General features: G+C 36.5%; 4 protein-coding genes and 1 long non-coding RNA gene across 9 annotated transcripts in view; 3 read left to right on the forward strand and 2 right to left on the reverse strand.

Annotated features, from left to right (window-relative positions):
- Positions 1-2,973: 2,973 nt before the first annotated feature.
- Positions 2,974-17,150, reverse strand: LOC115412191 (uncharacterized). The gene is made up of 3 exons (XR_003934307.1): positions 16,820-17,150; positions 16,717-16,725; positions 2,974-2,988 (listed from the first exon to the last, which is right to left on the reverse strand). It is a non-coding gene; the product is annotated as an uncharacterized LOC115412191 (long non-coding RNA).
- Positions 17,151-17,504: 354 nt separating this feature from the next.
- On the reverse strand, positions 17,505-86,363 carry LOC115412190 (dehydrogenase/reductase SDR family member on chromosome X). Of its 3 annotated transcripts, XM_030124535.1 has the most exons (8): positions 85,586-86,363; positions 55,716-55,841; positions 50,891-50,998; positions 42,776-42,844; positions 25,954-26,055; positions 25,627-25,834; positions 24,888-25,095; positions 17,505-20,225 (listed from the first exon to the last, which is right to left on the reverse strand). In XM_030124535.1, exons 2-8 carry the CDS (start codon positions 55,819-55,821, stop codon positions 20,046-20,048), a joined length of 981 nt encoding a protein of 326 aa, XP_029980395.1. In that variant the 5' UTR covers positions 55,822-55,841; positions 85,586-86,363; the 3' UTR covers positions 17,505-20,045. The 3 variants fall into 3 exon arrangements, with proteins under 3 accessions (XP_029980395.1, XP_029980397.1, XP_029980398.1); XM_030124537.1 differs by lacking the exon at positions 55,716-55,841 and having other exon boundaries at positions 85,586-86,361; XM_030124538.1 differs by lacking the exon at positions 50,891-50,998 and having other exon boundaries at positions 85,586-86,361.
- A 3,471-nt stretch (positions 86,364-89,834) lies between these two features.
- Positions 89,835-99,286, forward strand: znf148 (zinc finger protein 148). Of its 3 annotated transcripts, none has more exons than XM_030124605.1 (7): positions 89,835-89,942; positions 91,692-92,068; positions 93,070-93,192; positions 93,724-93,847; positions 93,999-94,082; positions 94,182-94,300; positions 96,695-99,286. In XM_030124605.1, the coding sequence occupies exons 2-7, from the start codon at positions 91,715-91,717 to the stop codon at positions 98,336-98,338; spliced, it is 2,448 nt and encodes an 815-aa protein (XP_029980465.1). In that variant the 5' UTR covers positions 89,835-89,942; positions 91,692-91,714; the 3' UTR covers positions 98,339-99,286. The 3 variants fall into 3 exon arrangements, with proteins under 3 accessions (XP_029980465.1, XP_029980467.1, XP_029980466.1); XM_030124607.1 differs by having other exon boundaries at positions 91,692-92,008; XM_030124606.1 differs by lacking the exon at positions 89,835-89,942 and adding an exon at positions 90,647-90,801.
- Positions 99,287-102,049: 2,763 nt separating this feature from the next.
- Positions 102,050-137,477, forward strand: slc12a8 (solute carrier family 12 member 8). Its single transcript, XM_030124140.1, has 14 exons — positions 102,050-102,171; positions 103,714-103,857; positions 106,942-107,088; positions 110,264-110,455; positions 110,549-110,780; positions 124,588-124,701; positions 124,909-124,996; positions 126,078-126,165; positions 129,455-129,601; positions 132,264-132,906; positions 133,017-133,114; positions 133,237-133,354; positions 135,302-135,362; positions 136,981-137,477. Exons 2-14 carry the CDS (start codon positions 103,720-103,722, stop codon positions 137,147-137,149), a joined length of 2,235 nt encoding a protein of 744 aa, XP_029980000.1. The 5' UTR covers positions 102,050-102,171; positions 103,714-103,719; the 3' UTR covers positions 137,150-137,477.
- Positions 137,478-142,433: 4,956 nt separating this feature from the next.
- Positions 142,434-144,179, forward strand: part of heg1 (heart development protein with EGF-like domains 1) — an 18,610-nt gene continuing 16,864 nt past the window's right edge. Inside the window, exon 1 of the mRNA XM_030125106.1 lies at positions 142,434-142,886. Coding sequence (XP_029980966.1) covers positions 142,634-142,886 — 253 coding nt within the window. The 5' untranslated portion in view covers positions 142,434-142,633. The remainder of the gene's footprint in view (positions 142,887-144,179) is intronic.

The raw sequence follows: 144,179 nt of genomic DNA on the forward strand, positions 1-144,179 counted from the left end.
CTGACGCATTTTGTAATAAACTACCTCAATGCATTATGTAGTAAATTTTTTCACATTATGTAGTAAGTTATTACAATTTGAGAAATTTATTACAAAATGCACTTGACACATTTTTATTTTCATCTTTAAACTGTGTGGTTAAAGTTCTGATTCCATTACCTGTAACTCCTGTGACTAATTTCTTCTAAATTGTTCTGAAATTATATTCATTTTGATTGTTATTACATAATGAACCATGTTATTACATTTTTTAAAAATAAAAATGTGTCAAGTGCATTTTGTAATAAATTTCTCAAATTGTAATAACTTACTACATAATGTGAAAAAATTTCCTATATAATGCGTTGACGTAGTTTATTACAAAATGCGTCATTTTATTACATAATGCGGCTTTATTACAAGATGATGTGACATTCTTATCACATTTTGAACTTTTATTACATAATGGGAATTTATTACATAATGTGGCTCAACAGGGTGGGCGAAACTGGAAATTTTGGTATCAATCTGATACCAATACACACACACACACCTTAGTATCGATACTATCAATAGTTAGATTGATACTCCCTGCCCTAAATTAAGTAGATGAACATTTTCCAATCAACAACAGAGAGTTAATAATACTCACTTTTTATGAGTAATTTGTTGTGTAATCTATTGGGATATGTTAGATGGATTTACCTAATTTCTTTTAGTGTGTTATAGCTGTTAAATTTAATCACATTTTACTCAAAATATGGGGTAAAATCTACTCAACCAAAATGAGTGCAAATTGTTACCTCACTTTTATTGAGTAGATGCTAAAGGTTTGTTTTTACAGTCACTGAATTAGTCCCTGAAAACATGGTCCAGTGGGTGAGATTTAAGGATATTTATGAGACTTAGTGGGTGAACCATCACACACAACCCAGTGATTTACCTTTAAAGCAAATGGTTTGGGATTTGTCACCACATTGGGTTTTGGGAGCTGGAAGGGACCATATTTGGACAGAATGGGCAGAACTGATGGACTGTATGGGGTCATAGATGAGTTAATGTTAAACACTAGCTTAGTGACTCTGTAAAATATTAAACATCATCAAGTATTTGTGTAATAAATAATTTATTGTCTCATTAGTGTATGTTATTAATTATTAACCACAACTGCGATTTATCACTGAATTATTTAATACAACTAAAGACCTGTCTATCAGAAAATATAACCAAAAAAAATGTGTTGTTCAATAAACAGAAGCTCCAAAATCACACCTCGAAGTCTCATATTTGCCCTAAAATCTTGATAGTTTGAAGATGGGCCACCAGAAGTCTTATTGGAGCATCCAAATAAATGGAATGAGATTGGATGTTGGAAAAAAAAAAATATTTACTCAGTATTTTTAGAGAAGATCAGAGTAAGTTTATGGGCGTCAGGGCTTTTTGGAGCAGCATCTACTGGCTGACTTTATTTTGGATCCAGAGTACTTGGAAATGTTGTATTTTTGTTACCTTAGAATGAGACTCTTACATCTACAGAGAGAACAGGTCATTTTCACACTCTCATGTTTCTACAACAGCTCAGGACAGACTTCCTCTTCCCCATTTTATTTAATTTTGTTTAATTGAAAGCCTGTTGTTTTGCAGCCAGTGTAAATGTGTTTGTCTGCCACTTCACTGCTAGACATCACCAATGATCTTTGTAGAACTTACTATTTAGCAGCGGAAAACCAGCATTTCTTCATATCATCTTCACTTTATCTAAAACAGGGGTGTCAAACATACGGTCCTTGGGCCAAAAACGGCCCACAAAAGGATCCAATCCAGCCCATGGGATGATTTTGTGAAATGCAAAAATGAAAATTATATTAGGGGTGTTAAATCATTTAGTTCAGACCAGTTCAATCTTATGTGCATCGGATCAGTAAAATCTGTATCATAATACTGGAGGGTCTCAGAGTGTCTATGTGTGTGTGTGTGTGTGTGTGTGTGTGTGTGTGTGTGTGTGTGTATCTGCACAGTTCTGAAAAATAGAGATGTTTTTAAATGGCTAATTTGGTACCTACAGTTGTGGAATAGGCCCATCTCCGCATTAAATATCTTGGCAAGTTGATAGGACCAATATTTTGTGAGATATTAGTAATTTTGGAATACAATAGCCTTACAATAGTCGCTTTTCCATTGACCTCAAACTGTGCAAATGTTACTTCCGCATAAAAATTTACCCAATGGAAAAACAACAATTTTGCCAAAACTCTTTTTTGATTAAAAGTTTTTGCACTGGCAAGATATGTTTTTTTGGGCATTGCACAATTGATATATCACACAAACCTGCAATGGAAAGACCTTTTTCCACAACTAGAGTCACTTGATTAAAAAAAAAAAAAAAAACGGATGTAGACAGACATTACAACAAGCGAAGAAGAAAAGTTTTGAAAGAAACATGTCGCGGTATGTGTGGACACACCAGGAAACCAAATCATTTTTTAATTTAGTACAGGATAGAGGGGTAATATATAATAATAATGAATATATCTGTAAATCAACATATTTACGTTCGTCGCCATGTTTATCGAATGACTTCTTGTGTCATCTCATAATAATAAATAAAGAAATCATCGCATTTGGAATTTAATGGAAAAACTGACATTACGCACTTCTGTTTTTTTTTACATTTAGTAAATATCGGTAAAGTTTTGCACTTATGTCCAATGGAAAAGCAACTAATCGCATTGCATTGCCCATGACGGTTGATGGGAAGCACAGTGCCATACTGCTTGACAAGATATGAAATTAAAAACAGGAACAACACATTTACTAACTTCAGTCCCTAGATATCGCTATTAATATGAACACACGAGTACTATAATAATAATAATCTATAACCTCCACATTTTTCTTTTTTGTACTGTAAAAACGTACAATTGCATGAAAATGTTTGCAATGCAGACCATCTTTTCATAACTGTTGAAATTGCGATTATTTTTTTTAAGAAGTTTCAGGTTGTACATGCTGGTTCAGGTTATTCACATTTTCGTAAGATGATTTTACTTTTTTTCAGTGTAAAACATAGAAAAAGAGTTGTTATTATTTCTAAGTTATGTTGCTATTATTTCACCGATTTGGCTCATTTGAGATCATACTGGGCTGAACTAAAATGAGTAAGACACACCTGATCTAAAGCGACCCCCCCTCCCTTTCCTAGTTGTTTTCATGCTGGTGAAAACCCTTTCAGACAGCTCAACTTATAAGGAATGTTCAACAGCACATTTTTGGTGAACTATTTAGTCGATTCTGTCTCTGAAAATGACCAAAATCACCTGATGGCTTATTGCTTTGCACAAAAGAAACGCTGTAATATGCTAATGTGCAGTTCCTTCCTTTTGCAGAAACACTGTAAGTAACACAATAATAGTATTCATTGGGTAAGTTCACTAACTAACCAAACTGTGGGGGAGCTTCACCATGGTTTATGATCCAAGACTGTGGTAATTTAGGTCAAAATAGGTAAGAGAACGTGTACAACCCAGTTCTTCTTCAATACTGCCATGAATAATAATCACTTCTCAGTCATTTGGAGGTAATTACATAAATGGATGCTTATTAGTCACTTCCTATTTTATGAGTGTGCATCCAATGAGTTCATTAAATCTCCCGTAAGGAATTTATGGAGGGAGAGCTGCCACTTAATGGTTCAATAAGGGCCTATTAAGTGTGTTTATAATGCTCTGAGGATTATACTCCTTGTTACGAACCTTAATCTGTCCCAAATATATGATCATCAATTACCGAGACATAAAGAGGGATGATCATTTTTGTCATTTTAGGTTGCCTTTTCCCTGTTTTCTGCTTGAGCGAGTACAGATGACAGTCAATTAAGCACAGACAGACTGTATTGTATGTGCCCTCATGTTACAAAGAGCTGCAGAGGAGCAGCTCGTTCTCCTCATTGTGCCAGTTATTCCAGACAGAAGGCATAAACATGATGTAACTCACCTCGCCTGCCATTCACACACACACACACACACACACACACACACACACACACACACATACACACATACACACACACCTTGCTGGGCTGTGTTATATTTTCCCTGCATTTCAAGTATCTGCTGTTCTTCTCGTGTCTTTGCAGCCATGCTCCGTCACGTTGCCTCAGCTGTCTAATCAACCCTCAACGGAGAATTCCTTTAAGACGACATGACAGCAGCTTTTTCCCGCCTCTTCTAATAGAAACTCCTTGTCACATATGCAAACGGAGACATGTCTGATTCTTTTTTGCACTTCGTCTGATCTTTAGGTTTGTGAATATACTAACAGGGAGCAGAGGAGGGGAATTGTTCACAAGAGTTTGAGTGGATTCCTTTCCTGAAGTCGGAACTTAAGCAATAAAGTCGTGGAAAAAAATTATAGTAACACTTTATAACAGTGTTTTTCAACCTTGGGGTGGGGTCGCCTAGAATTCATATGGGGTCGCCTGAAATTTCTAGTAATTGATTAAAAAAATGTAAATAAACTACTAATAAAAACAATTTTCTAATGATTCAGTATATATTTCATTATAATTGAAACACCACACATTTTTCCTAATAAAAAATCAAGTTCAAATAAAATGCAGGATGTAATATCTGAGAGGGTATATCTGGATTGACCCGATCATGTAATTGCATGTGTTACTACACTGCAACCTGCCCGGACGCAGTTGAAACCGGACCGAACAGAGAATGGAAAGATTTCTTCATCCCCCTGGTCCCGCTAAGACACAGGTGTCAAACATGTGGCCCAGGGGCAAAATCTGGCCCACCAAAGGGTTCAGTCCGGCCCTTAGGATGAAGTTGTGAAATACAAAAATTACACTAAGATGTTAACAATCCTTTTAACTCAGCTTCCACCTTCAGATGAATTCAATCTCAAGTGGGTCAAACAATAAAATACTATCATAATAATCTAGAAATACTCACAACTCCAGATTTTTTCTCGTAGTAAATGTAAATATTTTCATGTATTTACACTAAAACAAAGTATAATTTCACAAAAAATGTGAATACATGAACAAATATGAACAACCTAAAATGTTTTAAGAGAAGTAAGTACAATGTTAACAATATTTCACCTGGTATTAAATATTTTGTGTATTTGTAGACCCACTGTGATCTGCAAGTTATAATGAACATATGTAAATGATAAACTGAAGCATAATATTGTTAAAATTACACTTATTGTTTCAGTTTGTTCATGTTATTCACATTGTTTGAAAGAATAGCTTGTAGATGTAAACATTTTCATTGTTTAATTTTACTTTTTTCACTCTAAAACAGAGAAAATTTTGGAGTTGACATTATTCATATATTATTATGCTATTATTTTACTGGTTCGGCCCACTTCAGATCAAATTTAGCTGGACGTGGCCTCTGAACTAAAATGAGTTTGACACCCCTGCGCTAAGACATCTCCAAGAGAAAAATGTCTCTGTTTTGAATGTCTGGGGTTGCCAGAAATTTGTGATGTTAAAATGGGGTCACGAGCCAAAAAAGGTTGGAAACCACTGCTTTATAATAAATACACACTATGAAGCATTAGTTCAGCATTAACAGATACTGTATTCATCATTTATAAAGCATATTTCTGACATGAATACTCATTAGTATATGGTTTATAAGCACAGTTATAATGGCTTTACTCATCATTAATAAGCTCATCCACAACGTGCTTAGTGATTGTATTTTCATACTTTATAAATTATGGATTTAGCATTTAAAAATGTACTACTGCATCACTTATAAACCAGTTATGATGTGCATTTATGCTCGCACATACACTATTAAGACATGCACTAATGGTTACATGTTAATATGTTAGTGCACAGGTGTCAAACATGTGGCCCAGGGGCCAAATCCGGCCCGCCAAAAGGTCCAATCCAGCCCGTGGGATGAGTTTGTAAAATACAAAAATAACACTGAAGATATTAACAATCAAAGGTGTTAAAATCATTTAGGTCAAATCAATCTAAAGTGGATCAGATCAGTAAAATACTACCATAATAACCTATAAATAATGAAAACTGCAAATATTCCTCCTTGTTTTAGTGTAAAAAAAAAGTAAAATTACACAAAAATGGTTACATTTACAGACTGGCCTTTTACAAAAATGTCTGAAAAGTGGAATTTCAACAATATTCTGTCTGTTACTAAATGTTTTGTGTATTTGTAGCTCCACTGTGCTCTGTAAGTTATGATGCACATGTATAAATGATGAACTAAGGCGTAATATTGTTAATATTGCACTTATTTTTCGTAAGAATTTTCAGGTTGTTCATATTTGTTCATTTTATGCTCAAGTACAGTTCGTAGATGTAAACATTTTCATTATAGAATTGTACTTTTTTCACTCAAAAACATAGAGAAAATGTTGGAGTTGACATTATAAGTCCTTATCCTATTATTTGTATTATTTTACTGGTGTGGCCCAGTTTATATCATATTAGGCTGTATTTGGCCCCTGAACTAAAATGAGTTTGACACCCCTGTGTTAGTGGATATTTAATACTAACTCACACATTTCTTTTCCAATAGATGTCCTATAAACAGTTATTAATACAGGAATTCATTATTTCAGGTAGTTATAAAGCACTTAATACTTATTAATTAAGTATATAGTGTGAGCTCATCTAAAGTGTGCACTGTCTTTGCCATCTAAAGCGTTTACAAATGAGATTTAAAGGTTGGCAATGCCTAAAGACTCACAAAAGTTTCAGTTATTCTAGCAAAGGAAAGACACAGCACATGGGATTATTAAAACAAAGTGAATGATTGAATGATTATGATTATGAATGAATGATGATCAATGATGAATGATGAGTAAAACCATTATAACTGTGCTTACAAACCATATACTAATGAGTATTCATGGCAGAAATGTGCTTTATAAATAATGAATTCAGTATTTGTTAATGCTTAACTAATGCTTCATAGTGTGTACTTATTATAAAGTGTTACCAAAATTATTAGCCCATCAAAAGTCCACAAAAACATGGTTATGCAATCCAGTACTAACTCCTGTGTGTATCATGTGACTAAAACAGACAGAAAACATGGAATACCTAAAAGCACTGTTTTTGTCAGTACAACACCATAGATATTGATGTAAGAATAAATAAATAAATAAAGACACCGTTAAATTTGTAAATTTAGTGGTTTTTCTAACCCAAACATGCGGGTTTTTCATAAATCGACAGTCTCATTCCAGGTTTTGTGTGTAACCCATCGTGTCCACTCACGTTACATGCGGAACCTGCTCAGTTAAACACATATAAATGGTGAAAGATTTTGCAACAGCAGTCATTTTTGTGAAACACTCTGCCTTGCATAATGAATTCAATTCCCAAAATGTACCTGTGAGAGAATAAAGAGATACTCCAAAAAATTGTACCGCATAATTTTTGTGTCCTTTTGACAGTGTTACATGCAGATTTTTGTATTAAATAGAATGTAAAATAATATAAAAATGTGTTTTATCTGAAAAATAGTTTCTCTTTTATTTCAGTAAGCATTTATTTTTAAAGTAGACTCAAAGTGCTTCCAAACTTGCTTCATAACATTAGTCTTTTTCATAGAAGTTTCATAGAAGCACCCATCTCTGTTCTTATCAGCAGCTATGATAAACTGATTTACTGGTTGTATACATCAGTGTTGGTAACTTGGCAAAGAAAAGGAAAGGAAAGAGTAAAAATGTACAGTCTCGGAAAAAATGATTAGACCATCAAAAGTCATCAAAAACAATATTTATGCAATCCAGTACTAACTCCTGTGTGTATCATGTGACTAAAACAGACCGAACAGAAAACATGGAATGCCTAAAAGCACTGTTTTTGTCAGTACAATGACATAGATATTGATGTAAGAACTGAAGTGATTTTGGTTATCATTAAGAAAACATGGAAAATGTCTAGATATCAGCTCTGAAATTAAACTATTATGAGCTATTTTTGTTGTTATCCTTATATTTGTCCAAACAAATGTACCTTTAGTTGTACCAGACATTAAAATGAACAAGAAATTGAGGAAAATGAGGGTGGTCTAATAATTTTTTTCCACGACTGTGTATTCTGCATTAGTACTTTGTAACTATAACCATATGATCAATATAAAGCAAGATTAAAAAAAAAAAAAAAAAAAAAAAAACAGAAAAAGAAATATCCCTCAGGTTTAACCAATAAATATTCAACGCTACTTTTATGTCAGTTCCCAAATGAAATTTTCTCTATATCTAATCTTTCTTAAGTGATTTATCACCATTTATTTACAATGTTATCCTCTGTATTTTGTCTTTTATCAGAATAAATCAGGTATGTTATATTTAATTTACTGATCATGTGGATGTTCATAAAAACTCAGATTAAAGTTGAGGGTTAAAACAGTTAAAACTGCAGAAAAAGTGACTTTTTAAGTAAAATCTCTCATTAACTGAACATAAACCAAGTGTCTCCATCCACTGTCATTGATTCAACTCCATGGGTTTTACTGGTGAATCAATGTTGTAGAAGATGACGGTGTTTCCACGGAAACTACGGAGCCTCTGAATGTCCAAATGGGTCATGTCTGATTACCGTGAAAAGATGACAAAGTGCATTTTACACCAATTATTTACATGTATTGATAGGACATTTATGAACATCTAATTGATCAGTAAATTAAATATGAGAAAACACATGATTTTCACTGAAAAAACACAAAGTAAAGAGGATAATATTACAATAAATGGTGGTAAATCACTTAGGAAATGTAAAAAAATAGAGAAAAATCCATTTAGGAACTGCCACAAAACTGGCATTGGGTCTTTATGGGTGAAGAATATAGACACACAGCACATTTTTTAGTATCAGAAAATCAAGTAGTACTTTATTTAATGGAATAAGTCCAAGCTGCAGGCCATCATCAAGAAAAATTCCAGATTTACTTTTAAGGGAATTGTAATTTAAGTTGTCAGGCAGAAAAAAAGAATTCTACACCCCACTGTGGACTGACCTCAAATCTATCCCATAGTAACGTGTCTGGCTGCTCGTATGTGTTTTCAGACATACAGGGGGTTAAATATGTTACTGATAATTGTTCACTTTTGCATAACAGTGTGAAATGGTGTCAAGGTATTTACACACTGGGGGTGTTTTTCCATTAAGTCACACATCATTATTAACAGCCAAGCCAAAAAAAAAAAGAAAAAGGCAGCACCTCGCCATAGGAACTTTCATTGTATAATTACTGCAATTATTAATATGTTTCAATTGTTTAACTCCAGTTGATGCAGTGAGTAGATTCTCATTACTGAAACAACCACCAGTTTTGGGTGCCTTGAAAAGCACAATAGAAATCTAATCCATCATCATCATTATTATTATTATTATTATTATTATTATTATTATTATTATTATTATTATTACCTCCACCAGAAGGTATTGTGATCACTTTGCTTTGTGTGCATACGTGCATGTTTGTTTGTTTGTTAGCAAGATAACTCAAAAAGTTATGGACGGATTTTCATGAAATTTTCATGAAATGTTGATTCTGGCACAAGGAAGAAATGATTACATTTTGGTGGTGATCGGGGGGGGGGGGGGGGTAGATCTGTCTTGGCGGAGGTCTGCACTCTCTCGAGTGCTTTTCTTGTTTGTTTGTGTGTTTGTTTGTTTGTTTGCGACTTTACGGGTAAACTATTCCAACCATCTTTACCAAATTGTACCCACAGATAGGCCTAGGCCCTGGGACCAACCCATTAAAATTTGGGCCAAGTAGGCCAAAGTTTAAGGTCACAGCAAGGTCATAAAATCTCAAATTTTCCTATCACTCATCACTGAGCAATTTTCCAAAATTCATTAAAAAATTCAAAACTACTCCGATTAGCCTCCAATTTGATCCACCCGTAGCTTATAACAATATCTTGTATCTGGCACAAAATTGTCCACATCCACTGTGGAATGTGGACTCTGTGGACATTTACATTTAACACTGAAAATCCCATTTACCACACATTTTTCATTATAACTCAACAAATATTGATTGGAATTTAATATAATTTGACCTACACATGACTGGTACCAAGCTTCAACTTTGTACGAAATATCATTCTGCTCCATTTCTCTTTTGTTACGCTCTGTTGACTTTTGTTATTTTTCATGCACCATTTTCAAAAAATTATTTTAAAAAATGCCATTTGTGAAATATCATTATGAAATTTGTTTTGGACATCCATAGTTTTAAAAGAAATTGTCGATCCACACACACACACCATTCGGGGTGCTTGGCGGAGGTTTGCGTTCTCTGAACACTTATTATTATTATTATCATTATTATTATTATTATTATTATTAGGAAGCTTAAAGATTGGACTGTGTTTCAAATGGAAAAAGGTCAAGTGGTCGGATGAGTCCAGATTAACTGATGAAAAAAGGCAGATGAAGCGATTACCCATCATGCCTAGTGCCTACAGTACAAGCCTGTGGGGGCAGTGTTATGATCTGAGGTTGTTTCAGTTGGTCAGGTCTAGGTTCACAACATTATGTGTCCATAAAATGAGGTCATCTGAACAGGAATGTAACTGGATTATTTTCTTCACTGATGGCATATAGACATTCCACAATGACAACATCAGAATCAGATTGTGAAAGTGATTCAGAAACATGAGACGTCATCTTTCTTGTTCTTTATTCTGCCGCCTTGACGACTGAATATCCCCGTTGTGGGTTCAATAAAATGTAATGTAATTTATTTTCATACATGGATTGGCCACCACAGAGTCCAGACCTGAACTACAATGAAAATGTTTGGGATGTGATGGAAAAGATGTTACAGGGTTCTGGTTCTCCCACTATCAATACGAGATCGTGGCCAAAAATGCACGCAACTATGCAGAAAAATAAATGTTATGTCACTCAAGAAATCAAAAAGAACACAAAAAGCAAATGCATACCTGTAACTGGTGTAAACGTATGGAATAACCTGGATAAAGAATTAAAAACATGCACATCAACCATCAGTCACTGCATTTAAAAGGATGTTTAAAACTAAGGTATTCAATAATTATAAAATATTAAGACAAAGTAAGCTAATTATTAGCATAAATCTAAGATTTTGCTTAGATTCATATTATTTGTTTTATTCAAAGTGTTAAAAACTATCCCATCTAAAAAAAAAATAAGAAGAATAAAAAATGAATAAACATAAAATAAAACTGTGCCGTCTTGTTCTGTTTCTGCAACTGTCCCTCTTGTAAATAAGGTAGGCCAAAATAAGCTGTTGCTTCAGCCTATGCCTTTTCACTCATGTTTAACATAGAAATCCAAATCATATGTATGTATATACTATGTTCTGTTAAATGGACGAATAAAGTCCTACTACTACTACTACGCCTTTGACCAAAGCATCAGAAAGGGACCAAATTGGAAGAGAACCAAAAACAAACAACGTTTAGAACCAAAAAAGTGACAAAGTGATAAAAGTTAGAAGTACAGTTGTTTTCTCCTCTGGACACAGCTGTAAATGTAAAGAATGGTGGTTAATGCTGAAATGGCAGCGTTTCTTCTACACAAGTTGATTATGAGGCTTATGAAGGTATATATTGTGTCATGTAATAATGTGTGTCGATCCATAGCTTTGGAATATTAATAGATGCATACTTATACATACAGCTGTGCTCATAAGTGTACATATCCTGACAGAATGCACATGAGATGGTCTGGGATGTTCCAACATGACAATGACCCAAAACACAAGGCCAAGTCCACCTGTCATTAGCTACAACAGAAAAAAGTGAAGGTGAAGGAGTGTCCATCTCAGCCTCCTGACCTCAATATCATTGAGACACTTTGGGGAGGTCTCAAATATGCAGTTTATGCAAGAAAACCCAAACTCTTAAAGGAACTGAAGGTGTTTTGCCAAGAAGAATGGGCAGCTTTACCTTCTGAGAAAATAAAAGAGCCTCATCCACAACTACCACAAAAGACCTCAAGCTTTCACTGATGTTAAATCACTGACAGAAAACTCCAGTTCTTTGAAACTGGAGCCTTTATTGGTCCTTCTGAACAACCCCAAAAAATTGTTTTCAAATATCAATTTCCATGTATGAGTTTCAATTTTGTATCATTTTTGATACATCAGGTCTCAATGCTCAAATATTATTATTTTTGAACAAACAAAAACATAATAGACACAAACATGTGTAACAAATTGGTAATTCCTTTTCAAAATTGGCAAAGTTCTGCCTCCTTCCTCATTAACAACAATCTTATAGTGTCACTGGAAAGGACTCTGATGAATGAATTCCTCCCCCTGGTGGATTATCTGTGTATTGCATGTATCTAATTGTGTACATTAGGTTTTTCAAGAAAAAAATATCACACTGATCATGTAGAGGGCTTCAAAACTCATGTATCAAATATAATATGTTTGGTGTTATAAGGTTAAACGGGTCAATACAGAGTATGCAACTAGTAGGAACTGGAGTATGTCAACTTCAGATCAGGGTCATTTGGACACTTTCTGTTGTCAGTATGATTTAAAAAGAGCAAACACATTTGTTTGATAAAAAAAAAAATGGCTTCACCCAACCACTGGCCACAAGTGAAAGAAAAGTTTCTGTATTGTCTTTCATATTCTCAAAAAAATGGCCAAAGAATCACACATTCTGTTAGGGTATGTAAATTTATGAGCACAATTGTATTACCCCTTTAAAGAACGATAATGTGTGTGGGTGATTTGTAGATTACAATGTTGAACACTTGGTCAGTTTAATCTGATATTTAACCCTGTAAAGCCTGAACCATTAAATCATTGACACAAAATTCCAGTTCTTTGAAACTGGAGCCTTTATTGGTCCTTCTGAACCCCCCCCCCCCCCCCAATATCAACTTCCACATTCACACCTATGAGCAATTTAGATGAACCAATTAACCTCTCAATGCATGTCTTTGGATGGTGGGAGGAAGCCGGACTACCTGGAAACAACATACGCAAACATGGGGAGAACATGCAAACTCCACACAGAATGGTCCCACCCCCACTGACTGGTGTTGGAATCAAACCCAGGACCTTCTTGCTGTTGAGGCACGAGTGCTAACCACTGCACCACAGTGTTGTTTGTCTGTATATGTCAACCCTAAGATAAAGCGAATTCAGAAAATGAATGAATGAATTTCCATGTGTGAATTTCAATTTTGTATCATATTTGATACATCAGGTCTCAATGCTTAAATATTATTATTTTTGAACAAACAAAAATATAACACAAACATGTCTAACAAATTGGTAATTCCTTTTCAAAATTGGCAAAGTTCTGCCACCTTCCTCATTAATAACAATCTTGTAGTGTCACTGGAAAGGCCTCTGGTGAATGAATTCCTCCCCCTGGTGGATTATCTGTGTATTGTATGTATCTAATTGTATACATCAGGTTTTTCAAGACAAAAAATATCACACTGATCATATAGACCACAGGTGCCAAATCCAGCCCGCCAAAAGGTCCAGTCCGGCCCTTGGGATGAAGTTGTGAAATGCAAAAATTCCACTAAGATATAAACAATCCTTTTAGCTAAGCTTCCACATTCGGACAAATTCAATCTCAAGTGGGTCAAACCAATAAAATACTATCATAATAATAAATACTCACAACTCCAAATTTTTTCTCTTATTAATTACCTCCGCCAAGGAGGTTATGTTTTTGCCAGGGTTTGTTTGTTTGTTTGTCTGTTTGTTTGTTTGTCTGTCCGTTAGTGTGCAACATAACTCAAAAAGTTATGGACAGATTTGGATGAAATTTTCAGGGTTTGTTGGAAATGGGATAAGGAAGAAATGATTACATTTTGGTGGTGATTGGGGGGGGGGGGGGGGGGCCCACGGGGGGGGCCACTGATCAGCCTTGGCGGAGGTCTGCGCTCTCCGAGTGCTTCTAGTTGTAAATATTTTCATGTGTTTACACTAAAACAAAGTATAATTTCACAAAAAATGTGAATAACTAACAAATATGAACAACCTGAAATGTTTTAAGAGGACAATGTTAACAATATTCTGCCTGATATTAAATGTTTTGTGTATTTGTAGACCCGCTGTGATCTGTAAGTTATAAAGAACATGTGTAAATGATAAACTGAGGCAGAATATTGCAAAATTACACTCCAGTCTGGCCCTTTGGATGAATGTGTGAAATGCAAAAATAGATACACTACCAGGCAAAAGTTTGGACTCACCTTCTTATTTAAATGACATGAGATGGACCACAGATGGCCAACAAGAGCTCAGCATCATCTGGAACTCCTTCCAGACTTTTGGAAAACATTTCAGGTGACTACCTCATGAAGCTCATCAAGAGAATGCCAAGAATGCACAAAGCAGTAATAAAAGTAAAATGTGGCTATTTTGAAGAATCTAAAATATAAAACATGCTTTGAGTTTTGTCACACCTTTTTAAACTACATAATTCCATATGTGTTCATTCATAGTTTTGATGCCTTCAGTGAGAATCTACAATGAAAATAGTCATAAAAATAAAGAAAAATCAGGTGAGTCCAAACTTTCGCCTGGTAGTGTATTAAGAAATTAACAGTTCTTTTAGTTCAGGTTCCACATACAGACCGATTCAATCTCCAGTGGGTCAGACCAGTAAAATAGCATCATAATAATCTATAAATACTCAAAACTTGACATTTTTCTCCTTGTAAATGTAAATATTTTTATGTATTTACACTAAAACAAAGTATAATTTCACAAAAAAAAAAGTGCATAATCTGAACAAATGTGAAAAACCTGAAACGTCCTCAGAAAAATAAGTGCAATGTTAACAATAGTCTGCCTGATATTAAATGTTTTGTGTATTTGTAGACCCGCTGTGATCTGTAAGTTAAAATGAACATGTGTTAATGATAAACAGAGGCAGAATACTGTAAAATTACACTCCAGTCTGGCCCTTTGGATGAATGTGTGAAATGCAAAAATAGCTATTAAGAAATTAACAGTTCTTTTAGTTCAGGTTCCACATACAGACCGATTCAATCTCCAGTGGGTCAGACCAGTAAAATAGCATCATAATAATCTATAAATACTCAAAACTCGACATTTTTCTCCTTGTAAATGTGAATATTTTCATGTATTTACACTAAAACAAAGTATAATTTGACAAAAAAAAATGTGAATAATCTGAACAAATGTGAAAAACCTGAAACGTCTTCAGAAAAATAAGTGCAATTTTAACAATATTTTTCCTGTTATTAAATGTTTTGTGTATTTGCAGACCCGCTGTGATCTGTAAGTTAAAATGAACATGTGTTAATGATAAACTGAGGCAGAATATTGTTAAAATTACACTTATTGTTTCAGTTTGTTCATGCTATTCACATTGCTTGAAAGGATAGTTTGTAGATGTAAACATTTTCATTGTTTAATTTTACTTCTTTTACTCTAAAACAGAGAAAATTTTGGAGTTGACATTATTTATATATTATGTTATTATTTTACTGGTTCGGCCCACTTCAGATCAAATTTAGCTGAACGTGGCCCCTGAATTAAAATGAGTTTGACACCTCTGATGTAGAAGGCCACAAAACTCATGTATCAAATTCGATACATTTGGTGTTACAGGGTTAAAACAGCACAAAACTAGCCTTAAACTGATCAAAGTGAAGTGACTGGAGACTGATGAGATGTTGGTGTGTGTGCGTTTCACCGATAGATCTGAGAATGTCTGTAAAGTTCAGACTGCGCTGGAGGCTCGGTGTCTCAGGCCGTGTCATCAGACTGACAGTTTTCTCACTCACACACATCGTAAAGGACAGAAGAGAAAGAGTGGCACAATGATATGTTTATTGAGAGGCTTTGGATAATAGAAAAGGTGGTGGCTGCTGCTGGAATGTCACAACCATCGACAAAAAACGTGGACATGAACTCCCCTTATCTAGACGCGCACACACCCACACACACATTCATACACTCATGCTCCCACGCTGCAAAGAGAGAAAAAACTTACGGCAATGCACAGGACAAGACGGCTTCACAGTTTCTACAAGCTCAATTCTACATGAAAAATTCACAGTTACACATATATGAGGGAGATTTTCTTAGGCACGGCAAAAGCAATAAGATGTGATTCTCCAACAACAATAAATTAATAATAAAAATAAAACATTTTTCACATTTCATAAATCTACAGAAGCCCAGATGGACTGAGTGTTTACACTGGACTTCAGGTGATATAGGGGAAATGGTATCAGGATAAATGCATTATGGGTAAACGGAGAGTAAAATGCAAAATGTGTTGTCTCTTTACCGGACCTGCTACCAGAGTAAGGACTCAGTTCATCTGGTAAACCCCTGTATACATCTTTATATGGTCTCTCTTCCTATACATATACACATTTAGGATTTGCAGAACTTGGGACTAGAACATTTAATATAAATGTAATCCCATGTCAGTCAGAAGAATGGCTATTAGGAGCATTTAGAGTCTACATACAGCCCCACTGGTCCATGTTCAGTGGTGACGACGCCTTAAAATGATGATATACAAGTAAATCACATACAGACAATATCACAGACAGTTAATAGAGCTGTCTTTGCTCTTTTTCTATATTTGCAATTCAAGTTCAGAACAGTTCACTGCGTCGTCCTGCGTGTGCAGAATCTCTTCAGGAATACGCTAAATACATAACAAGGTAACCATTGATTATTTAGCTCTGCACACCAACACGACAAGAACAACAAGACGGACCTTCGCACTCCCCTCGCCTCGTCTTTGGAAAACCTTGTGCTCGGATGTAAAAGTCAGTGACGACCCCCTCCCCCTCCCTCTGTCTCTCTCATACCGAGGGATGCAACATACATGAGATCTTAACCTTAATGTTATTCTTTTACGATGAGCGCCGCCGAGTACTAAGCTGGTGTTGTTTGTGAGAAGAGACGAAGCAAGCGCAAGTAGTTCAAGTGGGAGTGGGTTTGGTTTGTTTGTTATTCTGTTATTTAGTCCTTAGAGGAGCCTCGGGGGATCCACGCAGAGAAACTAGGAAGTACTGAGGCAATAAACACTTCCCAAACAGTTTGACAACACTAAGAAGAAGAAATAATACTGATAAGATATTGCTGGCATTCAGACTCAAATTCCTGCACATCTGCAACATCAGAAAACACCCTTTAGTACAGAGATGTAGAGCTGCAACCGATTAATCCACTAGGTGCTTGAAGTTAATGCAAAAAGTCCCGATTCGATTAATCGACTCGAATTGATTGAAGGGAGATATTCTATTGCAGTTTTGCTGAATTGAAGCTTCTTTGTGCGTCACAATAAGCGTCCGTGTGAGACACAACAGTGGAACCGATGTTTAACAGCAGAGAAATGAAGGAAACAAAGGTTTGATTCAGAATTGTGGTTGAATGATTTTTTTGGATCACTTTAAGTCGATTAATCGGTTGCAGCTCTAGAGAGATGTTTGTCCTATTTTATTCAGTTGCACTTTCTACAAGCCAGGTCATATACAGCTTTAAATGAAATGATTTTTTATTGAATCAGTGTCCCTAGAATATGCTTCTCTGATCGACATGAAATAAACCTGCTAGAGGAGGCTTTTTGTACCAGATAATTGGAATCTGACACGATTTCAGAGTTAAATTGTGGCTGGATGGGGCTGACAGTGCCGCTTCCATTTCGTTTTTTTTTTTTTTTTTTTTTTTTTTTTTTTTGCCGCCGTCGAGCGTTCATGAGAACAACCCTTTGTGAAATTTTCAAGAAAGCCTAAAAAAGCCATTTGTATGTATAATGTAAGGTAAGCCAGGCAGGGTTATTTTTTATTTTTTTTCTACTACTACTACTAATGACCTGGTCCACCATTTGTCGTTGACATCACATCTCTCAATGAAAACACTGTGAAGCTGTGCAGTAAACCTGGATGCTTTTATATTGAGAATCGACGAGGAGCCCCTGAATGCGTTACAGTAGTTTTGGTTTTAATTAGACTTGACTCTCTCATTACGGGAGTCGGCTTGAACCACAGGTCGCCTGAAGGCTCAGTCTTAATTGGGTACATCCTTAAAATGTTCCACATCTTGAATTGGAACCTAGATTGAACTCCTGCAGTGTGGGTTTAGACGAAACCATTCATACTTTTATCCATGTCTTATCGAACTGTTTCTTTTTTCTTTTCTTTTTTTTTTTACACACGCAAACAGAGAAACTGATTTCCTGATAGATGGCTGGTATCAGTTTCTTTTGCGTGACTTCATACTGGAGCTCACTTTTCCTTTCCTCGGTGTTTAGCTCTGTGCTACTGGCTGATTTAGCTACCACAGTGATACTATTGCTTCACATACAGCAGATATTAATGAATGCTGGATGCTCAGTGGCGGTATTCGAAGTAATGAAATGCACATCGGCAATTACTTATGGGGAAGGATTTTTAGCAAATACATGTTGGAGATAAAACTTTCATCTTCACAGCCAAATGGTAAATCACAGTGGAGATGGTATTATGGTGAAGAGTGTGTGTGTGTGAGTGAGTGTGTTTTCCTGCATGAGAAACACAAGTGTTTGTTTGCCGTGTGCATGTTTAGATAAGCCGGTGCCTGGATATACAGCTTCCAGTGTGTCTGAGTGTGTGCGTGTGTCAGCTCAGCAGATGGAGTTTGATTCTCACCACTGGGAAATCTCAATCCCACAATGCACTGGGAGTAGCGCCAAATGAGGAAGCGGCAGGAGCAGCAGCAGCAATAACGAACCGATCACAGCTTGAATGCCGAAAAAATAAAAGAGGATGCTTTCCTCCTGTCTGTCCTTCCTGTCTCCACTTCTCCGGGGCTGCCTCTTGCGCTCTCCATCACCAAGAATCGGATCTATAACCGAGTTAACGGGAACTCATGTGTATGAAACGCACACGCACGTCTCACAGACAGCAAAAGCGATTACCAGAGATCACACAGGGACACGGGGACAAACTGAAGTGGCAGTTGGTTCCTCCTCATTCCCTTTTTGTTTCTGAGCAAACAGGCGACAAAAGCAAACAGAAGCGTCTGGAAATCCTTCAGAAAAAGACAACAGCATGAAAATTCCCCCCTGGAACAAAACAGAACGTGTCACCACTCTCGTCTATAGGGGGAATTAGAACTTTCTCCCCCCTAAATCTCGCAACGGGGATTCTTCCTTCTTTCAGTGTCGTCCCAAATCCACACTTTCAGTCCAAAGGAGCGTCTTTTGTTAGGTTGCAGAACGGCGGAGAGAGAAAACAGGAGGTGGCTTCCTCAGGAGAACGGCAGAATTCACACAGCTCATCTCTCAACTACCAGTGGTGAACCAGTAAAAGCACACCAGAAAAAAAGGAAATAAAGTGCTCCCAGTCAGATGGGTGGGATGTCAGGACGATCTGGGAAATGGTGATGTATCAGAGCATACTGGTGACATCACACTGCCACGCCGCAGCGAGGCTTTAGCTTTAAAAATCAGATTATTGTCATGATGCATGAATGTCAGTGTCTGATCTAGGGTTTAATCGACAAGTTTTTGAAGCCTTTATACCTTTTTTGTCTCCAAAAATCATTTTTAATATTTGTCTACAGCTGTGTTTTGACTTAATTTGCTGTAAGATAATAAAACTCCCAAATCGAAATCCCAACTAATGACATTAAGGCAGAGTGAGGCAGGTGTTGTCGCAGCTTGTGATTGATTTCCCTGGTCAGACATCTGAAGTCGAGACCAGTATCAGAAACTGGCTACAACAACAAATTCACTTATCGGTCTAACCCTCAATTGCTTATGCAGAATGCGTTTTTTTTTTTTTTTTTTCTTGCTCACAGTGAAAGAAAAATGTCTTCCATTCCCTGTAGCCCTTCTTTGTTTGGCAGGAGGTCTTAACACTGCAAATGACCAATCACAATCCAGCGCTACAACAGAACACCTCGACGTGAGGTATGAATGGAGGGAAAAAAGACAGAGTAAAAGGGATGAAAGGGTGGAGAGGGGAAGGTGGCTGGTTTGCTCCGGATTAAGGTTTTTTATTTGATGCTTTCGTCTGCGGAGAGTCCTGATAGTCCTCCTTTAGGCCTGTGCTACTGCAGGCCCAGCAGTCGTTGGGTGGCGTCCCATAGGCTAAGCTGCAGCTGGGGGTCAAAGGTCGCCGGTGTTGTCATCTCCCTACGCCCAGTTGCCCAGTAGCCTCCTCCGCAATCGCCCTCCAGGTCCGGTGACAAAGCGGCGTAGAGCACAGTGGCAGCACCCTCTGCAGGAGTCTGGGGGAAGACGCACAAACATACACACTCACAAACGAGGACATACACGAATAACTCTAAAAACCACAGCAAACCGGAGATACATAAACATCAAAAGGAATCGGGGTGACGACAGGATGACAAGTTCAACAACAAGTTATCGCAGCAAAAACAAAGACCGTGGCTGAGTGTTTGTGTGAATGCCGGAGGAGGGGTGATGCCACAGGATGTTAGCGTCAGTAAGAAGAAGACTGAGGGTGTGTGTTTGTGTGTGTGCTAGTGTTGATGCGTTTTAACAATGATCTCGGTGTCAGCTGTGAGACCAGGAGCAGGTTTCAGAGCAAAGACGGGATCACATCTTGGAAGCATCAATAGTGCACTTGCTTGTTTTGTATGTGAAACAGGCTGTGTGTGTTTTTGTGTGTGCTGCACTACTTCGACGTACTTCCAAACATGAATTTTAACTGACTTTTAGAATGAAATACAATTTGCTAGCAGGGCTCCATTTTTTTCACCATGCGGGCAAACACGACGCATTCAGGTTTCCAGCATGGTAAAAAAATACTTCCTACTACGTTTTTTTTTTTTTTTTTTTTTATGAGAAAAGAAAACTGGTTTCCATGACAACAGGCTCACCAATCTTACATGTTGCTGCTCTATGTGTTGCTACTTTTTTTTGCTCTATTTTTTAAGAACATGCTATTGCTAATTATTAGTGCTGTGAAATGATTAAAATTTTTAATCAGATTAACCACAGGGTTGCTGTGGATTAATTACCTCCACCAGGAGGTATTGTGATCGCTTTGCTTTGTGTGTTTGCGTGTTTGTTTGTTTGCATGTTTGTCTGCATGTTTGTTTGTTTGTTAGCAAGATAACTCAAAAAGCTATGGACGGATTTCCATGAAATTTTCAGGAAATGTTGATACGGGCACAGGGAAGAAATTATTAAAGTTTGGTGGTGATGGGGTGGGGGGGCAGATCTGTCTTGGCGGAGGTCTGCACTCTCCGAGTGCTTTTCTTGTTTTGATTAATCATGAATAAATATCATTCATTTTTAATCTATATTAATCACGTTTCATTTTGCATGAGTAAACTGACTCCAGAAGGGAATATATATGTACTTAACGTGTTTGCCACAAGCTAGGTGACACGTTAGCCGAAGTGCTAGCAGAATCCCCGACTAACATATGCTTCGCGTTAATGTGGTATTTTTAGCTGGAAGTACTTCAGTAAAAAGAAAACTGCGTCTTGCAGAGTGTGCATAATACTTCATATTCCATCTTAGGTTTTTTTTTTGTCCTCATATTTCCATCCAGAGGGCCAACCTGCTGTTTAGTGTCTTCCATCTTTATGGGTTGGTTCTGCTGCCTGTCACTACTGGATCAAGTGACCATTTGTTCATGCGTGACAGTAACTCTACTTGGACAAACTGCCTAAAATGCATTGCCAGAGACATTCAGAGTCATTCTGCGCTGCAGATGGGTTAATTGCATTAACATTTTTAATCAGATTAATCATGATGATGGATTAATCCGTATTAATGCGTTAATTTTGACAGCCCTACTAATTATATTGATTTTTAGAGGAACAATAAGAGCATCGCACCATCGATATGTATAGCCTCTCTATGGAAGAAGGGGGAGTTGCAATGACTAAAAAGAATTATTTCTTTTCTAATCACAAAAAATACACTTGATAAGCTCAAGGAAATATGAAATATTTTCTATAACATCTTGGATAACTATAACACGGATTAAAATTCAAAGAATAAAACTAAACTGATGATGATAAATAATAAACCACCTTATTTGTTTATTTCTGCCCTATGCCGTTTCTGGTAAACCACACATTCACCCTTAAAAGCCAAACTATTTTTATGCTGACTTCTAAATGATTTTTCCTCTACATTAAGCCTTTCCTGAACGATTTATCACCATTTATTATGTTATCCTCTGTATTTTTCTATTTTCCTATTCTATTTTCTATTCATTTTTCAGTCAAAAATCAGGTGTTTTCCTATGTTTAATTTACTGATCATCATAAAAGCTGAGAGTAAATTCAAAGGTTACTATATCTAAACAGAAAACTGAATAATCATTAACTGGACATAAAACAAACATCTACATCCACTGTTATTTGTTAAAGTACAAGGGTTTTACTTGTGAACTGAAGCAGAAAATGATGACGATGTTTCCATGTTCACTACGGAGCCTCTGAATCTGATGCCACTGAGAAGCTGAGAAACTGCATTTTATCGGAATTGTTTCAGTATATTAATAGGATAAGAGGTTCAAATGTTATCTAACACTTTAGATCAGAAGATGCTTTTAGTTAAAGACAGCTGTTTACGTCTTTAAGAGAGTTCACAAAAATGAATCAGTAGTTGCCAGTGTGGGTATTTAGACCATTTCTACAGTCATTAAGTGTCTTTTACATTGACCTACCCATTATTTCTTGCTTCTACCCTTTAGCCTAGCCTGTGGCACCACACCTGAATTATTGTAAAGAACCTGCATGCGGCAAAAGGTGCTGTAACAAGCAAGAATTACAGTTTGTGTGTTTGTGGATGTGGGTGTTTGCATGTTAATCATTACATGAATGAGTCTGTGTGAGTAATGTGATGGTATATGTGAGGAAAAAAAAACAGCCCAAAGGTTGTGCTTGGAGGTAAATGCCCGTGACAACTGCAGTTTCGGTCTCAAACACGCACACTTGTGTCTCCTTCCATTAAATCCCAGGGACATTAACAGCAGCCTCCGGCCAGTGCTTTGAGCTATGCAAGAAGTGTTTCATAATGTAATAGTGAACAGCTTGCAGTGATTTTTAGCAGCACTTTAGATGCAGATGAACTGTGCGAGCACATGTGTTTTATCTTTTTGTTTTGCACAGTAATGGAAAGTGTCTATATTGGACTTAATTGCTTATTAATAACATTTAAAATAATTGCTATAACACACACAGAATATGCAGAGGCAAGAAGTGTCCACTAGTGGGACTTAAACAAAGAACTGGAGTCACAACCAGAAACTACTATTTTTGAGGCAGTTACGATAAGAAAAATTATAACCAGGGTTCCTACACATTTGACATTTCAAAATTCCACACTTTTTCCTGACACTAATTTCCAGATGTCTTGGTAAAAAAATTCCAACCAGCCAACCAGTCTTTATATTTGGGATTTATGAGCCAGTCGTCAGAGAATTTACATCTACCCATTATGAGTTCTGCCAACGATCATACAAGGCATGTTGAATAGCTCGCTCAAACAGTAAGAGGATATCACCTGTTCGTCGAAACAGCAGTGAAAGTTGACGGCACCTGGGCGGGCCTTAAAATGGGTTGGAGGAGGGTAAGAGCAGAAGGCGGGGCATTCAACTTGTCAATCTGGCCAAATGTTTTCTGGGACATGTAGCCAACTGTATGTGCTCTCACACAAACATTTTAGCTGCACTAGCAAACGCCTTAAAAAAACAGATTGATTCATTTATTCTTTTAGATAATAATTTTATGTTTTAGAAAATATAACAGTGGTAACAGTCTTGGAAACATGAATAGTTTTCCATACATTTGTTTCCATTTCCATACTTTTACAGACCTGGAAATTTATAAAATCAAATTCCATACTTTTCCATACTTGCGTAGGAACCCTGTATAACACCACTTTTAAATTCCTAACCCACTGAAGGCTGCAAGTTTCAGTGTGCAATTCTGAGATTAATCTAACAGTGAAGTGGCAGATTGGAACCAACTGAATACCATCCTCACCCTCATCTATGGTGGCAACAAAAAAGGCAAAACACGCTTGTCAGAGTCAGTGTTTGATTTGTCTGTTCTGGATCTTTTGGTTCACTCTAGTTTATACAATGGAGGGATTTTTTAATGGATCTTAACACAATTTTAAAAAAAAAGAAAAAAATAACAGGAGAAGAGGAGGAAACTATGTGTGTAGACCTAAATGTCTCATTCAAACATAATGAAAACACACAGACTGTTATTTTCAGATTATTACAAATAAATGAAAACATGATTACGAGCAATATTCCTGGCTGGGTGACTGGAAAGAACATCATGGACCTCTTGACCACATTCTAACCAACCAGAGAAGTAGATGCAGTGGAAGACTTAACTCACTGCTGCAGGACTGAGCAATAACAGGAAATCCCACAAAACTACATCCCACTGACTGTACAACACCTGAGTCAGTGGCACTTACATTAAAATGAAGCACACCTACTCTATAAATAATTCACCGATTACATTTTTAATTTTTAATTTTTCCTTGTTTTCTTCTTGAGCTGAAGGACATGAACTTCCCTTTGGGATTAAGTTGATCTGAATCTAAATCTCACAAGCTGAACTCTTACATCTTATTATATGAGTCTTAATGATGCATTCACTGTTGCTTCACACATATATGGGAAGTAAGTAAAGCAACATTATAAAATTAGTTTTTGCTTATAGTGATTTCCCATGCAGGAAAAAATATACCAAGATATCATTTTATGCCACCCCTGTGTATCCTCTGTTTGGACCCATATAAAACTGTCTGGCTCTGCTCCTGATTCATGGTCACAATGATCTAAGATCTGAAATTAAGATTCCAACACATACTGTAGCTGAAAGCTCTGAATAACACCATCTTTATGTGAACAGAGCGGTTTGTTGTCAGAGGAAGCAACATACCCAGAAAAGAAGGTGGGCGATGATACTCTGTGCCAAGCGGAGGGGTGTCCAGAGGTGGCGATAGAGACCGGTATCCACCATGCCAGGATCCACCGCACAGGAAGTCACAGGGAAGCCTCCACGCTGCAGCAGCTGGTGGAGGTGGGAGCTGAATAACAGCTGGGCTAGCTTACTGCGACAATAGGCAGCATGGGCTGAATAATACTGGCTAGAAAGAGAGAAAGCAAGAGAGACAGTCAGACTATTGCAAGAAAAGCAATTACAACACTTCTTCTATGTTCCCCTGTTATCTGCTTTGGTCTGTCTGTTGCCTGGTTTTCAAGGTCTCTGAAGTTTGAAATCAGTGATGTATCAGAACAGCATAAGATCCTAGAAGGCATCATTACAGTTCTACCAGCTATCATGGCTGAGAAGAGCATTTTGACTAAAAGCTTACTGGATTATAGTAAATATGCTACTATTTTGCAGGTTTTGAGTTCTGAGCATGCAACACAATGAAGATATTTAGCCTGCTAATACATGTGGACAGCAGAGCTGCAAGCTGGGGCAACACCTGGTGACAGAAGCTGTGCAATAATGCCAACGGAAAATGAGATACATGTGATGCTGCCAGCAGAGAGAGGACCAGGGAAATTATTTCTATCCAGCATATTTATTGAGTATTTGCAGAAAATGGTTCTCTCTGCATGTGCTGTGTATGCTTTTAAATGAATGTGCATGTGTATGTGTGTGAGCCTACCAGCCATTTAGGTCATTTAGTGTGATTTCACCAACGCGATGGGCCGAGGAGGAGACGCTGACCACTCGGGAGAAGTAACCACATTTCCCAGAATGCTTCAGGGTGTCCAGGAGCAGCCAAGTCAATAAGAAGTGACCTAAGTAGTTCACCCCGAAGTGCTGCTCGAATCCATCCTCGGTGCGGCTCTCAGGAACCAGCATGACGCCGGCTTCAAACACACAAATAAAACACATTTCGGTACTTTCCCCAAATGTATTCCCCGTGATGTTGAAGATACTGAATGGACCTCTTACTAAACATACCCACACATTCCTTTCTATCACTTACCATTATTGACCAGAATGTTCAGCGGCAGGTCCCGCTCCTTGAAGCTCTGGACAAACTGACGAACAGACTGCAAAGAGGCTAGGTCCAATTTCTTGAACTCCACTGGAATGGACACACACACAAAAGCACACACATCAGAGCTATTGTAAACGGATTATTTCTGCTAGTCTTTTCTGGCGGTAAGACATCAAAGAGTGTATTAATCATCTCTTACACCCAGCTCTGTGGGATCTTACACCACAATGCTTCTCCTGGACCAGAACATTATATCAAACTAATACTTCTTCCACAGCTCCATCAAAGCTTAACACTCTATCAAGCCTAATGTATGATAAGACACAGGTAAGACAGCAATGACCAGGAGCTGATATCTCCTCTTTTGTTGCACTGTCATCAAGGTTGCCTGTTGACCATGAAAGAAGGACATCTGACCTCTTCACCTAGATGTAAAACTGCTTTCCATGGCAAAATCACAGCATTTCGGGCTAAAATTCACTTACATTCAGACGGAATATTGTGAATCTAAAGTAAACATTCTGAAATGTTGAAGCCATGTTGGAGACTTCGTAATCACATTGATTCAGATCACACACGTTTTGGAAATGCGCAAATATTCAACTATTCTGGGGAAGGTTCACTCAGTTCTCTGTGATATGTTGGGATATGCAATCCAAAATTCTTGTCTTGTTCTTTACCTCGGACATTTGGAAGAATCGGTGCATAAAGAAGACAGATATCTTGTCAAGATCCTCCTGGTGGCCAGGAAGAAGGCCATAACAAAAAAACTGACTTAAGACTGATGCTCTGTCTTACAAACACTGGCTTTCAATCATGGATGATATACTTGTCATGGAACATCTTACATATAAACTGAAGCTAAAAGAAAATCTCTTTATGAAAGACTGGGGGAAATGGCTGACATTCAGGGACAAATGTAACTATTAAGGGACCTTAAAATATTCTGACACCAACACAGGCTTTTCTTTTCATTTGTTTGTTTTTCTGTTCTTTTGTTTCTTTTCCTGCTCCTCAACCTGAGGAGATTGTATTGTACTGATGAAAATAAGAAATACAGAAAAATTGTAAAAAAAACAACAAAAAAAAAAAAACATTCTGAAATGTTGTAGGAAACAAAATAAAAACAGAGAATTAAGAATGTTTCCATCAATTGTGAATGAGACCAAATTAACTAGTACTGTATAATGTGATCATGTGTTGAATCAGAAAATTAACACTTTCAACAAGAAAAAGAAAGAAACAACTAAATTCTTCTTTTCCACCTCCAGAGGGAGAAACAGCCGATCATTCACGAGTCAAATATTCACTATGCCAGAATCCTATTTCAAATCGGTATTTCTTTCTCCCATTAAGTGCATTATCTCTTTGTCAAAAAAAAGGTTAAAAACCACCTCAAGTGAGCATAAATTCTTCAAATTCTTTCTGCTAAATTAAAGCTGTGAGAGCTGAACCCAGGGGAGAAAAGGCAAAAATCAATTTTGGAATGAAACTGTGCAAAGGGTGATACAAGCACCAAATCTGGCAGAGTGATTCTCCAGGGGATATGAAATAAATCTGCAATTTGTGGCCACATTGAAAGTCAATATGACTGCCGAGTGATTGCTAAATGGAAATGCTGGAAATTACTTTTCTTATAGAAATGTAAGTACCTGGTTAAACTTAGGTTCTTAAGTAATTTTTTACAGTTCAACATGCTCTGGTAAATGTTTCAATGTGTTTTTAGTAGATTATCTTACTTACTCATGCTTTCATTATATTGGATCTATTTCACAGATAGGCCTATGCGTGTCCTTGTATCTAAAATGTTCTATTTGACCTTCTGAATGCAAGTTTACCACTGAATATAACTTTTTAATATGATTTTATATTGTACATGTCTGAAGATAAACAGTTTTAATAAGACACTTAATTTAAAAAGCAATCAATGAAAGCATCAAGACACACAAATGTAGTCACTTGGGAGTTTTTATATTCAGTAGCATCATGTCCAGAGTTGCTAAGATCAGTTTAGGATAAACATTAAATGCCATGATTATACTTAATATGCATTTGTTACTATATATTAGCTGCATATTTTAAGTGTTTTTGTAATCGCTGAATGCTGCAGTTTTCTAATGTAATGGGTTACATATACAGTGCAACAGAAAATGACCAGCAAAACCCTTAAATTGTTCCTTTCCTCACAGAATGTTCCTTTCCGTAGATTTCACATTTTCCTCTGAGGAGGGAAGTGTCTTTTATCCTTTATCTTTTATCTTTTAAGTTGGTCACATAAAGTTTTTATCATGTGCTGTATTTTTTGGCTCTAATGGAGTTCATCACCTTCAGTGTCACAGGATTTTTGTGTGCCATCTTATTTTTTTGCATGCCATTCATAGCTCTAATCTTTAATACTGTCCCTCACAATGAAAATAATTGCATTGTTACTTCCAAATCTCTACTTAAGAGGGTCAGCTATGAAGGAGAAAGACAGGAAGAAGAGGAAGAGAACAGACAGAGGAAGAGTTGATGAAGCTGATAGAGGAAAAAGGCCGCTATGACAGATGAGAGTGCAGCCCTCCCAGATGAAGCTCTGATAGCGGTCTTATCTCCAGGCCATGCCACTCACCTCCTGCTGAGTGTGTTGTGTTGTGAGAGAAGAAGTATAAGAAGACCAAAAAGGACAATGACAGAGAGAGAAAGTGTGCTTGAATGGCCGTAAGCACAAGTGTAATGCAGCATTACTGTGTGTGTGTGTGATGGACTGAATCAGAACAGCAGTCATGTGTGCACATATATAAAAAAATATATACAGGGTGGGGAAGCAAAATTTACAATGAACATTTAGTTGTTTTTTCTCAGCAGGCACTACGTCAATTGTTTTGAAACCAAACATATATTGATGTCATAATCATACCTAACACTATTATCCAAACCTTTTCAGAAACTTTTGCCCATATGAGTAATCAGGAAAGCAAACGTCAAAGAGTGTGTGATTTGCTGAATGCACTCGTCACACCAAAGGAGATTTCAAAAATAGTTGGAGTGTCCATAAAGACTGTTTATAAAGGAAAGAAGAGAATGACTATGAGCAAAACTATTACGAGAAAGTCTGGAAGATACTATTAAAGAAGAATGGGAGAAGTTGTCACCCGAATATTTGAGGAACACTTGCGCAAGTTTCAGGAAGCGTGTGAAGGCAGTTACTGAGAAAGAAGGAGGACACATAGAATAAAAACAGTTTCTATTATGTACATTTTCTTGTGGCAAATAAATTCTCATGACTTTCAATAAACTAATTGGTCATACACTGTCTTTCAATCCCTGCCTCAAAATATTGTAAATTTTGCTTCCCCACCCTGTATATATATATATATATATATATATATATAAATATTGGTTTGAGAACAGGTGCTTCACTGTTGCTCTGTGTGTCCTGCCTGTCAGTCCTTTCTAGTCCTCTTGAGTGGTCTCCCTCGGGGTCAGGCCCTTTCAGACAGGCCAGTCATATCTAGAAAGCCCGCTGGGAGTGAAATGCCATCGATCGAGCGTGGGCTTGCTGCTGCCAGCCCTCAATTACGACCCCGGGAACTTCTATAAAGCTCAGCCGCCTTAAGTCGATGGGAAAACAGACTGACTGTGCTTTTGTTACAGTGGGATTGTATGAAACCGACACAAACTGCCTTTGGAGACGATTACTTAAACAGCCTCATCTATTTTAGATTAATGACTTAACAAAGTGAATGAGTCTTTCATTACAGGCAAATGTTACTGCAGTGTGCAAGGGGTGCAAATAATTTCAACATCATGTGCATATTTGTTCGTTAGTTAGTTATTTAGAAATTATTTTAAACACTTCAATGTGTTTTTCATCCTCAAAAACCAAGACTTAAAGATGATGAATCAAAGTGGTTCTGATAACAATCTTTTTCAAATTAATTCAGATGACATAAAGACTGAAATTCTGAATTCGATCATAATCATTATTTATGGAGCTAATGCCACTAGTGATGTTTTAAGAATAATGTGGCCACGACTTATGCTGATACCAGTGTTGGTTTTTCTTACTTATTTGGTTTTGCAGCAAGGAAACAAATAATTCTTAATTATGAAACACAATTAGTATTTTAACTGTTTGAACAAGTACAAATCCAATCATACAAGCTTTATGAAGGAACCTTTGATACAACACAACAGATAAAAACAGACACTGCCATTGGTGAAATGACATTGTACAGGGTGTCCCATAAGTCTCCATACATACGAAAAATAAACGTTTCTTGACATAAACCATTTTTATTTATATAACATGCTCTATATGACTGCCATTTTGTCGGGAACACATTTCAATGCGTGTCTGCTGAAGAACTATAAAGAAGAAATATAAAGAAATACATGTTAGAACCATATATGTATGGAATGTATTATGTCTCCTATGTATGGAGACTTATGGGACACCCTGTATTTGTCAATATCCAGTGTCATCTAGGCCCTTATTGGCAGATACTGATGTTCAGCTGATATAACAGTGCATCTCTGCAGACTCTTTACTGTCTTAGTTATCATTTCCATATCAGCACATATAAACCAGTTTAATCTAACACTGCCCAGCTCTCATCAGAGACAGTGATGAGCTATATACGCTGTGGCATCTTTTCTCTGCTCTCAAACATCATGAGAGGGCGGTTCTCTTCCCTTGCCATAAATCCCACAATTCCACCTGGCTTTAACATGCATCTTGTGTCCTGAATGTGACTACAATGGATATGATTAAGCTGGATTACACCTAAATCTGATATTAAAATGCATCACTGGTAAACACATTAAATTTCTCCTCCGCTTGCCAACAGGCCTGAGATTCTGCATTGCTCACACATTTCAGAAGTGACAGTAAACACTTTGATATGCAATTCATTTTGGCCTGATGCTTTACTTTCACAGCTCCCACATTTATCTGAGCTAAAAGGACATTTAGAGTCCAATATTGTGTTGAATTCTTACCTCACTTGCCTGCTCTAAACACACAATTTTTTTCTTTATACAGTGATTGTCAAACACCTCTGAATCCAAAGTCGTATGTAATTCCCTCAGTGGTGCTGGATCAAATCCCACTGCCCTCTTTTCCTCTCTTTCAGTATTGCTTACAGCGCTATGAATGAACTGTCCCTTCTGAAAGCACTTCTTATGAGACCCAGACAAGAAGGTATAAATAGTTTCACTTTGAGCCGTCTGATAAACACAGTGATATCCAAGAATATTAGGTCTGGGCATGGTGCCAGGTTTAGCTTCTCCAGTAACACTTTTATTCAGTTGATGTACAAGAGAGGAAGCTGGCTGGGACCCCAGTCAACTCCAGCTTTAAAGAACGATACTTTCAAATAAGCGCTTTGTCAAGATGTGTTAACACGTACATATAACATCCCTGACACAAACAAACAAACAATCAGAAACAACCCAGGGGATATCGGAAGCACAGCTCTTTAGAAACGCTCATTACACTACATATTGTATTGAACTTTCTGGAGCAGTTCCATTATTAACTGAACTCTATAAAAACAAAAGTCATAAGAGAATGAGTATAAGTAAAATAACAGCATGAGGAGGTAGGAAGTGAGACCTAAACTGAATATGTGGTAAGCAGACAAATAGGAGCACACACACAGGTTTCCTGGCTTCACACTGTTAATCTAGGCCTTTGGTTTGAGGCAGAATGTGTTGCTTTCAAGTGCACCGTGACTAAAGTTAGTGGACAGACAGCGCTGCCTGTGGCAAAAATCAGAAATACCCTTTTTGTGTGTGTACGTGTGCTCGTGTGTGTGTGTGTATGCGGTTATAATTTAAAGTAAAATGCTTTAAGCCTCATTGACTGAAGCCCACATGCTGTCTAAAGCCATTAGTATGTTTCTACAGGAATGTGCACACGATTTCCAGGGACAGTACCTTTATCACACCACGGACACATTAAAGCCTGGTTCTATAAACACAGTCGGGTCCAGAAGTATTTGGACAATGGTATAAATGCTGAATTTTTTTCCTCTGTGCACCATCATAGTGGATCTGAAATGACGCAATCAAGATGTGATTGTAGAGTGGACTTTCAGCTTTAATTCAAGGGATTTAACAAAAATATTGCAGTAACCATAATCAGTTACAACCATTTTAAATGCAGTCATCAATCTTTTTTCCAATTATTTCTGAGCCTATGTAATTATCCAAATTCATATGTAACTGACTGAATGTGGTACATGGCACTATATTTCCTTTAACATTATATAGTGGCTAGTTTATGGAAAAACCTAATCGTAAAATGCAATTATTAGAGGGTGTGTGTGACAAACATTTTGGTTTAGCTGTACGTTGTACAGTTCTGGGAAGAATTATGTGCCAAAACCACTGTGACAAAGCAAAACAAAGTCAACAGTTGTCATTAATGTGGTTTCATTGTGTACAAAAATCTGGCACAAGACACATGGAATGTTTGTTTCACAAATGTCATAAAGAAATAAACTATATTAAAATTAAGGCTACATAAAATAAAATAAGAGCAGCATTAATTGAGAGTAAAAAAACAATGAGCAATGAATTTTCCACAAACAAAATATCAAAAGGTCATGTTGAAAGGCTACACTAAAATCCAATAGACAATCACCGGTGGTCTAACGATTATCTGATGTTCATTCATTCCCTAGAATAACCTGTAAGCAATGTAATCCATACAAGAAGTGGGGAACGTTCCATAACCAGATAAAGCACTGGAGATACAGTAATTTCCCTGAGGCATATTTGTTGAGATGAATTGTGTCCTGAGGGTTTTCACCTACACAACAAACCGAAAGCGCTGTCCGTCTTCTCAGCTGTCAGTGACTCAGACTCAATCACTGGACTTGAAATCACTGATGATTGATGAAATCATTTCAGTTCTGACATCTTGTGACACATGCAGTAGATTCTCTATCCCCATGTGAATACTGCAGATTCAAATGATGTTCTGTGTGTCTGACACTTGAACATTTGATTTTAATGCTGCTGCAGTGCAGTGCCAGCTGTTTCTAAGAATCCTCTATGCCCTGAATGAGTCAAAATATAGCAATGTTATCAGTTGTTTTTCAATTTATTACCCCGCACACCGAAGGGGAGGCAAGGGTATTGTTTTTGATTCTGTTCATTTGTTAACACTTTAGCTGCAAAACTACTGGTTCCATTCATACCAAATTGGGTTGACAGATTGCCAGTAACCCAGAATAGATTTCATTACATTTAGGGAAAAGTAGGTCAAGGTTCAATTTTTTTTTTTAAATCTTCCAATTTACTTATAATGGGCGAAATACGTGCAAGGGGCGAGGTTTGTTTTGCCTGGCACCACTTGTTTTAAATTATTTCAACAAGTTAATTAAACATTTGTGATTCACCAATTGTGATTGTCAATTTTTTTTGTAAAATGACATGCAGTGTTTGAAATGTTTTCTGCACAATTACAAATTTAAGATGTTGCATGGTTTGACATTGATTCTGTGTAATTTTTTTCAGATGCACTGCTGATTGCAGATTGCTACCACATGAACAGCCCTGACCTCAAATTTCTGTCTTGAGCCCCAAAAATATTTGGGCCCTTTGTATTGCAAGTATCACAGCCCATCTAGTCTACATTTAGAAATCATCAACGCTACTAATACAGTAGGTATAAATGAACATTTGTTTATGTTCTGCCACAAGATGATTAAATAATTCTTAACTTTCTATGTCTTCAGTATTTCTATTTTAATCTATGACACTCGTCTGGTCTATTAATAACATTATAGAACTCATAAGGAAAGCACTTTAGGACATTTGCATTATCTTTAATGGATTATTCATTTTATTTGTTTGTGTAAAATAAATAGCAGTCTACTTAGAGAATAAATACAACATAAGCTCTATTAGCATGGGACAAGTATTCCATGTGGAGCTCTGGTAATTTGTCATTATTTTAGAGGTCGTCACTATAATCTTAATGCCGTGTGAATCAACCATGTCTGTAATTTGTGAAGCAAAAAATTCACCGCAAATGACCTAGCCTGTTTCAGCACACACAGAGGTCCTGCGATAATGATAATGTGAGACCCGTGTGAATCAACATCTCTGTGATTTGGAGTGATTTCAGCCTATTTCCTGGTGGAATACAACTGAGGTTTTTTGTGGAAATTCAGGAGGTTCATGTCACACTATAGCACGGATACTGACTGAAAGAATAAACTTAAATCCTTCATAAAAATGACATGGATGACATGCATGACAGCTATAGTGATGAATATTTTTCAGTTATCTGCAAACGGTGAGCCTGCCGTACACATTAGAACTTCAGAATAATGTCAGAATATTTGAGTAAAAAACAGACTGATTATTTCATGTGAATGCTGCATGAGGGTTGATGTTACAACCAGCAGAGATCCAGAAGTTATACTAATCTACTTAAAAAAAAAAGGTGTATATATAGGTTAATTCTCCTGTCAGTGCCCTTGATCACTATGCTGATGAAGATCTAGAATTAGTCCCCAAACACCTTTCATGGCAGCTCACTGCTCCTAATGTGTGCTACATGCTAATTGCTAGTGCTAATGTAAAGTACAGTACATGTACTAAGATGGGTTAAATGCAGTAACGGAATTTCCCTATGGGGACACTTAAGCAAGGTAACCTTTAACCTTTAATAGCTATAACTAATAGCATTGCATAATGTAGCACATCGTTCGCATTTTAGTTTGCAAAGTGTTTTTGTTCTATCCATTACACATTTGTCCAAGGGGGTAATGTAAGATTGTCAAAAAAAATGAAAGCAAAGTTAAAGAAGTATTACTGATTTTCATGTGTGTTTTATTATTTAACTGATTTAGGAAAAGCCACAGGGGATCCACTGCAGAGGGACTGATAAACCAGGCGCCGTGGGTAGCCTAACCCTGGTGTAGGAGAACCAAAGGTGGCTGCTAAAATCACAAAAAACATGAAATGCATTCCCTAAAGCAGTGTTTTTCAACCTTGGGGACGGGACCCCACGTGGGGTCGCCTGAAATTCAAATGGGGTCGCCTGAAATTCCTAGTAATTGATAAAAATAAAAATAAAAATTTACTAATAAAATATATATGGTGAGTTGAGAGAGACAATCACTATACATTAAACACATGACAAACAGTTGCTGAAACTGAAGCACTGTGGTAGTTTATCTTTCAAATGTTTATTGTGGTCAGTTTCAGATGCTGCAGCTCTTTCAGAATTCACAGTTTGAGTTATTGTTTGTTCAGTATTAATTTGCAGCCTTGTAAATACAAGCTGGACTGACTGTACATATCCTGACCAAGGAAAATAAAATTCTCACTCTGTGCAGTAATCTACACCTGGCTTTTCTGCCTCCGTCCATAATAATATGTATATATTATATAGCCTAAATGTCGTCTAAAATTAATATTTATTTGCAACATAGTATAGAAAACTAATACAAGATCAAAAATAAATTCATTTTAGCAAAAAAAAGTCTCTGTTTTGAATGTCTGGGGTTGCCAGAAATGTGTGATGTTAAAATGGGGTCAAACCAAAAAAGGTTGGGAATCACTGCCCTTAAGCCAGTGTTTGGCTTATACTTTCTAGGCGACCTACTCTGTTTGCACAAACATAAACAGCTCATTCTACGGTAACAAAAACACACTGCTTCTTAATTTCAGGTGATTATACGTCTATAAAAACTTAATGGTGAATATTCTATAATACTGCAACTAGATCCCCCTTCATCTCACACACTGGACCTTTAAATCTCAACATCTGAGGTGGTTAAGTGCAAAATATATTGGAGGGATTTTTCAGAATAGATGCAATTAAAAGTTAATCAAAGGTTCAAAAACTCAAAAGTCACCTGTAATAGTTTTCAAAATGACTTGAATGAATAGTCAATCTTGTATGTTTTATTGCTGTGACAGTTTTTAGTGAATGAAACCCTTCATTTTGCTGATGATGACTCACCCACAGGTCCACAGCTGAAGAGCCACCTCTGCAGCCTACATGTATATTATGAGCTGTCTCCCATTTCTCAAAAGAGACAAATGTGCAAACACTAGGAAGGATGCCAAAGGGCGTTTGGACAGAGATGTTTAAAGCTGCTGCCTCACATACTAATGAGAATCCATTACCGTCTCATTCAAGCACACACATATACACACGCACACAACACATTCTTATTCAGTGCACAAGCATCTGGCTACAGACACCTCCCTTGTCCCCTATGCTTCAGTGCCTGCCAATTACAAAAGAAGTAATCAATTCCACCACGGCCTCGTCCAGGGAAATCGACTTCAATGACACCAGCTACATGGCCGCTGTCTCTGTACCTGACAGCCACTTACACACAAGCAGGGACTCCGCCAGGCAGCTTTCTACTACTTTCCACAGCCAAGAAACAACAAAAAACATAAAAAATACTCCAATTGGCAGCCTTACTGTTAAAACCATACATAAACCTCACTCGTCTCCATTAATAAGAAATCATCAAGTACAACAATAACCTATGCAGTTCCAGCAGAGAACAAGATATGAATCTGCAGGAATCACCAGCTACAAGGTCAGGATTTCATGTTTTATTCACTTCTAATTTAGCAAAGAAAAGTACAAACGTTTGTTTAATTTAACAACCCGAGTCAAAAGTATAAAGAAGTGAAATTAACTGCACTGTAAAACCAATCCATTGCTCTGCTTCATTATTCATTATAACCCTCAGGTAATAGGTGCTGTTTTCACTCAGCATTATCTGAATCTGAATCTCTACAGCCAGGGCCACACAGTTTTGGACAATGACATACATTTTTTCACCCTTTGAAAATGGAGGGATGTTGTACAAAAAAATAGGTCATAGAATATTGTTGGTAAACCCCTTTAATTAAAACTAAAAGTCTCCACATCTTGATTGCTTCATTTTACATCCACTGTGGTGATGTACAGAAGCAAAATACAAAAATTGTATCACTGTCCAAATACTTATGGACCTGACTGTATATTTACTGACTGAATAAATAGAACCCTTCACTTTTCCTGCATCTAACTTTGTGGTTTTCAGTCTTTTTCTATCAGGCCCCCCTTAAGTCCAACAACATTGTAACAGCCGTGCAATTATAACTTCAATTGAAAGAAACATGAATATCATAACAATTCTTTTTGCTTTTCCTTGAATAATTTGTTGTATAAATTAAAAATAACTTATGTTTTTTTGCTTGAATAATACGAATAAACTCAACAAGACTGCTCCCTCAGACAATAATTTTCCAAATAAAAATAGGAAATGTGCAATTATCTTACAACTATAATAATAAAGTTGCTTTTTTTTTTTAATAACAGAAACATTTTGGTAACAAAGATGAGCATTTTAACAATATCAGTGGCAGCAATGAGTCCATTTACATGCACATTTCAGAACATTAAAGTGCAAACTGTACAAACTGTGCAAAAACAGAAACATTGCACATTTTTCTTTTCCAGTAAAACCCTCGTCCATTCTCCAAACTTAAACTCTTTGTCTAGTTTAGTGACAGATTACCATGGCAGTAGATTTGTTTTTTGTAAGTCCCTAAAATCAGTCCAGGGTGCTCCAACACTAAAACATTAGTTCCACCTCCTACATGTTCTAACCTGAAGGAAAAAAAAAAAAACACCCAGGAGTGATCCAATGACCCCCCTGGCAAGTTTTCGCACTCCACAGTTTAAGAAACACTGCTCTAACTTCAGATTAAACCAAACTGTGGCCACTGTTTCCCTTGTACACTCGACGATGTTAACAGAAACACCACTTCCTGAAAGCTTTTATCATGCAAACATACAACAGGAACACTTTGTGGAAAATTCACTGCATGGCCAGTTTTTCAATGTAACCTGGTTGGTCGACTAAGATAAGCAATTATTTTAATGACCTTTAGCTCTATGCTAACATTTCAGTAGTATCCTTGAACTTACTGAGGATTTCCTGAATTTCCAGCAGTTCCACTCACTATCACTTCAGTAAACTAGAAAATCATTGTTTTGATGTTGTTTAATTGATTTTATATAGTTAAGTTTTTTTGTGAAGCACTCTGTGGTTTTTAACTGTGAAAAGGGCTATATAATGTTTTTATATTATTTTACTTAGTCACTTTGTAATCAAAATGTTTATAGAAAGACCCAAATTTCTTCTCGGTTTCGTAGAAAAAGGAAGAGATGGTTTTTGTCTTTGCTGGGAAAAAAAGTCAATGCACATAAAGAAAATGGAAACACTTTTTTCCACAGATTCTGATGTAGCAAGCATTTAACTGACATACTGACTTCTTCTGGGATAAATAACAGTAGAATGCTTTAAAACACAGCCTTGTTTATTCACTATGGACCTGACTATTGACTGAGTGGTATGTATGTCTTTGGTCTTGTATGAGGTAAAGTTTTGCAATGTATGTTTGTTGTAATTCCTGCCTGGTCGGTCCAGTTTTATTCTTTTATTTTATGTTTTATTTTCTGTGTGTACAGCATAGTATATCATCGTTTTACTTCACTGCAAATCAGTGAGATACAACTGGCACTTTCTTTTTGCAACTTTTCAATAGTTCAAATCAAATTCATAAAACATTTTACAGACACACTGGTGCTGTGAGTTCCTAATATCTCCTCTAACACACATCAGAATAACATTTCACCTTAATGTGTGAAGGAACAATTGGAAACATTAAGAGCTCAGAGGTGTGCATTTGCATTCATGCGACTGAAATACTAATTACAGATGGGTATTTTTGTCTGTGCTCACCCTGATTTCTGATGCATTTTTCTTTTTTTTCACTAAAATTTCCAGTTTTTCAAAAGCTGAACTAAAATTTGTGTAAAAAAGGAAATAAATCAGATACCTCTATGGCTCATCTGTTCGAATATGTAACATAAATGCTGAGGTCTTATCGCAGCGACCTGGGCCCACATCATCCCCCGTCATTCTCTGCTGTCTCTCTAATACAGGATAAAATGCCTCCCCTCCCAAAAATAAATAAATAAATACAATCCAGTGTTATTATCAGCTGTTCCCTTGGCGGAACACTGTCTCGCTAGTTAGTGTTTTCTCTGCTCCCCTTTTAATGGTGGATCTGCTCTGGGAATAGACGACAGCAATCCTCAACCATCATTTTATTTTTTTGTTTTATTAATGTCATTGGTTTTTCTTCACTACTAGAAATGCAACTGTCATAAGCAACTCACTATTACTATGTCACTGTCATAAATACAAAGCCATGCCAAAAAAAGTCTCACACACAATATTTCACTGAACCATCTTTAGCTTTGACACATTCTTTATGCAGTGTCACAATACATGTCACAACATTCATTTCCATTCATGCATTCATTTTTGGACAAGATGCTGTATTGATGATGTAGAGTCAGACCTCTGTGTAAAGTCTCAATGTGGTTCAGGTCTGGACTCTATGGAGGCCAATCCATGTGTGAAAATGATGTCTCATGCTCCCTGAACCACTCTTTCACAATTTGAGCCGAATAAATCCTGGTATTGTCCATTCTTTAGGCTCTCTAATAAACTGATGGTTATTCAAGAAATGAGAAGCTACCCACTGCATCAGTTAGGATTAAAGAACTTGTTGCAGCTGAAGCAGTATCTTAACTATTTGCTTTGTTAAATCCAGGCAGGGGGCCTTGGGCTTTTTTTTTCGGTCAGGATGTGTATTTGGACTGAACTGGGCTGAAGGGGCCATGAATTGTTGGTGCTGATAACCCTGTACTACCAGTCTAAGACACGGAGGTTCAGTAATTAGCTTTAAAGTGCACCTGTACTGGTCATGCTTACGACATTAATTGTGCTTTGTGTATTACTTAGAAAGAACAGAGGTGCAAATTCAGTAAAAAAAAAGAGAAAAAAAAAAGCCTTAAATGCACCACACTGGACCTTTTTATTACATGAATAAAGCACGTAGGCAGAATCTATAAGGAGCAGCCATTGATGGCCGGAAGTGGCATACCGTTGTTGATTCCAGGTGATTGAGTGTGACTAACAAGCAGTAGTCAGTGAGCAAGATTGAGTGGAAAGCACATGTTCAAGAAGCAAACTATGGCTAGCAATTAGCTTTGCACTCGGTCATTGTCCTAGACACATGACCCAGCACTGGCCAATAATGTGTCATCTTAAGGCGAAGACACACCAACCCGACTGCCAATCATTGCCAGAAAAGGTAGCCCGACTGTTCAATCAGCTCCCGTCTCCCAAATGCGGTCAAAAAAGTGTGAACACACCAAATCGACTACCGACTTGAGCGTACATTTTGCGCTTGTGGGAGACGTAAAACCAGAAATGATGGAACATCTCTCCAGACCAAAACACAGAGTACGTTGTTGTCTGTCATTGTTGTCAGCAAAGAGTGTTGAGTAGTCAAGAGGGGTTGTTGTTGTACTTGTTGAACGGATGGCTAGTAATAAGAAGATACTGGCGTTGTCAGCTCTCAGGCTTCTTCTTGTGAAAGAAGAAAGATGTTACAGGCGAAAACTAAGGAGAAATTGCACTATGCTAACAATGCTAACAGTGTTCACTTCATGGAATGAATGAAGTTCATGGGCAACACTGACTGGAACTCATTCAGATACAATTTGAGCAGTTCATGGCCTATTATATAAGACAATAATAGTGTCAAGTACCTTGGTATAGCCATATTCAAACTTGTCATTCACTGATTCACTAGTCAAGAGGTATCCCTTCACCAATCAAATCAGAATGGTCCAACTGAACGACTGGGTGGTGGCCAATTACACTGCTCTACAAGGAAAATGCTTCCAGAATAAAAATAATGAAATTTTACCACATGAGAGTCACTGATAAAGAAAAATCAAGTCAAAAATGCTGGTTGGCTGAAGTTTCCAAGATACAGCCTTGGGTCAAAATGTGAAACTCAAGAATTAAGGAGAGGATGGGCTTGACTCAAAAGGAATATTTGTCTCAGAGCTACAAGATCTACTTCAAAACACTGTCTGCACATTAGAATACATTCACTTTACAGGTTCTATTTAGTGGAAGATTTATAAAACTATTATATAAATGTACATAAACCAATATATATGTGTAATAACACTTAATCATATACCTTGAAAACATCAGCAAACTGGCACTTTTGTCATTTATTTTCCAATTAATATTATTCAAATCCGTAACATTTAGCACATTTAATCTCTGAAGCAAATCATTTCTAAAAAATTCTAGACCAGTGTTACACATGTTGAATCGGCTGAAAAGAATGGCGACGGCATTAACAATGGCCGATCACACAGAGCACACCAAATAGACTCATGTCACCGACCTCGCCAGACTGCCCGACGACATTCAACCACGGAAAACCGGGTTGGTGTGTCTTCGCCTTTAGACTGGTGGCACAGAAGCAGTGACCAGTCCATGACAATCCAGCTAATTGGAAACTACAATTTCACTGCGTCACTATGCCGGTGCTGGAACAGCCCGTAAAGGAGGCAACATGTCACTGACTGTACCTGACTGATGGAGCAGTGACTTAGTACATATTTAACAAGGGGCTATGATGTAAGTTACATGACAGAATTGTTCATATTATACATGATTTTTCTGAAATAGCTAGCAATGAATATTCACTACAGGTACTCTAACTATTTGCTTTGTTAAATCCAGGTGGATGGTTGTGTATTTGGTCTGAACTGGGCTAAAGAGGGCATGAATTGTAAGTACTGAAAATCCTGTACTACCAGTCTAACCCAGTGCGGTTCAGCAATTAGTTTTAACTCGGTATGTCTCTGAACAGCCTTACAGTGTGCATTACATTATGCGGCAATAAGGACAATGTTTTCAATTCCCTGATGTTTAGCCTCTAAAAACTCTGCACTCTTGGAAATCATGGATGGATGAAGTCTTAACTGCTTATGCCTTACTTTTAGGAAGGACTGTAGAGTCTAACGAAATGTTAAAAGAAGGACAGACAGCTTAAATTTCTAATGTGGACTCTTTGGAAAGGAAAGCCAAGAATGTGGGTTATGAGTCATCAAGCTCATAGCTGTCACCTACTTCATGTCATGGGAAGCGGCGGCGGCTGGAGGCTTAGATGCGCTTTCTACAAATACCCCATGTGTGGTTTTAAGCTCCTCTAAAACATTAACAAGTGGTAGTTATGTAGTGCTATTAAATAATCACTGATGTTGTGCAATTAGCCCAATTCACAGGGCATCCTCTGTGGTGAGGAGCCGCTGACACACCTCGAAGGCTGGTGGGGACTCAAGGCTGCTTGATTCAGGATAACTTATGAGGCCTTTTAGTCATGACACTGTAGAGGAATTTATGGTGCTGTGAAGGTCAGCAGAATCAATTTCTCAACATGGGAGTTACAGAGAGCACTGTAAGCTTTAGTCAATGGAGTAATAAATCTTTTTGCCGCTATCATTTGTCGCCTCTCATCTCCGTCACCTCTCTGCACTTTTGTTCTCTTCCTACTTCTATTCACTTTATTCTTTTTTATTTTATATTTTTCCTGTAATTATCCATTTGTCACACTACCCCCACCCCATCCATCCTCCCCCTGTGTCTTTTCTCTACCTTCTTTTGCAGCTCTTAAATCCTCCTCTTCCTCACAGTACACTCACCACAGGAAGTCTGGGTGTCTGTTTGGTTTTACCTGCGAGTGTGTTAATATGTGTATGTGTAAGACTGTAAAAACAAGCCTGGGGGACAATGCACTGATGCAGCTCTGACCTTTATCTTCAAACAGTGACATACTCAAACAAGTATTTGTATGTGGATGTGCATGGTCGTGCATGTGTTCCGAGACTTGTGTGCGATGTTACCTTTGGCCTCTTTGGACTCCTCACAGATCCTGGTGACGGCTGCCAGACCCTCCTGCTCATCCCTCCCACCTAAAGGAGAAGGAGACGCATGGACATTAGTGCATCCTTTCACAAGCTGTTATTAACTGTCTTTATTAATTTTCACTTTTAGTCTTAGGCCACCTTTAGTTTTGTTGTTGTTGCATGGTTGAAATGAGCAGATACATATTTATTTATCATTCTTTTTTCTTCAGATACAAGAAAATACAGAAACTACGTGCACAGCCTTAAAAAAAAAAAAAAAAAAAAATCACACAAAAGCTGAACTAAATGGGTTCGAAAGGTTATAGTCACTATTTAGTGTGACCGCTGACCCCATGACAAGGAGCAGCTTTTGCAAAAGAGAGACTTTTAACACAAAAATGATCAATTTTCAGAGTCAGAATCATTTTTATTGGCCAAGTACATAAACATATACAAGGAATCCTTTGCTGGAAGTTGTCTTTCTAGTGAACTATATATACAAGATATAATAAAAACTGTAAAGACAGTAAAATAAGAAAAAATAACCTCTAACTATATACATTTATACATTTTTAGTTCTAAATAAATATATATACATCTACATATCTATAAACACCATATACATTTATACATTTTCAGTTCTAAATAAATACATATATATATTTTCAGTTCTAAATAACTATATATACATGTAAACACTATATAGCTACATTCATAAATTTTCAGTAATAAATATAAATACATCTATATACATTTTCAGATATAATAAAGTGCTCCACCAAACAAGCTTTCTGTTTTTACTACAGCTGATAATAATAATAATAATAATAATAATAATAATAATAATAATAATAATAATAATAATAATAATAATAATAATAGTTTTGTAATGTCATTCTGCTCTAAGACCGTGACACTTGTTGGCATCAAACAGTGAAAATCTCATCTGTTGCAACACTAGTTAGAGAATGATCTAAGCTGTAAAAATTAATTTTACAAGGATATCAACATAAGATCCATTCAGTGTGGAGACAGTGCAAAATATTTCATGCAACCACACCAATCAAGACCAGCTGATTGTAAAAACGAAAAAAAAAAAAAAAAAAAATATATATATATAAGCCACTGATGAAACTAAACATCATTCTATTATTTTAGCATTAGATTGAGCCTGTTAAATATTTTTATTTCGTTTAACACAAGCTGATGCGATGATGAGAAACAGGCGCTGACTGCCTATTTCAGGATGGACTTCTCGGGTTGCAGAGGACGTCTGCATACAAATGAACCGCACGTATATCAAAGAGAAAAGAAAGACTTTATAACAAGACATTAAATATATAAAAGAAAACATAAAAGCAGAGAGAGACAGGAAAGTGGTGTGGTGTCTAATTTATTGGCCTTATTTTTCATAGATCATCCAAAGTCAAATATTGTTTTTTTTTTTTGTTTTTGTTTTATTTTTATAAAAACCAATAAACTGTTGCTCTCTATAAATGAACAGCCACAATTACATTATGTTCTTTAAATCCACTGCTGACATAAATACACTGTACATGTAGACTCTTTTTGCCCAAACTCACACACATAATCATACACGTGCACTTTAATTTTCTGTCCCACAAACACCCACAGAGACTAATCTTGGATTATCACGCAGGTCTTTTCAAGGACACAGCATCATTTACCCTGATGCATTGTGGTTCAGAGCGGGGCTGAAAGGTAAGGCTCTTCTAGGTGACGGGGTGTCATGAGGGTCACGTCAACACGCTTTCACCATAGATGCACGTGGTTTCCTCTGCACACAAAACCGCTACACACACTCAGCGGTTTTGCACCATATCATTAAATACACATCTCTACGCCACTGCTTTCAGTCTCAGCACTCCATTAAAATAGCCACTGATTAAAAAATATGCCCTGAGGAAATAATTTGCCTACTAAATATTTTGAGCTAGGGGTTAAAAATGTAACCTAATTAATTCACTGAAATAATCTTGCTTCTGCTGAATAAATGGATAAACTAAGCGTGACACAAAGTAAGGACCATATGCTTTATACATACCATCCTCAAAAGATGATTTTCCACAGAGAATTCATTCAATTTCCATAACAACATCCTAAAAATACTACAAGCGATATCGTTTTTATCGAAGATCTACTCAAAAGCTCTCCAAATGCAACTGCACACTATTTAACATCCAGCTGTGGTATTTGACGGTGCCGCGGCTCAAACTCTTCTCACACAAGCACTCTGCTCGCAATCCACCTGAAATATGCATCCACTCCATTAGCAGAGAGGGACCCACTTTACCATAAATATACTCACTTCATGAATTATCTCGAGAGGTGAGGATATCGGAAATGGAGATACTCTCAGAGTCCTGCGGGACGTCTTGACACACATGTGAGTGACTATAACACACGCTTAACAAAGTTGCCCGGCGTATTGATTTTCCGTGTGTGTGATCATACATAGCGCTCAAGTGCTCATTTATGTTCTGCACAAGCCGTCTCCAAGGATACTCTGACATTGACTTTGTGGCGTACACACGGAATGAATAACGCAGGAGTTTTCTTCAAAGTTTTGAAGTTCATGAAGTGAATGAAAAAGAAGCCGTGTTACCCTGGAAGACGCATTGATATTCTACGCACAGGCATCTTGCAGCTACAAGATTTTTCCACAAAATATATGTCTCTTTGTGATTTGTCTAGGATTTCAAGATATTGCATCTCTTACTTACTGTAAGGAATGGATTTAATTATGCCGGGGTTAGAAATAGAAAAGCCAACTGTCAAGTAACTGCAAATTAACTGTGTAAAGATAAATCACCACCCCCATAGACTACCCCCACAGACTGTCCTCCACGCACCTTAACAGAATCATGATGCTGCTAAGGGTCCCTTTGCACAGCACAAAGATCATTGGGTGACCAGTGAGCAATCAAAAATTGGCCCGATCTCTCAACAATCTCATAAGCCTTGAAAAAGCTGTTTCTGTGCAAACGTTTGGGAGATCCTTGTGCACTTGTTGTGCCTTTTGGCCCCCTACTTTAATCTTTCGGGTCAGTCGGATCAGGCAGGGGGGCTCATCAAGATAGTCATACCCTGGAGCACCATAAGGGTGGGGTGGGGTAAACATGACAAATTCATGGGGCCCAGCATTTCTGGGGGCCCATAAAGCAGTGGAGGGGGTCTAGTGCATACAGGTTAGAAGTTGTGAAAATTTCGTGTTAGGTCCGTGGTATAACAGAGGCATAGAAGCCAGGAGTCGAACATCTTTCACTTCATGCCAGCGTTAGATACGTAAGATATGGACCGCACTAGGGCTGAACGATATGGACAAAATTTCATATCTTGATATCGATATGATACGATATGACTACAGGTTCGGTGAAAACCATGCATTTTTCAGAAAAATACAAACATCATAATGCAAAAGAATGTGGAAAGTGCAGTTTTATTTCAAAGAACTCACTGCCAGTCATCAACATTAACATAAAGTACAAATAAATGAAATTTGTTGTGACTTCCAGAGCTGTACATGCAGGGCGAGCGCGGGGGAAATCTATATCGTTTATATCGGTGCTTTTTCGATGTTAATATCTTGAATGTTCATATCTAGATCAATACAATAACGATATATCTTTCAGCCTTAGACCGCAACCCCACGTATATAACTGCTGCCCCAACCCCCTGTACACCCCCCCCCCCCCCCCCCCCCCCCGATCCGATAAATCCACAAGATACAGAATTTCTATAAAGGGCCTACAACTTTTAGCTTTGCTGGGGCCCACAATTGGTAGCAGCGCCCCAGGTCATACACATTCCCTCACTGATCTCTCAACAACCTCCACTTTCAAGATGGAAAAATTTGGCGTTCGTTGAAAGATTGCTGAGAGATCAATGGGAGATCGATGAGATCGTTGAGGGCTCCTTGAGCGTTCGTTGACAGATTGCTTCTGTTGGCATTCGTTGAGAGAGTCTTTTGGGCCGAGTCAAAACTTTGAGGAGATCGTGGCGACCGTGGAGATCACTGGAAGATTACTGCGAGATCTTGGTGATCGCTGGGCACTCATTGAAAGATTGTTGAGGGATCTGACCATTTTTTCATCACTCAATAATCTGTCAACCACCTCTGTGTAAAGGGATTTAAGTCACAATGCCACTTTACTTCATTGTTTCATCGTTGCTCACGCTGCTGCTACATGCACCATCACTTTAAACTGTACTGTTGCTGCATACTGTGAAATTTTGTACATACTAAGAATTTATTTTATTATTTTTTATTGCTTGCACATTTTATGGTAGTTTTTATTCTACCCTATTTATCTTTTATACATTTTATTTTAGATTGTGTCTTTTTGTCTTCTATACTACAAACCCAAGAAACTATATTTCATTCTATCATGTACCATTAATCGATTGACAGTAAAGCTGTCTGCATGCAAACCTTTCACACCTATGCATTCTTTACAGCTGAACATCATCAACATCAGCAGCAAAATATACATTGTGGACCAAAATAAGACACAAATCACAGTGAACATTTCCATCTGTCTTATAAAATCTGCTCTGCGTACATGGGGTTGTGCTCTTTTTGTATAGTAATCAAGCAATTCTATATAATCATCTACACACACGATGAATCTGACATGTTTCTTAATAATTTTTAGCAACTGTGATTGACAAAAAAAAAACCTGCAGTAGGATCAATAATATAACACTAATAATATTTTTCTATCTTTATGGTTTAGTGAAATTAAGTGGGTTAAAATGTTGCACTAAACATGACAATGATGTCATATATTGCTTTGCTTTGTTAATCAGTCTAAAATTTCTGGGTTTAATCCATTTTAGGAGAATAACTGGGAAACGACAGTAAAATGTCAGTGTGATATAAATGTAAAAACTTTGCACCAAATTATTTAAACCTGCTGAAAAACTTAATACTAAATAAAGCTAACTCAAGTCAGTTTCAAGGTGGTGCATTTATTTGATATTTTCAGATTTATTCAGTCTGTCTTATGGTTACAACATGATGCAGATGTGATTTCAACTGATATAAAACCAACATAAATCCAAAATGTACCATTTAACAAACCTGATGCATGCTTTTAAAACAAGCTTCACAAGTTGAGAAAGTTTTAATTGCTCAACTTGTCAAATATAATGTAAACCAGAATATTTTCTATTGTTTCATCTGACACTGCTGCACTGTGGTTTGTAGAGTTGTTTAATATTTAACACATTAAGATATGTACAATTAATCTGCAGGAAGAAACCATGCTTTTCATGCTTAGGGAAACACAGAAATTGAAGAAGAAAAAAATAATGCAATAAATAAATAAATAAATAAATAAATAACTGTGCTTGTTTGATCTATTTGCAATTTCACGTCATGCAAATCAGGCTCCAACTCCAATTAGTTTATTTAATGTTTAATTAGAAAAGTTCATGTGCAATTAAATGCTATGATGAAAGTGAAACTGTCCCACTGATTAACTGCAGAGCTCCCTGTGGTTAATACTGAAAATTTAAAGACAGAGTTATAAACCAGACCCTGTGGTTGTAAAATGGAGAATAAAGAGTAAACTGACTGTGAGTGTGTGGAGCTTAGTTTCTAAAAAGCACATTACTCCTTCTGTATTTGCACAGCTCTGATCAAAGTCTCTGTAATTATTTAATTCTTTGCTTTTGTCAACTTCTAAATCTGACGGGCTGTTATTATCACTGAACACATTTTGACCAAAATGCAAAAATCTCACAAATACTAAAACTGAATATACAAATTAACCAACAAAGACAGTCAAGATAACAGAGTTTACTACATGAGAGGATAAGTATCTTCTTGGATATTTAACACATCAGTACTCTCAAACTTACAAACTGGTTACAAGAATTGGAGAAAGTTGAGAGAACTGGTGGAGCAAATAAAAAAGATGGAGCAGTTAACATATAAAATAATACTTTTAAATTAGGACATATGCTATGGAAAAGTTGGGAAGACCATAAAGAAAGGAGGGACTAAATAATAAATAATATTGTCTAATAAAACATGGGAATCAAGGGGCCTGAGGAGTCCACATTCTTCACTGTAATGAAATTATTTATCTCAAATAAGCAAATAAAAGCTAACAATACATCAGAACAAACATTGCATATCAATGAATTTGCAGGACTAGAGATATAAATGCATTTATACATGATCTAGATGTGAGTATACATATATATACAGTATATAAATGTATGTGTGTACGTAGACAGTTGCCCATAAAATTGGATTCACTTTGTTATCAGACACATTCGTCTTTTTATTTCTATTTCTTCACATCAGTAATCACCTCTGACCTGGTGCGATGATTACATACTGAGACCCAGTTATACTTCATCTTTCAAGAATAAATCACATTGTCACAACCATTTCATGAGAAGACATAAAATTATTTTATTCCAATTTTATGAGCAACAGTGTATGTATTTGATCACTTTAAATCTAGATCACTTTAAATCACTGTTTTCACTTTAAATCACTATGCCCTGACATGTGTAAATACTGTACATTGACAATGCATTTAGTTTTCTACAGATTTTTAAATTACAAGTGTTTTATTTACAGTATTGTACTGGAAGATTTTCAGAGTAAGTTTGTTTTAGCAAGTTTTTTAGAGTATATGCTAACCTTAATGTTAATGTTAATCTAGTTACTAACCTGCCTGTTTTGTTTTGTCTTCTTGTGCTGTACGCAAAGCTGCTGAACACTTGAATTTCTCTCGGGGTTAATAAAGTATCTATCTATTTATACTCGCACATAATGCAAGAATATTTAGCTAATTTGTTTTTTTCCCCTCATTTTCTTCTTTTCCCCTTTTGGCCCTATTATAAACCTTTGTTATTGTTATAATTGGGAATTATATTGTTACCACTGTGTTTTTTAATTGTCATTGTCTCTGATCTTGTATCGTCTATTTTGTAAGTTGTTACTATTTTACTCACACCACACCAACACTAATTTTGCAGTTTCATTGTTATAAAGTCACATCTGTTCGCGCAACATGAGGCAAAGTTGCAGATGTGCAAAGTGAATATCAATCAGTTGCACTGCTGTTTCATTGCTATTCTGGCGGTTACGTTTAGCCTTTATCACTGATCACACAGGTCAAACAAAGTAAGGTTTCCGTATCACTTTAAACGCGCAACAAGGGTCAATTACGTGATCAGAGATGGATGTAAAGGCTGAGGCTGCACAAGCATAATGTGCAGAGACAGAGATGCGTGGCTCATTCTGATCTGTAATCACTGCGTTTCAACCACCATCTTCTATTTATGGAGTTTAATAAAGAAACACTCTGTCGGAGATCATTTACAATACTGGAGATCAGATAAGTCTGTAATATTTTCCCCTCATGGAGTGACTACGGCAATCTGATCAGCTCTCTCTCTCTCTCTCTCTCTCTCTCTCTCTCTCTCTCTTTATAATTTCCTTTTTGCCAACTGAATATTTGAATAAAAGGCTAGAGTGTGAGCATGTACAGACGGACCGGTTTTCCGTTTACTGCCGCTGCAATGTTGGAAGTAATAAATCCCATACAGAACTCATTGGTTCATATTGGAGCATTACATTCTGGCGCTGAAAACAAACTTGTCAAATCAACAGGGCATCAAGGGGACTCTGAACGTCCTGTTGGATGCTCATTAAGGACGTCTGACAGCTACAGGCTTTTTAGCAGGCACACAGAGCGAGTATGCCTTCAGCATAACTGACACTGCAGAGCCGCGTACAATACTTAAGATAATGTGTTACTGCTCCAGTGTAAAATCTAATTTTACTTTAACAGTGACTGAGGCGTTTCTGTCATCATACGTGACAAGCAGCAAGATAAGGTTACATAAGTCTGGACAGCTACGATGCACTATTTAGTGTCATTAATTAAATTTGTAACTAGTTTTTTGTTGTATTCTACGTGCATTGATTTTGAAATATACCATATACGCCTACAAAAACTATTATATTGTTTCATTTTAAAGTCATTCTTTGGGGAATTTCCTTGTCATGCATGTGTCTCTTGTTCTGTTTTGTGTGTCAGTGTTGCTGTGTTGCTGATACTGTACCAATGATAACATGCGCCCCCAGTCTGGCCATGTGGCGGGCTACCTCAAAGCCAATTCCCCTGCCTCCTCCTGTCACTATGGCAACCTTGCCATCTTGTCTGGGCATCACTGGCAGAGGCAGAAGAGGACACGCATATCAGAGAGAATGTCATTTGATAAGGACACTTCCAGACCAGTCACTATTTTTAAGACATTTCCAGTCCTTGTGGTTTAACCTATAGACGATCAGTGACACTCTGTTATTTTCTTATTATCACAATGGACTGAAATTCCTTTGGTATGGTGTAATAATTACATAATCTATAAGACGATTGTATTTTACAGTTTCACTGAGCAGAGGTTTTTCCCCAGAGACCATTAATAAGGGCTGGTCAATATGGACAAAAATGTTATCATTATAAAACATTCCTATCATTCAGCACTGATAAATAACAGGATAAATGTTAGAAGTTAGTTTTTTCTGGAGTGAAACTTTCCTTATGACCTGAATGTGCCACTTCTAATACATATCTGAAGCTCTGTTTATATCCAACTGATTATTTGTATAAAAGCTGAAAAAATATGTAAAAGAACAAATATAGTGAAAGAAAGACTTGACGCAGGAGAGGTGGAAAATTGCTCGATCGATAATAGGTAAATGTGAATGAATGTGATAGAAGGAGATTTAGGGAATACAACAGTTGCTTAAGTTAATACAAGGAACAGAAATAATGTATTAGAGGAAAAACAGCAGTGAAATGTTGCCTGTATGATGAGCTGCACAGAGAAATGTTACACAACACTTTTGACAAATTGTGAAAGAGTTCAAAGCAATGTTATATGATCCAGATCAGTGGTTCTGTCAGGTCCTCAATCAACAGCTGAAGTAGGTTTTGTTACTGTGTGAAATCCTCCTTTTAGTAAGCAAACTTTTTAAGTATGATGACGATGATAATGAACCAGTGCTTAATATTTGCATAATGGTAACAGATGAAAATCTGCATTAATCTGCATTTTCTTTTGCCAAAATTCTGAAAAAGTCATTAAAATTTGCAGCACATTTGGATGGAAACTGGTCTTGAGAGACACGGAGAAAATTCATAAATTACAATTATGAAACATTTTGTTCAACAGTAAAATTAGGTAAAACATGAACTAGATTTTAAGATTCTGTTTCTTTCTTGTCAGACAGATAAAAAAAAAAAAAAAAAGATGACTATTTTTACCTTTACATGTTTTGGCTGCACCTGTGGCCTTCCTCAGAAGTGTCACGTGGTAGCTGAAACATGCAAAGGTAAAAAAAAAAAAAAAAAATTCTTTTTTTTTATCTGTCTGACAAAAAAGAAACAAGGAATCTTTATACTCTCAGTAGACAGTATGAACCTGATTGGATTAGATTTTTTAAGAGTTACAGCTACAAATGTAAATAAAGTAAACCAAAAAGAAAATCCATTTCTTGGTAATTAATACAAATGCATTATTGAATATTTAGGAAAATGCAAATTGATGCTTTATTACATTGTTTTTGTTAAGGAATAGTTGTTAGATGTCAGATTCTAAGCATGTATAAGCTAATAAGATGCATGCAAGAAGAAGAAGAATGGACAAATGTAAAATATAAGTGACACACAAATAAGAAGAGAAAGCATAAACAAAAAGCATATAAGAAAATAACAGTACAGTGTAAGTCTTTGGTTACCCTCAGCTTTGCTGCAATAAATCTAATGTAGTCTGAACAAAAAGGTTATAGACATTTTAAGTGCAAAGGGAGGTCACACTAAATACTACCACTTTGGTTTACTGAAGATGTTTTTTCCTATAAACTTTCGTTTTTAATGCTGTACAGCAGGGGTCACCAACCCTGGTCCACCATAGCTACTATCCTGTATGTTTTAGATATTTCCCTCTTTGAGCACACCTGACAGTCGTTATCAGGCTTCTGCAGAGCTTGATGATAAGCTTATCATTTGAATCAGGTGTGTTGGAAGAGGGATACGTCCATATAACATGCAGGATAGTGGCTCTCAAAGACCAGGGTTGGTGACCCCCGCTGTACAGTGTACACACTCCCATATGTCAGATTGGAATTGGTTCTAAATATAGAGACTGAGAAATGTACATGGGTGGTCATTAACCAACAAATGTAGGACTTTTGGCCCAGGAATTTGGCACAGTACTGTACATTAACCCTTTCATGCATGATGGAAATTTTAATTCAAGTTTGGGTTCATGAAAACATTCTCCAAATCAGTATCAGTATTAGTTTGTGGACATGCAACAGATCATATTAATTCATGTTGGTTGAGTTATATATGATTGAAATTAGCCCATAGAGTGAATAAACATATTAACAAAAATGATCACACAGAATTATAACTTATTACCATCAAAGTGTACACACATACAGTACAGGCCAAAAGTTTGGACACACCTTCTCATTCTTTGCATTTTCTTTATTTTCATGACTATTTACATTGTAGATTCTCACTGAAGGCATCAAAACTATGAATGAACACATGTGGAATTATGTACTTAACAAAAAAGTGTGAAATAACTGAAAACATATCTTATATTCTAGTTTCTTCAAAGTAGCCACCCTTAGCTCTGATGACTGCTTTGCACACTCTTGCCATTCTCTTGATGAGCATCAAGAGGTAGTCACCTGAAATGGTTTCCTAACAGTCTTGAAGAAGTTCCCAGAGATGCTTAGCACTTGTTGGCCCTTTTGCCTTCACTCTGCGGTCCAGCTCACCCCAAACCATCTCGATTGGGTTCAGGTCCGGTGACTGTGGAGGCCAGGTCATCTGGCTCAGCACTCCATCACTCTCCTTCTTGGTCAAATATCCCTCACACAGCCTGGAGGTGTGTTTGGGGTCATTGTCCTGTTGAAACATAAATGATGGTCCAACTAAATGCAAACCGGATGGAATGGCATGTCACTTCAGGATGCTGTGGTAGCCATGCTGATTCAGGTTGCCTTCAATCTTGAATAAATCCCCAACAGCGTCACCAGCAAAGCACCCCCACACCATCACACCTCCCCCTCCATGCTTCACGGTGGGAACCAGGCATGTAGCATCCATCCGTTCACCTTTTCTGCGTCGCACAAAGACACGGCGGTTGGATCCAAAGATCTCAAATTTGGACTCATCAGACCAAAGCATAGATTTCCACTGGTCTAATGTCCATTCCTTGGGTTTCTTGGCCCAAATAAATCTCTTCTGTTTGTTGCCTCTCCTTAGCAGTGGTTTCCTAGCAGCTGTTTGACCATGAAGGCCTGATTCACGCAGTCTCCTCATAACAGTTGTTGTAGAGATGTGTCTGCTGCTAGAGCTCTGCGTGGTATTCATCTGGTCTCTAATCTGAGCTGCTGTTAATTTGCGATTTCTGAGGCTGGTGACTCAGATGAACTTATCTTCAGCATCAGAGGTGACTCTTGGTCTTCCTTTCCTGGGGCGGTCCTCATGTGAGCCAGTTTCGTTGTAGCGCTTGATGGTTTTTGCGACTGCACTTGGGGACACATTCAAAGTTTTGAAATTTTCTAGACTGACTGACCTTCATTTCTTAAAGTAATGATGGCCACTTGTTTGTCTTTACTTAGCTGATTGGTTCTCGCCATAATATGTATTCTAACAGTTGTCCAATAGGGCTGTCAGCTGTGCATCAACCTGACTTCTGCACAACACAACTGATGGTCCCAACCCCATCAATAAGGCAAGAAATTCCACTAAGTAACCCTGACAAGGCACAGCTATGAAGTGAAAACCATTTCAGGTGACTACCTCTTGATGCTCATCAAGAGAATGCCAAGGGTGTGCAAGGCAGTCATCAGAGCTAAGGGTGGCTACTTTGAAGAAACTAGAATATAAGAGATGTTTTCAGTTATTTCACACTTTTTTGTTAAGTACATAATTCCACATGTGTTCATTCATAGTTTTGATGCCTTCAGTGAGAATCTACAATGTAAATAGTCATGAAAATAAAGAAAATGCGAAGAATGAGAAGGTGTGTCCAAACTTTTGGCCTGTACTGTATATAAAAATAAATTGTTTTGCAGTAGAGTAATGGAGAAACTCAGAGAAGAAAGTAGTGGTGATGTCACTGTTTCTATTAACAGAGGATGTTTTCTCATATTTAGGTTATTGTTTCAGTTTTATTGTTTTTCTCAAAATTAAGGGGTTAAAACCAGGGCATGTACGGACAAATATTACTGTAATTAATCATAGTTTTCAAAGAAAAGTCACAAGTATCTTTGGTTATTAGTTTTCTCAAGTTAAACTAAGTGATTTAATCTGATAATTCACTTCAATTATTTGATAAAATATTAAGATTTAAGAGAAACTGAGAGTCAAAATCAGCATAAAAACAGAATCAACAGCTAAAAATATGAAACTACAAAACGTTATAGGATGTCCACTTAAAAATCAATGTAACAATGTATGACATGGAAATAGCAGCAGGTGTCACACCACCGAAGTTCATTATAACAAGAGGCAATTCAACTTTATATCGCTTTAGAATTAATAATTATCACCTTAGAGAATACATTATAGTGAGAATAAGAATATTTGAGCTATACTGATAAATTCGGCACCACTTTTTCCCACTCAACTTCCATGTTTACAGCCGAACTATCTTAACTTTAGCTAACATTAGCTAGCTAACTTAGCGCTAGCTAATGTTGACATCCCGTAGAGAAAGTCCTCTTAATAAAACGACTGTTAAATGTACGTGGTCTTCTAGTGCAGGTAGAAGTTCACGACTCACAAAACTACTAGAGCAGCATGTTAACTGAGTGTGACAGAGCTGCTGAAAAGTACAGCAAAACCAATTTAATGCAACCGACCTGGAAGTCTGAAAGGTCCGCTGAACAGCTGAACAAGCAGAACCTTCAGACCCAGCAGGTAGAGCTTGATAATTGGTAGAAGATAAGAGAAGAAAACAGCAAACATCCTCCTTGAAGTGTGTTTCACTGAGAGGAGATGACATCAGAGGAACGAGGAGGAGAAGGAAGAGGAGGAGAAGGAGAAGAAGGAGGAGTTAAGAACACATTCCAATAGGAATGACATGCTCCCTCATCTCCTTCCTTGCATCCTTATTTAACACAACATTCAATACACTTCAGGGGTAATAACAGTTAAACAAGTAAAATTACATTATGAAAATGTTTACATCTACAAACTATCCTTTAAAATGCTGAATGCTTATTTTAATCTTTGACACGTAGTCACAAATGTCATTTTGTACTGTACTGTAATGTAATGTATTGTGCTACATTGTCTTTTAAGTAGTAATGTTTATTTTAGTCCTTGACATGTAGGCACAAATGTCGTTTTGTACTATATTCTAGTGTATTGAACTGTACTGTTTTGTAATGTATTTTACTGTCTTGCTCTATACTGCACCTATTCCATTGTATTGCTTTGTATTGCACGGATAACTTTTATTTATTTATTAAGTGGGGACTGCAGATGAAAATTAGCACTGACACTAACTCCAGCATATTTACATGTTCATACTGAAATGGAATGTAAAAATGTGTTCATTAATGTGCACTGTCCTGCCTAAATAAAGATACAAAAAAAAAAAAAAAAAAAAATTAAAAATAGGAATTACATCAACGACCACAAATAACTTGAAATTTCTTAAGAAAAATAGTGAAATTTTAACAATATCAGGCCTCAGCTTCTTATTTACACATGTGCATTACAACTTACAGATCAAAGTGGATCTGCAAATGCACAAAATATTTAGTAACAGGCATAATATTGTTCAAATTGCACATCCTTGTTCACATTTGTTCAGGTTATTCACATTTTTTGTGAAAGGATGTTTTGTGAATATAAATATTTTCATGTAATTTTTACTTTTTACACAAAAACAAAAAGATAGAATTGGTGGTGTGATACTATTTTACTGTTTTGACCCATTTAAGATCGAATTGGTCTGTACCTGAGCGAAAATAATTTAAACATCCTTGACTGTTAACTCTTTAAAACCTGATGTGTTATCACTGACACACATTGCGCATATGCAGTTTGGATGGTTGTAACTCTTTCACTGTTTGTGCAATTGAAAAAATTCCAACAATTTCTGAAACTTGAGACATTGCGCTGTATAGGTTTTACTGGGTCATGACGGTAATTTCACTCACGTCTGTATGAAGAGCTGGAGAAGAAGCCGTTTTAGGAGAATTATACATGCAGTAAATTGTAAATGACTGCTAGATTTTTAAAGAAAAAAAGCACTCTGGAAAAATGGGCAATGGACTCACTCACAGCATATTTTCTAATCTTTTCATTGTCAAAATAAGAAAAAAAAGTCTAGACGGATCATTTTAGTCTGAGGGTTTACAGGGTTAATGTCTTCAGTGTGACTTGCATTTCACAAATTCATCCCACGAGCTGGATTAGACCCCTGACAGGCTGGTTTTTGCCCACGGTCCGTATGTTTGACACCCCTGGTCTGGAAATGTAATCAGCCTGAAATCTATTTAAAGTAAGATTTTACATGAGTCCTGTTTACATGCACATAATATTCCCTTATTCTGAAAAACACAACTTTCCTAATGAAATGTTTACATGACAAACAAAAATGAATGTTCCACTAATACTCCTATTTGCAGGTGTGCAAACTCAATTATCATTTCTTTTCTGTGACAGATGTTCCACAGCCTCTCCTTGTTGAAAAGGTCAGTTTTTGATATTTGCTCATATCCATAAATCTGTTGATATCCTTTTTCCTAATATTTACAAGTACCTTTCAAGCAGTAATCTGGACCTTTCTCTAGATTTATTGATCTCTACCAGAGAAGAGTTCTGTCTTTAGCCCAGATGAGCATAAACAGAAGTCATGTGTCGCAACCTGCAGTAAAACTTCCACATTAGATGCATGCATTGGACCATATTGTCATACTTTATCAGAACATCTGGCAAGAATTTGAAAAAAGGAGTTTCCAATCACTCTGTATATTTTTTCTTTCGTAGAAAAAAATGGTGCACTATATAGCACTACATCAAGTGAGTGATGATGTTTTGTTTTTTTTATGTAAAATTCAAGAAATGTTTAGCATTTCCTGTACAAAATATGGACTACATATATTTATGGAGGCCTCTAATGTCCCAGTAGTGTCCAAGTATTCCACGAATTGTTCATCAGAATAAAACACCTCCATCAGATCAGTTTGATCCACTCAGAAAGACAGATGGTGTAAATGTCTGATAATCTGACCAGTGTGAAAATGTAGCAGTGAAAATAGTCTGGTTATGGTTGGTTTTTTCTCTTTTCAGTCATGCTGAACCCACATAAAGATAACATTAAGTCACAATGGAGCTCCCCTTCTATCCACACCCACTCAGGACAATTATTCTCAGCTGTGGTGGTATCACAGGTGCATCCACTCTCACCTGATCAACAGAACCTGAAGGCAGGATTTGTCAAAAGACATACAGTAGATCTTGGTCATCTTGATAATGAAAAGCTGAAAGAATCTTCATCTTAATTTTATTCTTCTTTTGTGATATTTCTTTAAGAATTATCAAAACTGTGCACATAAAAAAAAGGGATTCTGATTAAATCCTTTCATAATATAAATGCACATTTTATTGGATCGTCATCCATGTAAACTCTTAAAACGGCAGGAGCCAAAATCAGTGGGGGAAATATAGAATTCAACAGTACACATCTTCTTTTTGCAGGTTTCTGCTCTGGGTTTTGATTGAAACACCCACTCAGGACAATTATTCTCAGCTGTGGTGGTATCACAGGTGCATCCACTCACACCTGATCAACAGAACCTGAAGGCAGGATCTGCCAAAAGACATACAGTTCCGGGAAAAAAATATTAGACCATCAAAAGTCATCAAAAACAATGGTTATGCAATCAAGTATTAACTCCTGTGTGTAGCATGTGACTAAAACAAACAGAAAAGAAAACATGGAATGCTTAAAAGCACTGTTTTTTTCAGTAAAATGCCATAGATATTGATTTAAGAACTTAGTGATTTTGGTTATTATCAAGTAAACATGGAAAATGTCTAGATATCAGCTCTGAAATTAAACTCTTATGAGCTATTTTTGTTGTTATCATTATATTTGTCCAAACAAATGTACCTTTAGTTGTACCAGGCATTAAAATGAACAAGAAATTGAAAAAAACAAGGGGTGATCTAATAATTTTTTCCACAACTGTATATTCTGCATTAGTAGTTTGTAACTATAACCTTATGATCAATATGAAGCTAGATTAAAAAAAAAAGAAAGAAATATCTCTCAGGTTTAACCCATAAAGACCCAAAACTACTTTTATGTCAGTTCCCAAATGCCATTTTCTCTATATCTAACCTTTCTTAAGTGATTTATCATCGTTTATTTATAATATTATCCTCTGTATTTTATCAGTATAAATCAGGTATTTTCCTATATTTGATTTCCCCGTATTTAATTTATTGATAATGTAGACCATGGAAAATGGCTAGATATCAGCTCTTAAATTAAACTCTTATGACACTGTTTTTCAACCTTGGGGTCGGGACCCCACTTGGAGTTGCCTGGAATTCCAATGGGGTCGCCTGAAATTTCTAGTAATTGAAAAAATTAAAAAATATATGATGAGTTGAGAGAGACAATCCTAATACATAAAAACATGACAAACTGTGAAGCTGAAACTGAAGCACTGTGGTAATGTTTATCTTTCAAATGTTCATTGTGGTCGGTTTCAGATGCTGAAGCTCTGTCATAATTCACAGTTTGAGTTATTGTTTGTTCAGTATTAATTATCAGCCTTGTAAATACAAGCTGGACTGGACCACTGTCTTATGAGCTATTTTTGTTGTTTTTATATTTGTCCAATCAAATATACCTTTAGTTCTACCAGGCATTAAAATAAACAAGAAATTGAAGAAAACAAGGGGTGGTCTAATAATTTTTTCCGCAACTGTAGATCTTGGTCATCTTGATAATGAAAAGCTGGAAGACAGCTTCTTCTTCTTCTTCTTCTGTTATATTTTTTGTGGAACTATCAAAATAACTGCACATTAAAAAAAAAAAGGATTCTGATTTAATCCTTTCATAATACAAATGCACATTTTATTGAATCGTCATCCATGTTAACTCTTAAAATGACTGGAGCCAAAATCAGGGGGAAAAAAATATAGAATTCAACAATACACATCTTCTTTTTGCAGTTTTTTGCTCTTGGTCTAGATCGAAACACTCAACACAGATGATATGATGCTGAAGACTTCTGTGTTGGATCACGTCTGAGGAAATCCTAAGAGCAGCATCAGTATCATATTTAACCCCCTCTCTGTCTGAAAACACCTATGATCAGCCAAAGCCTGCGTCACAGCCTGCGTCTGCTTTCACGTTAGTCTGTAAACATCTCTTTTCCTGTAAAACCTCTTAAATTACAATACGCTGAAAGAAAATGACTGAATTGATGACGCAGAAAAGCGATCAAGCATTGCATCTTCACTGTGGAGTCTCTCATCAGAATAATTCTAGTCAGACTGAAGAGATATTGTCCGTGTAACCGCAGCCACTGATAGGTTGACCTTGAAAAAAAGATGTATCTCTTCTGCAGTCCATCACTTAACAGAGGAAGTGGATTTGAGCGTGCGATGGAGGGGACGGTCTCTGCTTCTTAGCTGCCTCATGTACCGTATGATCCCTCTCTGCAGATCCAGCTCCCTTCAGATCACTATCTCGATAACCACAGCCTGCGAGGTCACACGCTATAGCAACAGAGGAATGACACACCAGTTTGATCCATAATTCATCACATATAGCCTGGGTGTGTTTTTTATTTTATTTATTTATTTATTTTAAAGAAGTGCAGTTCCTGTCTGCAGCACATTCTTCAAGAGGTTTTAACTCACAGTCCAGTTTTGATGTTTAGTTTTCTCCTCCTGGGACATAAATCCATTAAGACAGTCTGTATTTTTTAGAGGGTATGCTTTGTGGCAAAAATGTGTGAAATAGGACCTCAGAAAATTCTCCTTTCAGTATACCTTTAATAAAATGAGGTGTTTGTCCACAGATGCAACATATTAGATAACATAAGAAACCCAGGCTCTTAGAATGATGATTATTAAATGTTATGACTACGACAACAAAGCGGAAAAAAAGACTCAACCTTGTAATTTGTCAGAACTGTTTTACATTCCACTTAATTTTTCATAAAAGTACTTCAAATTCTTACATTTAAAGAAATTTGCGTCTATTAAATAATGATACGTGTCATTTTGTTGCCACAATTTGTGTATTTCTGCTCAATAACATCTTTCATTACTAGAGAAATGGTTTAAATATCTCATGAATTACAAAATTGAAGGTGACTTAAATAAATGACTGTAGTATGAATTAATTTCTTTATCTATCTATCTAGCTATCTAGCTATCTATCTAGCTATCTAGCTATCTGTCTACAATTTCACACATGAAACATTAACAAAACAAAAATAATTCAGAAAAGACAGTAAAGCAAGAGTAATGAGAGGTACAGGGAAAAGCAAAGGGAAATATACCACACTGAAATTATATAAATGTACATACCTCACACCATCCACAGAGATTATGTAAAGCAGTACATAAACAGTATTCTTTCATAACAGCTTGTAAAATACCTTGAAATGTATTTACAGAAGGAAGTGTTTCAAATGGGATGATGCAGATGGTGCATGAAGGAAAAAATCAGTGAGTGTTGTCATGATGGTGTTCCACAGCCGTCATTTCCCACATCCAGAATGTACAGAACTGACACTCCATGTCACACACCATGATATATATTTATCACCAGTCGTATGCATACAGTACATTGCAGTGGCGGATCTAGAACATTCTTCACGGAGTAGCTAAGGAGTAGCAAGAGGAGGACAGTATGAGGGAATCCCATACATACTGTAAATGGAGTCACCGAAAGATCCAACAAAACACTTTGAAAACTCTTGAAAAGTACAAAAAATAAAAATAAAAGTGATAGTTCTGCACAGCAAAAAAATTACATTATTGCCTCCAAGATATATTAGAGTGGAGAATAAAACACTTTAACGTTCTCTTTTTTTCAATTAAGTGCTCGTTTCAATGCGATGAGAAGCTTGTTGGCATATTTGTATTAGTGGAAATAAGGATATAAGTACTACAAAAGTATATAGGCTACTGGACTTTATATATTATTCTACTGGGTTTAAACATGTGAAAATGGCTGTTTATTAAAGAGATGTCTACTTTCATCATGTAAAGTGTCTTCATTTCCACCTGACCCTTTGGAGAATATTTGTAGTATAGTATAGCATAGTCCAGTCCAGTCCAGTCCAGTATAGTATAGTATAGTATAGTGCTGTATAGCATAATATAGTGTAGTATAGTACAGTATATTATAGTAGAGTGGAGTGGATTGGAGCAGAGCATAGCATAGCATAGCTTAGCGTTGCATAGTATAGCATAGCATAGCATAGTATAGTACAGTACAGTGTAGTGTAGTGTAGTGTAGTATAGTATAGTATAGTATAGCATAGCATAGCATAGTATGGTACAGTACAGTACAGTACCGTGCAGTGTAGCTAAGCGTAGCATAGCATAGTGTAACTTAGCGTAGCATAGTATAGCATAGCATAGCATAGTATAGTACAGTACAGTACAGTGTAGTATAGTATAGTAAAGCATAGCATAGCATAGCATAGCATAGCATAGTATAGTACAGTACAGTACAGTACAGTACCGTACAGTGTAGCTAAGCGTAGCATAGCCTAGCGTAACTTAGCGTAGCATAGTATATCATAGCATAGTACAGTACAGTACAGTACAGTACAGTGTAGTATAGTATAGTATAGTATAGTGTAGTGCAGTATAGCATAGTGTAGTGTAGTATAGTACATTATAGTATAGTGGAGTGGAGTGGAGCGTAGCATAGTATAGTATAGTTTAGTACAGCATAGCATAATATAGTATAGTTTAGTATAGTATAGTACTGTACAGTGTAGCAAAGCGTAGCATAGTGTAGCTTAGCATAGCGTAGTGTAGTATAGCATAGCAAAACATAGCATAGTATAGTATAGTATAGTATAGTATAGTATAGTATAGTATAGGGGAAAAAAACTTAAAACTTACTTCAGCCAAAACAATAATTTAATCCAGAATGTGACTAATATGTGATTGCAAAGTTGCAAAGTTTGATTAAACACAGCGAATGTTGTCATTTTGCTGTTATTTTGTCCTCAGATGAATGTTTATTTTAGTCTGTTGGTAAAAAGGATGCTCACACCGCCTCACCTTCTAGTGGTGCTAAAATGCTAATGGATATCAGTAAATCAATTCATGTGGTGAGGTGTGTGAAAGTGGAAACTGTTATAGGCTAATCAGTGAATCCTCACCTGTTTGTCTTCTGTACAGATCACCATGTGGATGTTTAATTAAAGCGGAGGCATTCAGTTTGCATAAAACATGTGATTCATTGTAGCTACATACAGTTCACCATAAAAAGGTGTTTTTGATGCCTTCAATTAAGATCCACCTACGATTCTTAGGGCATCGCTTCCTCAGTTCTCTGTATCACTGTTAATTTAAGTAAATCTGTTTGGTTTTATTTAAGTGCTGTCAAAGGTAAGATACCACTTTATATAATACAAAAAGTGGAATCTTTTCAGTACCATAAACCTCAGTGTGTAAACAGGCAGTGTAAGTTATATTAAAATGACAGACAGACAGACAGACAGACAGACAGACAGACAGTTTTAAGTCATATTTAACCCTCAAAGACCTAAACAGCCACCTGTGACCAAAAGCATAGACTGATCTAAAATGTTTAAAACTTTTTAACTGCTAAGTCCTATCAATACATGTAAATAATTCAGATAAAATGCAGTTTGTCTGATTTTCGGTAATATAACATGAGTTGTTTTGGATATTTAGAGGCTCTATATTGAATGTGGAAAGACCACCATCAATAAAACCCATATAATTTGACAACTGACAGTAGTTGTAGACACTTTCCTCTATGTTCAGTTAATGATATATTTTGCTTAAAAAGTCAGTTTTCTCTGTTTTAATTTAATAACCTTTGAATGTACTCTAAGCTTTTATGAACATCTACACAATTTGTAAATTAAATATTTTTTTAAAAAATTCATGATTTTCACTGAAACATTATAATAAAGGGTGATAAATCACAAAATGGAAAGGTTAAAATGTAGAGAAAAATCTATTTGGGAGTTGCCATAAAAATAGTTCTAGGTCTTTAAGCATCATTATAATAAAGTCATTATTAAAAATTACTGCAATAAGAGTAAAATAAATTATTGTTATTATAAAATGCATTGAGGAGGAATGAGTTACAACAAAATGATGTCATTAAAAGAGCTCTGGTCAAATGGTGGAAAACGATGTGGAAATAATCATAAAATATATTATGTCTGTTAGTTTAACCCAAGTATTTTAATGCAGAAAATGATTATCATGATTATTATGAAACAACTGTGATTATCTAAAATAAATGTGATTCTATTATTATGTAGTAATTGTGAATTCATTTGTGAATATGAATCTCTAAAAATCTCATAATTCAACAGATAACGGATGAAAAAAAAAAGAGCAACATTATTTGATTGGCAGGCGAACTGTTGGGATTCGGCGCACAGCAAACACAATCTTGGCACAAAAATATAGACAAATTCTGTTATGATGTTAAGCAAGATGTGGAAGCGCTGCTGCCGTCTGCACAACACAAATCTGAAAAGACAGGCTTCTGCTATGATGAGTTGGAGGGCAGAAGCCAACTGCATTATCACTGGCACTTAAAGTAGGGCAGCCCAACGCTCCTTCACTTTAACTAAATTGCAATCATTTGCGTTAAAGACAGGTCAGGCATTTACAGTCATTTCCCTTTTTGTCTTGGCAGTGGAGACATTACAGTATTGGTTTGTGTCTTTTCCACTAATGATTAAGGTCAGTCCTGAAGGCAGCGCTGACGTGCACTTGGCCTGAGTTATTAAAGTATGCAGTTAAATGAGCAGCAACGTAAAGAGACTGTGTCACCGCTACTGCCCTGATGGAGGCTGAGCTGAAGACGCTGCATGTGTGTGTGTGTGTGTGTGTGTGTGTGTGTGTGTGTGTGTGTGTGTGCGTATACGTGTGTACGTGTGTGTGTGTGTCTGCACATGTGTTGCTGTTAATATAAGCTCTTACTGTGTGTTTGTGTGTGTGTTGTTTGTTCTGCTGATCTAAAGCATCTACTGATCTAAAATGTTTCATAACTTTTTAACTGTGAAGTCCTATCAGTACATGTAAATAATTCTGATAAAATGCAGTTTCTCTGGTTTTCTGCCATAAAACATGTCATATTGGACACTCAGAGGCTCTGTATTAAATGTGGACAGACCGCTATGTTCTGCGAAATTGATTTATCAATAAAGCCCATGTGATTTGACAACTGACAGTAGTTGTAGACACTTTTCTCTATGCTCAGTTAATGATATATTTTGCTGAAAAAGTCCATTTTCTCTGTTTTCATTTAATAACCTTTGAATTTACTCTAAGCTTTCATGAATATCTACACAGTCAGTAAATTAAATATAGAAAAATACACGATTTCCCCTGAAAAGTTATAAGAAAGGGTGATAAATCACAAAATAGAAAGGTTAAATGTAGGGGAAAATCTATTTGGAAGTTGCCACAAAAATAGTTCTTGGTCTTAATTAGTGTCATTATAATAAATGACTATAATAATATTATAATAAATTATTAAATTAATGTTATTTTAAAATGAATTGAAGATGAACGAGTTACAACAAGATCATGACATTAAACTTAATTGAATAACCTTTGAATTTACTTTTGAGCTTTTATGAACGTCTACAGAGTCAGTAAATTAAATACGGAAAAATACACAATTTTCACTGAAATATGCTATATAATATAATATAATATAATATAATATAATATAATATAATATAATATAATATAATATAATATTACTGTGTGTATGTTCATATGCAGATGTGTTTGTTTGTTCTGCTGATCTAAAACATCTACTGATGTAAAATGTTTAATAACTTTTAACTGCTAAGCCCAATCAATACATGTAAATAATTCTGGTAACATGCCGTTTCTCAGGTTTTCTGCCATTTAACATGTCGTATTGGACACTCAGAGGCTCTGTAGTGGATGTGGAAAGACCACTATCTTCTGTGAAATTGATTTATCAATTAAACCCATGTAATTTGACAGCTAACAGTAGTTGTAGACACTTTCCTCTATGTCCAGTTTATAATATATTTTACTGAAAAAGTCTGTTTTCTCTCTCAGTCAGTTTTTCTCTGTTTTAGTTTAATAACCCTTGAATTTACTCTAAGCTTTTATGAATATCTACACAATCAGTAAATTAGATATAGAAAAATACATGATTTTCACTGAAAAGTTAAAATAAAGGGTGATAAATCACAAAATGGAAAGGTTAAAAGTAGAGAAAAATCTATTTGGAAGTTGGCACAAAAATAGCTGTTGGTCTTTAGGTGCCATTATGATAAATCACTATAATAATCTTACAATAAATTATTAAATTAATGTTATCAGAGGAATGAGTTACAACAAGATCATGTCATTAAAATTAACTGAATAACCTTTGAATGTACTCTGAGCTTTTATGAACAGCTACAAAATCAGTAAATTAAATACAGAAAAATACACAATTTTCACTGAAATATGCTAACATAGAGAACAGTGTAATAATAAAGGGTGATAAACCACAAAATCAAAAGATTAAATGTAGCGGAAAAAAACCTTTTGGAAGTTTTTAGGCATGAAGTCATTATAATAAATTGCTATAATAATACGATATAGTAAATATATACATATGCATATAATATAATATATATAATGTAATCTTCCTGTGTGTGTGTTCACACACACACACACGTTTGTTTGTTTGTTTGTTCTGCTGGAGCCTGGGAGGTTGAGGGGTCATCGAGGTGAGCTGGCCTGCTATTGTTTAAAGGAAATCGCATCTCACGCATGACTGTGGGGTGATTGTTTGGGATGATGGGACATCAGGGAGACAGCCTGGGATGCAGATATACACTCATACAAATGAAGACATGTGCCCACACACAGAGGCATGCTGGGAACAGGACAAGACAGGAGGGTGTGTGATGTAAACAGCATTTGAATAGCATCAAAATACAGCCAACCTACTCTTATATGACAACCAGTGGCTGCTGCGAAGCACAACATGTTTCATTTTATAAATCCCCTCTGACAACCGTCTACAGGATCTGTGTGGACATGTGAGTGTGTGTGTGTAGCTGTTAAAATCTAATCTTTATGTTTTGTTTCAGATAGATTTATTCCTGGAGAGAGAAGACGCTGAAAGACATCAGCTATTTTTAGGAGAAAATGGTTTTCAGGTGGGACAGTTTTGACATGCTGTTCCTTAAAACTTTACCCCCTTTTGTTTTTTGTTACAGAACAACAGCCACCCAGAGAAGATGGCAGATGGAAGTGTCATATTGCAAAGAAAGGAAATTTTCCAGGTGTGTCATGGGCAATTTGGGCTTCAAAGTGCAACAGCTTGTGTGAATTGATTTTTTTTTCCTGTTTGGTTGGAGCTTGTTTCAGAGGTTTGTTTCTGCTCCTTCTGAAAGACAGATATTCAGGGATGGACACGCAGATCAGATATTCACCCTCGGAGGCAGGTTACAGAGTCTAGTCCTGCATTAAACAGCACATGGGCATGCATTTGTGACACAGAAATTCGCAGGGTATACTTTATTTTGCAACCTGAAGCACATAGTCCAAATTGGATCCAGAGTGTGCAAATAGCAACAGGTGTGTGTCGGTAAGAAGGAATTTTAAGAAATCTGTGAAGCGAGCACACTCAGTAAAGTCAGAAGTGCAATTTTAACACTTTAAGACCTGGAAGTATTTTCTTTTTTTTCCCAGGTTTTACAAATGATCTTTGCCCAACATTTAACCTCCTCTAACCAATTTATCACCATTTATTATAATATTATCATCTGAGTTTTACATTTTTCAGGTATTTTCCTATATTTACTTTACTGATCATGTAGATGCTCACAGTAAATTCAAAGGTTATTATATCAGGAACAGGAAAACCAAAGAAAAAGGGTCTTTTTCAACCAAATATATCATACAGTTGTGCTCATAAGTTTACATGCTCTGGCAGAATTTATGATTCTTTGGCCATTTTTCAGAGAATACAAATGATAATACAAAAACTTTCCTTTTAATCATGGCCAGTGGTTGGATGAAGCTATTTATTCTCAAACAAATGTGTTTGCTCTTTTTAAATCATACTGACAACAGAAACTATCCAAATGACCCTGATCTAAAGTTGACATACCCTAGTTCGGTGTTTTTCAACCTTGGGGTCCGGACCCCACATGGGGTCGCCTGGAATTCAAATGGGGTCGCCTGAAATTTCTAGTAATTGATAGAAATAAAAACTTACTAATAAAAAACATATGGTGAGTTGAAAGACAACCCCAATCCATAAAAGACATGACAAACTGTGAAGCTGAAACTGAAGCACTGTGGTTCTGTTTATCTGTCAAATGTTCATTGTGGTCGGTTTCAGATGCTGCAGCTCTTTCAGAATTCATAGTTTGAGTTCTTGTTTGTTCAGTATTAATTGTCAGCCTTGTAAATTCAAGCTGGACTGACTGTACATATCCTGACCAAGGAAAATAAAATTGTGCAGTAATCTACACCTGGCTTTTCTGCCTCCGTCCATAATAATATGCATTATATAGACTAAATGTCATTTAAAATTAACGTTTATTTGCAACATAGTATAGCAAACTATTACATGATCAAAAACAAATAGGTTTTTTAGCCCAAAATATCCCAAAAGTCTCAATTTTGAATGTCTGGGGTCGCCAGAAATTTGTGATGTTAACCCTTTCATGCATGAATTATGAGAACCTTAATCAAGATTTTTTTTCCTGAGTGTTTTTATTCCTCTTTAGGCATGAAAAAAAAAAACAATGCAATTGAATTGTTTTTTGGTTTTTTTTTAAATCAACCTGTTTTTCATGGAGTTACAAAAATGTCCACTCAGCTACACCATGAATTTTATTCTTGAAGCAAAGAAACATGTATTTAAAACCCAATATCATAAAGTGATATGAAAACAGTGAAATGAAACCGTGTTTAACGCAGCTAATCTGATGTTTTCTCACATTTTAACATATTCTAATACTAGTAATTACTCACTTCATGGAGATAATATGCAAAAAATAAATATTAACAATTGATTTCCACTCAAGAACCAATCAAGAACAGCAAAGTTACAATAATGGTATGAATTGCAGCTTATGAGATGATGCATAAGTGTCCACTGTGTTGGTTGACATGGAACTAAAACAACAAAACCCATGAATATACAAGATTAAAGCTGTAGAGTAACTGTCCCACTGTAGTGACCACTATGCATGAAAGGGTTAAAATGGGGTCACGAGCCAAAAAAGGCTGGGAACCACTGCCCTTGTTCTTAATCCTCTGTATTGGCCTCTTTAACGTCAATGACAGTTGGAAGTCTTTTGTGGTAGCTGTGGATGAGGCTCTTTATTTTCTCAGATGCTGCCCATTCTTCTTGGCAAAACACATTCAGTTCCTTTAAGAGTTTGGGTTTTCCTGCATGAACCGCATGTTTGAGACCTCCCCAAAGTGTCTCAATGATATTGAGGTCAGCAGACTGAGATGGACACTCCATCACCTTCACTTTTTTCTGCTGTAGTCAATGACAGGTGGACTTGGCCTTGTGTTTTGGGTCATTGTCATGTTGGAACATCAAAACCGTCCCATGCACAGTCTGTCAGGGTATGTAAACTTATGAGCACAACTGTTTTTAATATATTTTCATCCACTGTCATTGATCCAACTCCATGGGTTTTACTGGTGAATCAATGCTGTAGAAGATGACGGTGTTTCCACATTCACTATACAGAGCCTCTGAACGTCCAAATGATTCAAATCTGATGACCATGAAAAGATGACAAACTGTACTTTACCTTAATTATTTACATGCATTGATAGGATTGATGGATCAACAGGGATTGAACTTTTTATATCAGTAAATGATTTGGTTGCCAGTGGACATTTCGGTCTTTATGGGTTAAATGCAATTTAAATGTAAAAAAACAAGACTTCACATAAGAAAAAATGAGAAGAGATTGTTGAGATTTAGCAAGAACACTTCAGTCACTTCAGTCAACAGGCAGTGGCAACTTAGTCGTCCCTCACACCAGATCCAAGAAAGGGGAGGCAGCTTTTAGTGGATATGCCCCACAAAAATGGAACACCCTCCCTGATACAATTAGACTGGTCACATCAGCAGCCATTTTTAAAAACAGGTTAAAACCATACCTTTTTTTGACAGTGTTCTGTTGAGTTGTGTGTGTGTGTATGTGTGCTTGTGTGGGTATGTGTGCATGTGCGAGTTTAAGTGTGTGTACATATGATTGTTCACTTGCAATTGCACTCTCTTTTTGATGATTTTTTTAAATTTAATTTAATTTTTTTTATGTTATTTACCTGTTGTGAAGCACACTGAGTCTGTCTTGTGCATGAAATGTGCTCTATAAATAAAGTTGAATTGAATTGAATTGAACTGAATTGAATCGAATTGAATCGAATTGAATTGAATTGAAGTAAAATACCTCATATAGGCCATGAGCTGCAGTGCGGTACTCAGGGTTTCTATGCGACTCTAAAACCACTTGACCGTAAAGCAAATGTGTTAATTGTGATTTTGGGCCAAATAAAAATGGACTTGACTCAAACATTGCAAAATGAAAAGGGGAAAACATTAGAATCCACTGGAGGCACTTCACAGAGATCCCTCTGTGGATGGCCGACCGTGCACCGGGAGTCGACCGAGGGAAGAGGCAGTGGACTGTATGCAGACAGATTTGGTAATTGTTATGTCGCCTCAGCTGCAGCAGCCACAGGCTTTCCACGGGGAGAGAAGCCAAAGGCCAGTTTGTAAACATGAAAGTGAAACCTGAGGATTTTTTTTTTTTTTTTTTTTTGTGCATGCACTCACAGTGAAGCACTCCACACAACACATGACAATATCCAAGTTTTCACACCGTCTCTACATACTCCATGTGACACATTGTTTCTTGAATCAGCTGTTCTGTGCCTCTCATGTAAAGCACAGGGTCAAACTCATTTTAGTTCAGGGGACACATACAGCACAATATGAAAACAAGCGGGCCAGAACAGTAAAATAATATACTAATTAGCTATAATTAATAACTCAAAATGTTTGTCTTTGTTTTAGTGCAAAAAAGTAAAGGGGAGGCATGGGGTATTGTTTTCAGTTTGGTTTGTTTGTTTATTTTTTTGTTAACACTTTAGCAGTAAAACTATTGGTTGAATTCCTACCAAATTGGGTTTATAGATTGCCAATGACCCAGAATAGATGGGATTACATTTTGGAAAAAGTAGGTCAAAGTAAAAAAGTTTTATTAATTTTTCCTTTTTTTTTTCCTCATTTACTTATAATGGCCAAAATTTGTCTATGCTGTCTATGTCTATGCGGACATCACCACACGTATAGACATGATGACATCAGCTGGGTCGATGCCAAAATAAGCTACAATACATGTGAGGGGCGGGGCTTGTTGTCTCTGGCAACACTTTTTCAAATGTTTTCAAAATATTCTGCCTCTGCTTGCGATTTACACATGTGCATTACAACATACAGATCACAGTGTATCTACAAATACAGAAAACATTTAGTAACAGGCACAATATTGTTCCACAAATATAATTCTACTAATTTTTCTTAAGAAATTTCTAGTTGCTTGTAGTTGTTTAGACCATTCACATTTTTTGTAAAAGTATAGGTTGTATACGTAAACATTTTCATCACGTAGGTTTACTTTTTTCACATTAACCACAGGTGTCAAACATATGGCCTGTGGGCCAAAACCTGCCCTCCAAAGGGTCCAATGCGGGCTGTGGAATGAATTCCTGAAACGCAAAAATTACACCAAAGATATTAACAATCAATGTTGTCAAAAAAGGTTCCACACACAGACCAATATGTTCTAAAGTGGATCAGACCAGGAAAATATTATTATAATAACCTATAAATAATGACGACAAACCTTTCTCTTTGTTTCAGTGTAACAAGTAAAAGTATATAAAAATGTTTGCATTAACAAACTCTCCTTTCACATAATATGTGAATATCCTGAACAAATATGGACAACCTGAAAGAGAAGTAATCCACCGACATTCAACCTCTGGATTAAAGACCTTATGATTCAAGAAAATAAGATATACCACAGGGGGCAATGCAGCCAAATTCTATGCAATGTGGCAGCCTGTCTTATTATATTAAAAAGATGGATAAAAATAATTTGTCATTGTAAATAAGGGTGTGTATATATATATATATATATATATATATATATATATATATAGATATATATATAGATATATATATATATATATATATATATATATATATATGTCACAGTAGAGATTGAAATCCAGTAGGATTCGTAATCCTACTAGGACAGATAGGAATCCTACTAGGACAGATTGAAATTTTAGTTTGTCCTAGGACAAACTAAAATTCCTATCTGTCCTAGTAGGATTACGAATCCTACTGGATTTCAATCTCTACTGTGATATATTTTTTGTTTGTTTGTTTGTTTGTTTGTTTGTTTGTTTTTTTGTTTTGTTTTTATTTTATTTCAATGAATTAATTTTATTTTAGGTATTCATTTTGGATGTGTGCGTTTGTGTATTTTTGTTGGAGTATGGGGTGCATCAGGGTTGGGGTAGGGGTACATAACTATGTTGTTATATTTTATGTGCATTCAATTGCACAGTTATGATTGTTACAATATAAAAATTCAATTAAAAAACTCTGTAGGAAAAAAAAGATAAGAGAAGTGCAATTTTAACAATATTCTGCCTGTTACTAAAGGTTTGTGTATTTTTAGACCCACTGTGATCTGTATGTTGTAATGCACATGTGTAAATGATAAACCGAGGCAGAATATAGTTAAAATTGCACTTTTTTTTTTTAAAGAAAATTCTCGTTTTTCATGTTATCCACATTTTTAAGAAAACTTTATAGATGTAAACACTTTCATAATGTATTTTACTTTTTTCACTGTTATTTTGTTATTGTTTTACTGGTCCGGCCCACTTCAGATCATATTGGGTTGAATGTGGCCCCTGAACTAAAATGAATCAGACACCCCTGCACTAAACAAAGAGAAAGAGTCAGATTTGTCATCATTTATATAATGCTATTATTTTACTCGTCTGATCCACTTGGGTTGTTTGTGGCCCCTGAACTAAAATGAGTTTTACACCTACAACTGTTAATGTCTTCAGTGTCATTTTTGCGCCTCAAAAATCCATCCCGTGGGCCAGACTGTCATAAGATGTCTCCCAAAATTTGTACTTACATCTCCAGTTCTTTAGTTCCACTTTATTTTAAGTCAAGCTAAGTTTATCTATCAGGCACCTTTCAGCTGTTCAAAGACTTTTACATGAAGCAGAAATGAATTAGGACGAGACAGGAAAAGAGGAAGAGAAGCACACATCAGTGTTTTTCAATTGACTGTGAGATGAGTAAAACAAAACAGAAGATTAAAACGAGACAGAATGTAGTTCAAAAGCAACGCCTGCAGAATAATCTATAGATAATCTGACTTTTACTCTTCTAGTAATATCTGTCTCTGAATTCATTGCTTTTACTGTTTTGTGTCATATCAGTTTGCAGTTAATTATTTCTTCTGTTATTTTACATTTTACTCTGTATCTTCTCTCTTTGTGCTTTATTATAGTGTTTTATTATAGTTTGATGTAGTGTTATAACTGTTGCACCTGAGAATTGAATTTTCAATTATTTTTTCCCTTTGTAAACTAAAAAGATTTGTATTATTTTACCTTTTTGTTATTTCTACATTGGAAATATAGCCTTCTGCTCCTGCAATAGGTGCTGTGCATTATATTATGTCCTCACATCTTCAACTGCAACCTGTATTTCATCAAATCTGGTGGCCTTGTTTTGTTCTGTATCCCCCATCATCGGAGTTTTCAGGAGTCTAACCCTGGAATATATTAGCTTTAGTCTGATACGTTCGATTGCAGTCTTTCCCCATGACCTTTAGATGATTTTCCAGGTGCACCCAGGCCTCCGAATCTTCTGAGAGTTATATGTCTGATTTGTTTAGTCGAGTTTCAAGTTCAGCTGCTCGAAGATTTTGCACAACCTGCTTTTTTATTTCACCCTTTAAGACTTAATACTGTTTTTGTGGTAACTTATTAATTGATTTTTACTTTCTTCTGTGGTTTATTATAATATTATCCTCTGCATTTTGTGTTTTTCTGTGAAAATCTGCTATTTTCCGGTGTTTAATTCTCTGAAAATGAAGATGTTTTTTCTGTCCTCTGTGATTTATTATAATATTATCCTTTGTATTTTATATGTTTTTTTGAAAATCTGTTATTTTCCAATATTTAATTAACCGAAAATGTAGATGTTTTTTCTTTCCTCTATGATATATTATAATATTATCCTCTGTATTTTTCTGTGAAAATCTGCTGTTTAACAATATTTAATTTACTGCTCATGCAGATGTTCATAAAAGCTCATGGTAAATTCAAAGCTTATTTTATCAAATCAGAGAAAAATGATGACAAAGTAACTTGTTCAGTAAAAACAACCACATACAAACACTCCCATTTATCCGGCTACTTGGGATTTAGTGGTGAGTCAGTGGTGCAGAAAATGATAACGTTTGTATACTCATTCATTTAAAGTTGAGAAGGTACATTTTATATGAATTACCAAATGCATTTCTGATTCAAAAGTTACTAAACATTTTAGATGAATAGATGCTTTTTGGTCGACAGTGGCTGTTTAGGTCTTCGAAGGTTAAAGCCATCAAGAAACGATCCCTGTTAAATTTATAGTAGACAAAATATCTTTAAGTTCAACGAGAGAGAGAGAAGAGCTTCCATTACCAAATTATTAGTTATTTCTAAATGTCTTTAAGTTCAAAATTATGTACATTCCAGTATTGTTCATTAATTTTGTTAATTTATTTGTTTTGAGCAGAAGAAAAAATTAAACATTCTTTGTGTACAAGGAACTAATATCTGAGCAAATAAATGAATTTAAAAAAGGTGATCAAGACAAAAAAGCAATTGCCATGTACACTATTAATATCAAAATAAATTCAATATGTACTGCTCAAACAGGAGTGGGAAGCAGAAAACTTATTAAATCCCACCCCCATCTCACATTTATACAACATAACACATGACTGTTGCTTCCTTATGCATCCTATGTTTGTCAGCAGGGAGGGGACACCTTTCCACTGGAACATGTCGAATTAGAAGGTGTGAGGTGAGATTAACTCCATGCAGCTCTGTTCACTTATGCGCACACACACACACGCACACACACACACACACACACACACACACGCATGCACGCACACACACACGCACACACACACACACACACCATCTTCAACACATTTCTATTTAGCCACTTGTGAGTCTGTGTGTGTGCTTCTGTTTGTGTGTATAACCTGTTGACAGTGGGAAAGTCATCTCTCCAGGGCTTTTTTAATAGACAGTATCTCTGACGTGTTGTGTGTGTGTGTGTGTGTGTGTGTGTGTGTGTGTGTGTGTGTGTGTGTATACCTTTTCCTTCAAAACCTTCAACCACTTATTTTGTCCTAAATTATTTCCATACTGGACTAACATATTTAAAACTTTAACAGATATGCTTCATATAGAGTTGAAACCTGATCTGCTTTTGGTTGTACTTGGAGTCTCGAATCAATTTTCGCAACTTAACAAACACCACCATCAACTGCTATCTTATGCATTTATTGTAGGAAAAAAAGGTTGTTTTGTTGTTTTGGAAAAAATCTGAAGTTCCTTCAGTTAAATTATGGGCTGGAAGAAATGGTTAAACTCTCTCACTTGGAGAGAATCTGGCTCTCAGTAGTCCCTTTTCCATTGGATATCTGCGCAAAACTTTACCAATATTTGCTAAATGTCAAAAAAACAGAAGTGCGTAATGTCGGTTTTTCCATTAAACCACAAATCCGATGATTTGTTTATTCCAGTCATTCCATAAACATGGCGCCGAACGTAAATATGGTGTTGATTTACAGATGTAGTCATTATTATTATATATTACCCCTCTATCTCGTACTACATTAAAAAATAATTGGGTTTCCTGGTGTGTCCACACATACCACACCATGTTTCTTCTTCTTCACTTGTAACATCCGTCAACATCCATTTTTTTAATTCACCTGACTCTTGTTGCGATAAAAGGTCTTTCCATTGCAGTTTTGTGTGATATACCATTTATGCTACGCCTGAAAAACCACCTCTTGCCAGCGCAAAAACTTTTAATCAAAAAATGAGACTTTTGGCGAAATTGTCATTTTTCCATTATGTAAATTTTTATGTGCAAGTTATATTTGTGCAATTTGAGGGTCAATGGAAAAGCGACTATTGTTAAATCAACTACACCAGTTTAATCAGATTTGGCATCCCCTTCAACAATATATTGACAACTCAACCTGAATATAAATAGAAATTATGTGGCCTCCCTTGGTGTGATATGTCATAAGTCCTGGGATGGGGGCGTGGATGGGTGGGTGGGTGAGGGTTGTTAAATTGTTTGTTTGTTATGTTTGCTTTCCTCTGGTTTGTTCACTCTGTGTTTATTTCTCAAAATGTGGACAAATTGTAAGAATAGATGTTTTTGTGACTAACTTCTGAATAAAAAGATTAACAACGAAAACCTTCAACAACTTGTTGTGTCCTAAATTAATTCCAAACTGGACTAACATATTTAAAACTTTAACAATATGCTTATATAGAGTTGAAACCTGATCCGCTTTTGGTTGTACTTGGAACCTCTAGTCAGTTTTTGCAACTTAACAAACACCACAGTCAACTGCTATCTTATGCACTAGCAAAAAAAGGTTGTTTTGTTGTTCTGGAAAAAATCAGAAGTTCCTTCAGTTAAATTATGGCTGAAAAAAATGGTTAAACTTTCTCACCAGCTCTCATTCTTAACTAAACTACACCAGTTTAATCAGATTTGGCATCTCCTTCAACAATGTATTGATAACTCAACCTGAATATAAATAGAAATTATGTGGCCTCCGTTGGTGTGACATGTCATAAATCCTGGGATGGGGGGGGTGGGAGGGGGGTTGGATGAGGGTTGTTACTTCTGCCAGGAGGTATTGTGATCAGTTTGCTTTTTTTGTTTGTTTGTTTGTTTGTTTGTTTGTTTGTTTGTTTGTTTGTTTGTTTGTTTGTTAGCAAGATAACTCAAAAAGTTATGGACGGATTTTCATGAAATTTTCAGGGAATGTTGAAACTGGCACAAGGCAGAAATGATTACATTTTGGTGGTGATCGGGGTAGGGGGGTGGAGGTGGGGGGAAAGATCTGTCTTGGTGGAGGTCTGCGCTCTCCGAGTACTTTTCTTGTTAAATTGTGTGTTTGCTACCTCCGCCAAAGAACGGTGGAGGTTCTGTTTTCATCGGGGTTTGTCTGTCTGTTAGCAAAATAACTCAGAAAGTTATGTATGGATTTGGATGAAATTTTCAGGAAATGTTGATACTGGCACAAGGAAGAAATGATTAAATTTTGGTGGTGATTGGAGGGGGGGGACAAAGGGGGAGATGGATTTTTTTGTTTGTTTGTCTGTCTGTTAGCAAGATAACTCAAAAAGTTATGGATGGATTTTGATGACATTTTCAGGAAATGTTGATATTGGCACAAGGAAAAAATTATTACATTTTGGTGGTGATCGGGGGGGCGGTTTGCCTTGGTGAGGTCTGCGCTCTTCAAATGCTTTTCTAGTTATGTTTGCTTTCCTCTGTTGTTCTTTTGGTTAGTTCACACTGTTTATTCTTAAAATGTGGACAAATTGTAATAATAGATGTTTTTGTGACTAACTTTCTGAATAAAAAAATTAACAACGAAAACCTTCAACCACTTGTTTGCTTAACCTGATAACTCTGATGCCTCCTGCAGCTTGGTCAGACACTTTCATTAACCCACACACAAACATTCTTTCAGGTGTAACTCTGTTGGAGAAAATGAAATCAGATATCAGGCACCTGAATGTGATGCCTCCTCCGATTGTGCGTGGTATGACAGCGAGCTCATTACAGCATATATTTCAAAGCAGTATTACCTTCACCCACCTCAAGCCACATTACTGAAGATACAGCTTAATATTATTTCATCTTTTCGACTTAGACTTCTCATTTTTTCCCCAAACCTCCCATGCTTGGCAGTGTCCGATTAAATTAAGCAGCAATTAAGATCATCGTGGATAATATAGGTCTCAATGTGAGAAATAGGGGAAAAATGTTAACTTGTGTAGAAGATGATTAAAATGCCTCATTATGATGAATAAAGTTTTCCCACTGGGGAAAACCAGCGCAGATGATAAATATATGATCAAACACACTGCATCACATCTGTTGTATGAGAAGGTAATGATGCAACTGGAGCGGATGTTTAATAAAGACGACGAAAAGCTAATGTATCAGTCTGGTAGCACATCCTAGTTTGTTCATGTTGTTTACCAGTATTGATTGAACTGTCCACCTGGCCAGAGGGAGGGCGGATGTGATTCTTTTCTAAAGTGGTGTTTCCCTCCCAGTCTGTACTGAAATGCTAATAATGCACGTTGTTTGGGCTGGAGGGAGTCCATTACGCTGACTGTATCGCATCTTTGTCCATCGGGGGGACACGCACACTCACACAGGGGAATGAAGAGTTACAAGAGGAAGAGGAAGGAAGAGTGAGAGGAAGAGAGGCAGGAGCGTGTGTGTGTGTGTGTGTGTGCGTGTGAGTGTGTGTGTGTGAGTGGGTATTGAGGCTTGGACACAGCAGACACGTGTCACCTCAGTTCCTGTGCCATCAAGCTAAACTGACACAAACTGCCCCGGGCGGCCCTATCAGAGATGGACTTTACATAACGGCTGAGTCACTCGCAATCTATTTTTATGGCTTTGAGGTGTGTGTCTGTGTTGCAGTACATATATCTCACTAAGAGCCAATTAGGGATTTACTTCCTTCACAATGACGACACACTTGTGACATCATAATTTTGGCTAAAAAAAAACATTACGTACATTTTGCTTTTGAGTGGATTTTTCTATTTATTTAATGCACTCGCACAATTCCTGTTCTTGGGATTTTTCAAAGTTTCTTGTGTTTAACCCTTTCATGCATACTGGTCACTACAGTGGACAGCTATTCTACAGCTGTTCTCTTGTATATTCATGGATTTTGTTGTTCTTTTCGGGGGGGGGGTTTGTTTGTTTTTTTTACACATATCTTTATTAAAGTTTTAAGACACTACAAATCTTTTCTGACATGAATTGGTAACATTATGTGGATCTCTCCTGAGCATAAACCCCCAGAATCACAAGCCCTCCCCATAGTTTTCACACAGTTTATCAGTAAATACATGTTTCTGTGCATCAAAAATTAAACATGTGGTGTCCAACTGAGTGGACATTTTTGCAACTTAATGAAAAATAGGTTCATAAGAATTTTTTTTTTTTCATTATTATTTTTTAAGTATTTTTTAATTTTTTAAAATTATTTTAATTTTTTTTTTAAATTTATTTTTCAGAAAAAAAATTTAAATCACATTGTTTTTTTCATGCCTAAAGAGGAATAAAAACGCTCAGGAAAAAATTTTGATTAAGGTTCTCATAATTCGCGCATGAAAGGGTAAATTAATTTTTTTTTTTTTTTTTTTTTTTACTGTTTAACTCAGGGGTCTCAAACATGAGGCTCGGGGGCCAAATGCAGCCCGCCAAAGGTTCCAATGCGGCCCGTGGGATGAATTTGCAAAGTGCAAAAATTCCACAGACAAGGCTGTGGAACTCATTTTAGTTCAGGTTCCACACACAGAACAATACGATCTACAGTAAAATAATAAAAGCATAAAAACTTACAAAAAATAATGACTCCATATTTTCTCTCAGTTTGATGTGAAAAAAATAATATTACACTATGCCTATAAATAATGACAACTTCAAATTTTTGTCTTTCTTTTCTAGCAAAAAATAACATTAAATTATTAATATATTTACATTTACAAACTATCCTGTCACAATAAAATGTGAATAACCTGAACAAATATCAACAACCTGACATGTCTAAAAAAAAATTAAGCACAATTTTAACAATTTTCTGCCTTTTATAAAGTTTTTAGTATTCATTTGTTTGTTTATTTCAAGCATTTACAGAATACATGTAAATTCAAAATTAAAAAAAAAAAAAAAATTCATTCATCTATACTCAAAAAGGAGTGGGAAGAAGAAAAACTTATTTAATCCTACCCCCATTCTCATCATCAAATAACTGAACGTAATAACATTTTAAATACTCACTCCTGTCCTTTGACTTCAAGCCAGAAAAATGAACAAAATAGAACAAAACAGGCCTATACAAAATTAGAATAAACTCATTTGACAATATTTACATTGCATAACCAAAACGTGTGTTAAAAAAAATAGAAACAAAGTACATTCTTGGTGGTGTTACCACAGATAACAGTTAACTTTCAACTTACAAGATAATAATTACATACCAACAATGGTAAAAACAAAAAACTGCAATACTACAAGTGGTAGTGTCTTTGTAGATCTGATCCATAATGCACATGTATAAATGAGAAATTGAGGCATAATATTGTTAAAATTGTACTTATTTTTCTTAAGAAATTTCAGTTTTTTCAGGTTATTCACATATTGTTTGTTTGGATAGTTTAAAAAAGTAAGTATTTTCATAATTTAATGGGTTTTTTTGCACTAAAACAAGACAAAAATATGGGTTGTCATTATTTATAGGTTATAATGCTATTATTTTACTGGTCCAGCCCACTTGAGATCAAATCGGGCAGAATGTGGCCCCTGAAAGAAAAATTAGTTTGAGACCCCTGGTTTAACTGATTTTTTCAGCCACAGAAGGATATTAATTAACCTTGTAAGACCTGCCCTCTGAGCATCTACTGATCTAAAATGTTTAATAACCTCTGAGCCACTAATCCTATCAATACATTTTAATAATTCAGACAAAATGTAGTGTCTTTGTTTTTCATAGTTATCAGATATGACCCATTTGGATGTTGAGAGACTCTACTGAACCTGGAAACACCATAATCTTCTGCAACATTGAGTTTAGACCAATAAAATCAATGTAGTTTGACAAAATGAATGTTTTTGTAGATGCTTGATTTCATATTTTGCTGGAAAACTCACTTTTTCTTCAGTTTTCTCACTTTTGATTTAATTAACTTCACATGGTTTACATAGTGAATTAAGTATAAGACAATACCTGATATTCACTCAAAATGTGAACTCTAGACGATCATACATATAATAATAAATGGTGAATCACACAGGAAAGATTAAATGTAAAGAAAAAAATCATTTGAAGGTCACCACAAAAATATTTCTAAGTCTGTAAAGGGGAAGTAAAAGTTAAAGTCCTTACATTGCTTCTCTTTGCAAAAACACACAAGTACAAATATATGAAAAGTTTCACAAATAGGCTTTTTTTTTTTTTTGCAAGAACCATTATTCTGAAGAAAGAATTGCATTTTGATAGGCTCAAAAACTTTCCAGAAGCATCACTGGCTTTTGTCAATTTTTGACATACATAATGTGTTTTCAAAGACAAGGTCTAACGGCTGTTTCCAACTCTAATGGTTTTTAAAACCCACTAGTGGGGCACCCCAGACACTCATCTGGTAAAGCAGTAACCACATGGCCCAAGGCCTTAGTGCAGCAACCGGAGCTCAATTCCCAAGCCAGGTCCTTTGCTGCATGTCATCCCTCTCTCAGCTCACCTTTACTGTCTCTAATAAAGGAAAAATACACAAAAAAATATATAAAAACACTATTAATCAACCTCTGAGCACAGATCTTCTATGCATAAACACACACAAGGCCTCAACAGGAATGTGGTAATGATAGTAAATGAGTGTCTATTCTGAAGAAAGAAGTACTTGAAAATAAACTTGAGTTTCGTAGTAGTTTTTAGTACATTTTAAGAAGTTGCTGACATGGTTTAACTGTTTAATTTACTTAAATTTCACTTCACCGCCTTCACAGCTGTGAGGTTAAAATGAGGGTGAAAAATTTATGCAGCACATTATCTATTGTGTGCACCACCTGATCACGCAAAAAAGAAGATCCACAACTTAAACTATTGAGAAAATGGCCTCATCTGTTTTATTCCTGTCTACATTTGGCAAAATAATAAAGTAACACCCAAAGAAGTGCATTTAACTTCATTTTAATATTAATCTTAATATACCAATATTAGATTTATACGTCAAAAACAATTAAAAGAGCAGTATTTTGCACAAATAATCCCTCATAAAGTAGTTTCTGCAGATTAATATGAAAATTAGTGTCAATATAATTTTCACTGTGTAATTTTTGAGGAATTTTTTTTTGTGTGTGTAGATGTAAATCACGAATATTATTGTTCAGTCATGATAAAACAAATCCTGCATTTAACCTAATTTTAATATTAATCTTAACATACCAATATTAGATTTATACATCAAAAACAATTAAAAGATGAGTATTTTGCACTAATAACCCCTCATAAAGTAGTTTCTGCAAATTAATATAAAATTTAGTGTCAACATAATTTTCACTGTGTAATTTCTGAGGATTTTTTTCCTAAAGTATAGATGTAAATCATGAATGTTATTGGTCAGTCATAATAAAACAAATCCTGTAACATGATAATATTTTTTGATATAGTCTTTTATGATTGAATATGATTTATGATGCAAAAAACACCAGAATTTATAGGTTTGTGTACAATTTGCCAGTGCATGCTATCAGTATTTATAGTATTTGCTAAACAACATTTGCAGCTGTTCACCATTTAAAGGACAAACACTTTAAATGAAAATATCTCAACCTATGAATGATTCATACGAATACCCAACAACAGCATTATTAAACTGCTCCTTTTGTTATTGCAGACTCCGTGCTCTGCTCGGTGACCTTAAACGCCACATCTCAGCCACCCAAAAAGAAAATACTGACCTTTGCAGTCATATTTATAGTTTATGGCTGTGCGACTTCTCTGATAATTCTATATTTATGAGAGCAGTGTGTGTCAGTATTGGACAGCATGGAGGTCTGGTCCCACATGTGGCTCAATTTGAGTTATTTTTGTGCATAAATGTCAGTAACACATGCAGTTGGTGTCGAGCATGTGTACAGTTTGCTCCGTCTGATGCCAGAGAAGATTAACAAATCACTTATCCAGCACTTCAGTCTTCAATAATTTACATCCTTGCATATTTTATGACTTAAATCTTGCTTGAACATTTATCTATCAAGGTGCATTAATGTTGAGCATAAAGGCAGTCTGTTGTGTGGTGTCAGTATGGATTGTCTCATGCATTTACATCTGACATAAATGTAAAATCAGATAAGTAAGCGTTAGAGATGATTTTTTTTTAAATACTTTTCAATATGTGTATGGAATAATTACAATACGCAGACCTTGACGCACAAACTAAATAAACCCAAACTTGTGCATTAACGCAGTTAATTCCGGTAAAACTGTTTACATTGATGTATTTAATGAGAGGAAACATTTTCAATAAACTTGAGTGAATTTTAGTCATGTTCACACACAAATACACACATACACACACATACTGACACACACCTGTCTCCCATGCTGAGTCCCGCTGAGCTTTCCCTGCTCCACTTTTTTTTTTCATCTGTCATTCTGGAGCATGTCAGTGTTTAACCCCCTCCCACGCTGCCGCAAATACACACACACACACACACACACATAGTGGCTTTCTTCTTTAGCAAACTGCACAAACATCAACAGTCGCTCAAACACAGCTTTTGTCTGCCCTTTCCACTTTAACACACACACACACACAATGCATTTACGCACAAACACACAAAGGTAATCTAGGGCAGCAGGTTTAAACAGACACTCCTCTTTTCTCTATATTATTATTAGGTCATGCTGTTAAACATTTAAAGAGGTGTCTATGTGTGTGTGTGTGTGTGTGTGTGTGTGTGTGTTTTGAGGGTGGATGCATATCAACTCATGGCTGACAGGAATCATTTTGTAGTCCGGTCAAAGAGGGCATCTGCCATCCCACCAGACTCTGTTTTTCTCTGCAGGAGAGAACGCAACAGTTGAGGAGGCTGCAGGGTTTCTTCCTCATGGCTGAATCCAGCATTTAGCCTGCTTATGGATTTTTAAATACCAGAACGTGGCGTCCGGAGCTCAAAATAAGGAGGTTTAAAATTTTTAAGCTCAAACTTGCACTTTCTTGGTGAGTTAGCTGAGATGCTTGGCTTGTTTAAATCCTCCAGGGTATTTCAGGGAGAAAATAGGAATGTGGCTTTCCTTAAAAACGTTGACTAAACTAGTTGGGTCTGGTCATGCTTTTCTCCCTGTTAATAAGCCGTCCTGGTGAAATATGCTGTGTAAAATAATGAGTCAAAGGAACATAAGTGGATAAGTGAACTCTATATAAGTGAAGCTGGGTTGGATGCGCATAGCCTCCACTACAGCCCTGCTTAAATGTCCTAAAACCCTTAAAAAGTAAAGTGTCCTTGGTGTGTCCTTCCTTCACATTCTCCACTTTGGAATGAGGACAGTTTAGTCCTTTTCCTGCTTTGTGATTGCTGGAGAGAGAAACAAAACAAAACAAAACAAAGAAAAAACCCATGCCCAGATTAAGAATGGCAATCATGTCTCACATCTTTAATAGGTTTATGGTGGCAGGTAAAGGCATGTAGGCACTGGGGGCCAACGTGCCTGCAATATTGACAAGTCTTTCATTAATCTTGAACCAATATGCTGTGTGTACAAGTGTGTGTAAAGAGGACTGGACATAACATGAAGGAATGGGCTCAGAGATGTCAAGGGAAAATAAATGCGCTATGCGTAAAAGCATTAGCGGGGTGTTCTTGATAAGGAGTCAAAAAACACGGCACAAGACAGATTAGGAAGAAGATGCACAGGAGCCAATGGAGATAATCCTGTTATCTCGTTGGATGTAAAATGCCAATGTTGGAGCATCCTTAGAGACTAGATGAACTGAACATGAACTAATGCTGCAGATGTACAGAAGAAGGAGAAAAGGAGGGAGGTGGATAAAACAATATTGGCAACCTGAGGTAAACACTGTTGTTCTTGACCTTAAGGGACACCCACGCCGTTTACCGCAATGTCACTAGCGATCTTCCCACTCCGTCTCAGAGAACCCACACGCGCGCCCACCCGCACCACGTTTTCTCTTACTTTGATATCCTTCTGATGACATTGGACCACCTTTGAGCATCCCCCCTCATGCCTGTCATATATAACCCCGGACTGCTGTTGACTTGTGTGAAATTAAAGTATTTGTGGCTCGGTTCGTTTGTGGTTTTCTAACAGTCTATACCAGGTGCCGGTGGAGACGCACGCCGGTCATCACCTTTTTTTTTATTTATTTATTTATTTATTTATTTATTTTTTACCAGAGCGCATTTAACATTACGCACAGGAGGAGTGCGCGCGTCTACGCACACGCACACACATATTCAATAAAATAAAATCTTTCAAACAAAGCTCAAAAGACTAGACACAACGAAGACGAGCACACTTACGGGATGACCCTGGGCTCCTTGGGCTCCTCTGTGCGCCCCATTGAATTATTCCCGTTATTCCCGTTATTGAACTGAATCCTCAGATGCCGTGGTCGCAGTCCACGTCTCTGCAAATGTACCAGAGGATCACATAAAGGATCAGGAGTATGGCGAAGATGAAGAGCGCTACTAGGATGGCCTTGGTCACCGGAGAGATGAGCGACTGCATGTCAGGAGCAGAGCCGGGCAGAGCGGCGTGAATGCTCCGCGTCCGTCCGTCCGTCCGTCCTCAGTCTGCTGTCTCTCTCCCTCTCCTCCTCTCTTCTTCTTCTCCTCCGCTCCTGTGGCAACTGTTGAGGACGGAGCCCGGAGCTTTATCGTGCGCGGACACACACATTTAGAGCCTGACGCACATGCACACGCACTCCCCGACGCGTATATTTACCGGCGATCCAAGGCGCGCAAAAAGCGAGTGGGGGGCTTCCCTGGTTTATAGAAGCGGCACAGGATTGTCTGTCCCCAGATCCACTCTTCTTCTCCGGATGCCTGTCGCACATCGGTGAAGACAGAGACAAGGGGAGACAGCAGTGATAACAGCTGGCGTTTGCTCAAAATAAGATCTCACAACATAAACCCGAGCAGGTGAAATGTTGAGGTGAAATCCAAGGGAAAAGCCTGTCACGCACAGAACGGACAAGTCAAGTTGCGCGCCGAGCTGCCGCACTTCGGGGTCGGCAAACAGGTTGATTAGTATTCCTCACAGCGGAGTGTGCGTTTGGTTTGCGTATGTGTGTGTCTGTGTGCATGACAGCCTATCGTCTTATCACGACCCTCAATACTGTTTTCTGTGAGAGGCAATAAAACATCAACTGAAGGATCACTGGATTAACACACAAATTATATTAGGTTTAAGCCTTTAACACTTGATGCGCCCCTCATCTTCTGCAAAGTCTTTAAGTGTTTTCCCCCTTCAACACCTTAGAAATAACTCATCCTATAGCACAGGTGTCAAATAGGGCTGAAGGATATGGACAAAATTTCATATCTCGACATTCATGCCAGATATCTCGATATCAATATGATATGACTACGGGTTCGGTGAAAACCAAGCATTTTTCAGAAAAATACAAACATCATAATACAAAAGAATGTGGAAAGTGCAGTTTTATGTATAAGAACTCACTGCCAGTCATCAACATTAACATAAAGTACAAATAAATGAAATTTGTTGTGACTTCCAGAGCTGTACATGCAGGGTGAGCATGGGGGAAATCTATATCGTTTATATCGTTGCTTTTTCGATATTAATATCGTGAATGTTCAAATCTCGATATCGATATGATAATGATATATCTTTCAGCCCTAGTGTCAAACATGCGGCCCGGGGGCCAAATCTGGCCCGCCAAAGGGTCCACTCCGGCCCTTGGGATGAATTTGTGAAATGCAAAAATTACACTGAAGAAATTAACAATCCTTTTAGTTCATGTTTCACATTCAGACCAATTCAATCTCAAGTGGGCAGGACCAGTAAAATACTATCCTAATAACATAAAAATAATGACAACTCCAAATGTTTCTCTTCTGTAAATGTGAATATTTTAATGTATTTACATAAAGAAAAAGTAGAATTTTGCACACACACACACAAAAAAAGAGAATAACCTGAAATGTCTTAAGAGAAGCAAGCACAATTTCAACAATATTCTGCCTGTTACTCAATATTTTGTGTGTTTGTAGATCCACTGTGATCTGTAAGTTATAATGTACATGTGCAAATGATAAACTGAGGCAGAATATTGTTAAAAATTACATTTATTTTTTCCAGTTTGTTCATGTTTCTCACATCTTTTGAAAGGATAGTTTGTAGATGTAAACCTGTTCATAATGTAAATGAACTTTTTTGCTCTAAAACATAGAGAAAAGTTTGGAATTGACATTATATATATATTATTATGTTTTTATTTTACTGGTGCAGCCCACTGCAGATCATATTGGGGTGAATGTGGCCCCTGAACTAAAATGAGTTTGACACCCCTGTCCTATAGCCTTAATATGATCTACAGCACAGGTGTCAAACATGCGGCCCGGGGGCCAAATCCGGCCCGCCAAAGAATCCAATCTGGCCCACGGGATGATTTTGTGAATTGCAAAAATTACACTGAAGATATTCACAATCAAGGATGTTTAAATCATTTTTGGTCTTTTCAATCTAAAGTGATCAGTAAAATACTATCATAATAACCTATAAATAATGAAAATTCATTGTTTTAGTGTAAAAGAAAAAGTAAAATTGCATCAAAATGTTTCTATTTACAGGCTAGCCTTTTACAAAAAATGTGAATAACCTGAACAAATATGAACAAACTGAAATGTCTTAAAAGTAGTATGTGGAATTTTACCAATATTCTGCCTGTTATTAAATGATGTGTGTATTTGTAGATCCACTGGGGTCTGTAAGTTGTGATGCACATGTATAAATGATAAACTAAGGTGTAATATTGTTAACATTGCACTTAGTTTTCTTAAGTATTTTCAGGTTGTTCATATTTGTTCAAGTTATGTTCAATTACAGTTTGTAGGTGTAAACATTTTCATTGCAGAATTTTACTTTTTTCACTCAAAAACACAGAGGAAACTTTGGCGTTGACATTATTTATAAGTTTTTATCCTATCATTCCTATTATTTATATTATTTTACTGGTCCGGCCCACTGGAGATCAAATTGGGCTGAATGTGGCCCCTGAACTAAAATGAGTTTGACACCCTTGATCTACAGGGATTAAAAACAGATTATTATCAAATCAAAATAATATTCGGATGAAGATGACAGGAATAGGGTACATTAGGACTATTTACGCACACCAAACCGCTGCATCCTTGAATGTCTTTTTAACCCTTTCGTGCATTGTGGTCACTACAGTGGACAGTTATTCTCCAGCTGTTCTCTTGTATATTTATAGGTTTTGTTGTTATAGTTCCATATGAGCCAACACAGTGGACATTTATGCAACATCTCATAATACACTGCAATTCATACCATTACTATAACTTTGCTGTTCTTGATAAACCTGATCTGTATTAACATGTTTAAGTGTAAATCAGTTATTTGTTAGACAAAAAAGAGTTGGTTTTTTTGCATATTATTTGAGGTAATAACGAGCATTAGAGTATGTTCAAATGTGAGAAAACATCAAATTAGTAGCCTTAAAAATGGTTTTATTTCATTGTTTTCATTTTACTTTCTGATATTGGGTTTTAAATACATGTTTCTTTACTTAAAAAATTAAATGCATGGACATTTTTGTAACACCATGAAAAAAAAAAAAAAAAAACTCGATCGCAATTTTTTTTTTATGCCTAAGGAGGTATAAAAACACTCCAGAAAAAAAAATCTTGACTAAGGTTCTCATAATTCATGCATGAAGGGGTTAAGGTGAACGTCGTTATTCTACCCTAGAATAATTTTACCTACAGACTACTGAATGAAATTTAACTATTTTACACATATATATATATATATATATATATATATATATATATATATATATATATATATATTGGACTAGAGCTAGATCTACACACCAACAAATCCTCTTATTGTCTATTCCATTGCATAAAACATGACTGCATGAAGCCAAGTTAGATGTTTTATGTATTATTATTATTTTTTATTATTATTTATTCATTTCGTTCATGGTTGTGCATTTCATCAGTAAACATTTAATAATCATCAAGTAAACAAACATGTACACACCCATGCTCGAAAAGGAGCAGGGTGAAGAAAATCTTATATTTCCTGCCTCCTTCTAAACAATAATAACCTTAATGGTTAGCCATACATAAATAGTCAAAAAAACATACTGTATAAAGTCAGACAAACCAACTAAATACATCCAAAGATAGTACCAAATGAATACAAAACCAAGTGCAAAACTACATATCCAGAAAGTACAAAACATAGGTAAATATAAACCTGATGAAATGATGCAAAAGCATTTTACCAGTCCAAAGCAAGTAAATAAATGTCACAAAATACAAAGCACTTTTTGTAAAATTTTCCATTCAGACATGAGCCCAATGGTTTAGCTGAGGTAAATTTTTTTTTTTTTTTTACTTCACTGGCTGAGGTGAAAATCACTGAACACAAGCATTAAGATCATTTATAGAAGTAGGTCGCCAAACTTAAGTTTCAGAGAACAAATTGGGACAAGCGCAGTCCTCATGACATTAACAAGTACTCGCCACTAGATGGAGACAAATAAACATGTTCTTTCTTTGACGAAATGTGATGGTGTATTTGATTATTCCGCACATCATCATTACACTGTAGTCTTGCATAACAATCATGACAACTAAACGGGTTTAAGACGCCTAGCAGGTAAGAACCAGTGGCTTAGACTTTACTATTTACATACCACTTTCGGTCGACGGGAATCTATGATGTTATTTTTATTTAGGCTGTTATTGGGCTAGCTAGTTAGCGAACGTTATCTTCACTAGCTAGCTCTAACCATTGTGGCCTATTGAGCACAGTGGCTGAGAACGCTTGTGGATGTTAGCATTAGCGCGAAATCCAACAAGCTCTTCTGACAAGTTTGGAGAAATGTGACCACGGAAGTTGTATTTTGTGATATGCATAGTGTTTATTATGGGCTGCAGTTCACCGATGACTGTCGCATGTCTCTGAAGAATTTGATATCTATGAAGTGGCGGTGTCAACTAAATATATTAACAGCAGCAAGCACTAACCACTGCCTGCTGCCGACACTTGCTAGTAGTAAATTAGCTTCACACAGGCCATGGGCTGCGTCAAGTTCAGCGAAATGATTGCACTTCCGGTTGAAGCCACCAGAATAAAATTCTAAAAGAGCCGATCTTGTTAAATACATATATAATGAGTCCACCTCTATCTGTAGATCACAATTCTGACATAGTCGCATCATTTCAGTGTTTTTCAATTAGTTTGGCTATGCGGCGGGACTGTTTTGGGAATCTCAGGGTTATTTGTAATCACACGAGTGCTTTTATGTTGAAGGCGTTTTCGCCGCACTTCCTGCGTTTCTTCTTCACTAGTGCGATGTAGTTGGTTTGACAAGCGCAGCTAGCTAGCTGGCTAGCAAGAGACTTAACCCACTTAACCTAAGTGACACAGTCAGCGTTGTTTACATATGTGGCTAAGCAGCTGTCGGCGTGTGCTTAAACCGTGACAGATACTTACTTGTCCTATTGCCACTTCGGTAAGTCTGTATCAGTTAACGACATCTCCAAGTCTGTTATGAAACGGCCCACAAGTGCTATGTTAGCTACCGTTTGGAGATCAAGTGGTTGCTAGCGTCAGGTTAGTTAACAAAATAATTGTTATATGTCGTTAAACTGTAATGCCATGCAAGGTCAAAACAGGTATAACGTTGCAGTTTTAATATGCACATATATGGTTTGCTAACTAGTCCTTACGATGATGATACTTGTCATGTTGGACTGATATTTATCTGTGTCTGAAAGCCTTGTTAAACTCTGAGATCAGCACGGATTTAGGTAAAAGTACAAGCACATACACATCTTGTAATGTTATTAAAATGGTCATGCTTGTAATTTAGTCTCAGCAATGCAGCCCATCATTTCGTCACATTCTCAACTTTCAGAGCTGCATTCACTTTCCACTGTGTAGCGTTAGTACATTTTGTGAGATAGAAACAACAGTTGTGGCGCTAGTTTTTATGTTGACTATGAAGAAACATTCCCCGGGAATTTTCATTATGTGGAGTACAGCTTCAGTGTATATGTATTTTAACAAAATTCATATATTTAATGAGCTTGATTACTGTGTAAAGAATTGTAATTTGAGTCCACTTGCTTGACCCCCCCCCCCCCCCCCCTTTTTTTTTTTGCTAATAGATTACTCTAAATCCTCCTAAATCTGGGCCTTTACATTACAGCTTTTTGTAGTTTATAGATTTGCACAGACTCACATTGTGATTATGATTGTGATTAAATTAATTGTTCAGCCTTACACCTTATAACCTCCCCACAATCAAATAAAAACTGAGACAGCCCTGCATTGAATATGTTTGAAATGTTACCAACTTACAGTGTTTTTTCTCTCTCTGTAATGTTTTGTTTTTTCCAGACTTAACAGTTACTCTATGTAAGATGAACACTGAGGACAAGTTAGAGGGGATGCTGCTAAAGTGCAGCAGTGGAGGACTAGATGGAGGAGGGCGAGTTGGGCTGAGCAGTGGAGGAGGACTGGTGGTGATGACTCTGGGAGAACGATCTCTGGTGAACCATCCGCTTCTGGCTGAGGACGATGACGATGACGACGATGATGAGGACTTGACGGGGAGCTCTCTGGTTACTCATGACCTGGTCCCTCCAGAGCAGCTGATGATGCAGGAGGAGATGACAAAGAATGGTGGAGGAGGAGAAGAGGAGGGAGGAAGTGAGGTGGGAGTGCATTTCCCCCTAAAACTCACCAATAAGTTGCCCTGCTTACTTCATATGCCAGTGAGTTCATGCTGGTTACAAATAGGTCCATGTTTTTGAAAAATATGGCAATATGAGGTCATTTGTATGCATATCGCTCGTATGATCTGACCTGCATACAGCTTATATGAAATAACTTGTTCTTGTAAAAGTACAGTATTAAAGGTGAACAAGGGAAGATGCACATATGCTTGTGTGCATAAAATCAGATTAATTGTCATTCTTTAAAATGAAGTTTTAAAATGCTCCTAGTCAGGTGAATGTCTGAATCTGTTGAGTGCTGGGTGTTGATAGTTTGTGGACATTAGCTACAGGCATGCCTAAATCCATGAAAACATCCGCAATACACCGATTTCTATGAAGAAAACTCTTTTTGTGAAAATCCTCACATTTGCATTTGAGTCCTACAGTGCGTCTCTTCTGTAACTGTGTGCAACACTAGATACTGTTAGCTCAGAAATGCAGCCAGCTAATGTCAACACACGTCCGGCTCCCAGCACAAAACAGACTCCATCTCAGACTTTACATAAGCACGCGAGCATGTGCAAATCTTACATAGAGAACTTTTGAATATTTTCAAAGCAGTCTAATATTTTCCGTACATAGTGTTTGATGACAGTATTCAAACCATAAAGTCTTTGACGCTTAAATTATTCCGTTAAGTAATTATATTTGGCTGTTAACTTTATAGATTTAAGTCACTGATGATGATGCTATACTCGCCAAATAAAATGTTGAAGTAAGAAAGTCTACAGATGGTCCACTGTCAGCTGGCAGATGTGTAGGTGATGTCCTGGGTCTGCACTGAGGTCTGTTGTGTCTGAAGTACCTCCAGCAGGGAGTCATTCGCAGAGGATGCTTGAACCATAACCACTTGCTTCTTAAATTGCAGGGGAGCACTTGTTCCATGCTGGGTTTCCTCAGATTAGGCCCCACTGCTTCATCTGTTGCAGTGAGTGGGTGGGATTTAAATTAGATGTTGCATTTGTTAAATACTGTGCCTGTTTGTCCTGATTCTACAGTTAAGCATTAAGCAGGAACTGAAGCTGCCAGACCCATCAAGCCAGATGAAGAAGGACAAAAAAGTAAAGGATCTAATGGTGTGTCCCAAAAAGAAAAAAAGGAAGCAGCGTTCACCAGCAAAGGTAGGTTGTATAAATTTATTTTATCTAAAACATAATTTACATGTTTAAATGCTTGGTCTTTATGTGGGAACACAGAGGAGACTGATGGCAGGACTTTGTACATAAGGAGAGTTATCGTGGGTCTTTCCTTCCTGCAGCTGTTACGCTCCACAACAAAAACAGCTCCAAATAGTTCTGTGCAAAAAATCATACTCATATGTATAATCTGTATACATGTCTATATATATATATATATATATATATATATAGTTATGCGTGTAGATATGCGTGTATAGGTGTATGTATGAGTATCTCCACTATCCAACCTGTGGCATGTTCAGCATGTGCACAGCTGTAAATAGTATTTATAGCTTTTTTAAATTTGTCTTTATTTCTGATTTTGCTCGTTTTTGCTCTTGTGTGCTTTGTTTGTGTTCCACTCTTGCTGCTGTAAATCTGGTATTTCCCCTTGCAGGACTAATAAAGGAATATCTCGTCTTCCCAGTGAAATATGGAAAATTAAGCTAAAAACAACTGTATTTTTTTTTGTAGATTCTCAGTATCAATGAGGATGGATCTTTGGGCATACAGAACCCAAAGTGTCATGTTTGTGTACACTGCAATGCTGCATTTAGAACCAACTATCATCTGCAGAGGCACGTCTTCATTCACACAGGTATGAATTACTAAGTCATGTTATGAAATTACTTCACATTAGTTTAGGTCTCTGACAACAAGGATTGGAGGATCCTTGTTTTGGAGAAGTTACAAAAGAAATTACTATACACGAGCAAAACTAAAGTTGTTATATTTTTTTCAAACTGCAGGAGAGAAGCCATTTCAATGCAGTCAGTGTGACATGCGCTTCATTCAGAAATATCTCCTCCAGAGACATGAGAAGATCCATACTGGTGAGTGAAATACGCATGTAATCGGTACTTAGGATCCTTTAGTGAGTTTATTCTGAAATGACTCATCATTGTATTCTCCACTTTTGTCTTTTGGTTTAGGTGAGAAGCCTTTCCGCTGTGATGAATGTGGAATGAGATTCATCCAGAAGTATCACATGGAGAGGCACAAGAGGACCCACAGTGGGGAGAAACCCTACCAGTGTGACTACTGTCACCAGGTAAACTCTTTAAGATATATAGCAGTGGTTCTCAAACTTTTTACAGTGGAGTACCCCCTGAAATATACTGTTGTTTTTTTTTAGTTAAGTACCGCCAACTCTTGTTTCAGCATTTTTAATTGAAAAAAAATTAGGCAAAATTTGTTCCTGTGCCAAAGGTGTCTGTTTATATTTACAAAACTTTGTAAATGAACAACATATATTTTACTGTAATATATAAAAAAATAACAAATTAGTAAATTTTGTGTTCACAGTATAACCTGAAAAGTGCCCTCTTTCATTGATAAAAAAAATACATAAATTGGTCATTAATTAATAAATTAACCTTTTATCAACAAAAAAGTAATTACTTAGCTGCTCAAATAAACTCATTTTGAATAATACAAAATAGAAATGTTCTTAAAATGTTACCAAAGCTTAAACAAGATGATTGACAATAAAACTATTATATGAATGCATTTATTGTGTTTTATATTTTAACATTAATTCTCATTATTTATTTTGGATTCAGTACATGATGACTTCCAAAAAAATGTCAAGTACCCCCAGGGCTTCTTCCAAGTACCCCTGGGGGTATGCGTACCCCACTTTGGGAACCCCTGATCTACATTTAACAAAACAAACATTTGAAAGAAACAGAAAAAGAAGTCAGTCGTAAATCACCTATAACCCCCCCCCCCCATTAAATTATAATTAATATTGGTGTTACCCCTAATTTCCACTGGATAATGCTGCATTGTGTTACAGTAACATGACCCCCCCCACAACCAGCTCAGCACCCCACTTCACTAAAAATACCTGGCAAGTCTATTATATACAGTTATGGAAAAAGTTTTTGAACATCCTTAAAATTTTACACAATCTCAAATATTGTCATAAAATATTTGTAGAAAAATCTTTTTTGTGTTTTAAAAGCTGTGGTTGCATCAGACATACACAAACAATTGCATGTTTTTGGTTTATTCATGGTTCCTGTGGGTCTTGAATTTACAAATCTGCATTTAATACCTTAAAAAAAGTCTCTAAAAGGTATTAAATTTCATATGGTAGGTCGTACGTTACATTGCCATAAACTGGTTCATTATATTGTCTTTAGATGTGTCTGAGAAATGTCCAAGCTGCAAAGAAAGTAAAAAGTAACATTAGTCGACTCAGTTACACCCATTGTAACTCGCCAATTTATATTGAAATTAGGAACCAATTATCAGTAACTTTGCAGCCCCCAGTGAGAAATGATCAAAGAACATTCAGCCCAATACACATGCAGCCGTTAGGCATGCGCACATCACCCAAAAAATAAGCATGGCGAAGTGGAAATTTAATAATGACTGGTTGGAGAAAAGATCATTCTTGACCCAGCTGACATGAGTTTTTGCCAGTATGGCTGTGAAAAAGGCTGTGAAATGGGCATTAAATTCTGTTCTATTCATGAGTCTTAAAAAGTCTTAAATTTAGCTGGTAGAAACCTGTAGGAACCCTGTTACTGCTCACAAGAAAAAAACAACAAATCTAAATTCTTGACAGTTCCAACATGTCACACCCTGGATATGTTTTATTATCTTACTGACACATCTGGTTTTGACCTCGACAGAACAGAGCATGTGCAGAAGGGAGCATGTGGGTTTGGAGAATGGCACAGTACTTGGCCCAATGATTTAAGAGTGATTCTTAACAAAAGCATGGGGTGTCCAAAACCTTTTTCCACCACTGTATATTATAAAGCACAGAACCGATGAGACACGCAGAAAATCGGATACACAAAGCAAAGAGGATCCGATCAATTCACAACAATCACAACATCAACAACAATAACAAACACTACAGCAAAATTCTGATATGAAACAAATGTGAAGATGAGGACATTTTTAACAACTTAATCACAGTCACAAATATTTGATCCCTGTTGTTCAGAACTCCGGTGAATTGTCCTTACCTTGTAAAGTATATCACAATTGTAGAAGAAATAAAACAAATCCAAATATATATTTTTTAATGCCTGCTTTGTTTGTTAGTGGAGCTCAAAGGCAAACCGTGTTGGAGCCGTGGCATGATGCATCTGATCCCAGTGGAAATCACAGATTAGTGTTTTCTCTGCAAAACAAAGCAAAGAACAAATATAAGTGGAATTTATACAATCACTAGGAACTACATTTATAGTACACTGGCAATTGGAATAAAGACTAGATGTGAAATAATTCCTCATTGGCATTTTAACTTTACTACAAGACAGATGAAATTTAATGGAAAATAGAAAGTGTCTGACTGTTTTTGTGCTTATTAAATGTGTTTTTTCTTTGTTTTTATTGTCTCGACTTAGGTGATTTTTTGTTGTTGTTGCATTTGTTATCTATTTCTTGCTGAAATATTTTACTAAATATTTTGTTTCATCCACAGTACTTCTCCAGAACTGACAGGGTTTTAAAACACAGGCGAATGTGTCACGAGAACAGAGAGAGAAAGACCAACAAGGCAGCTGGTAAAGTTGGACCTCTGCGTGAACCCGATTCTTTAGGCCTCCCCTTTCTTGCCAAAGAGTGTTCGCTGCCTAAAAAGAAGCGCCAAAAGTGTTCAGAGAAGTTGCAGAGTTCAGGGGCTTCCACCGCTGCCCAGACTGAAGGGCATTCTGTTGCTGTTGCAGAAGCAGAGGAGAAAGAGGAGCAGAGACAGAACAAAATTGAAGGTCTACCTCTCTATGCTGTGTCCTCCAAAGTCAAGCACGAATATGTGATTTCAGACTATTCTGTGGAACTCCCTGAAGAATCTGCAAGCCAAAACCAAGAGGGAGAGTTGTCATCAGAAGAGACAACTCCTCCTAAATTAGTTCTAAAAAAAGTCTCCAAGAGGAGTCTCAAACAGCCCAGCGAACAGCCTCCTCCCAGCCTGTCCACACTGTCTTCCTTCGAGGAGAATAGCAAAGTCACACAATATACCTTTGAAATTGTAGACAAGCAAGGGCTTTTGGATGTAGACAGCAATACTGAACTTGAATCAGTTGAAACTCTTCAAGGAGGTCCAACAAAACCAGCAGCCAGCAGCACAAATTACGACGACGCCATGCAGTTTCTCAAGAAGAAACGTTACCTTCAGGCCGCGATGGCCAACAACAGCCGGGATTATGGCCTCAACACAAGCAGCATTTCTGCTCAGCCGCCCGTCACACAAACTGTGGTGTCGACTGTCATTGACGAAACAGTCCCTGCCACCATCCTGGAGCCCCAGCCCATCAACACAGAGATTAAAGCAAGTCATGATAAGAACGTACTGCCAGATGAAGTCCTTCAGACTCTGTTGGACCACTATTCCAACAAAGCCAACGGACAGTCAGACATTTCTTTTAGTGTTGCTGACACAGAGGTGACGTCAAGCATATCCATTAACTCCTCAGATGTTTCGGACAGCAGCCCCGTGGAGAGCCTGGCAGCCTCTAGTGCCCACGTTCAGCCACCTACTGAGAAGGTTAGTCTCTTGCAAGAATACTCCAAATTTCTCCAACAAGCACTTGAGAGGACCAGCCAGAATGACAGCTACTTGACCAGCCAGAGCCTCAGCTTGGTCTCAGAAAACCCCACTTTAGCTGGACAGCCTCTGTTCTCCACAGAGAAACAGTTTCCTTCTCCCAGCAGGTTCAAATCAGGTATGAGCTCTCCGCTAAGGTCCGCTTTAGAGAAACCTCACTTCGGATTACTGGTCGGGGACTCCCAACACTCATTTTCATTTTCAGGTGACGAGACCACGCCTCCCTCAGCGGTGTCCCCAGCTGAGGAGGACTTCCTGGAGCAGGTCTCGCCCTCCAAAAAGACAGACTCTACGCAAGGGATACTGCAGACTTTTCAAATAAGCTCCTTCGATCAGAACTTCAAGTCACATTTCCAGACATCAAGATCTGGATCCTCTTCACAGTTTACTGTTGCCAATGGACAAGTAAGTCTTCGAGGACACAGCACAGACTTCTCAGAGTTCCCCTTAGTTAGAGTCACTGAGACCAGGTCTCAACTGAACTCCTCTCCTGATGTTTCTTCCAGTGAAACCTTTGGCTGACAGGAGGCGTGAAGAATTCATTTCTGTCGATAATTTCAGCGGCACTTTATCTCATGTTTCCTGTTTTGCCAAAACAAGTCCCATTACAACTTCATGCTCTTTCTCAAAGAAGAAAAAAAGAGTTTCTGTTTTATGTTTTAAGTCTGACTGAATGAAAATTGATTAATTAAAAAAAGTATAATTAATTCTCCCCCTCTTTAAAAAAAGAATTGAAGTAGTTCTTGCACCAGAATGTACACTGAGATACTGGGCGACCAAAGCAAGAGATTAAGTGAAATGTTATCTCTCAGAGTTTATTTTTTATGTTGTCAATCAGTTTGTTTAATGATGATCAAATCACCTGTGCTGCTTTATGCAATATTTCCACTTACTGAAATGTAGGCCCTATTTATGTACGCCATTTTGCTGTTAGCTACCTCCCTCTGCAGTTTATCTGGTAAAACAACTCGGCAGTTTTCAGTTCACTCCTAGAATCTTTTGTTATTCCAGCTGTATAACTCCTGTGAGAGGACGGGTTTGGATTTCCAGGTTTGCCTTAACACAGTTCTCACATGCAGTATAGACAAGGCCATGCGGTAATCAGTATCAACGTCATCACCGCACAGTGGCAACGTGTTAGAATAAGTGCACGGCCCAATTGAGTCCATATGGTGCAAGTACTGTATTAACACGAACCTGAAAAATACAAACCTTTCCTTGCATTTGCCTATAGAAATTACATTGTGGTGTGATCACAATTGATTCTTCACTTTATGTTGAAGTCACTTTACCATCACCTAAAATGGGTGTTGCTATATGATATATGTAATGTATCCTAAGGAAAGATTGGAGTGATTGTATTTATCTGGTATAGACACAGTTTAAGTTTCTTTTGACAGATTATACCTAATTGGTTGTTCTAAAGGCCAAGACTAAAACTGAAATACCCCCACCCACCCTGCAAAAAAAATAAATAAATAAGATTTGGGTATTGGATCACTGCAAGCATGTAATGATTGCAGGATAATGGTCATTTTATTTACAAGTCAGCTGTAGTGAAATCAACTTAAAAGGATTGTGCGTACCGTCTGCACAATTTGCACATTTTTCACTACAGGGAATGTTGTTTACCTTCACAATGGAGGTATGGAATAAACTTTGATTTGCAGTCCAAGATGAGAGATTTTTAAATGACCTGCCCTAAATTGACATTGAAAATTTAGACGTTGTGAAGTGACAGATGACACTCTTATGTTTTCATCATGTGTAATGTCAAAGCTCCTGTAGCTGCAGTTTTGTTTTGTTGGTTTTTTTTTTACAAGACTGGAAGGTGCACAAGTAATGAGAAATGGTTTAATCTTAGTTTAGGCTGTGGTATGTAGAAAAGGGGTGCTTGGTTCCGATTTCATTAATTTTTCCATCTGTGCCTTTCTTTCTTTCTTTCTTTCTTTCTTTCTTTCTTTCTTTCTTTCTTTCTGTCTTTCTTTCAGTCTTTCTTTCAGTCTTTCTTTTTATTCCTGTCCTGCAGTCTTCTGTTTGTATACTTCCTGTAACTGGGTCAGTGATCTGTGGCAACAGATTCCACTTGCACATTAACAACAAACACATAAGCTATCGATTTATTCAGTCTGTAATCTTACATTGAGGTCTGGGAGCTTCATACAAAACCAGTAAATCTAGTTTTACTGTTTTTTGATTATTTGCAATAAATAGCACAGAGTTGAATTCTCAGCCTGTTATCTGTGATTTTACCGTGTTGCAGTATGCGTGTATGAATAATTAGGTTTCATTGCCGGTAGATTTGAGCTGAAATGATCACATCTGTCCGAGTGTTGTCGAAACCATGCAGTTTTAACACGTTTCTCCTTTACTTCATCAGACATTACACTGTTAATTGTTTTCCATATATGTGTTGTCTTAGGTGCTATTGTGTAAAACACTTATTTAATGTCATCAGATTTGGTTCAGAAAATGATGTGAAGCTCCCTAATGTTACAAGTCTACTGACAATCAGGGACAAGCAGCACCCCCATCAATCATCGAATACTTCACTTTTTCCCCCCTCATTGAACATTCCCTTTAGAATGTATAGAAAATATCCTGCTGTAAATACATTGTATATTTTTATGTTCTGAGAAGTACTGTTAGATCTGTGTGTCGATAGAGAGACAAGGCTTGTGCAAGAGACACTTTTTGTCAGTGGAAGGCACATGAATTTGGTTATCCAGCATTTATATGATTAAACAGTGAATCCATGTCAGTCACCGTCAATGTGGCTTTCTAATGTTTGTATATATCTCACATTTGTTAAGAAGAAAATTCATTTTCTGCAGATGAGTTTCCAGTCTTTGTAAGTTAATGCCGCTGCATTATGATCAGTTTTACTGTCAACAAATGCTGGTAATGAAAGCCCCCCACTCTCAAAAACGGTTTAAAGACATACTTCACCTGAAATTATTATTTGCATTATCTAATACTCAACCTGTACAGCTTGAATTCATGTTGGTTACATTCTACTTTGGGTGAAGAATGACTTGAATTATGTTTTTATGTTTTAAATACTCTCATTCACTCATTTCATAAACAAGCAGTTTTTAAAAGCACAGTTCAGGTCATTGTTTCTACTTTGGTAAATTATAATCCATGAATTATTTGTGGAGAATCTAAGATTCGGTGAAGCAGTTTAAAAGCAAAACTGTCATACATTATGTGAAACGTACCATTGCATTTTTTTTCCTCCTTTGACTGTCGTCAGTAAACTGGCCGTAAGTGTCCTTGTATAAGCTAAAGAAAAAAAATATTTCTTTTGTGTAAAAAGATCTGAATTATGAATTTTTTGATAAAAAACTATTTTTGAAACATGTCATTTAAGGCACTGATATGTACAGTATATCATATGCAGTCACTATTGCTACCCTCATTTATCTCTGTACAAGTCGTTTGTGTCAAGATCTTTCAAATACGGATGGAAATCTTTTTTTCCTACAGTCCGACATTTGACTGGCTTTTTCATATTTTTAAAGAACTTGACAAGGACGCCCTGCTGCCTCCCTGTGGGGCTGATCTTTAGTTAGACTGTAAGGTTTATATGCATGGTCATTAACTTGTTGGGTCGAGTGAACTTGTTTTATGAATAATGTGCAGCTTTAATTGTAGCCGATTAATTTCAGTAAAGTAACTCATGATTAGATTTTTTGCAATATATTATGATTTGTAAACAATCGGATTAAATCGTTGTTTTGATTGTTGTGTGTCATGTCCTTATAAATAAATTAAGAAAATCACTGTATTTGATTGTGCATTGGTTTTTATGTGCAATGCAAGTAAGGTTTGAATGAGACATAATGCCCTTTTCTTATATACACATAAAACATTATTATATAAGGTGTTTACCAGGGTGAGATAGTTCCCTCTTGAATAATCATTGGATATATATAATAAAACTGCATGGTTAACATCCATATAGTGATTGATGACAGGTAAAACCATGTACCCTTAAGGGTAGATATAGTATAAGAGTATATTGGAAAGCACATCAAGGAAATGATTCCTGGAATAAAAAGATAAGGCTGTTGAGTAGGTGCACATTTCAGCTTTAATCATTAGTCAACCTTGCCTATTGCTGGGCTTGCCAAAACCAACACATGATCCTTGGGCAAAGCAGCCACACACCCTGGAGGCTTACCAGAGACAACACTTTTATCTAACTTAACCTGCTGACGTTTTCACAAACACGTTATTTGCAAGAGGAGCCACAATCCTGGTTGTTGGAAATGGAGACAATGAAATATTCACATAGATGAGGTTTTTCCTTCATTTTTCCTCAACATGGATTGAGAGGAGACTGTCAAAAGGTAAGATATAACTAATTAGATTTTTAAATACATAAATAAATAATAGAAAATGTATCATTTTAATTGTAACGTCTGGACAAATAAAGGATTGTGTCTTTAAAATAAAAGTAAAATATTCTGGACAAACATTAACTTGAAGGGGCTTGTTGAGGGTTTGTTTGGCACTTCTACCCACCTGCATATTCGACTCTTGAAAAAGTAATAATTTTTGTATTTGTTCATTTGTATAAGCGCATTTAATAAGTACTCTGACCGGTTAAATTAGTCTGGACATATAAATAACTGTATTTTTAAAATATAAATGAAATACTTTGAACAAACTTCAAGTTGGTGAGGCTCGATCATACTGTATGTTGAGCATCTGTACCAACCTGCATATTCGACGCTTTTTTAAAAAAATATTTTAAGTAATTCATGTATTTATTTTTTATTCTAATTATTTATTTAAGCGAATTTAAAAAGTATCCTGGCTGGTGTAAGGAGCTCAATTTAGTTCAATGGAATTGGAAAAAAAAAAAAAAAAACAACAACGTCGAATATACAGCTAGCATACACAATAAGCTAAAATAAAGAATAGTATAGCTAATTGCATTAAAATATTTTAAATAATTTAAGTTGTTGTTTTTTTTTTTTTATTGTAATCATTTATTTAAGCGAATTTAAAAAGTATCCTGGCTGGTGTAAGAAGCTAAACTTAGTTTGATGGGATTGAGAAAAAAAAAACAAAAAACGTCGAATATACAGCTAGCATACACAATAAGCTAAAAATAAAGAATAGTGTAGCTAATTGCTTTAAAATATTTTAAATAATTCATGTATTTTATTTTTTTATTGTAATTATTAATTTAAGCGAATTTAAAAAGTATCCTGGCTGGTGTAAGAAGCTAAACTTAGTTTGATGGGATTGAAAAAAAAAACAAAAAAAAAAACGTCGAATATACAGCTAGCATACACAATAAGCTAAAAATAAAGAATAGTGTAGCTAATTGCTTTAAAATATTTTAAATAATTCATGTATTTTATTTTTTTATTGTAATTTATTTAAGCGAATTTAAAAAGTATGCTGGCTGGTGTAAGAAGCTAAACTTTGATGGGATTGAGAAAAAAAAAAAACGTCGAATATACAGCTAGCATACACAATAAGCTAAAAATAAAGAATGGTATAGCTAATTGCTTTAAATGAGTTGGTTAACTGCTTGAAATGTACGTTAAAAATCAGTTCGACATCAGGGCTATTAAATGTCATTGTAAGTGCGGTTTGTTTAGCTTGTTTTATTGTTTAACCTGCTGACAGTTTGACAGAAGCCTGGCCCTGGTTCTGAGGTAGGAACACACACCCTGTCAGATCCGGGTGTCCTTTGCCTGCACCCGGTGTCTGGAACCGGGATAGGCGGGGCTGCAAATGTCATTAACAGACAGGCAAACAACACAGGCTTCCTCCACAGCACACTGGTCTCCGTGTGTTTGATTACAAGTAAAAGTTATGATGGTGAACCTGTGGGTCAGCTGAGGGTTTACTACTACTGTTTACTAAACCTGCAGGTTGCAATGGAGACCCTGCCAATAGGCTGGACTGTGCACACCTGTGACCAGGAAGGAGATGTTCCAGGAGCAGGACAGGTGGAAGGGAGAGCTGCTGCCAACACTGACACACATGTTCATGATCTGTTCCACGAGGATGCACAGGTAGAGCAAACATTTATCAAACCCAGGTGTGACATGATTTAATAAGTTTACATTTACTTTGTTGCAATTAGGAAATGTATGTCATGGCTAAAAGTTTAAGAAGCACAAAATAACAAAGGCTTTGAAATGTGGATATGTATAAATGAGTATTCACTTTTCTAATTATCGTGTGATGATGTTAGAAGATGTGGTAAAATATAGAGGGAATTTGCCCTCGCTAAATCTGATAGTAGATTTCTGAGGTGGAGAGAAAAGGGAATAACAGCCATTTGTATACTCATTGAGGGGAAAACCTTTAAATCATTTGAAAAAATAAAAAAACAGTATAATTTGGAGGACAAGGATCAGTATGGTTATTTACAGGTAAAACATTTTTTTGACAGGGAGATTAAGAGTAATTTATCAGAGAGCAGCAAACTGATTAAGGTCTTAACAGGAGCTTACAAACAAACACCCACTAAGATTGTGTCAAAATTATATTAGGGTCTACGAAAATTTAATGGTGTGAGTTCATTTTACATTAAATCGAAATGGGAATCAGAATTGAATATTACTCTGTCTGAAAGTGAGTGGCATTCTATGTGTAAAACGCAGCTAACATCCACCAGCTCTAAAGGTTGGCGAGAATTTGGCTGGAAAAACCTCATTCGCTTTTTTATTACACAAAATATCAAAAGCAAACAATTGGGAAAACAGCAGCAATGCTGGAGAGGATGTGGTCACATGAATGCCAACCACTCGCATATCTTTTGGACGTCTAAAAATGCAAATGTTTTGGAACCGTGTTGTTCAGACAATGGAAAACATTTTAAATTATAAAATTCCAATGGACCCCCAGACTATCTACCTTGGTCTAATACCTGATGACGTAATTAAAAGAGAAGACACTTACTTATTCAAAATTTTAATTCTTGCCTGCAAAAAGGTAGTCACAAGGAACTGGTTAAAAAGTGACCCTCTTCGACCACAACAATGGCTGGACATTATAGAGGAAATATATACCATGGAAAAATTAACATTTCAACTGAGGATTAAGATGGGAACTTTTAAGCGAAGATGGGAGAAATGGACCATATTCAAGGACACTAATTCTTGATATCAGATCAAGTACGGAAAAGCAGTCAAATGCATAAAGAACAGCATCCCCCCTTGTTCTGTTTCGTTTTATTGTTTGTTTGTTTTGTGACAGCACTGTAAAAGTGATTTAAAACATTAAAATAAAAAGTTAAATATATATATATATATATATATATATATATACACACACACACACACATACACACACAGGGTGGGGAAGCAAAATTTACAATATTTTGAGGCAGGGATTGAAAGACAGTGTATGACCAATTAGTTTATTGAAAGTCATGAGAATTTATTTGCCACAAGAAACTTTACATAATAGAAAATGTTTTTATTCTGTGTGTCCTTCTTTCTCAATAACTGCCTTCACACGCTTCCTGAAACTTGCGCAAGTGTTCCTCAAATATTCGGGTGACAACTTGTCCCATTCTTCTTTAATAGTATCTTCCAGACTTTCTCGTAATAGTTTTGCTCATAGTCATTCTCTTCTTTCCATTATAAACAGTCTTTATGGACGCTCCAACTATTTTTGAAATCTCCTTTGGTGTGACGAGTGCATTCAGCAAATCACACACTCTTTGACGTTTGCTTTCCTGATTACTCATATGGGCAAAAGTTTCTGAAAAGGTATGGATAATAGTGTTAGGTATGATTATGACATCAATATATGTTTGGTTTCAAAACAATTGACGTAGTGCCTGCTGAGAAAAAACAACTAAATGTTCATTGTAAATTTTGCTTCCCCACCCTGTATATATGTGTGTATGCGTGTGTGTGTGTATATATATATATATATATATATATATATATATGAAAAGAGGGAAAACATAGGGAAGATGGAAGAAAACTGAGGAAAACCTTATTATGACTGCATGTATTCAGTCTAACCATTTGAAAGTGTATTTCTTTGTTTCATTGGGTTTTGCATTTATTTGATGGGTTTGTGTTTCTCTCTATAGTTCCATGTATGCTCACATCTTCAGTTCAGTTCTGACAACTTTATTTATCTCAAATGGGTGATTAATTGGCTCTCTTACATGCATACAACAATGATCAGTAAAAGGAAACATTAAGAGACATATTGGCCGATAAAATCACCAATTAATAAAATTCAATAAATAAATCATCCAAGAATATTCAGTTTCATCTAAAATGCATGGGGTCTGGTCAATGTTTTTGTTTTTTTAATTCTCTTTTTATTGGTATTTTCCTTGGTTCACATATTTATTCACATAGCAGTTCACCATTCTCATCGATTCATCTGAAAATTACAATTGAATCTCATTGTGATACACGTCCGTGAGTCCTCAGACAATACAAATATGGATAATTGGGCCTCCTTCAGTAATACCAAAGATGTAGTTTTTACACAATTAAGAACTAAACTCCCTAGAACAGGAATGCTGGGGTGCACATTTGTGGTATTAGAAAAAACAAAAAACAAAAACACATTGATACAAAGGGTTTAAAAAGAAAAAAAGGGGTGAAATGGACATAAAACATGGTTTTAGATAAACGATGGATGAACTGGTCTGGTCTCTGTTTAAGAAATTAATTGCTGAAGGGTGAAAAGACTTTGCAGAGGAATTAGTGTTGCTCTTGGGCACAGTATATAGTGTTGAGCAGAATGCAGCAGTACAAATTTGGTTGACAGAATTTGTACTACTGCCTTCACGTATTATTATTATGGTTTTTGGTTGTTGTTTTTTTTTTGCAATTTAAATTCCAATTAAAAAAGGCTTTGAAACTCATAAAATCTTTATAGTTACCCTTCAGAACCTAAAAAAACTTAAGCAGCAAAGCTTGCAAAAACAAACCTTTTGCTCATACCTTATTGGTTGATTATAATTTTGCCTCTTCATCCTTCAGTTTTCCATCATCTTTCATTTTTCTACTCCTTGTTTTGTAGTAAAATAAACTCATTTCATATGTAATGTTATGCTTTTCCTCATGTTTGCTCCCTAGTCATGAGCATCAGTTCTATAACATGGTTTTTGTGGTCAGGGTTTTCAGGACTCTAGTCAGCCCTGGTGGAAGATCAAAATATTCGTGTGGGAGCCGGTTCTCTTTGGTACCTGGGATGGTGTTTTTACCACATGCATGATCAACATTTTTGGTGTTGTTCTGTTCCTGCGAACTGGCTACCTGGTGGTGAGTTTACACAACATATTTATTCTAATGTTTGTATTTTACTATCAGGCATTTGAGTTGAGTTTACTATCTTTCCCTGGCTTGGACACTATGAGTCGAGTAACATCTGATTTTTTTCCTAGTTTAAATGTTTAAGTAATCAAATCACATTAAATGCTAATTGAGTAAGCACTGAATTTTGCACCTATGGAGTGTTTAATGCATCTGTTCCCAAAAGGCTGTGCTAGAATCCATAGCTGAGTGGCAGCAGATTTTATACATATTGTACACAACCTGTCCAAAAATGAATCAGTCCCCCACTAACATTGACCCTTAGCTTTATTCAGCCTTTAGCTTTGATCACAACATAATTTCAATAAGTTTATTGTAATATCAAAATATTTATTTCCATTATTTTATGAACACATAGCACTGCTGAACCTAGACCTGACCAACTGAATCAACCCCAGATCATAACACTACCCCCTCAGGCTTGTACTGTAGGGACTAGGCGTGATGGGTAATCACTTCATTCACCGCTCTTCATCACTCTGGAACAGGGTCAATGTGGACTCATCAGACCACATGACTCTTTTCCATTGAAACACAGTCCAATCTTTATGCTCTCTACAAACTGGTGGTTGTTTTACCCATAAAGACCCAAATATACACCAGTGACCAAAAGTACTGATCTAAAATGTTTAATAACTTTAGAGCCACTAATCCTATCAATAAATGTAAATAATCAGTGTAAAATGCAGTTTGTCATCTTTTCATGGTCATCAGATATGACCCATTTGGACATTCAGAGGCTTCGTAGTTACCATGGAAACACCGTCATCTTCTACAACATTGATTCACCAGTAAAACCCATGGAGTTGGATCAATGACAGTGGATGGAGACACTCAGTTTATGTTCAATTAATAGTATGTTTTGCCAAAAAAGTCACTTTTTCATCCGTTTTCTCTGTTTTTGATATAATAACCCTCAAATGTAATCTGAGGTTTTATGAACATCTACATGATCAATACATTAAATATAGGAAAATACCTGATTTATACTGAAAAAATGCAAAATGGAGTAGATATTATAATAAATGGTGTTAAATCACTTAAGAAAGGTTAAATAGAGAAAAATTCATTTGGGAACTGACACAGAAGTAGCGCTGGGTCTTTATGGGTTAAGAAATGAGAAGCTATTCACTGTATCAGTTAGAGTTAATGAATGTTTTGCAGCTGAAACATGTTAACCATTGCTATTTTATATGTAGGAAAGTCTAGTGTGTATTGTTTTACTGATAAGAGGAGAAAATGAGTCTGTTAACTGACTGAATAAAATGTATATTGTCTCATTAATCTAACTGTTTGAGCATTTGTAATGTGTATGTTTTAAGATAATATTGGACGGTGATATAGAAATTTACTCTTCATGAATTAGAGAAAAGTTGTGAATTGGGTCATGATGGTTTGTCATTTTAAACAAGTGGGTCCCCAGAAAAATTTGGGAAACGTTGCTTTAGTTCCCTTTATTATCTCACCTATCTGGTAATCTATCTCTCCAGCCCAGTTGAAATGTGTATTTTTAGTTGCAAACCACAGCCTGTGCATGTGGGAGTACAGATTGGAATTAAATAGTCGCATTTTTAAAATCTTTTACGCAGATTTAAAACAAAATAGTAGTATTACGTAGTTTAAAGCAGCGGTTCTCAACTGGTCTGGCCTCTGGACCCACTATCATCCATCAATGACAAGCAGTGACCCAAATGGCTAAAAGTTAAACTTTTCAAATTTATGTAATAAAACGATGGTTTGTTTTGAACCTGAGATAATACAGAATATCACAGTATGAAAACACAGAAGACAAGTTTAATGATAAACCAAAATGACTAACAGGTGGTGATGCTAAATACGGAAATATTTCCTTAAACACTGTATTAGGCACATTTTAACCAAAACTAAAAAATGCACTCAGTTAAAAATCAAAGTCACTTATTCAAGCATTAAACACTCTGAGGTTTTTGTCCTCCATTTAGGTAAAACCATATGTGATGTAGTTGATGTCATACCTGAGTTTCGCTCTGATATGAATAGAAATTTTTGGATCTTTTATGTTGTGAAATATATGGTGTTAATTAGCATTACAGTGTATTACTTCCATCTACTAACGGGGAGTGTGACTGCTTCATAAAAAATGAAGCACAGGGTTGGTTTCTTTTTTTTGACACTTAGTTTTTATTAGTTATTTATCATTTTGTCATACAGAACATAAACAACAATCGGCAACAGATAATAGTCACGATCTAATAGTAATGATAATTTAGATAACTGTTATGAAATGGCAGTCAAGTTACCAAATTTATTTAATTTTTAGAGCAGCAGTTTATATAGCATTACACAGGACTATGAGACAAACCACCCATTAATTGTATTTAAAGAAACTACTCCATTTTCCACATCTTATTATGTAAAGTTCAGCTTGCAGCCTTAGCATAAATATTAATCCCTCCATTTTGTGAATTTCATCAACAATTTTCAACCAGTCCTCCAGGATTGGTTTCTTAAGATTATTTTTTGCCCAGACCCACTTTTGGGTTGCGACCCACCAGTTGAAAATCACTGGTCTTTCTGCCCAGTTTACTCAGTGCTAGTTCTAGTTATTATTACCATTATAATTATCATCATGGTTGTTACAGGTAGCATTGTTGATATTCTCTTGTGAGGGTCTTTGCTATCTTCTTCTTTCTTATTCTCCCCCTTCACTCTTTCCTTCTCTTCTCCCCCTTTCTTCTCCTCTCTCCTGTTCCACCATGTCAGGTCCGGCATTGACATGTGGTTCAACAAAAATCATAATAAAGACAGTAGAACATCAAGGGGAGCCTCATATACTTTATGAAGTTTCCCTTGGCAAAGCAAATTTGTTCAATACAAAAGGCAGCCAGACTACCATTCTGCTGCTATGATGCTGGACAAGACAAGTTTAAAAAAAAAAAAAAGAGAGAGAATCAGCGGTTTAAAGGAATCATTTGCTCAGAAAGTATGAAGAGTTGTTTGGGTTGTTTTTTCTTTTTTTTGACAAATGACATCAAGTGTAATACATGTAGTTTACAGCTGTAGATCTACCTGATGGAAGTTCAAATTTACATGTACTTATAAGATGTTCTGTATTGTGTGTTACTTTATCTCCTGATGCCTTCAGGGAAACACAGGTGTGTTCCTTGGGATGCTGCTGGTCTCTATGGTCGTAGCGGTTGCTTTAGTGACTGTAATGTCAGGGATTGGAGTTTGTGAACACTGTGGTGTCGGTAGTGGAGGAATCTACTCCATGATTTCCACTGTCCTGGGTGGCAGGGTCGGAGGTACAGTCGGACTACTTTACGTGTTCGGACAGGTGAGTTTAGATGTTTCCTGAGTGTTTTGACCCAGATATTTCACTTCCACTTCCTTGCGTGGTCTTTCTTACATCTACCTTTCCCTACTGTAGTGCGTAGCTGGTGCCATGTACATCACTGGGTTCTCCGAGTCGGTGGCAGAGCTACTGAGTCTACAGAGTGAGTGGGCCGTTCGCGGCATGTCGGTCACAGTGCTGCTGGCTCTGCTCGGGATCAACCTGGCTGGGGTCAAGTGGATTGTGAGAATTCAGCTGCTCCTGCTGGCTGTGCTTGCTGTCTCCACGCTGGACTTTGTCATTGGCACCTTCACACACCTTGATCCAGGTAAGGCTGGGTTTGTAGATATTTACATGAAGGGTAGGGCAGGATGTGTTGAGTCAGTACGGAGGTTTTTTTATAGAGGTTATTTCAGATTTTCTGATGAGGCGTTTAAAAAGATTAGGCTTAGGGCTACACAATATATTGCTTGAGCATCGTCATCGCAGTGCACGTGTACGCAATAGTCACATCGCAGATTCTGCAATGTAGGAGGCAAATGCACTCGATGTGTTCTCATCTAATTTCAACCTGGCTACCTGACACACACTGCGCATAGCAATCCACCAATCACAATCCTTCTTAATCGGTTTGCCGAAGCTGACCACGCCCCTGCACATGGAGTGAGTCACTGGTAACAACATTGAAAAATGAGCAGCGAACAAGAGAAAATCACTGAAAACTAAGACTTGGTGCCAAAAAGAAAAGCAATGTCAGTTATCTGGAATTATTTCAGCTACAAGAAGGATGATTTTGAAACACATGTTCTGTGTCGATAGCGCCTTCCACTTGATGACACAACGAGAGGTAACACAACTACTTTGTTTGACCATTTATGTCGGCGCCGCACAGCTATTATATCTTCCTGAGGATTTTTAAATATCGCAATATGTATTGCAGGGTTAAAAAAAAAATCGCAATGTCAGTTTTTTCCAAGAACATGCCGCCCTAATTAGGCTTATGATATATTTTAATATATAGTAATATACTGACTTGATTTGACTTCCAACATTTGCTTTCAGGTAGAGCTGTGCCATGTGGCCACAAAATTAAATGTAGAATTTTTGTTTCTTTCAATGCTATGGATTATTAAGGATTTTAATTGGCTGTTTTCTGGCTACATGAACAGAAAAAACAACTTGAGTCCTCTCTAAAACTATATGCCATGTATGACTGAAAACATACATTCAAAATGAATATGTTATAATTGTATTTATTGCTTTATTTGACGGGGACTTTGCTCATTAATCAGCAGAAACATAAGAAACTGTAACTGAGCCAGCGTTAGCCAAAAGGGCTAATTTTCATCTATTGTCCGAGGCCAGATGTTAAAAGGCATAAAATGTCACAAATAATCTAAAGCACTGATGAAACAATGGGAAAAAAAACATTTAAATGCAATGCAACAGGCACAAATTACATACTATACGACAATTCTAGCATTAAATGAATGAATAAAAATACATTATAACAGAAAAACTGCAGGAGGCAGGTTCAGCAGTGTTCGTTGTGTGCATGTTTGGTTGTTTATGAGTCTTGACTTGAACTGACACGGAAAAGAATGATGGGTACTGGTAGTAAATGTCATTCTTTGGATGCTGTTATTGAAAAATGGATTGATGGGAATGATATAGTCTCCTCTTGTGGTTCTTCTGGTTATTTGAGAGTTAGATCTGTGTGTGACAAGGCCTGAAGTAGAGGAAGAGCAGCAAATTTAAATACCTAAACAAAGGTTAAGATAAGATAAGATGTTCTTTATTGATCTCCCAAGAGGGAAAAAGAGAGTATGCATCAATACAATAGAAAAATAAAGAGATAAAAAATATAAACAAGTTTGTTAAAGTGGCTAAAGTGACAAAAAAAACAGCAATAATAATGATAAAGTAGCAAGCATGCAGTTGGTGACTTTTTATGTTTATTTTCCAGCTCAAAAGTGTGTGTTTATTTATGATGTGACAGGTTTGGAAGCTGTTTGGTTTGTAATCCATGACTTTTATGTTTTAAGAGACAAACAGGTTGCATTTTGAGCAAGAAAAGTCCAGAGATATGATCTTAATTTCATGATTTAGGCATTTTTCACAACTTTCATAAAGCAAAACCTTGATAAATCAAATTAGTTCGATATTATTATGATGTCTAGCCTTAGTTACAGTTAGGAAATGAAACTAAGCTTTGTTTATTTGACATGTTGAATTGTAACTCATTTCTTGATTAATTGCCATATTCCATGTTGCAGTAATGGCTGTGGCACTTGTCGAGTTAATCAACATTATTAGCTCTGCACATATTTTTCCAGCTCATATCTTTGAAATGTATTAACCCATAAAGACCCAAACAGCCCCTGATTCTCAAACCATCTACTGATCTAAAATGTTTAAAAGCTCCTGAACCACTAATCCTATCAATCCATGTAAATAATTAGTGTAAAATGCAGTTTGTCATCTTTTCATGGTCATCAGATATGACCCATTTGGACATTCAGTGGCGCTGTGGTTACCATGGAAAATCCCTCATCTTCTACAACATTGATTCACAAGTAAAATCCATGGAGTTGGATCAACGACAGTGGATGGAGACACTTGTTTTTACACTAAGTTATTGATATATTTGCTGAAAAAGTCCCTTTTTCTTCACTTTCTACGTTTCTGATGTAATGACCCTCAACTTTAATCTGAGCTTTTATAAACATCTACATGATCAGTAAATGAAATACAAAAAAATACCCAAATTTCACTGAAAAAATGCAAAATATAGAGGATAATATTACAATAAATGGTGATAAATCACTCGAGAGAACAGTTCATTTGGGAAGTGACATAAAAGTAGCACTGGGTCTTGATGGGTTAAAAGTCTAAATTTGACTATAGTAGAGGTAGTCTATGCTTTGAGTGTGGGTCAAAAAAGAAAGTGATCTGGACTCTGGTGTAGATTGAATACAGTTGTGGATGTGACTTGTTCAGGCCAGTAGGTGTCGCTGTAGTATCACATATTGATCTTGTCATTTACTGAGACTCAGATTCACTTTTTTATGAGATTGTTGTCTATGTAGCAGCTTTTTGCCAGACATTTAACCTATGTTCCCATTTCTGTTATTTGTTTTCATCCAGTTAAAGCCTTAGAGACTGATTACTGAATTCTCAGACTTGCTGTGTTTTTATTGAAAACTTTTTTTTCCTCTATGGTGAGGAAATGTTGGCTTTTTTTTTTTTTTTTTTTTTTTTTTTTGAGTAGATTGTATTCTTTTGTTGGCCTCCAGGAAGTCCTTCTCCACATTTCCTGTTCTCACTGATTATCTACGTCCTGTCTAGTGGGAAGAGTAAAGTGTTCCAAAAGTCAAGCCAGCGTTTATGTGAATAACACATTTCGGACAATAGAATATTTTATGAGTGTTACATTAACAGAAGTCACATTAGGACACATGCAGAGAAAAATGCACAGTGTATCATTTGCGTAGCTTCTGTTACTGTGTTAAAAATTTCTTAATTCATTTTCTTTTTCAAAGTAAAACACAAATAATAGTTTTCCTTTCCAGGGTGGAGCAACATTTATTTTATGTAACACCTATTTAAACTGCCACATGTACGTTTGTTTACTGAGACCATCAGTGTTTCATCATACCCTTAACCTGGGCTGGCTGACCACTCCCATCCTCAGTTCTTCTTTATGGCACAGTTAACAGAGGCCACTTTGCACCTCCCAAAGAACTGTGAGAGAAGCAGCCATAATGGCTACTCCAGGTTTTTCCAATTAAGAGCTGCTGTGCGCGTTGTCATGACCTCATGGTTGGCAGACGACCAGCCGGTCCCCTCGTACGCTGAAACAGCCCAGATTAGCTTGCACTTACTGAGCACAGAGGCACATCCAGAAGGAAAAGGAGTCCCTGCCAAGTTTATGTAGTCATAGTTTGATAACATGTCCCTCATGTACATGTAGGGTTTGGATCAAGGCGCATCACTGCCGGTGTCTAAGCACCATCATGTGATTGTATTTGACATCCACTGGCCTTTTCGATTAAGTCATAGTCTAGAGTGAAAACAATTGGCATGTGTATTTTTAGGTGCGTTAGCATGAAAAATTACATTACGCTATTCTTGTATTTGGCATTACTGATTTTGCTGTTTTTTCCTCTTTTGTGTTTTTTCTTTTCTGTCTTTTTTCACTTTAATCTTCTTTCTATACTATTATTTTAAATCCTTTACTGATTTCTGGTTTTTGTACACTCACATCCTGTGACCCTTTTACTTTTTACACTGTCAATTTTGTTTTCGTTCCCTCTTATGTCTCCACCTGAATGTGCCCAAAACGCACAAATAATCATAAATTATCATATACGTACACACACACACACGCATGCACACAAACTCACCTGTAAATAGCCCTCTGTTTGCACCCGTCTTTGTTTTGCTAAACATCTATGAACTATTCTGTCTTGTCTGGTGACTGTGAACTTGTATCCCTTCAAGTCTATGAATTAGTTTCCCAGATGTTTTGTCTTGATTTTTTTTTTTTTTTTTTTTTTTTTCCCTGTCACATTGTTTGTCCAGCACCTAATAAATAAATAAATAAATACAGTGATTTCATTTTTGGCTTGATCAACTCAGGATTAACTGTTTAAAAAGCACCAACATGAAAAGGTTGTAACTGTTTTCCTGATGAAAATAAAAAAATAATGCAACAAGATTCAAATTTACTTCAAATTATTTTTTTGTTTAGACAGTATGAACTTTAGACATTTCTCTGAGCCTGTTTACATACACACCAATACTCCGATCATTATCCGATTTCTGGAGTTGTCAGATTATTTAAGTGACCATGTAAACAGGGTAATCTGATATGCTTTATCAGATAATATCAGTAATCTTCTTATAAGAGGTTGGATTAACGCACCTGGATATCTCCCAAATAGTTTGATGTTTTCCTGCATGTATACAGGTTAATTTCATTTATTTCGTTCTTTTATGTTTGCGCATGTGTAAACACAATTAAAATTGTAGAGAACAGAAGTTACATAGTCAAACATGAGCATCGGAGAATGGACTGGAGCATCTAAATCGGGGTTTTTCGATTATCGCATTTCTTAAGTGCATGTAAATACGATAGATCTGATTATTACAACTATCCAATACTCCCACTTATCAGACTTTTATGGCTCATTGTCTTTGTCTGGTCAGCTTTATCTCATCTGTAAACATACATTCATTCCTCCCCTTCAGTTTTGTAAGAAAAAATTGACATTAACCATATTGTAATGTTGTCTTTTATTTTCTCAACACTTAAAGGTGTCATATTTTGCTAAACCCACTTTTATTAGTCTTTGGTTCATTTATTTGTGTATTTGGACCCTAATAGTTCATAAAGTTTGAATTTGAACCCTCCAGGTGCTGCAAAGCTATCTTTATACTCATTCCAGCAAAAATCGAATGGATTTTTACAGCCTGTTTTAATTCCTTCTTAATTTGTTACATTTTATACGTATTTGTACATATGTACATGTAAGGTCAAGACTTCCACTGAACATTTCTCTCAGTACAACATAATTGTTTATCAGCTGCAGCAGTTGTAGTAAAAACTGAAAATATGTCCAAACTTTGAGCCGATTACCCAAAATGTTCAGTTGTTGGTTGTATTAACGAACACAAGTGGCTGAATGGGACAGAAAGCACAGTCAACAACCTGGAGGGGGTGGGGCGTGAAGTGGCTCATGTGCATTTAAAGGGCCAGCGCTCAAAACGACCTTTCTGTTGTCATTACTCAGAAATAGGGTTGAAGATGGACCTGTGGAGTTTAATTAACAAAGAATTCAGACCCACACATAGCATTTACAGTTTATGTAGACCACAGGGAAATGTTTTAAAATGTAGAATTATATTTGAAAAAATATCATTCCTTTAAGAAAAGTTAAATTTAGAGAAAATTTAATTTGGGAACTGACACAAAAGTAGCGCTGGGTCTTTATGGGTTAAATACAGGAAAATACTTGATTTACATTGAAAAATGCAAAATACAGATGATAATATTTCCATAAATGGTGATAAATCACTTAAAAATGGTTAAATATAGAGAAATTTATTTGGGAACTGCCACAAAAGTAGCACTGGGTTTTTATGAGTTGATGTTCATGTCAAAGGATATCCCTAACTAACTGAAGTCCTGTGTTCATGTAACACTGGTACTTAAAATAGTGACCCACTGACACTGCTGTGATATCAAGAGTAGAAGGGTATAAGTGAATTATTATGTACTTATGAACTTTCACTCGTAGTCTGACCTGGTTTCCTCATTTCTCCAACCACAAGGGTCTGTTAAGTGAATAACTATGACAAGCTCTTCCTGCAGTGCAATGACAGGTGGAGTTAGATCTGTCTTCAAAAAGTGCAGAGCTGCAACCTTTAAGACAGCTGAGCATAGGATCTGATGAATTACAACCCAACTCGTCTTACTCCATCCATTCAGTCTGAGCGTTTTCTCCACACAACAGGAAGCCACAGTGTGCTCCTTGGGTCTGGGGTTTAGGGTGTTAACCAGACTCACCCAAATTTTTGGAAAATGACAAAGAGAGACAGCCGGAACTGAGATCTGAAGCCTGCTGATCCTCCTCCACAGACCGCCACATCATCTCCCCCTGTGATCCATACTATAATATACAGTTCCTAATCAGCTCAGCGGGGCTCAGTCCACCTCCGTAACATCAGGACGTGCACTTTACGCCACGCTCAGCGCTTTGCTGGTTAGTGTGGGGGAGTAAGAGATCAGTCAGACAGAGGGAGAGGCCTTGTGTAATCTGACTACACATTCCAGTCTGTATTGGTGGAATGCTGAGCTCCCAAAACGAGTCCCACTAGGCCAGTACACTTGCCACATAGACACTAACTACATTTACTGTGGAATGGTCACACTGCATTGTCTAGTTGGGACCTTTAGGGAGCAAAATGGTGATAGTTTTTTTTAAAAAACATTCATTCATATTAAGTGTTGGTTTCTGCAGGGGATTGCAAATAACACTGGATACACTGAAAAACACCTAATTTATGGGAAAAACCTCATTTGTCCCATAAATGAGCTACACCAGCCGCCTACTGGTGTATGGGTGTGTACGTGAATGTGAGGCTTTGTAAAGCGTTTTGGGCACCATCAAAGTATATAAAATGTGCTATATAAGTGCGGTCCATTTACCATTTGTGTTTCAATCTCATTTTAAGAAAATATATCCGACTGTTTTTTAATAATAATATATTCCAGCTAATGTTGATATGGATTTTACCAATAACAAAGTATAACAGCATATTGTTTGACTTAATTTAAGACTAAAACCACTGGCCTAACTTCTCATTTTAGGAGTATAAAGTCTGTCTTAATAACTCACTCTCCATTGTAATAATCACAGTTTATACTTATATTAGATTTTTTTTTTCTATTTTGTTTTACTTGGATTATTCAGTAGACGTTTTCCTAATATCCTGTTGGCAGATTTTTTTTTTTTTTTTTTTTTTTTTAATAGATTAGATTCAATTCGATTTGATTAGATAGAACTTCATTGATCCTTTAGGCGGAGCCCCCCGGAAATTAAGATTTTAATTTTTTTTTTTTACACAGAAGAAGATCATTTGCTATCATTTATTTTATTTTTTTTATTTTTTTTTTACATGCTTACTGAAAAACTAATGCTAGCTGTTTTCGAAGGGTGGGGCTTAACCCTCAAACATCTAAAGGTCTTCCAGACCGAGAGCATCTACTGGTTTTTTAACCACTAATCCTACAATAATACAAAACTAATAATAGCCACTACTACATTTAAATAATTCAGGTAAAATGCAGTTTTTCAGCCCTTCAGCATCATAACGTATGACCTATTTGGACATTCAAGGGCTCTGTAGTGAATGTGGAAACACTGTCGTCTTCTGTAACACTGATTCACCAGTAAAACCCATGGAGTTTGATCAATGACAGTGGTTATAGATGCTTGTTTTTACGTTCACTTAGTGATAATTTTTGCTGAAAAAGTCACTTTCTTCACTTTTCTCTTTTGACACAATAAATTTTGAATTTACGGAGTTTTATTACATAATCATCAAATTGTAGACAAATACCAAGACAAATAAATATAGACAAAATAGTCAGATACTGATTTTCACTTAAAAATTCAAAATGCAGAGGAAAATATTACAATAAATAGTGATAAATCAGTTTGCTTAGGTTAAATATAGAGAACAATTCATTAGAAAGTCACTACTAAAATAGCTCCAGGTCTTTAAGGGTTAAACCAGTAAAATGTACTGTGTAAAAATGTGGACCGGACTACTGATAATTACAATCACATGAGTCGCGTTAAGTTTTTATTGGAAATATTGTCTCCATTAGCTGCAGTAATTGGTCTAGTCATGAAACCTTTTTGCTTCATTTTTTTCTCTTCTGATATAATAACCTCTGAATTCACTCTCTGAACATCTGTATAGTCTGTAAAATATGTGCAGTAAAATATCTCCTTCACATTGAAAAACTCAGAGGCTACAATGATGAATGTGATAAATCTCTTAGGAAAGGTTAAGTTCATTTGGAAGTTACTACAAATATAGTTTCAGGTCATTAAGGGTTAAGGAACAAGAGTCAGGATGAGGTAGTTTTGTTTTTCTGTAAATTTAAGTAGCATTTCTGAACAGAAGATGGTGTTTTCAATACGATTACACGCCCTGAGAGAAAGAGCTCTTTGTGAAGAGCCATGAGAGTCAGGCATGGTTGGAAGTTGGAGTTTGATGTTGTAATAAGGGTGGGAACTCATGGTTCATATATGGACACTTACTGCCCTGGAGCTGTTACAATTTTTTTTTTTTTTCACAGAGGGTGGTATCACAGAGTCAGAGGGTGAACAAGAGTTTGTGCTTCCAGTCCCATTTGATGTCGGTTTTCACTACCTCTTTAAATTTCTGTCCAGGAGAACATGTATACTTGGAAAAACTAATATATCCAGCCCTGATAGTCTTGGCTTTTGTCTAAAAACAAAACTCACTGTTCCTTGTGCGATTCCATTCTTTTTTTTCTTTTTTTTTCTCTAACTTGGAAGCTGCTGAGCTTCTGAAAAGGGTGGTGACTTCCTTTTGGATAAACATGTCATTAATCTGTGAGAACACATTCTTTCCCATCGCAAGATAACCAAGGGGGAAATGTCCGGTGTTGTAACATAGGCGGGCCCTCAGACTCTTTGGTTTAAATGGCCCCAACCAACGCAGAACAATCTCTCTCTGCACATTCGACAAAGCGACAGCACCGATGCAACCTGCTCTGATTTTAGACAGTGTACTTTAAGCAGATGACCTGTTTTGGCCATGTATTTTATTAATTAAATGAAATCTTCCATTATAACACTAATGCCCAGCCCCTTTTTTTTTTTTTCTTAAAATTATCACAAATTAAATGGGGGGGGGGGGAAACATCCAGAAAGTCTTTTAGCATGTTGTTTATGGTCAGTCCAGAAATATTATTTATTTTACAGACATTTTTGATTTGTTTGTAGTAAAATATAATCATATATAGTCACAGAAAAGTCAAAAGTCATCAAAAACAATGGTTATGCAATCGAGTACTAACTCCTGTGTGTATCATGTGAGTACAACAGACAGAAAAGAAAACATGGAATGCCTAAAAGCACTGTTTTTGTCAGTACAGTGCCATAGATATTGATGTAAGAACTCAAGTGATTTTGGTTATCAAGAAAACATGGAAAATGGATAGATATCAGCTCTGAAATTAAACTTGTATGAGTTATTTTTGTTGTTATCATTATATTTGTCCAAACAAATGTATCTTTAGTTGTACCAGGCATTAAAATGAACAAGAAATTGAAGGCAAGGCAAGTTTATTTATATAGCACATTTCAGCAACAAGGCAATTCAAGCTGTTTCACACAGGACATTGAAATACAACATCAAGGGAAAAAGAAACACATTTAAAACATTATAAAAGAAACATGTAAAAGGTGATTAAAAACAGCAAGTAAGAAAACAACACATAAAACCCAAAAATACAAAAACACACACATATTAAAGTAAGAGTTGCAGTGCAGAGTTTCGAAGGAGCAAGGGGTGGTCTAATAATTATTCTAACAATATTCAGTTATATTTAGCAGATAATGCTGTTTGAATGATCTTTTTTCTATGGCACACAATGCACTCACAAAAATTTGCAGGATCACCTGAAACAAAACCTCATACTTTATCAGAGAGTGTTTTTGTTTGATTTCTTCTTCCTATATCTGAGTGTAATGTCTAATCCACAGCCTATGCATGTGTGTGTTGTAATATAGTGAATATAGTGAGATTATGTGAACGTGGAGTTTTTAGTGAAGTAACTTTACATTTTCTTGGCTGAGCCTGAGCCCAAACCCCACAACCTCCCCACTGCAGCCCCAGAGACTAAAACACTTGTGTGAACATTCTTTGATTTTTTTTTTTTAATGTCTCATAATATTAGGTGCAAATTGAAGTTTCTCTATGATAGAGGGGGGGTATAAACTTTAAAATGGGAGTGTTATTTCAGCTGCAAGGATCATTTCTGTCTATTTCTTGTGTTAATGAAAAAAAAATACAATGTAATACAGATTTCTTTTATATTCAGTGTTTCTCGCCAAAATCCATTATGCATGTTCTGACTACGATGGTGCATGTGCAGAATCCTTTGAGAATAAAATAGAATTTGAGTCATTAATATGGAAAAAAAATGAGTCAGAGGTGAAGATAAAGTATTAGTTCAAAATGTGGAATTCTATGAAATAATAAGAAAACGGGTTTTACTTAAGGGCATTTATCTCTGCACACTAGAATACATTGACTTTTCAGATTTATTCTAGTGTTATATAAATGTACGTAAAAGTATGTATGAAATTTAACAAAACTTTACCATATGTCTTAAACGTCAGCCAACCAGCACTTTTATCATTTGACTTCCAGCTCACCTCATTAAAGTCTATAAGGTAATCTATAAAGCAGATCATTAAAAAAAAAATGTAGACAGGTGGACACAACTGCTAGAAAATGAAAGAACTGTAAAAAAAGACTTTGACATAAGAATAATGAGTAAAATGTATAATAAAAACCACAAGAATAAAGTTTACTAGTCTTAACACATTAATACAGAAAAACAAGCAAAATACCATCAATAAAGTACAAAAACAATTGAAGGTACAAGCAATAATACCCCACTGTAGCTAAAAGTGTGACTAAATAAGAAGGTCTTTAGGTGCATTTTAAAGGAGTCGTGGTGAAAAACAGAGGAAGTGCATTCCATAAACTGGGAGAAAGTGCATGGAGGTGTATGGGGGAACACAAGCAACCTCAGAAGAGAATGGTCCTAAGAAGTCCACAGTAAATTTTAAGGCTTGTCCCTGCAAAGCCCTAGTGGATGCATTTGAAAGAATTGAAATTTCTTGGTTTTTCTGAGTCGTTGCATTTCATTTTTGTATCATAACAGTCTTTTTCAGATAGATAGATAGATAGATAGATACAAGGGCTGTTCAGTAAGTTCATGGCCTCACCCAGAAATACTGGTTGTTATAATACAGGATGTTACATTCTTTTGTGATGGGATAGTGATGCTTGAACATCGATGGACCAAGTGCATTGCTGTAAATGGAGATTATGTTGAAAAATAAAATATAAATTATCAGTCTGTGTTGTTCTGTTCTGGGTGAGGCCATGAACTTATTGAACGGCCCTCGTAGATAGATAGATACTCTATTGATCTTTTGCAAGAAATGATTTGATTACGACAGCAGTAACAACAAAAAAACACACTGACCCATCCCAACAGACAACCAACATTAGAGACACAAGGGAAGAAGTAATAAAAAAAGAATAAAAGATATATGTAATGTATAATATGTGCAGTAAAAGTAAGGTTAAAAAAAAAATGGATGAAACACTTATAAGATAAATAATAATAATAATAAATACAATAATTACTAATAATTGCTGTTCATTTCTACATTTTTCTATTCATGCCCTTGTGCATGTTCAGGGGAACAAAAGTAAACCTTGCTCTACTCATAAAAACACAGACAAGTCCACATGGATCTTTAACCCTCCGGTATCCGGGTGCGCTTTTTAGGCACACTTTGCGCTTCGTGTTTAAAAAACTTCATATTATTTTTCACAATTTAAATAAGGTTGGAATTCAAAAGTTGTTCATTTGTGCATGATCTTTAAAATTCTGGCCACCAACTGAAATTTGCACATTGTAAACAAAAGAAAATTACAAGACTAGCATCTGTCTCCCAAGTGTGCCTAAAACGCACTATTTCTTCCATTATAACCACTGTTTTTGATCCGAAAGCCATTAAGGCATAAATCCTGCTTTTACTGATATCTGGGCTTCATTTGAGAGGTGAAGGTCTAAATTAATTTATTAACGTTGTTAATGTTGCTGTTAATCATCGACATATGCCAGGCTGCAAAAATCAGATAATATGTAATCCAAGGTTATGTAGTATTTTGGAAAAAAAAAACATATTTTCTGTTTTTTGCATCAAAAAATGTTTTGACATCATGATTAAAAGAGATCATTTAAAGGGTTAAAAAAAAGTAAAATAAATGATGATTTGATATGTATGATTAGGGCTGACCTTGATATAAAAAAAATAAAATCAAATTAGAGCAGAAAAATAAATCAATATATAATATTTAATAGTTTGATTTATAGGTGTGTATTTTACGCACACTTGCTGACAGATGCTAGTATTTTTGAACATTTGACCTAGCGTTAAAAAATAATAATGCAAATTAACCAGTGTTGGAGTTAATCATTGACATTTGCCAGGCTGCAAAAATCAAATAATATGGGATCCACTTTTTATGTAGTATATTGAAAAAAATTAATTTTTTGTGTTTTTTGCATCCAAAAAAATGGTTTGTTTACATTACAAACACGGCATTTAAAGGGTTAAAAAATGTGACAATTATTGAGTATTTGGTATTTTTATTTACGGTTCAAATTGATGAAATAGAAAAAAAGTGTTAAAGAATTAAAAACAAACTGTATGAAAAATGTTTTGACATTATTCCACAAGTGTGCGAAAAAGGCACACTTGGTGCTTAGTGAGGGCCTTAGTGGACGTGATACCGGAGGGTTAAGAATGATGTGAGATCAGTATCTGTTTTTGTCTCGTCTTACTTGCTGTCATGTCTTTCACATGTTTTGTTATGTTTTCAACAGCAACCACTTAGCTGGCTTGCCCCACTGTCTTGTCTTATGTCTGTTTTGTCCCACTGTCTTGTCTTGTCCTGTCCCTGTACACTTTTGTCTATATGAGCCCTCCCTTTATGTATATGTATACAAGCAAGGAATGGATGAACATGTGAATGTAAATTTTGAGATTATTATTGGAGAGATTGTGGAGATGTCAATGTAAATCATGCACATGTCTTTTGATTTTGTCCTAAACTTGCATCATTCTGGGATAATGTATATTCAATGATAGTTAAGATATTGGGTTATGCAATTCCTAAAACATGGTTGGTGATGTATTTTGGATGTATTATTGGTAATAATCTTTAAAAAAAATTATAGATATTTGTTTAAAATAGTACTGGCAGCCTGTAAAAAGGCTATTACCAAAAAATGGTGCCGATTAGAACCACCTACAACTAATGACTGGATACAAACTGTGAATGGAATATTTGAGATGGAGATTCTGACCCATAGACTGAGGACTGAAGAAGAACAGTGTCACGATAAATGGAAGAAATGGACAATTTTCATTTCAGTGTCACATTACTAAAAACAATCGTTAGTCACAAAGGTTTATTATGGTCAGTGTATCCCAAATGTCCCTTATGTTGGTTTTGTTTTGTAATATACAGAAATCAAACAATTAAAAAAAGTGGAAAAAAAAAAAATTGAGATTGTTACTTCAACACAAGTTGTAATTAAAATCAAAGTTGTCCTCCGTAGAGGGGTGGTGGTGGATTTAAAAAAAAAAAAAAAGAATGATGTGAGTTACTAGACCTAGCTGTAAATGCCTTATCATTGCATCCCATCTTTCACAAGGTATTTTGGGAAATTGCCTTCCATTCTGACCAGTTTGTGTTTGTGCTCCATCCTTTCACAGAGCATGGATTTGTCGGTTATTCAGCCAGGCTTCTCAGCAGCAACACAATGCCAGATTACACCCCAGGGGAAAACTTCTTCACTGTTTTTGGAGTCTTCTTCCCTGCTGCTACAGGTGAATTTGTCACTCTCATTTCCTTTCACTCCAACATTTTATTTGCAGTTTTCACCAAATGCAGCCTGAATTCAGAAAACACTGTCTCAGCTCGTCCTGTTTGCACTCCCTTTAACTCTTACAGCTACACATGCCCTGCGAAAAAACATTTTGTTTTGTCTTTTACAACATGTTGTGTACATTTTTGTGGTTTGCTCGTGCTTTTAGGGGTTATGGCAGGCTTCAACATGAGCTCAGACCTTCAGCGGCCTGAACACAACATCCCTGTGGGAACGCTGGCAGCTGTCTTTACCTCGTACGGAAATACACACACACTCAACAATACAGTTAAATACAAAAATACCACAATGAAATGCAGCACATTTAAGTACATGAAACTAAAACTGCAATAAAAGTGTAAAAATTCCACTATCAAAAAAAAAAAAAAGTGAGGACTGGACAGACTGAGCAGCTGTAAAGGTACATAGACTAAACACTGATGGTATTTAGACTGGGAGCTAGAGTATATCACATGAAGAGTCCTGGATTGAAAAAAAAAGTTACTACTATATACATAACACCATAGAGCAGTGTTTTTCAACCTTGGGGTCAGGATCCCATTCACATTAAGTCACCTGAAATTTTTAGTAATTGGAAAAAAAAAACACTAATAAAAAATATATGGCGAGTTGAGAGAGACAATCACAATGCATAAAAGACATGACAAACTCTGAAGCTGAAACTGAAGCACTGTGGTACTGTTTATCGTTCAGATGTTCATTGTGGCCGGTTTCAGATGCTGCAGCTCTTTCATAATTCATAGTTTGAGTTATTGTTTGTTCAATATTAATTTGCAGCCTTGTAAATACAAGCTGGACTGAGAATTTTATTTTCCTTGGTCAGAATATGTACAATCACTTGTGCAGTAATTTCAACCTGGCTTTTCTGCCTCCATCCATTATAATATACATTATATAGACTAAATGTCGTCTAAAATTAACGTTTATTTGCAACATCATATAACAAACTATTACATGATCAAATACAAATTAATTTTAGCAAAAAAAGAAAAAAAGTCTGGGGTCATCCAAAATTTGTGATGTTAAAATGGGGTCATGAACCAAAAAATGTTGGGAACCACTGCTGTGGAGTTTCTCATTTAAGGTGTGATTCATCTAAAACCCAGTGCTTTCCACATGTTTCAGTTTGACTTCTGTGGTACCGTTAGATCACCAGGTCTTATCTTTTCACAAGGGCACTCTTTTCCATTTGTTCCACTTCCCCAGTATGCCCCTATCAGACATTCACTTGTTGAGTAGTTATGACACATTTTTCCTATTAATAGTGAGAAAGGAGCAGTTGTTAATACTGCCTTGTGTACTGTGGGTGACCTGCAGGTGGTTCCTGTATCTGGTCTTTGTCTTCCTCCTGGGGGCCATCTGCACCAGAGAAGCACTGCGTTATGACTTCTTAATAGCAGAAAAGGTAAACTCATCTGTGTGTTTCCGTCTTACTCTACACAAGTGTCATTCTAAACACAAAGGGGGAAATGGGGAATTCCCCAAGGTTCTTTTTATTGATGTGGGTCTCATTACTTTAACCAAGGCTTAACAGTTTTTTTCCAAAGAAGAAATGGTATATATTTGTAATAATTTATGTTTACATTGACTTTAAGTCTGTGTAAAACAGAAAACCAAGTAAAAGGGGTTATAAGTAGTGTTTAGTTTAGTTTAGTTTATTTCAGACACATAGTACAAAACATAGGGGAAAAAAATAAAACAAGGCAAAAAAAAAAAATAGATATTTATTATTGATATTAAACTCACAACAGTAGGGGGATGTCTTATACTAGACTAACCTTAGGACTACCAAACCAACTAAGAATCAGTGCTACGTATCCACAGACTGTATCACTCACTGAATAAAGTATAAAACTCATTGTTTAAATGCATCTGTATTATAGCATCAAGTTTTATTCTTCAAACTGAAAACCATAGCCACTTTAAAAATAACACCATCTTATGCAGTCACAGAAAAAATTATTAGACCATCAAAAGTCACCAGAAACAATGGTTATGCAATCAAGTACTAACTCCTGTGTGTATCATGTGACTAAAACAGACAGAAAAGAAAACATGGAATGCCTAAAATCACCGTTTTTGACAGTACAATGCCATAGATATTGATGTAAGAACTTAAGGTGAGTTCTTATGCTAGTTGTCAGATAAACACAATATAAATATGTAAATAATATTTAATTTTGATTCTATTTATATAAATATTAATATAAATACAAAATTTCTTATTTTTCTGTTTTTATTTCGTTTTTTACCTGTCTTTTTCTCTGCTCTTGCTTCTTGTATTTTGCTGTTGTGACCTGTGAACTTTCCACACGGTGGGATAAATAAAGTCATATCTTATATTGTTTTTCCTTGAGAAAAAAACAAAAACAAAAGTTGAATACCCTGAATTAAGCTAAATATTGAGGCCTTGGTTGACAAGACAGATTACTTTACAACAGAGTATTTGACAGCTCAAAAGGACTGGTTTGTTTCAAAAAACAAGAGCTTGTGTGAGAAAATAGGGACTCTTTGCAGCTGTATCTGTCAGCCGGGTGTACTCCAAGGTTACAGCGAAATGATCACACAGTCTGGTTATGTTGAAGCTGTAGAGGCATCTTCAACTCTGAACAGATCATGGACAGAAACGGTTACAATGACGTCACCTCCATGACTATGTGGTGTGCTGTCTTCTTATATTTTTAACCATATTTTCAACAGTTTTACCACAAACTGTGACTTTCTTGACTCAGAAAATTCTTTTAAATCGACAAACATCATATGTGCAAATTATGCTTAATTCAAACAGTATCAAAAAAATAAATTGTTTCTCACCATTGACTGTATTACAGTTTTTTTTCCGAAATAAGGTCCCATGGGGCACAGCCGGAAGGGGCAGGGGGGGTTCAGCTCTCTGTAAGGACTCATTCCAGGATAATGAAAATATGTGGGTGTTTTTTTACACAGCAATGAAAACAGTCTTCAATATTATAGTAATTATACACTTTATTGGGTACACTGTTCAGTTGTTAGTAAACACAAATATCTAATCACAAGTTGGTTACATGGCAGCAACTCATGCAGATATGGTGAGGATAGTCTGCTAAAGTTCAAACCGAGGATCAGAATGAGCAAGAGGCTTTTGGTGCCAGTCAGGCTTTTCTCAGAATTTCAGAAACTGTTGACTACTGGGATTTTTACACACAGCCACCTGTAGGATTTACAGGACTGGTCCAAAAAGAGAAAATATCCAGTGAGCAGCAGTTCTCTGGGAAAAAATATGTTACAGATGCCAGAGGAGAATTGCTGGACGACCATCTACCACAGGGGTGTCAAACTCATTTTAGTTCATGGGCCAGATTTTGCCAAATTTGATCTGAAGTGGGCTGAACCAGTGAAATAATAACATAATAATATATAAATAATGTCAACACCAAACTTTCCACTATGTTTTAGAGAGAAAAAAGTAAAATTAAACGATCAAAATCTTTATATCTATCAACTATCCTTTAAAATAATGTGAATATCATGAACAAACTGAAATTTCTTAAGAAAACTAAGTGCAATTTTAACGATATTATGTCTCAGTTTATCATTTACACGTGTAAACTACAACTTACAGATCACAGTGGATCAACAAATACACAAAACATTTAATAACAGGCAGAATATTGGAAAACTTGCACTTCAGACATTTCAAAATGGTCATATTTGTTCACGTTATTCGCATTTTTGTGAAATGATAGTTTTTTTTAGTATGAATACAGTAAAATGACATGAAAATTTTTACATTTACAAAGAGAAAAATTTGGAGTTGTGAGTATTTATAGGTTATTCTGTGATAGTATTTTACTGATCCCACCCACTTGAGATTAAATTGCGTACCAGAACTAAAATGATTAATATCTTCAGTGTAATTTTTGCATTTCACAGATTCATCCCAGGGGCCAGACTGGACCCTTTGGCGGGCCGGATTTGGCCCCCTGGCTGCATGTTTGACTACTGTGATCTATCACAACATTTGGAGGATTAATGCAGACCAACTACAGTAAAAGCAAATACATTCACTGGACACTATATTAGGTACCCCCAAAACTTGCAAGGTGTACCTAATAAAGTGGCCGGTGACTATATCCAATTTCTTCAATTCAGATTCCTTATGATTTTACATATTGGACCTTGAAATCAACATACGCTAAGGCAATACCAGAACTGGTAGTTAGAGAATGATCACTTCAAGTTGCATGGAGAAACTCTTTTTTTTTTTTTTTTTTACTGTTACTGCCGTGGATAATAGTAGGATAATTCACTAGTTTTACATAATGTGTATATTCCACGCCTGCTGGATACATTCTTCAAATTCTATGGCGCATAAGTGATGATCAGTGGTTTTTCTGCCGCACTGCACCTTTATTTAGCTCCGCGTGGACAGTCAGTGATGACATGACGGGACAAGTTTCTATATTAAAGAAACTCACACTTGGTGAATTAAATACCGACCCACAATGTGAACTCTTAAAAGAACACATAAAATTCAACCTTAACCCATCACCCTGGTCTTTTTAAACGTCCTTGACTTTTCTCAGTGAGTGGTTAGGTCTCATTGTTTTCATAAGGGGCTGGCTGCAGCGGAACTGAGCAGGGTGTAGCTGTTGTGAGCGCTCAACCCCACCCCATCCTCTTCCACACTCTGTTTGTTTTCCTTCTTCCTCCAGGTCTCCTTGGTGGGTTTCCTCTTTCTGCTGGGGCTCTACATCTCCTCCTTGGCTTCTTGCATGGGCGGCCTGTACGGAGCACCCAGGATCCTTCAGTGCATCGCCCAGGAGAGAGTCATCCCCGCTCTGGCCTTTCTGGGAAAAGGGGTGGGTAAACAGATGGAGCCATGAAGGGAGGGACGTCTGGACATATGACAATACAATGAAATATCACCATGATGCAAATTGATATTATTTATTGCAGTTGTGTGCTTACACTCGCACTTTCAAACCCCAAGATGAAGACAAAACTGTCTCATGAAGTCTACAGAACACACCCCAGGGTATTTATTTGGAAATTTTACACAATAATTTGCTTCTGTTTGCACCCACAGAGGTTATAAGACATAGAAATCTATAATGTAAGGAAAGAAAGTTGCAAAAGCAAGAAAATGGTATAAAAATACTGCTGCTATGAAACTGAGGATGTTGTGAGTAATTAAAAGTAAATGCTATAAATCTTTAATGCCAGGCTGGGATATACACAGCAATAATCTCCAGCTTCTTGAAGATTTATGAGCCCATTTTAAAGATGCTACACTTCCTTCGTTATTGGTTTCTTAACCCTGAAAGACCTTAACAACCGCCTGTGACCAAAAGCATCTACTGATCTGAAATGTTTTTAAAACTTCTGAACCACTAATCCTATCAATACATTTGAATAATTCAGGGAAAATGCAGTTTCTGTGTCCTATTGGGATTTTCAGAGGCTCTTTAGTTATCATGAAACACTTTCATTTTCTGCAACATTGATTTACTAGAAAAACTCATGTAATTTTCCAAATGATAGTGGTCGTAGACATTCACTTTTATGTTCATTTAATGATACATTTTGCTGAAAAAGTCACTTTTTTTCATACAATAACCTTTGAATGTACTCGGACTGTTACTACATGATCAGTAAATTATAGAAAAATGCAGAGGATAATATTTTTAGTAAATGGCAATAAATGACAAAGAAAGGTTAAATGTAGATGGTACGATGAAAATAGTTCTAGGTCTTTAAGGGTTAAAACAGTAAATTATACCCTGTAAAAATGTGGACCGGACTGCTAATAATTACATTTACATGAGTCATGTTAAGTTTCTATTGGAAATATTGTCTCCGATTAGCTGCAGTAATTGGTGCAGTGAAACCTATTAACTGTGAGTGGCTGGGATGTATAGGCGGGTGTGGTGGGTCGACTCAGGGGGGGAAACAGTGACAGGACTGCCTAATTATAGAGTGTGGACTCCACTCTGCAGATGTGAGTAGACTAAGCACATCACAATAATGAGTTACAACTCAGCGGTGTTAAACGCACACACACACGCTGTCACGTTGGTGTGCTGACCCCGTCCACCCCCAGTTTTCCTCAAACTTCCCGAGATGGCAGCAGTGTCTGACCTCTCTCAGTGGGCTGGAATGAGGCCCTAGACATCTTGGCCCAAATCAAAGCTTCAGAACAAACGCAGGAAGGGCGACGGGCAGGGCCCTGCTTTGCTGCGTGCTCTGGAGGCTCGCCAGGCACACAGGAGCACTCCTCTAACTACAAGATGGGACCTGGGAAGTGAAAGAACGGCACTTAACAAACCAAATGTTTTGAATGACTAGAAAATAGTTGTGTAGATTTTATTACTAGAGTTGCCTCTGTAATTTAGAGTAAAATTAAATACATTTCAGGTAAAATTGCTATCCATTTTATTGTTCAATGGAGAGTAGAATGGAGTAACAGACAATGTAATGCTGTAATGTATTTACTTTTTCATAGTTTTGCACACATCTTTCATCAATAGATGCACACACTGGAAAAAATCTTATCACTGTGACATTCTCAAATACATTAGCTCTTGCAGCATCAATTTTAATTAAGTTAAATATTGTGCTCAATTAATCTCTGCACTGCAAAAATCCAAATCTTACCAGTGTATTTTTCTCATTTCTAGTTAAAATATCTCATCATACTTAAAATAAGACACAGTCACCTAAAGAGTAACTTTTGAGTGAGATGTAAGAACTTATTTTTAGACAATAGATCTTGAAAATCTTATTTGAAGAAATCTTACCAAGATAATTTTCATTTGTTCCATTGGCAGTTTTTTTTTTTTTTTTTGCTTAATTCAAGATTTTTATTTTTTTTTGCTTAATTCAAGAAAAAAAAAATCTGGAAATGGAACAAGTGAAAATTATCTTGGTAACATTTCTTGAAATAAGATTTTCAAGATCTATTGTCTAAAAATAAGTTCTTATATCTCACTGAAAAGTTGTTCTTAAGGTGATTATGTCTTATTTTAACTGTGATGAGATATTTTGACTACAAATGAGAAAAATACATTCGGTAAGATTTGGATTTTTGCAGTGCAGGGATTAACTGAGCACAACATTTAACTTAATTAAAATTGATGCTGCGAGAGCTAATATATTTGAGAATGTCATGGTGCACCTGCTAGCAAATATATCAAGCACATTAAAAGTATTATGGCAGTTACAAGAATGGTGAAGACTTTGCTGTTTGCACATTGTTTACAATGTAAGTTATTCGGAAGTTGCTCTTATATGGGTAACGACATGTTTAAATCAGAATTTATACTAAACCTACAGTACAAGACTTGAAAAATAATTACTAAGTTTTTCTAGTTGGAATACCCCTGGGCAGAATCATCAATTTCCTCTGTCCTAAAGGTTCCTGACTCTCACCAGTTGAATTGGACAAGTTGTGAATATACAGAATCCATTGTATTTTTTCAGTGTTATTTCTAATGTCATAATTATTTTGTTACACTCCAACAGAAAGGCCCCAACAGGACCCCCGTTGCAGCTATCTGTCTGACCAGCCTGCTGACCATGGCTTTCGTTTTCATTGGCCAGGTCAACGTACTGGCCCCCATTGTCACCATCAACTTCATGCTCACATACAGCTTTATTGACTACTCCTATTTCAGTGTGGCAAAAACCTTCCAGATGCAGACTAAAGAGAAGCAGGATGCCCTGCTTCTGGCCAAAAGAAACCAACGCAGGTCAACCAGGCGAAGCTCCAAACCACTGATTGATGCCACTTTCCCAAACTATGGGAGTGGAGGTGAGGGTCATCAGGGTAAAGGCACCCTGCTGGAGTTCACCAAAGACATGGACCACATCTTTCCCCCTGTTTCAAATGGAGATCCGGGAGCTGAGAAGAACTCCCAGACACAAGAACTCAGCAGCTCCTGTAGAAGCAGAAAGGCTAATGTCAATGCTAAGCAGATGCTAATGGACAGCTTTGGCATAGACCTGAACAGCAATGTATTTATGGATGAAAATGAAAGGGAGAGTGGTTCAGCTCCATCACAAGAGGAAGCTGTGGAGAAGCGTGGAAGTGGACAGCCAGAATCCATGGAAAAAATGTGTGATATTCAGCAGGACACAGCTCTCGGGCCTCACAGTCACAGCCCAGGTGATTAATGACCCATGAGATATTAGATTAGACGGTAATGGAGATTACAGAAGTTAGGTGTAGTTGTCTTTTACAGTTTGCACTAATCTGACCTGTTTTTAATCTCTCAGGTCCTGGAAATAAAGCAGAGCATGAGAACTTTGAAATCAAACCCATTAAGGATTCACTTTATGGGAAGTTGTGCAACCACTGGGTCGCTCTTATTGGTGTAGGTCACACACTCCAGGCTGTTTTATTTGTGCCCTAATGGCTGATTATGTGATTGATTTTTATTTACTTATTTTTAAATGTAAAAGAATAACATGAATATATCAATTGTTTTTCTTTCAGGCAGTGAGCTCCATTTTGATCATGTTTGTTATTCAGTGGATTTATGCCTTAGCAAATATAGTGGTAGCATTCTTACTTTTCTTCTACATCGGGAAAACAAATCCTGGACTACCCACAGGTATGTACATTTCATTTTTGAAGATGCTGAGCTCGATTTGGTTAGATCAATGGTGACTAAATGGCCTGATTATAAGAAAAAAACATGTATTTTAAGCCATAGTCCCCTTTCCACAGCAAACAATCAACATTTGAAACCTAAGTTCATGATATGTAGTATAAACACTTTCCCATGACATTAATGCACAGATTTTTTTTTAATGCTCAGCACTGATCTTATGACAGTTAAAACCTATAATATGTTTTGTCCTGATAGAAGTGCAATTTTTAACTGTTGCTGCATATAATAAATAGTGATACGACAACCAAAGAATATAGTGTTAGGGTGTAAATGTAGACATAGGGTCAGCACAGATTACCTGATTGGTTGAAAAATACAGTCCATCTGTTATTATTTGATGATTTGATGAAGGTCCCACCTCTTCCTGTTTTGCCCCATGGGATCTTATTTTAGGGGGGAAAAAAGTGCATTATAGTCTAAGGTGAGAGAAGTATTTTTTTGATCCTCTGTGGATTATTCCATCATTTACACATGTGATGTTTGCCAATATAAAAGATAATTTTACAAGTCAAGAAAGTTGCAGTTCGTGGTTAAACTGCTCAACTATAAGACTGAAAATGCGTAAATAGAAAGACTACATACCTCAGAGTGGCTGAGTTGTCAACATAACAGTCTCTCTTGATCTGTTGGGAGTTGTTGTAGATGTCTGTGGAGCTTTAACATGACCATAGTGTAGTGACCTCACCTTTTTTAAAACTTTTTTTATTTTGCTTTTGAAGATTAAGGTCAAATGTCCCCAGATACTAGCTGTACTGACATTGGTGACATGTATTAATGTGCACCAAGAGATGTAGGTCTTTCAACTCTTTAATGCAAAAGTAGATATTTCTCTATGTTTGCTATAAACAGCAATTTCTTGTCTAAAACTATCTTTTCACTGGAAAAAATCTAAATCTTACCAAATGTATTTTTCTCATTTCTAGTCAAAATATCTCATCACACTTAAAATCAGACACAGTAACCTAAAGAGTATTTTTTCAGTGAGATATAAGAACTTATTTTTAGACAATAGATCTTGAAAATCTTATTTCAAGAAATCTTACAAGATAATTTTCATTTGTTCCATTGGCAGATTTTTTTGCTGAATTCAAGCAAAAAAATATCTTGTATTAATTTTTTTAAACTTGTTTTTAGAGGGGCATTTTTTCCAGTGTTAAATTCACAAACATATTTATACGTTGTGACACAATTTAAATAGGATAAAAAAAAATGTCTGCCCCTACTGATCACCTTTCATGTTTTTTGTGAAGTTCTCTTATTCATACACATTTCATTTTATGCCTGTAAAATATATATGAACAAATTTCTTTGTACACTGTGCCTTTTGGTTAAGGATGATGGGTCTTTTTATAGGTTTTTCTGTAACTTGCATGATTTTGAGACTCTTTATGATGTTAAGAAGGCAATTATTAAGATTTTCATTCCAAAATTTTGACCTCCTTGTACTCACTACATAAAATCGACTGTAAGCTGAACATTTACTTCAGAATCCTCTGGCTTTGGTCAACATTTGTCCAGTCGATACGTGACCTAGGCACATTGCTCAGAGTTTCACTTCGTCTCTTCGCCTGGCAGCTGTTGAGGCTTAGGATGTCTGGAATAGCTGGATGAGACACTGTGCATCTGTGCATTAAAGTCACCACATTACAACACGCCTTAAGTCTGGGACTCATGACATGTCTGAGCATAAGCTCTGCAAGTGTTTAGTGTTTGTTCCACAGGTGACTGATATGACCCCATGTCTCTATATTCTGTTAGTATCCTTGTGTACAGTGCTACATCTTGATATACTCTAACTGGACATGCATTTTAACCTGTTTTTAGTGAAATTTAGCAGATTTTGGAGTTCACTTACAGGATAAAACATGTATTCTGGTTTATTTGCAGGTATTGCTGCTCGTTTCAGCTTTTTCAAATGGCTGAAATCAACACTGAGAAACATTGGCAGGTACTGTGAAGCTTAATCATTATTATCATGGGGCGGCCATGGCTCAGGAGGTAGAGCAGGTCGCCCAATAACCGAAGGGTTGGCAGTCCTAGTCAGTCCGTTGTGTCCTTGGGCAAGGCGCTTCACCCTGCTTGCCTCCAGTGCCACTCACACTGGTGTATGAATGTTGGTGGTGGTCGGAGGGGTCGTAGGCGTGAATTGTCAGCCATGCTTCTGTCAGCCTGCTCCAGGGCAGCTGTGGCTGCAAATGTAGTTTACCACCACCAGAGGGGGAATGTGAGAGTGAGTGAATGATGGGTCAATAATGTGAAGCGCTTTGAGTGTCCCAAAAAGCACTATAGAAATCTAATCTATTACTATTATTGTTATTATTATTATTATTATTATTATCATTATTATTATTATTATTGTTATTATTATTACCTCCGCCAAGGAGGTTATGTTTTTGCCGGCGTTGGTTTGTCTGTCTGTCTGTTTGTCTATCCGGGTGCAAGATAACTCAAAAAGTTATGGACGGATTTGGATGAAAATTTCAGGAAAGGTTGATACTGGCACAAGGAACAAATGATAAAATTTTGGTGGTGATCGGGGGGGGGGGGGGGGGGGGGGGGGGGGGGGGGCTGCACTGATCTGCCTTGGTGGAGGTCTGTGCTCTCCGAGTGCTTTTCTAGTTATTATTATTATTATTATTATTATTATTATTATTATTATTATTACATAAAGTATCTTAATAAGATCTTACTCCCTTTATTCAGTCAAACTTATTTAAGATTCATGACCTTGTGAAATATTACACCCTGTTAATTTTATTTAAAGCATTTAACAAATCACAACCAAATAACATACAAAGGTTTTATTTTACACTTCCTAAGTTTTGAACCACCAGGAGGAGCTTTTGTCTGTATGTGGGGTGAAACTATGGAACAGTCTAGATCTTCATCACAAGCAGTGCCAAAATATCCACAATTTTAAAGCACTTTACAAACGGATGGTCTGGTCACAGTACAGGGAGGGCGGGACTTATTGTTAACTGCTGGGTCATTCCATCCTTGGCTCGTTCTTACCTTTGTTGGGATGTGATTATTGTTGAAATAAATTATGTTATAATTTATGCAGACTATCAATCATTTAGATAGTTACTAAGTGTAATATACATCAGTTTTCCTAATCTGTTTAATATCGGTTATTTACATTATTAGGACTCCAAACAGATGTTATTATATCATAAAGGAAGCAAAAGTAATGTGTTATGTTGTATAAATGTGAGATGGGGGGTGGGATTTAATGTTTTCTTCTTCCCACTCCTTTTTGAGCAATTAAATATTGAATTTATTTTGTTATTACTAGTGTACATTGTCTTGATCACCTTTATTTATTAATGTATTTGCTCTGATATTAGTTCCTTGTACGCATAAAAATGTTTAGTTTTTTCTTCTGCTCAAAAATAAATGAATGAATGAATTCCATATAAAGTATCTTAATAAGGTAGTAAAATTTACAAGTGTTAGCTAAGTACAGTTTCATGTAGATACTCATCACTACATCGCTGTGAGATAAGAATAGTTCTATGCCAGTGTTAATTTACTGGTAATTTTACACCGTCATAACCACTTTACAGGAGAGCAGGATCTACTCGGGATGAGATCGTAGTGACACCCTCTCTGTCTGGGGTTGGAGTGAAAACCAAGCAGCTGACGGAGGACAACGCTGACTTTGCCTCTCGTCACCGCTATCACCAGTCCTCGTTCATCAGGCCCGACAAGATGGTGCAGCCTCAACTCCACTGACTGACTTTACCTTGCACGTACATCAACGCTGACAGCCTCAAACCACATTTTCTGCCTCAGTGTCATGTGCACAAACCACATACACCTCCTGCTTATCGGACACTTAATCACTCAGATCATTGTCTTGTGCTTAGAAGTCTGAGCTGTTCCTAGAATTGCACAGTGAGCATCTTACATTAAAGTGAAGTGAATTTTGTTTTAATGTGAAGTACTTACAGCTCTTATTTCTAAGTGTCATAGTGTGTAAATGTATTCACTGTCAGATCACTGTACTGTAACTAACATGTTATGTAAGTGTTGATGGGGTTTCTCACATGTTCAGTGTAAATATCATAGAAATTAAAATATACAGTATCACAACTACATGTATATTTCATTTTTCTTGAAATATTTTGCCCTGCGTTGATTCCTTTCAGAGGTGACCAAAATCTTCCTAAAGCTCAAGAATCATTCGGAAGTAAATAAAATGAGAATGTTGCTAACATAATCTTAAAACTCACCAATCACAACAGTGTATATGACAGTTCTTGCTTGAATTGTTTTGTAGGATGCAAAGAAACCAATATCATAGACCTAGTTTTAAAGCTTTATCTAAAATTGAAAGAAATTACATTAACCCATAAGGGCCCAGCGCTGCTTTTGTGGCAGTTACCAAATGAAGTTTTCTCTATTTTTAACCTTTCTTGATTGATTTATCAACATTTACACTAATATTATCCTCTGTATTTTTAAGTGAAAATTTGGTATTTTCCTGTAATGTACTGATTATGTAGATGTTCGTTTAAAGCTCAGATTAAAGCTGAGGGTTATTGCATCCAAAACAGAGAGAACTGAAGAAAAAGATTGTTTTTTTCTGCAAAATACATTGCTAACTGAACATAGACCCAGTGTGTCCATCCACTGTCATTGATCCAACTCCATGGGTTTTACTGGTGAATCAATGCTGTAGAAGATGACGGTGTTTCCACGGTAACTACGGAGCCTCTGAATGTCCAAATGGGTCATATCTGATGACCATGAAAAGATGACAAACTGCATTTTACACCAATTATTTACATGGATTGATAGAATTAGTGGATCAACAGGTATTAAACACTTCACATCAGTGGATGGTTTTGGTTGGTGGTGGATGTGTGGGTCTTTAAGCGTTAACCTTTTGTAAGTGATTTATCACTATGTATTACACTAACATCCTTTGAATTTTGCATTTTTTTCCCCTGTGAAAATCACTTATTTTCCTATGTTTAATTGATTGAACATGTAGATGTTCATAAAAGCTCAGAGTAAATTCAAAGGTAATTGTATCAAAACAGAAAAAAATGAAGATAAGGTGACTTATTCAATGAAATATGTCATTAACTAAACATAAACTAAGTGTTTCCATCCACTGTCATTGATCCAACTCCATGTGTTTTACTGGTGAATCAATGTTGTAGAAGATGGTGTTTTCATGGTAACTATGGAGCCTCTGAACGTCTATGACCATGAAAAGATGACAAACTGTATTTTACACCAATTATTTACATGGATTGATCAGTTTGGTGGATCAACAGTTTAGATCAGTAGATGGTTTTGGTCAACGGTGGATGTTTGGGTCTTTATGGGTTAAATTATTTTGTCGTATTAGGCTTTTTTAGTAAATTTCCGTTCAAAATGCAGGACTAAATGTCAAACTGGTGAAAGGTGTAGCTCATTCAAAAGGGAAAAACTTCTGAAATATCCACATAAAATATGAGATATAAATTTTTTCTCTGACAGTGAATTTTCAGAGGGTCTTTAATTTACTTTGAGATAAATATTAGATTAAAATGGGTCGCTCTTCAGGCGAACTTTGTGTTCCATTGTGCAGAAAAATGAAACTCTTCTTGCAGCTTAAAAACTAACCTGTGAAAACCACTTCCTCTTAACATTTTGATCTCTTATGCGAGCGCCACAGCCTGCTGGTTTTCCACATGTTTACCAGTGAAGAGACTAGTACTTTTGTTTTCTCTCCTACCCACTGGCTCTGTAGGTGAAACAGTAATAATGAAACACTTAAAGCATCGGCGTAAGAGACTTCTTGGTGTAGCTCAGGTGTCCTTCCTTGAAAACATCTGTAATCACGAAAGTAAACTATTATGACTAAAAGGGCTGTATGATTTTCAGTTAAACCATATTTTAAATGCCATGTGTATGTTTCTTAAATGGCATGTTTAGGATGCTAAAACAAAACAGAGTCACTGAATGATAGAGCTTTATGTTGGGTGGGGTAGAAATAGCAGTATTTAAGGCAGCAAATCCAATAGAATGGTCCAAACGTGTGCAAACAGTCCTCAAATCTACAGCTGAAGTCTGTTTTTTTCATTGTCAGGGTTAGGTATTACTCCATTAAAGTGCAGAGACACGGTCTGGTTAAACGGGTATTAGAACTAATGGCTAATGGGTCCCCTTGAAACCCATTTGCTTTAAGTTTGCATTGTTTCTAAAACGGGTGATAAGCTGCTAAATGGTGTAGAGTGGTGCACATCCTGGAAGAAAGCTTGCAGCCATCAATGTACCACACTCTAACTGGCACATAGTGCATGTCTTCCTCTTTAGGCTGACATTTGGGTTTTGTGTCTCTGTTGTTGTTTTTGTTATTGAGGTTGCTATATGAATTTAGTGTTGTGCCTCCAAAGTTTAAAAATAGCACACAACTAGATAATATGAAGCGTTGAGTCTATTATTTGTAATCCAAGATTCAACATTCTTTTTGTCATTCAACATTGGTATGACGAACAGAATTACAATCCACAGGATCCATACTAAAATGAACATTTAAAACATACATTTCAAATACAGAAAATAAAAAACAGTATACCCACACATTTAAAATAGAAATAGAAAACAACAAAGCAAAGTGCAGATAATAATAATAAATAACATGTAATGACACATGAAGTCCTGCTCCTGCTGTTGTAAATGTCACATTGTGTGACACCTAAGCTTTATGTGTTATTATAGTCTATACAATAAACGTTTTGTTGTGGTTTAATTTTTGGCTGTTTGTCCAAATCAGCTTCTGTCTTTAATCTGTAAATAATCTATATTCAGCTAGTAGGGGAGACTGGGTATGGATCTAATTTGGGGAATGTTGTAACTGATCAACCAGTATAAATAAAATAAACATCTAATAATCATTTGGTTAATTATCATTTCCCCTTAGATCCCACATGGTGGATATAAAGGCCATGAACAGGCATATTCAAATTCTACAGATTAAAAAACAGATTTTTATGTGAAGTTTAAGCCACATTTACTAAGAAGAGGAGTCTGTGGATATTAACACAGACACAACTTGGTAATTGTAATCAGACAAACACCCATACAAGTTTTCTGCATGTGTTTCTCTCACAAAACTAAAATAGACCAAACATCTGTCAAATCATTAGCCCCTTTTACACAGAGATCCTGGAAAAAATGCTGTTGACCAGTTTACACAGCCAAGCCAAAGGAGTAACAGAGGTGAGTCAGGCTGGACACACAGCGGACCTGTGTTCTGGAATCAAAAGGGGTGGTGAAGCAGTGCAGTGTATAATGCACATATGGAGATGCTGGCATGGATTCTGCAGCAGCCGCCAGGGGAACCGCGGCTACATGCCACAGGTGAAAATGACCTGCAGCACCTGCTGCATCCCTGGCATAAAGCCGCAGCAAATCCATGCCCGTGCCTCCGTAAGTGCCCGCTGTCTCTCAGACATGGGGGTTGCCCATCAAAACTTGAAACCTTGGTTGAGAACAAGAGGTGTTCCTTTGACATAGCATTCCGGAATCATGATTCCACCTTTGTCACGGCTCTGTTACTACCTCCACAGGTGTTACAAAGCCGTGATAAAGGTGGGACTAAATCAGTGGTGGCTGCTCGTCTTTCTGAGAGAGGAAGCTCATTGTCGGCTTACATCAAAAAAATTGTCAGGTTATTTAAACATAACTTCGGCCCTCCATTCCTTGTGATTTGTATATTTGTGTATTTACAGTGTAATAAATGAACAAGTAATTTCGTAGTGGCTTCTCTCTTGATTTCACAGCAGAATGTGCGATGGTATTAAACTGAACTCTGCCAGTCCAATCAGCACGTGGAAGCCCAGCGTCCAGCCCGGCCGAGCTCCGCCCACAGCTCCATTCACCCCCAGAGTCACGGAGCGTCCAGGGGCGGGACAACATCGTGGCATTTATCCAATTACCGTCCAGTTTTGAGGCAATGAAAAAAACTGTTCCACTCAGTCCCATTGAAGTGCATGGACGCTGAGCGTCTACGGACAAATGCACTGAGCAGAGATCGAATGAGAAAACAGCGCAACGGGAACGTATGAGAAGTGAACAACATCGAGTCTGTTGGTTTGTGATAAAGCTGATTCTGAACAAACTCGTCTCTGAGATGAACGTGTTCTAACACATTTGTAGTCAATGAAATGTCAACACAACCGTACATATTTGACCATTTAATTTTCATAATTTTAGGGGAAGCCGAGCTTCCCTTGCAGTCTATGAGAAATCACCTCTGGACCAAATGATCCCACCATTCCGTTTACACAGACATCGTTCTGGAATAAAGGCAAAATATTCCTGTAACAGAAGTGCAGTGTAAAAGGGGCTGCTGACAGGATACCCACAACTGTACAAACTTTTTTCACCCTTAAACATAGAGACAGTTTTGGAGTTGTCATTATTTCTAGTTTATTATCATAGTATTCAACTGCTCTGACCCATTTGAGATTGAATTGGGTTGTATGTGACCCTTCGACTAAAATGATCTTGACACCCTTAACTGTTAATGTCAGCAGTGAAATTTTTGCATTTCACAAATTCATCCCACAGACCGGACTGGACATGTGGAGGGGGGGGCGGATTTGGCCCGCGGACCACATGTTGGACCACTGTAATATGTTTTTCTACCTCAAAAGTAAGATTCAGTTTATAGAACAGAACTTAATCATACAACTTCCTCCACAAATGATGAAAGAAACTGACTTTTAGCAGCATTAAAGTGCATTAAACCACTGCAGAGGACATGGTCACAGACTGGTATTACTCCTGTTTATCCTGGTGGCTGTAAAAGGAACACTGCAGTTTTTTTTCACATTTTCAGTCGGAGGGACTTCCGAAAGCACCTGAGGAGGACAGGGGGGAATAACGGGATGGATGTGTGTAGGTGGGGGGGTCCAGGAGGAGGAGCCCGGACTCCGTGTGTGTGTGTGTGTGTGTGTGTGTGTGTGTGTGTGTGTGTGTGTGTGTGTGTGTGTGTGTGTGTGTGTGTGATAACAGGCTGCTTCTCCGCTCTTATCTTCCGTTCCCCGCCGTCGCAGCCGCGGATCTCTCCCGGACCTTTTATCAGGATTTCTTTTTAATTCTCCTGAAAGTCCGCTGAAAGCCGCAGTGCTCCTCCCATGGTGTCCCCGGGACTTTCACCGGCCTGTATTCGACTTGACGGAAACTATCGGCGACCGCGTTCTGGTTTTGAAAATCATGGAAACGTGGTTTTGGAATCCCGTCTTGGGCTTGTCCCTGTGGGTGCTCCTGCTGGCTCTGCCGGGGCCCCTCAGGGCATGGACCCCAACTAACAACAGCCCGGAGCCTGGAACAACACGCTTTTACTATTCAACCGCCACAGACCAGCTCAACTCGAGTTCACCGTCCAGCGAAAGTTTATCACCATCTCAGAGGAACCTCCTGTTCACAACCGGAGCAGAAACACACTTTTCTACCGCTGGAAACGTCGGTAAGAAACGCAAAGTGTAACGGTTGACGCAGACGTGTTAGCATAACTCATCCACTAGTTGGTAAAATCTGAAATATAACTACCGTTTGGATATATTTCACGACGGTTATCATCTTTTAGAGTCTTAACCAAGTAGTTAGCAGGTAGCTGAAATAAAAAATAAAAAAATAAAAACTATCATTTGGTTATTATTGAATTTCCACATTTAAACTAACCTAGCTTAAATAACTCAAATAGCATTTAAGCTAATGATGATGTTCCTACTAGTCGACTTGAGACAAGTGCATTGAATGATTTATTTTAACAGAATAAAAGAGAAGACAGGAAAGACTGCATGTTTATATCTCTTGTAAATAAGGATAAACAGACTGCACATAAGTACATATTTTCAACACTTTCAGTCATTGGCTATTATATTTTCTCACCACTTAAACCAAGCAACAGGTGTTAGTTACGCAGCCCTACTCCATTCTCTGTAAATGTGGCACAAAACAGAGTTTACTTGATATAGGTTAAAAACTGTTTTCTCCTTTAGTATCTAGTCATTAGCAGGAGGATGCACATGTAGAAAAAGTAGTCGTGCAGGATTTGATGGAAAAACTCATGTTGTAATGTGATTATTGTTGGGAGTATTGCAGTTTTTCTATTTGCTTGATTATTAAAGAAAATGCATCAGGAATGCACTGATTGCAAAGTTCTTGGTTGATACTGAGATTGATGCTTAAAATGACACTTTGGCTGGAAGCTGATGCAGATACTGATGTTATTTTGCGTTTCTTCATTTTGTTTTGGTTGTTGTTATTCCCCCTGAACTAAGAAATCTTCATCATAAACAGAGCAGTAGTCACTATTGTAAAGTATTTCGGGCCCTCATCACATAATCATTGAATGAACACAGATTTAAACACCGATATATGAAAAAAAAAAAAAAAAACAAAAAAAACATTAAAACTACAGATAAATCTCTGCCTCTACCATCAATGAAAAGACATCTTATATGCCAATAATGATATTAGTACATATCCCCAAGTAACAGCTGATAGAGATATCCAGAATTTATATTAGTGCATACCTAAAATGCACAGATTTCTGATCATTTTGAAATTTGCATATTTCCCCCAGCTCAAATAAATAACTTTCACTGGTTCAGTAATGGAACATTACCCTGTGGCACTGAACTGCAGCCTATTGTGATTATATTATTGAAGAGATTAACTTTGCGATAGTGTTTCGATTCATTGTGCATTTGTAGACATGGCCTCGAATAGAGGTTGCTGATTGCTCATTATTAAA

This window comes from Sphaeramia orbicularis, chromosome 21 (genome assembly GCF_902148855.1).
Source record: "Sphaeramia orbicularis chromosome 21, fSphaOr1.1, whole genome shotgun sequence".
NCBI classification, from domain to species: domain Eukaryota; kingdom Metazoa; phylum Chordata; class Actinopteri; order Kurtiformes; family Apogonidae; genus Sphaeramia; species Sphaeramia orbicularis.

Excerpts from the sequence above, each read along its gene's own strand:
- LOC115412190 (XM_030124535.1), bottom strand. The coding sequence starts at position 55,821 with ATGTTTGCTGTTTTCTTCTCTTATCTTCTACCAATTATCAAGCTCTAC. Across the intron at positions 50,999-55,715 it reads CGGACCTTTCAGACTTCCAG|TGATGCCCAGACAAGATGGC; the intron begins GTCGGTTGCATT and ends TGCCTCTGCCAG. Across the intron at positions 25,835-25,953 it reads GAACATTCTGGTCAATAATG|CCGGCGTCATGCTGGTTCCT; the intron begins GTAAGTGATAGA and ends GTGTGTTTGAAG.
- slc12a8 (XM_030124140.1), top strand. The coding sequence starts at position 103,720 with ATGGAGACCCTGCCAATAGGCTGGACTGTGCACACCTGTGACCAGGAA. Across the intron at positions 103,858-106,941 it reads TGTTCCACGAGGATGCACAG|GGTTTTCAGGACTCTAGTCA; the intron begins GTAGAGCAAACA and ends TTTTGTGGTCAG. Across the intron at positions 126,166-129,454 it reads ACTTCTTAATAGCAGAAAAG|GTCTCCTTGGTGGGTTTCCT; the intron begins GTAAACTCATCT and ends TTCTTCCTCCAG.
- znf148 (XM_030124605.1), top strand. The coding sequence starts at position 91,715 with ATGAACACTGAGGACAAGTTAGAGGGGATGCTGCTAAAGTGCAGCAGT. Across the intron at positions 94,083-94,181 it reads ACATGAGAAGATCCATACTG|GTGAGAAGCCTTTCCGCTGT; the intron begins GTGAGTGAAATA and ends CTTTTGGTTTAG. Across the intron at positions 94,301-96,694 it reads AGTGTGACTACTGTCACCAG|TACTTCTCCAGAACTGACAG; the intron begins GTAAACTCTTTA and ends TTTCATCCACAG.